This window comes from Cyanistes caeruleus, chromosome 6, assembly GCF_971803275.1.
Source record: "Cyanistes caeruleus chromosome 6, bCyaCae1.hap1.1, whole genome shotgun sequence".
In the NCBI taxonomy this organism is placed as follows: domain Eukaryota; kingdom Metazoa; phylum Chordata; class Aves; order Passeriformes; family Paridae; genus Cyanistes; species Cyanistes caeruleus.
The window spans coordinates 1,747,477-1,891,655 of NC_141706.1; the positions used below are offsets into that span (position 1 = coordinate 1,747,477).

The 144,179-nt window shown below is 40.1% G+C and overlaps 1 protein-coding gene and 2 long non-coding RNA genes across 6 annotated transcripts in view; 1 reads left to right on the forward strand and 2 right to left on the reverse strand.

Moving 5' to 3' along the window:
• Positions 1–7,848: 7,848 nt before the first annotated feature.
• SYT9 (synaptotagmin 9) lies at positions 7,849–70,884 on the reverse strand. Of its 4 annotated transcripts, none has more exons than XR_015287934.1 (8): positions 70,620–70,836; positions 40,532–40,883; positions 37,984–38,530; positions 12,393–12,513; positions 11,208–11,379; positions 10,508–10,632; positions 9,776–9,932; positions 7,849–8,805 (listed from the first exon to the last, which is right to left on the reverse strand). XR_015287934.1 is itself a non-coding variant. In XM_086892747.1 (8 exons), exons 1-7 carry the CDS (start codon positions 70,765–70,767, stop codon positions 9,825–9,827), a joined length of 1,578 nt encoding a protein of 525 aa, XP_086748873.1. In that variant the 5' UTR covers positions 70,768–70,848; the 3' UTR covers positions 7,849–8,805; positions 9,776–9,824. The 4 variants fall into 4 exon arrangements, 2 of the variants coding, with proteins under 2 accessions (XP_086748873.1, XP_086748872.1); XM_086892747.1 differs by having other exon boundaries at positions 10,508–10,637; positions 70,620–70,848; XR_015287935.1 differs by lacking the exon at positions 9,776–9,932.
• Positions 70,885–71,154: 270 nt separating this feature from the next.
• LOC147652363 (uncharacterized) lies at positions 71,155–76,182 on the forward strand. Its single transcript, XR_015287936.1, has 5 exons — positions 71,155–71,683; positions 71,813–71,993; positions 73,091–73,283; positions 73,377–73,554; positions 74,848–76,182. It is a non-coding gene; the product is annotated as an uncharacterized LOC147652363 (long non-coding RNA).
• A 66,217-nt stretch (positions 76,183–142,399) lies between these two features.
• The window catches only part of LOC147652364 (uncharacterized), a 3,365-nt gene continuing 1,585 nt past the window's right edge, over positions 142,400–144,179 (reverse strand). The window contains exon 3 of the long non-coding RNA XR_015288255.1: positions 142,400–144,179. This exon is cut by the window's right edge and continues 626 nt beyond it. This is a non-coding gene — a long non-coding RNA (uncharacterized LOC147652364).

The window sequence follows — 144,179 nt, forward strand, 5'->3', positions numbered from 1 at the left end:
CCACCTTTGTAATGAAAATGTTATTGCTGTGAGTGAGTGGCAGATGAAATGTGAGTAAAGGCTGGAGCAGCTCATTGCCAGCCTTGTCTGCTGGACCTGGGCTCACTTCACATGTGGAGAATGAGAACTCATCTGTCCAGCAAACATCACTGAGGGGAAGAGGATGAAGGAAAGATTTTGAGGACAGGAGGAGGCAAAAAGGCAGATATCAGAAGTAAAAAAAGAAAAAAAAAACCACCAAAAAACCAAACCAGTCAACAATTAAAATGAAAAATTAAAATGAAAAAAAAAGATATCAGGCAGGTATCTAGATGCAACTCAGAAGTTATTTCTGCTTGCAGTGGAATTTCCAAGGGGAATGAATGGTCTCAGAGAAGCTGCAGGAATTTGGCAGGTTTAGCTGAAATGTGCTGTTCTGCCTTGGCAGGGCAGGGGTAGAAAAGGGAGTGGGACAGAGTGGCACTGCACATTGGAGAAAAAGGAAAAGCAATTCAGCAGAGCCCCACACCCAATCAGAAAGATGCTCCTGATGAAAGGAAGGACTTATTTTATTTTATTTTATTTTATTTTATTTTATTTTATTTTATTTTATTTTATTTTATTTTATTTTATTTTATTTTATTTTATTTTATTTATTTTATTTTATTTTATTTTATTTTATTATTTTATTTTATTTTATATTTTATTTTATTTTATTTTATTTTATTTTATTTTATATTTTATATTCTATTCTATTCTATTCTATTCTATTCTGTTCTATTCTATTCTATTCTATTCTATTCTATTTTTTGAGTTATCTCAACCTATTATTTGGAACAGTGAATTTTTATTTAAAATGGATTTATAGTAAGAGCAGGAGGAAGTAACCTCCTCTCCTTCCTCACCCAGAGATGACACAGCTCCAATGTCATTTTGGAAACTGCTCCTGTTTCAATCCACTTTAACTTTTCAAGTAATTTAAGTAGTGTAGAAAGGGAAAAAGTCTTGGAGCATTTACAAACAATTGGGTAAAGATGCAAGAAATGAATTAATTTGAGGGAAACCTGACAGCAAACCTGGGCTCTGCTAAGAATAGAAAAACTTATATATTTTCCAAAATTATACTTGTATTTCTAATTGATTCAGGGCCTGACTTACAAAAGATGTTCTGAGTTTTTACTGTTCTTTTCCTGAAACGTGGTCTATATTAAAGCCATTTGAACTGAAAGGAAAATGCCAACATGTTTGGAGAGCTGAGGTTGTGAAGTGAGGAAACACCAGTATCAAAGGTTGTTTTCTGGCAGATGGAAGAGGCATTTCCACAGGAACAGCAACTATTTGGACTTGAGATTCACTAAAATACAAAAACTGATTGAGGAGTTTGGAATTTCCTCTAAGCTATGTGATTATTCTTCAAATATTATCCTGGTTATTTTTAACACTATTTTATGTTGGGAATGATATATTATTTTTTATTTTATTTTATTTTAGGAAGGCAAAAGTTATTGGAAAAGGTCCAAACTGTTGCATTTTGAAAAGATGGTTATTAAAACTATATCCCATTTTTGGCAGACCTAATGTAGGTGAACTCTATTTAATATATTGTTTTAAAGCTGTTTTTGTGTCAGTTACCAGGATATAAACAATAGGATTACAGTAACATTCTTGGAATGGGATTTTGCCTACTAAATTGAAAATTACAAAATAAGGGTTCAGTATGGAATTTGTTGTTATCATTAAGAATGGTTTTTCCAACAAAAATATTTTTATTGCCAGTTTTATCTTTGGGTGAGGACCTAGCTTTGCTGATGTTTCTTGACACTTCTAAATGACTTTAATATTAGATATTAAATATAAGCTTTAGTCAAGCTCTTTGAACCAGACTGTTCAGGCACTTCTGATGTCTTGGAACATTAAAAGATTTTCCTACACGTGCTGGTACTGGAACATGAATTCACAGAATGGTTTTTGGCCTGTAATTAAGTGGTTTAAAGCCATGACCTTTTGGATGGTGTGGTGGGCTAGACTGAAGCGTGTGGTTAATTAATTGAAGTGTGTGGTTAATTAATATGGCAATGATAAATGCCTAAGTGCACCCAGAGAATGATGTGATTCTATTTAAATGGAAATATAAGAACACCAATCAGGGAATAAAAACCATGTGTTGCTTACATGAGAAACCTCTGCTAGGGCCCACTGGGACAAATTCCAGTGCCAGTACTGTCAGAGGTGGATGGAATTGGCTCTCAGAAGAAGAAACTCTGTGATTTCCTTCCCTGGGAAGGTTACTTTTGCAATCACCAAGTTTCCTGACAGGATCCTGTCTTTAGAAGCTCTCTGCTCCTTCCTGAGGTGCAGATTTCCCTCTAACACTCCTGTCCTCAGCTCCTGGGGACATGCCACTGCTGTCCCTCCTGGTCCTGGTGCTCCTTGGGATGTGCTGTGGCCTCCCCAGACATTCCCCCTGTGGGAACTCACAAGCAGAGGCCAGGAAAGCTCCTGACTAAATTAAGGAAATTAATTTAGCTCCCTGAAATTAAGGAGGCACCTCCCTTAATTTCCATCTCCTGCCTGATCAGCCGTGCAGGATCCCAGGGCTGCTCAGCTTTAATCTGCTGTTGATCAGGCTTTTCCAGGGAGGATTCCCAAACTTTGCCTTGCAGTCATTAGCAGGATGTTGCAACCACTGCCCCTTTTTTCCTTTTTTCCAAGTCTGTAGGCTACATATAAAGACTTAAAGGAAGATTCTGCTGGAAAAGTGTCTCTACAGGAGAGATGTGTGGGCCTGTTTTGACAGAGGAAGAGGCTTTTGCTTGCTTATTAAGGAAGAAATAGAGACATGCAAACCAGTATTACTGAAAGACATTAAAAACAACTTTGAAGTTCATACACCTCCTCTGCTGAGGTGCATTTTGTGGTGTTTTTTGGGACAGAGAGGGGTAATTATCACTACATTCATTGCCAGGGACAAAAAGCCTGTAGAGGTGCCCTTAGTCTATCTTCCATCTCCCAGGAGCCCAGCACACCCATGGAAAAACAGGAGTCTGTTCAGGGCCTCAAGATGTTCCCTTTTTATTCAGAGCACTACAAATCCCTATTATTAAGGACAGCATCAACTTCCAAACTCCAGGCCTGTTCTCATTTCTTTTCCACGTGCCCGCGATGTCGAATATTCCCCAAGAGAAGAGAGCAGAACTGAATTAATTTCTCAGTGGCATGAAATATTGTTCTGTGCCTCGTGTCACACGTCAGCAGCCCTTTATTAACGTGGTGTGTGCAAGCAGGACAGCCATTCCAACTGAGGAGAGGCTGAGCTTGTCCCTAAAGACACAGAGAGGCTCTTCCTGACTCACAGGTCGTGCACAGGTAGGACTCTTCCTGTGCAAGCTCACTTGGTGTGAAAGAGAAGGAAAAAGGACAAGAGTGATGCCTTTTTGGGTGCAGTTTGTGTGGTCACACCACAATTTCCTGGAGCTGCATGTTGACAGGATTGCTAATTTTGCCAGCATGCCATGCTAAATACCAATTTTGGTAATTTAACACAAAGTCACTCGATAGAGGCACTTCTGTAGCTCCTTAATTTTCTTCTTAATATGAAATATAGATGAGATTCACCACTGATATGTCAAATAATCTTTCTGCCACGATGACTGTCGACATGGGATGAAACACGAGGAGGTTTCAGTATCCAAACTCCTAAATTATGTGTGAGTGCTGTAAATTTAAAAGCTTTTTCTCTCTCTGGCCTCATGTACTTTATCAAAACACATTATCTGTGGAGAAAAACTGAGCAAAAACGTTCCCAAAGTGTTTGCTGGCTTTCTGAATAATGAATTGAACTTTAATATTTATTAAATACAAAATAGTAATAAATTACAATTGCACAATTTCTTACAGTTTTTATTAAGATCAAAACTTATTTGTTCAGACTAGATTTATATAAATAAATCACAGTACATTTTAACTCGTGTTTAGAAGATTGTAATACATATTACAAAATTAAGAATTCTTTTGTCCCTCAAACCACCACTGCGAAAGGAATCATGCATTATTTCTACTAAACGAACAAAATGCCCACCTAACTGAGAGAGCCTTGATACAGGTACGGCCCTGCTCTCCAAAATTAGACATGAAACATAGAGATACCAGGACTATTTATTGAACAAGAAATAATAAAGTATAGTACAATGCTCATGTGTTATCAAAACCAAAATTATACCCAAACAGCACAGCTCTCTTCAGGCGCCTTTGCCACGGGGACCGAGGCGGGGAGTGAAACAGCTCCCTTGGACAATGTCCATGTTTGAGCAGAAAGGAGCAGGAACCAGAGAGCCCGGGCAGAATGAACAAATGAAGAGCTCAGATGCTTGCAAACCCTCCCGTCCCCTTCCCCTCCGCGCCTTCGCTCCACCCGCGGCGCCTTCCCTGCCCCTGGAGGGTCTCCGAGGAGATGGATGCGCTCCTGGAGAACTGCAGGGCCCTGGAGAACTTCCAGCTGGGGCTCCCTGCCCAGCCCAGCCATGGCCGGGGAGCTGTCAGCACAGCCCTTGGAACTGGCCAGCCCTGGGCACCTGGCACAGCAGGGCTGTCACTTCAGCTCTGAACCGAGCTGGCACCAGGATTCCAGGTGATGCTGTCACCGGGATTCCAGGTGATGCTGTCACCAGGATTCCAGGTGATGCTGGCACCAGGATTCCAGGTGATGCTGTCACCGGGATTCCAGGTGATGCTGTCACCAAGATTCCAGGTGATGCAGTCACCAGGATTCCAGGTGATGCTGGCACCTGGATTCCAGGTGATGCTGGCACCAGGATTCCAGGTGATGCTGGCACCAAGTCCATCCTGCCACCCTTTCTCGCAGCACGGGGGGGCTTCTCCTGAGTTCTGCACTATTGTGGATTCCCTTCCCTACATGCTTTTTTATTTCCCCCTACTAGGTAAGAAATCCATTGTTTTCTCTCTTGGTACTGAGATGTGATCATTTGGCAATGCACTGTTCTAAAGGGGGAAAAAAAGCATTTCATCGATGAAACTTCAGATGGAGTCACCTGATCTACTTTTTTCACTTCCTTCTGTTCAAACAAAATGCATTAACAGCAAAGTCATTTCAGATGGATTTCTAGCTAGAAACAGATTTTTCAACTGAATTTCCTGGTCCCCGTTTGTTGTTTGTTACTTTTAAACCAAAAGAGTTTTCATCTATTTTTTTTTTTTTTAAATTTCAATTGCAGACACGTCCCCTCGAGTGCTCAAATGTTGCCAGGTGATAAACATGTAAATCAATATATATCTCTTGTGGCTCTGGCTTTGGGTTCTCATGTTAATATAGCTACATACCACACTTGGTGTTTAAAACACGTGAAACCAAACCAAACCAAAGAATGAAAACAACCCAAAAGCCCCCTCAACAACAATCCTCTCAAGCCAAGAAGGGTGGACTAAAATAACCTCTTTTTTTTTTTTTTTTCTTTCATTCTTTTGCATTGCCCTTTGCTGTTGTTTCATTTTGGGTTGATCCAGGAGTTCCCCTACCAGGGGTTAAATTGGATCTCGATGTAACAAGTGTCTCATACCTGCTGAGTGTTTTATGTTTTATGGACCTGATGGCATGGAAAACTGGGCTGGTAACAACAGTTTTAACAACAGGTCTTCTGTGCTGCATATTGGTTTTCTGTTCTGTTTTCTGTAGTCCCCACTTCCCCAGATTGAGATGAATGTTTGCTCATCCACTGCTGGGGCTATTTGCAGGGAAAAGCGAAATAAAAGGAAAAAGCAATGCTTTTCATGTCTTGTGATTTCAGTGGAAGCAGATAAAGAAATATTTGAGCACTCAGCTGCGCTGTGAGTGTTTTGTCATGGGAATATCAGGCCACTGTCCGTGGGACTCGGCCTCACTGTCAGAAATTTGGGAGGTTTTCCCATGGCCACTCACTGCTTTTCCACAGAACAACACCTGACATGGGGGCTATTATGGAAAACTAAAAGTAACCAGTTAATAGCATGTTGTTAAAGAGCAAAATGGGATTAAAGTCTTGCTGAGATGCATTTCTAAGCAATTTTCTCTTCTATTTTAGAGTTATGATACTTGTCATACAGGGTAATAATGCATTCACAGCAAATAAGAAAACAAATGAGGGCTTCAGCTTTGAAATCATTCTTGTGAGTCTGCTGCTAATTTACCACTGAGAATCACAGCTCAGAAAAGAAAGACTGAGCAGCATTGGGACCATAGCTTTCCCTGGGTTTCCAGTTGAGTTTGTAGCAGTATTATCCATCCTCTGGTCCTTCCAGCAGGCTGTGGTATTTTTGTAATACAGTCTGAAGACAGCAGCAGCAGTCTACTGGCCAACCAGAACCAGAACACAAAAATATTTTGGGTCTAGAGAATATCACTGGTAAAGTGGAGTATAAAGGTGAAGAGTGAAGTATCCAAATATAGAAAATAGCTATCATTCCATAGATGCACTACTATGGTAAGGCAGGTATTTGTAAAAAGCACATAGTAATGCCACAGCCTGAGTTACAGTTTGCAAGTCATGAGCAAAAATGCCGAGAATTCAATAAATTTAGGGGGTTTTCCTCATCTCTAAGCCTTTGAAGTCTGCTGGATTCCACTTTAAACGCTCACTGTCACAAAGATTTCTTCCCCTGTTTTAGTAGAACGCAGTTCAAAATAATTCTTTTGATGCCAGACCCTTGAGCATTAAATAAACCGAGCATGGCAATAAAATAGAAGAACTGCAACCCACTGGCAATTACAATGATACCACTTTTCAGCTGATGCCCCTTTGAGCTGCTGGGGACAAATCCTAGAAAGGCTCCTGCACTTTTCCAGGGACACACTGAGCCTGTTGTGTAGCAGTTCTCCCCTTCCCAGCAGTTTCTGTTGCTGATGTTGCTGTGGGAAGCGTGCCTGGCTCTGCATTCCAGGCAGAGGTGAGATGCAGAATGGTTTATCTGGGAAATCACAGAACTCCACTCCAAAGGAAGAGCTCCTCCTGCTTTGCTCAGGCCCATCTCCTCTCTGTGGCTCCTGGGAGATGAGTCTGGGTAAAGAGCACAGGATTCTGCCCCAGGGGAGGCTCATGCATGAGCAGATATGCACATTGTCATGTACCACTGGCCTCCTGATAGAAAGCTGAAGGTGCAGTCAAACAGTTTTGCCATGGCAACATTATTTTCATTCTTTTGGAAATGCCCAACGGTTGTCCTCCTGAAATTGTGCTTGGGTAGGTTTGAAAGTGCTGTTTAGTTTGCCAGGTATATCCTTGCCTGTGGCAGCTGTGCTCTGCACAGCATGGCAAGAGATTTCTGAAAACCGCTGTGCATACAGGAATTTGGATTTATACCTGCAGCATACATTCACAGCAGACCCAAGATCTCCTGCAAGTTCCAAGACATTCTCTATTCACAAGTAATTCTGATTTTCTGAATTCTGAAGATCTGCACTGATAGGTTATGGGACTAACTTTTCAGACTTGAGGCCAAAATTTTAGATATTTCTTCAATCTGTGCATGCATAATTTGTGTCAGCAGAGCTGCAGATCCAAAACTCTTGGTGAACATTCGTCACATTCAAGATGTGAAGCAATGTGTGTGCACATTAACTTATCTGAACTCTACTTAACAACCAGGGCTCCCTCTCTGTAAGCACACAGCTCTGTAAGCAGACACCTCTGTTGTAGAAAACATCCATAATTTGCATCTTTTAAACAAAAAATTCCCAGGTAAAGACGTGAGTCAAGTTCTCTGTAGAAAACACTGGAGGATGAGAGAACTCCATGCGTGGCTAAATAAGTGGGGAAAAATTTATCCCAGGGTTTATCCTGCTTTGGGGCACAAATTTCATTACATGACAGAATGCAGTGCTTAGATTCATTTTCTTTTAATGGTCGGAATTTGTCAGAATTTACAACATACCATCATGTAAAACAGCCCTGCTAATTCTACCACAAATAATAAAGGAAGTCTTCACAGGCACTATAGACTTGGAACAGCGTTTTCAAACAACACAGGGTGTGTGTGCTTGTTTGTATGATCCAGCACTGCCACCTGGGACACGCTCCCAACAGTTTGCAGCGCCGTGGACACGACTCAGAAACGTCGACTGGAAAATCATCTCCAAAGGTTGAGGACTAACAACCTCCATGTTGTACAGATGGCTATCTCCTTTCTCAAAGAACATGCTGTCATTACAAATACCATATGCATCTTGTTCTCACCCAGCAGAACTTTTTTTACAGTTTTTCAGATTTGAAGGGTTTCTGCAAGGAACCGTATTAATTTGTTTTCATGTCAGGTGAAAGGAGGCACCAGCTGACACTGAGGACGCAACTTGTCATCAAAAAATAAATATCTGATGGCAATCGTTCTTGAAAAAAAAAAGATACTCAGAAAGCTAACCATTCACAATACTGCACCTTTTTTGCAAATACAAGGACAATATTTGTTGCTGCTTCCCATATTTGTTGGTTTAGGTTGCTGTCACTTTGCTTGTGGAACCTGGGTTATTCTACTGAACAGAAATGAAGACTTGAATTTGGGTAATGCTTACGACCATACAAATAATCTATCAGTAGCAGAAGTGTCAGCTGGAGAATTAATGCTACAAGTGGATAACATCACGCTACTTGAAACCAATAGCTCTTCACACAGTAGAAGACTGAGGGTCCTATTCAGCAAATATTCAGGGTCCTATGGCTGTGGCCACAGAGGTTCCAGAAGCTCTCGCTGAGTCTAGTCCTGATTCAGGAACCAAAATGATATGCTGTGTATATATTTCTCTGCACAGCCTGGATGCGCTGGACACCCTCCCCCACTTGATTCCTGGGAAGGAAAAAAAAATATAGCTCTGTTTAGCTTTCAGTGACATGAAAAGCAATCCACAGTAATGAAATCTAAAGAAGTTAGCCAGGCATGTATGAAAAGAACAGGATGCCTGCGAAAAGGGAAGAGCTGTCAAAACCTAATTGTGGGCTCTGGCTGCAATGAAATTTATCAAAGAGGGAAGACAGGTTGGATATAAGGATGTAGACAACTTCTGCTGAGAGACACTTGTTGTGCTCTGGGCAATAGCAGCCCTTACACTACACCTCGTGTGCTGTGCCAGGACATTCCTATCAACTCTTGGCCACAGCTGAGAGCTCCCAAATGCCCAGGTCAGCATTTCAAGCGTGGCACTTCAGCCAGCAGCTGCCCTGGTCAGAGCTGCCCCACTGCTGGCTGTGCTGAGAGGGCATGGAGCTTTTCTCCTGCCACACAGCCCCTGGGCACTCCCTGCTCCAGCTGTGCTGCCCTGCTGCCCAGGCACCAGGAAACGCAATTCCTTACGGACACAGGACAAACTGTGGGACTCCTCCCGGCTTGCAGCATCTTCATAATGCCTGACAATCTTTTCTGGAACTGCCTATGGCCGGTGCTCATTTCAAACAGGGCAATCTTCAGTGGCACTGTGGTAACCCAGCTGCACTCTGGTGCAGAAAGTGAACTCAGAGGGGCTGAGAACTGCCTGCCTCCTAGTGCCCACAGCATCATTCCTGGCTTGGTGTGGGCGCTGTGCTCTTTCCTGTCTTTCAGCATTGAGGAGAACTCTGGGGCTGCTCATAAACAAGATATTTCCCTTTGACTGGGAGCACTGCCTGACTCAGCCAGTGACAGCAACAATGGGAGTAAGCCAGGGTAACTTTAGGAAGCAATTTAGTTCATCTTTGATGAATTTCTGTGTCTCATGAACCAGGATTAGTGTTCCCTGTATTGGGGAGAGGATTAGACAGAGGGATTAAAAGGACATCTTTACCCCACTGGACTCTGTGGAATAGCCCCTGAGGATATGGCTAAGAAAGAGTTCAACAGGAATGCCAAATTTCTGCTGAATAGGTTAAAAGGGTGAGGAAGCCTCTTCGGCAGCCATCCAAGCGCAGAAGACCTGCATAACATTCCTGCTGAATAGGGCCCTAAAGACAAAAAACAAAACAAAACAAAACAAAAAAAAACATAGGAACCTTGAAAAGCTTTTCTGATTGTGTCGCTTCTTATCAGCGCCTCAGATCTCCAGAGACACTTAAACATATTTTTTTTTCAGTGCAGTTAGGCATCCTTTGAGATGTGCTAGTGCCATGGATGATATATTGTTACGAGAAAAGAAGTCAAATTAGGCTGTCGCATACAAAAAGAGAATTGGTCTTGATTGTTCTGTAAACAAGGTTCTTTTCTTTCTATCAATTAACAGTGAAAGTTACCCAAGATCTTATTTAAAAGGCAAAACCAAACCCTCAGCTGTGCAGTGTTTGGTGTTTTCATGTCTATATATTATAGACAACAGTAACCTTCTGTCTCCCTACCATGGAAAGGAGCAGACTTAACTCGTGTGTCACCTTTCGATTTTAAAGCGTTTCCAAACCCTTTTCTAGGATTTACCTCACGCGCGCGGATCTCGGGCTGGCTCACAAAATTCTGTCCGACTTCTAATGCCGTGTGGGAGAATATTCACAAGTGCTGCAGGGGGGGAAGCAACAAATCAAAGCCTTACCTCCACAAGAGGATGCCAGTGAGCGATGGGCTTCCGAGGGTACGAGAGCATTTCGTTCCAGTGGTCGCGACCTAGGCTCTCTGCATCGTTGCCTACTTGACAAACTCCAATGACCTCATTGTGACCTACACTGTGAAAATGGTCCATAATATTTGTTTCTTAAAATTTGACCTTGGGAACCACACCGTTTGTATATTTCATCAGAAACGTCAGCCGTGGATTTTTAAGGACTAATGCTTGCCCGGAGCTATAGCGCGCTAGGAAATGCGTGGGCTTGCTCTTTGCGCTGCCCACTGCTCAGAACAATTTGATATTCCCCCCCTCGTAGCACACAAAAGGCTCTTTGCCCGTGCTCTGTAATTAGCTGCAAAGGCAAGCAGGCTCTAAGACACAACTTTATAAATGGGGAGTGTGTGCAAAGGCTTGGCAGAAATGCGCAAACAGAACGATTAAATGCCCAGTCACCTCAGTTCTGTTGGGCACAGATGCAGCTTCCTGATGTCACTCATCACTAATCTATATTTAAAAATCTAGTCAGGAAATTCTGCCCAACAAAACAAAAAAAATTGGAGGCTTCTACCAAGCTCAACACGACACGAATTCCCCACTTACAGGGAAAATAAAACCAACTTTCTTTCTGGGTGCAAATCTAGCGTGCAAGACTTTCCCAGCCAACATTTGACAGCTACAGGCATCTCACCGGTCATAATCCATAACAGCTATCGACAAGTTAATTTGGTCAATGTTCTCTGGAGGGACATCAAAGACTATGGCTTCATTGTAAACGGGATTTAGGGTGTTCCTCTTGGTGGAAGTTTTCCTTTTCTTTAGCCGCCTTCCTTCACACATTAAAGAAACCTTCACGTAGGGATCTGTGTGGGTCACAAGAACAATGTTGATTTTTGACAAATGTAGATGGAAAGTGAAGGCAGAACTTCTTGTGTGCCCATACCTGATTGCAGGATTGATCTCCTGGACCTGACTGGGATCTGAGTTTCTCTGTTACCGTGGAATGCACGGGAGGCACTGCAGCTTTGAAAGCTTTACCTGCTTATAATCAACTTTTTAGGTTCAAGAAGCTCTTTGTTGTGTACCAGCTCCTCAAAGGGTATTAAAATATTCACTGAAGCATGTTATACATGACTATTTTATACAACAGCCTGTGTATCAGCCTATTTATAGCAGCCTAATTACTTGTTAGATTTGTAGGACAGACAGAAGATGACAATACTTTTCACAACGGGATTTACTGATGTATGGTTAAATACAATTCAAAGGGCAACAATTAGTAGTTTATATTTCTCAAGAGAATTATAATTATTTTTAGAGTCCTGCAGGTAGAAAAAAAGAGAGCTGTTTCTTTGTAGGTCCTTTCTGAGAGCTCTATAACTCCCTGCTAGTATTTAAAAGTCGCCTATGAAACCTTATTTATGTTTATGGTTTTTATTGTGGGCTTTTGAAAGGGTTGCTGAAAGGATTCTGGGGTGATCACTGCTTTCTCCACATGCCAGCAACAGCAGAGCTGGCTCAGTGGCTCTTGGGGGCTGCCAGAGAGGGCCAATCTGTGTCTGTGTCACAGCTCTAACAGTCTGCTGTACAAATTCCCAGCCTTGGGAATGCATTTTGGCCAGCTCTGAATTACAGGGACATTGGAAATAATAATTTCACAGTCTTTTTGAGAGAGCAACTTATTTTAAACTGTTGCTTGGAGCTAAGCAAACTAAAATGTATTATTTATTTCTCATCAACTCCTGTACTCAAGCAGAGTTCGCAGTGTAACAACACTCCTCTCAAAAATCATTCTGGGATTTGGACAGTGTTGAATTCTGTGCCTTGGGAGGGAAATGGGATAGAAATCCACACTGAGCATTAAATTCATTCCTACCTGATGCTCCTGTGATATCCATTGCCTTTAAATTTCTTGCCTTTATTATTGTAATAGTTAGTCTACCAGCTGTTGGAAGGTAGCAGAGCGAAAACATCAGGTCACCAAGATCCACGTTATCCTGTTCCAAGAAAAGAAAGATAATGTGAAGCAATAATAACAATTTTTCTACCCCTAGCAGGATTAAAAGCTAAAAATACACCTTTAGGGAGCTACAGTTATGCAGTAAAAGCTGAATTCTCATTCTGGAGCATATCTGATAAAACAGCCATCCATGTGCACACAAGACTCGAGTCACTCTGCTGCTGGACCACCAAAGTTCTCCGGGGTAAATGAGATTAAAGAGCACTCAGTCCTTGCAGATGACACACATTTAAATGATGGGGTGCCCTGTGAGGGACTGGAAAAGCTTTGTTCTATTCTGTTTTTCAGTGATTTGCCTGTTTCTCTGACAAGCAGCCACAAATGCCAGTGCCTTTCCTTCTGGCCTGCGGGAGGAAACCCACGGAGTCATTCACAGAGAAAAAATTATAAATGGTTTGGGCAGGACAAAGCTTTTTGCAACTCTCAGGTTTGCATGAACTCAGGTGTGACAGGTCTGAAGTGTCTATGGCAACGGGAAAGTCTCCACCAGAAGCAGAGCAAGGGTTCTTATTAATTGTCCATTGTAATAATAACAATAATAACAATAATTACAATAATTACAATAATAACAATTATAACAACAGCAGCTCCCTGTGCCTCACACAGACAAGCTCCCTCCAGTACTTATCCATCTGCTTCACTGACAGAGTAATTTGCAACCCTTTCCTGTGTTGATGGCATCAGGGTTCCAGAAAAGCACTAGAAAGATTGCAAACCCTGTTTGCAGTTACAAAGCATCATTTTTAATTTATTTTTTTTTTTAAGAGGGAAGTCCAGCTCTTTCATAAAAAAAAGCAGATTGTATTAAATTATTTCTTTGATTTGATTTGCATTTTTTTTGACTGAGCAGTGAATTCACGCCTTCACAGACCTGCTGCCTGTAACTTAATATTTCATTCTTGACTGAAAAAAAAATAAAAAAACTACCTGATCCTTAAAATTAACAATTTCAAGGCCACATTCCAAGATTTATAAGGAAGGGAAGTGCAGCTGTTGTGGAGTATGTTTATCTTGCTTACTTAGCTTTGTGCAATAGCTTCCCATCTTTCCCAAGCTGGCTCCTTCCCTCCAAAAGCTGAAGGGTGGTGGATGACACAGCAGGAGAGGGAAAAGACCTGGAAAGAGCTCCTGGCACAGGTTTGTCTCTGAGACAGCTGCTCAGATCAATGCCCAGAGCCTGTGCAGCCACTTTCTGTCACCTCATGAGTTAGCAGGGGACATAAGCAGGACAAAAAGCATTGCTGGCACAGAGCTGTAGAGAAATGGTGTGTCAGGAGGGAATTCTACAGGTCACTTGATCCCTGCTCAAGAGAGGCATCTTTGCTTCAGCTCACAGCTCATGCAAAGAAAAAACCAAACACGTTCAGTCATTCAAAAGTAGGTGCTTGTGCTATTGTTTAAGAGATGCAGTCAAAGAAGGAAAAGGCTGATATTATGGGCTATTTGTCAGGAATAACCAGCTTTTAACCCCATCACCTTTTCCATTCTGAAGATCAGCGTTTCAGGTGGCTGGAAAGCTAATAAAGGCTGGGATAATATCGAGGTGGCTGCTATGACTCAGACTGTTCAGTGCCTCTTGATAGCTCCCACTTGGAAGCAAACCTGCTGCAACAAACTGTGTCACTGACTCACTTGGTGGGAGGATCAGAGTGCAAAATATCCCTGCTTGGGATGCTGTGAGAAGTCCTGCAGGTTAAAGAGGCGTCAGCACAGCCAGGAGAAATTTCTCCTGGCTAACACCTGCCCTTAACATTACAAGAAAATAACTGATCTCTGAAATTTTCCCAGGGATCAGCTTGATACACATAACCAGGGAAACAGGAAGCAAAGTTTTCACTTGTCCTTCCTGCTGTGAGAGCAACTTCTAACACGTAAATGTAAATGTAAATGTAAATGTAAATGTAAATGTAAATGTACATGTAAATGTATTTCCCCAGCTCCAAGGTACTGAATATTGGTAGCTGTGAAATTCTCTCTTGTGCTGCAACTCCGAGGGGACCAGAATTTCATAAGCCATTTAAAGATATTATTGACTGAAGCCACCTTTGGGAATTTGTCAGTCTTGCAAATGTTGAGAGGATGTTTTTTCCTGAATTGGTCATCACCCTTCAGAAGAAGGCAATGTTGTTGAATCAGTCAGGTTTTCCCTGACCACAAAGAATCCCACCAGCTCTCTGTTGTTTCAACTGTGCATTTTGGCATCCTTCTCATTGTGAGCTGTGGCAAAGTCACTGTGTATTCGGCTCCGGTGCTCCACGTGGTGACTGGGAATTCATTCTGTGAGTACTCTAAATTTACTGCCACTACCAAATACAAAAGTTTCCATTCCAGACTCGATCATCCTGAATGAACATTTAGAAAACTCTTATCCAATTTTTATCAAGAAGTTTATAGGTAAATGAATTGTTATACAAATGTTTTAGGAACTGAATTCAGATGCCAAGGAAAAATCAGAGGATCACAGAATATCCACCACGAGGATCACGGTGTCCAGCTCCTTCCCAGCACAGAACAGCCCCAAGAGTCACCCCCTGTGCCTGAGAGCTTTGTCTCAACACTTCTGGAACTCTGCCAGGCTGGTGCTGTGACCTCTTCTCTGGGGAGCCTGTTCCAGTGCCCAGCCACCCCTTGGGTGAAGCCTCTTTCCTGATGTCCAGCCCAAATCTCCCCTGGTACAGCCTCCTGCCATCCCCTCGTGTGCCATCACTGCTAACTAAGAGCTAAAATAGAACTGCATTAATGAACTGCATCAATGAACTGCCCAGGAAAAGAATGGATCACATGTGCTGAATGCACTATTAGGAATTAGGCCATAATACACTTACCCACAAGCTTTGCCTTACAACTGAAAAGTGATTGTCACCTGCACTGTGATGATTTTTTTTAGCAGATGCTGTGACACAAATTTCTTAATGCTTTTTGAAAAACTGCACTGGGAAAAAAAAACCTGAGTTCTGCTGGACTCAGAGCCTTTGATTTCATTAGTCTTTTCCAGTTCTAGAAGGTGTAGGTGTTGTAGCAATAGGTCACAGATGATGCTGAGTTTGTCTGTTCACACCAGTGCCTGGGAAGGTGACTGAAGGGAAGCTTGCAGGCAGCAGCAGGGAAGAGACACTTCAGCCATTCAAATCCTTCTCAGTCTGAAAAAGAAGCCTTGTCTTCTGATAATTTCTTTTCAAATTTTAGGGAATTAATGACTACTCCATCACACTGGCTACTTGTAAAAGTTTTCTGAAGTTTGGAAGGAATTTTTACAGCAGAGAGAGCCTTTCCCCTTGCCCTGGTTAGAGGGAGGTTATTCCTCCCTCTTTTACCCCTATTTTCTGTAATGAGAGGGTGACATTAAAAATTTCTGCTACCAATGGGTCCTCAAGGTGCAGTCAGGAAGGTTCAATGAGGGAATGCTCTTGAGAGAGTCCCACAAACCGTGACTGCTCCCCAGAACGTGCAGGGGAGTGTTCACCTCTCTGGGTGACTGCAGGGCAGCACCTCTGACTGGAGAGCAGCTTTGGCACAGGCACGACCCTCACATCCAGCAAACACAGGTCTCCTCCACAAACTCAGCTTTTTAACAGCACCAAAGCCAATTTATCAGAGCGCAGAGAGGATTAGTGCACATCTTCACGAGTTTAAAACCACTGAGCTACACGGCTTAAGCCACGGATTGTCACTAAAGGTGTGCTGTATTAGCAAGAAATCGCTTGGAGGAACAGAATTAACAAGCACAGAGGGCAGGATCTTCTGCAAGGATTAGTTCCTGTTCAAATTGAGTGCCTGTGCCTTGCTGTGTACGCTCCACAACACGTGGCACTACAGGCATTGCACTGCCAGAGATATTTTGGAATGCCTGCCTAGGAAAAGATTTCATAAATAATGTAAGCTATCAAGTTGTGCACGTTGCACTTTCCAAATTTGTGCCTAACCTCATTCAGTGTTAATGAACTGAGTTCATTAACCACATGGTTACGTTCCATATCATAGTGGGCGTGTTCCAGTGCAACCACGAGAGCTTTAATGTAACCATTCCAAAATGCTGGTCAGTTTTATTAATGACTCAAAAGAAAATAATCAGCAGATAATTAAATTGAAATTGTAATTCACTTATATGTGCATGCCCCATACTATTCTTTTTTGGTCCCATTCAGCAGGAAGCATAACTGAATAAATATCCTCAAACAAACATACCAAGCTCTCATTGTCCTCACAAACTGCCCAGCTTCAGAGGTAGAAACACAGCCTTTATTTTTAATCTGTAACCAGCCTCTTCCTGTATTCTAAAAAATAACATTTGGACCGGCTTTGCTTTTCCAGTGGCCCAGGCTTGGGCCCCAGGCTCGGGGTGAGGGCTGAGTGCCTTGATGTTGTGAGCTGTGCCTTTCAGGGAGTCTCTGATAATCCCACCCAGATTTATCTCTGAGCCCTTGCTGTGTTCATGCAGTTCTTTATTCAACGGAGCAACAGCACGAAGCTTCTTCCTTGAAAATGTCCCAGTGTTGCCTGGGAGAGCTCAAGCCAGAGGAGTAAATCACAAGGTTTCCCACTGAAAACTGCAAACAGGATGAATCCCTTAATCCATGAAACCTCAAGGTAAATAAGATTGCCATTAGGAGCATGGAGACATGCCTCCCTCTCATATTATGCTTCCTTCTTGCTCCATTCCTGCTGTAAATACTTGATACACTATAAAAATCCAATTTTTGAATAATTTTTAGTGGCTTCTATTGAAAGGGTTACCGTTCCTGCTTTTCCCAGAACACATTTCAGGTTCCCCCAAACCTAAAATAAATATACCTTTGAAAAAGCTGAATTCTAATAGTACCATATGCAGGTCTCCAGTCTATAATCACCCAGTATTTATAGATTTGAAAATCATTCCATTTTGCTGGAGATTAGCCTGCAGGATAAATCACTCCCCAGTACTGTGTCAGCAGCTCCATGCTGTTGCTTAGTGAGTATAACTCAGCATATTAAACAGGGAGATGTGTAACCTCAAAGAGGATGGTGACTAAGGGCCCCTAAATGGCCTCACCTTTGATGCCTTTGAGGCTGCATTAAGCAGCTCAGGCTGGATCAAACCTTCCCAGTGAAACCTCTAATTCACCTGCTTGTTAAGGGTATTCTGACAACTGGCAATGACATTTGGGATCAGAGCCCTCCTCTTCCTTCTCATAAATACATCTGAGTGCAGAAAATGGGGATGTAAAACAGGCAGCAGGGGGTGGAAGGAAACAAGACAATTTATAGGTTGTATCTTCTGCTTCTGCCTCTGATCTGGAAGGAGATTGGCTGTCCCCGAGTTAGGCACTCATAAGGTTTGTGCCATTCCTTTGGCAACTGGAGTTTTGTATTTCTGGAGCAGGGGAGCTGTGATAGGCCTGCACCACGCAGTGCCTGTGCCACTCTAATTAAAGCATATGTCTCAATTATACCAGGTTCCTCAGTTCTCCAGCTATAAAAAGGCAGACACTACTTTTTCACTTTTCTGCTGTGTTGCGAAACTAATTATGGGTTGTGAGGTGCCCACGTGTATTTTTATGCATCTCACCAACCCAGCATTAACTGGGGCACTTAGCAGGCACTGATGGCCTTGCTTATTTCCTATTAAATTGGTAACTCTTGAGAGAGGTTTTGGAGGCAGGAGTGGTTTTGGAGATTTGCTGAATTCCTGCTGCTGTGTCAGAGCTCAGGCAGTGGCTCCTCCAGCAGCAGGACACGTCTCTGCAAAGGGCACAGGAGAACAGGAACAGCAGAGGTGCCATGGGATGAGATGGTATCACTTGAGTTTCTGAAGCACAGGAAGGACAGATTGACACTGTTTTATTAAAGTCTCTCCTTCTTCTCCCCCTCCAAGCTGAGGAGCATTGGTTGCATTTTAAACAACAAAAATTTATTCCTAGTTACTTCCAAATCTTTCCTGGAATTAAGGGAATTACACTGCTACAGTGCAAGATAAGTTTCACTGTACATCATTCTAATACTTGCTAATTTGGGGATTTGAATTTTGCAAGGATTTACTTCAGAGGAGGTTCACTCAGCTAAGACAAGGATGAGTTAAGTATACCAGGTATATGTGTTAAGCCCAAATGACTGAGACATGCTTTAAGCAGTGTTATCTGCTTTTTTGGGATATACATTTATTAAATTGCTCATCTGTGTTGAGAAGCCTGGAATAAGATTTGAGTGATAAGATACTAATGCTGCTGAGGAACAGGTCCAGGACACAAATATTATGTGAATCCCACAGACTATAATCTGTTTGGCAATGATGGTAAATCTAAAGTATCTAACATGAAGAATTTGTGAAGTTAGCTCTACATTTTTTATAATTTCATCATAGAGTCATTTTGAGTCATATCTATGAGAAATATATACTGACAAAAACTCTTTTGAAATGTTGGATTTTAATTGAAACTGCATGTAAAGAGCGCCAGTTGCTTCTCATTACACATTTTGAGATGAATAGAAAAGATATGACTGGAAAATTCTATTTTCATGACGCCTCAAATCAAAGAAATGAACTCTAGTAAAGCAGATATTTATTAATGCCTGAATCAATCCATATCTACAGAGATGTGATTAAGTAAAGAAAGTGGAAAATGGGAATGGCCTATCTTTTATAATTATTCTTTCAATACATCAATGTCAGGCTGCATTTCATGTTTTAAGTTAATTTTCAAGTGGTACCATTTTCTCACTGTGATTTACTTTTTATTTTTTATTTTGTGTTTCATTGCCTGTATTTCTTTTCTTTATGCTTTTCTTGAAAAATGAAAGCAAGTAAGTAAAGAAGCCTTTTGAGCTTGGTATGTCTGATTTCACTTACTGGGAAAGAACATGAACAAACAATTCAGAAGCTTGGTTTCACTGCAGTGAAGGAATATGAGAAAGCTGAATTGTTTGCATGTAATTCACTCTGGACTTTGCACTCCCAGTTTCCCAAGCATTTTGGCAACTTCTCTATAAAGATAGTAACAAAAATAAATCCAATAGCGTGTCCTCTGTCTTCAGAGTGTGAAGATCTTTTAACATGGATTTTTAGAGTTTGTGTTTTGGGGCTGTTTGGGTTTTTCCCTCTCCTGACTCCATGATTCTCGTGTCATGACTGCTTTCCTTTAATCCAGGCCATGTAAGGAGGATTCTCCAGCTACAACTCTGTGCTGTGCCAGTGATTCAAGATTCCTCAGAAATGAGGTAGTGGGAGCCAAAGAAGGAGCCTTTTACTCCATGAATGCCCCAGAACAAATCCAGTCAGTGTCCTTGAGGAGAAAATACTCATAACTTTCTCTTGTACAGTGTCCCCAGTAGAATCAAGGACAGAAACCTTTTCCTGTAGGCACTCAATGTAGTTATCTCTCTAAAGACCCAACATCTCCACTGTCATCATTTATATCCTTTATCACATCATGTATTTTTATTATATTTTATATAATAATATATAAATAATATATTATTTATATCCTATAAATAGGGTGGCAGTGATTAACTGAAACTTTCCAGTGGTAAACTGCATTTACAGGGTATATTTGTTCTTAGAGTCATTTAAGACTTTATTGATAAATTATTCTGTATTAAGATCCTTTTAAAAAAGCCTCCATTCAGTACAGATAAAACTTTATCCCATACCTGTTGTTAAACATATGCTTAAATCCTATAGATTTTATAGATATATAGATTAAATCCTATAGATTTTACTGGCTTTGAACCCTTTATGCAGATTTTCACTTCAGAACTAGAGTGGTTTGAATTTGGGCCTAACAGTGAATCTAATGAATTATCCTGTAGCTACTGAGATAGAAATAATGTCTTAATTTGTTCCAAACCAAATTGATGAACTGCAGCGATAGTCTGAGTTGAGCTAATGGAAATTAGCAGAGACATGAGTGGAAAAGCTGGAGCACTTGTCCTGTTTATGTGTGTGTGTGCCTGTGTCAGAAATTGATTTCATGGGAAAAACAGAAATGAGGCCTTCTAAAAGGGAAACTTCTGTAGAAAGTTAATAGAAGTCATTTTTAATTTCCTCATCACTTATTAAGGAAAGAGTGAGTACAGATTTGGCTCTGAAGGCTTGCTAGATGGCATTGCTGGCCAGAGAGAAAAGTTAATTGAAGTTTAAATTTCTCCTTGCAAGTTAAACTATTCCTCTGAAAGATATTTTAGTTTCTCCAATTCTTACTGCTTTTTTTAATTATTATTCTACAGCTTGTCACTTTCTAGAAAATTAAGAAAGTTCAGGATATATTTAATAATGTAAAAAATTCTGTCCTGGCCCTTGTTTTGCAGGCATTGCAGGCTGCCTTGGATAATTTTGGATGGTGCTGGGAGGCAGGAGGTGCACGTGTGTGTGTGTGGGGGTGGGTTGTGGGTGGGTGTAGGACAGGGAAGGCTGGAAAAGCAGAGGAATTAACTGCACCTTCACGATGGAGTGTATAAAAATGTCACAACCTGCGAGACGTGAGCTTACAGGCAAGGTGCTGTTGGCTTGGCTTCTCCCAGCTCCAGGTATCCCACCTCCACCCCAAAGGTGTCGGTGTTCACACCTTGCCACCTTTGGAACAACACTTGCAGAGTCTCCTGAGGGTGGGTTGGACTCCCCAGTGCTGGAGCTTTAAGGGGAGCACTGTGGCACAGAGCTGACTCAGACCTTCCCCTCTGCAGGGAAGGCAGAATTCAGAAATGTTGACAAGCTTGGGAACAGCAGTGAAATGCAAATTGCCCTAGGTAGGAATATGTGTTTGGAGGGCAAGTGCTTTCTCCAAAGGGAACGAGGGGGGAGTGGGAAAAAGAAGAGTTTTGATGTCAGGTGAAGGTGGTAGGGATGGAAGGACAGGTAGGTCAGGCAGACAGGGAATGTTTCACGCAGGGCAGCGTCACAAGCCAGCTGAACAGTGCAGACTGGCAAGGCAGGACATTGACTGGATTTGTGCTGAAGCATTCATTGCCTGAATGAAGGACAAAAGTTCTTATGAATGTCCACACAATCAAGATCCCTTCAGTATTTTAGTCTGTAATACAATATTTAGACTTTAGTATAGTATTTAAGCTATTTTAGTCTTAGTGCTGTGCAAATGCTCTTTGCTTGTCTTCAAGAATTGCTGCCTATGAATTGAAAAATACTGGAGTAGGATCTTTTTGTATTTTTTCAGTAATTTTTCCACAGGCTGTTACTGGTTTGGATTAGACCTGTATTTTTTGTGAAACAGGGAGACTGAAAAGACCAAATGGCATTGTAGTATGCACTATCTTAAAGAAATTTAACCTGGGGGGGCCAGCTTTGCAGATGTAAAAGAAAACTTCTGGTGAACATCACAGAGATGGAAAGAGATGAGAAAACAAACCCCCATGGTTTCAAGGCTAAAGGCTGGTTTGTTTCATGAAGGGGAGGTTAAATTATGTGTTAAGTGTTCAGTATCTCTAGGCAAACGTGAGCTCGAAGAAAATGAAGCAGCAAATCCATTCTAATGCATAAAATTATTTCTAGCACAAATTATTTGCCAGTTACCTCTTGCTTCCATTCTGACATGAGTTGAAAGATATGTTCAATTATCTCCATATACCACTAATAATGAAAATTTCAAATCCATCCAAGAAAGATTGCAAGGGGGAAAGCTGGTTTTAACAGGAAGTTAACTAATCAAAATGTTTTAATCCAAAATGTCTTGCCTGTTAATTTTTTTCCCCCTAGTGTTTTCAAATGAAAATGTCAATTTAAACTAGATCTGTATGCAAATGAATGGATTGGCCTTTCCCTCCACCTTGAGTTACAATGGCTGCACGTGAACTTACAGCTCCACTGAAATATCAATGTCATTCTCAGAGCAGGCATTTTGTGTTGTGCAGAGCAGCTGTTACATCCTGTATTCTGAGCACAGCACTCTGAGAAGGAAAATAAGTACCTGGGTAATGCTGGATGAAAAAGATGGAGAAAGTCACAGTATCAGGGGAAAAAATGTTCTTTTCAGTGTGCAGATGCACCTGTAATATGCTGTGGATGTATTCATTACACTCACATTAGGTGTTCTGTACTGACTTTGCTGCTCAGGCTTAGCACAGGGTGTTCACAAAATGGGTAATGAGGGAAGGCCATTTTCACAAATCTGGATCTGCTCTTAGTCTGAGCTTTCTCTACAATTTTGCAGAAATCGATACAAAGAAGACAGAAGTCCAAATAGTATCATGCTTGAGAAATAGAAAGTTCATGTCAAACTCTATGCTGCAGTAGCCTGCCATTCAAGAATTTTTCTCTGAGTTATGCTTCGTTTTTTGATTCAATCAGTCTCTTGGTAGATTTTTCTAGCTGTGGGGGAATTCCACTCCAGCTGTGATTTCAGTGGGGGATATGGTGGCCAGGGTAGAGAATGCAGCAGCTGGAGAAGCACATGTGCCCTGCTCCCTGCAAACAGCAGCACTTTGCCCCTAGATCCTGAGCCCTTGGATAAAATGTGCTGCCCTCACAGACCATGAAAAGAACTTTGGTGCCATTAAAACCAAAATAAAATAAATCCAAATGTCTGATCATTTAAAAATTCTACAGAGTGGAAGAGGCTTCCCAGGGAAGTGGTGGAGTCACCCATCCCTGGGAGGATTTAGAAGATGTGGAGATGTGGCACTCAAGGTTTAGTGGTGCCCTTGGCACTGCTGGGTTAATGGTTGGACTACATCATCTGAAGGGTCTTTTCCAACCTAAACAATTCTGTGATAACACAGAATATTTTGATATAATTGATTTGGATATTGAATTTTATATATATATAATTGAATTGGATATAATTGACATCCACGTTCAATGAAATCCCTGGTGTGCCTTTTCTCCATCTCTCTCTGATCCTTTTTGGCGTCTCATCCCACTAAAAAGTAATACAAGTATTATTACCTAAGCTGGACTTTTCAAAAGCAATATTTTCTGTGATCAGCTCCTTTTAAGTCCAGCATCAATTTAGCAGGTGGGGAAAAGAAGCATGAACTTATGAATCTATTTTTCCTACTCCTTTCTTATGAGTTACAAAGTGATTTTCTTCATTGCTGTTTAAAGTTGGTTTTCTTTTTTTTTTTTTTCTTTTCAATAGGTATTTTTCCTAGGCATCCTTGTGATTCTAAAGCAAATAATCAAATGTTTTTCTGCTGGAATTTCTCCTTGTGTTTTGTTTCTCTGGGGACAACTTTTTCACATGGTGTCATGTATGCCCTCAGGTCAGGCACCAATGAGAATACTTCACCTGCTTGCTGCCAAGAAGGAATTTCATTTCTAGAGTTCCCTGATGCTGAAATTCTGTTACTTTTGACTTGATTGCTATTAAGTGGTGCCATATAAAAAAATAAATACATTTTCTGATGTGTCACCTGTGTAACAGTAACCTGTTAATAACCTAAATAACAGTAACAGTTGTATAACACTAACAGTGCAACATCCACACAAAGTTTCCTCCCCCAGAGAAGAGGTGAAAAGGGATCATTATGACTTAAAACCAACCCTGAGAGCATTTCATGGAACCTTCCACTGGAACGAATGCACAGCTAAATTTCACAAGGTGCATTTCACCAGTAACACTCCTCTATAAAAACTGCCCACTTTTAAAACCAGAGAAAACAATTTCCATAGAAGTTTTATTTCCTCCTTTATATGGGTAATATGGAAAAGAAAATACCTTCAAATTTCCAAGTGAAGCAGACAAGGTGAAGACAACACTTCACTGCTGGCAGAATTCTGTTAATGGATGGATGGGGTGCAATGGTGTGCAGCTGTAATATCTGCACAGCCTTTCCATTTTAATTGCAGACTAAAATAATGGACTTTAATCCTATAAAACCCAATTATTAAATAAGTTAATATGGAAAAAACTCCCACAAAAAATTATCTCATTTTCTAACTTAGAATCTCTCTGGTTTCCAAATACAAAAGGAACTAAAGCAGCAGAGGGAGGAAGGAAGATGATGCCAATAAAATTAATGATAACCAGCACCATTCCAGATATGTGGAGAAGAGGACAGCTTTCACCCTTTGGTTCCCCAACCATGCTAAAAAGAGAAGCCCACATTTGAATCAGGAGAGATGTTGGGGTTTTGATGACGATTTTTTGAGGCACAGGGGGGAAATGCTGGAGTCTGGAATACAGGGTGTGTGCCCTTGTTTCTGATACTTAGTTATAAGATCCAGAAAAACACTGAATTTCATATAACATGAAATCCATGAGCATGTTTTCATGGTGATACATGAGATCAAATGTTAAAGTTAGATGGAAAAAGCTAAAAGTGCGAGTGTGTAGATTAGAGACTTTATGTATTTATATATAATATGAAATTCAGTGTTTTTCTGGATCTCATAACTAAGTATCAGAAACAAGGGCACACACCCTGTATTCCAGACTCCAACAGGAACCATGGGAGAGCAGGCTCTTCTGTTTTCTCCTAGAGGTTCTTCTGCCCATTTCAAGGCTGCAGAACTTGACTGCACGTGGTGCTGGGATGCTGTGGGTGTCTAACCCTGCCAGGAAGAGCCTCCCTGCCTCACCTCCCAAACCAGTGCCAAGGAACCCGTGGGGATCCCCTTCTCCCAGGCAGCACCAGGAACACTTCACTGATTCTTGGTATCTCCGTGGCTGGTGCTGCCCAGAAGTTCATGCAGATCCAGCTGCCTGCTCTTCTTCAGAGACAGCTCTGGGCTGCTGTCATTAGGACACAAATTGAGATATGTGGATCTGGTCATGGAGAATTTATGCTGCTGCTGTGTATCCTCCACCTACCTTACAAATAAACAGAATATTTTAATCATGAAGCTGCTGGGCAGTTTGCCAAGCCAGCACTACATCAACTACAGAAAAAAAGCAAAGAGCCTTAAAGCGAAACAAGAGACTGTGAGGAAGCTGAAGGAAGGTGAAGAGCAAAGACAAGAATCCATTTTAGAAAATGCATCATCCATCCAGGTGTCTGCAGCGGGAGCAGGGGAAGATATGATTGTGCAGTGTGATAGCAGTTCTTTTTCTGTAACACTTGTTCTCTATCAGATGTGTTTGTGCCTCCCCATTATATTTAGATGTGCACTGGAAGCGATTTTAGGGCCACTCCAGTGAGCATGTTGTTTCTCCTGAAGAATGCACAGAGGGTAGTGTAAGATGTGAGATAAAGAGAACACTGCATTAAATATAGAAGTGCTTTAAGTCCATAAAGATGAGTCAACACAAGTCCCTCCGAGCAGACTTCTAACTTGTTTTACCTTCCACGTGCTACACGTGAAGCACACCTGGAGAGGAAAATGACTGTTTTCTGCAGCTTGCTCTGTTCTTCCTCATGGAATTAAGAGCTGAGTGTGGTGAGCTGCCCAGACTTCCAGCTGGTTATGACTGTGTTCAGAATAAATGGTATTATTCAGTACACACTCACTTATGGGTAGGGAAAAAAAAAAGAAGTCGCACTGTTAGGCAGCCTGTGACTCAAAATCTCATGGTCACTTTGATGCCTTCTCCAGTGTTCAGTTTAGTTGAATCATTCGATTAGTTTTGTAATTTAAATAATTTGATGGTTTTAAGATGAAATCAAAGGTGTGAACTGGCTTGTCCTAAATTATGAGTGTACTTTAGAACTCTGTTAGTCTGATTTTGGGTGCTTGATCTGATACATTAAAAGGGTCCAACTTCAATTTTTTGGAAGTATGACTTTGAAAGGATTTAGTGTAATTATCTCTGACCATCCTGACTCAAAACTGTCAGAAAAGAAGGATCTGTGTGCTGATTTTGCACTGAAAGGTGTCCCAAAACAAGCAACTTTTGAGAAGAACAGGGTGATGGGGATGAAGACAGTGAGCATATAATGCTATAGATACATTTGTTTATAAAATATCTGTATTGTAACAAAAAAATATTACTGTTGCAGATAGGATAAGAAACTTTTTATGTCCTTTTTTGATAAAAAAATAATAAAAAAATTGGTGTTGAATGAAGTGTTTTTCATGGCTTTCCCAAGAATGCTGGTGCTCCATACATTAAATAAAGTGAAGTGTTTGGAAAAGGAGTTGGAAAATGAGAAATGATGCTGAACTACTGAAAGGAATGGGTTGGGGTGCTCACAGCAGAAACCTCAGGGGAAAATAATCTGTCTTCATTCCCTCAGGATGCCTGCAGCCAAACAGAAACTGAAGAAGCAGATGTCAAACTCAGGTAATTTCTGATGGAGAGATCTCTATCTGCTTTCTGCAAAACCAAAGGTGATAACTCGCTCACATTTGAATTGTCAGATTTGAGGGGAGGAGGAATGCATTCAAATCTTTGCTGGGTAGGTCACTGCCAGGTGTTTCTTTTGCAAGAGGAATAAAAGGATGGTAATTTGCTTGTTCTTCAGTGTCTGGCTCAGGTTACCTGTTAACACAATTTCATTTGGCTCTTTGTTTACAAGATACTATTTCCAGACTACAGCAAGAGGATGTGCATGAAATCTCAGCTTCAGTGGGAATTCTTTCCCTGACTTTACAGTAGAGTCAGGATCTAATCCTGAGCACTACTCATTTCTACCTGCATATAAAGTGTTGTGGTCCCAACAGAGTGAAGTTCATAGTTAAATTAGCATTTACTGTAAGATTCTGTGCTCAGTGGAGTTGCAGATATTGAAAGGTTTTCATTATTTTAAAGTGATTCCTTTCTTCCTGATGATCATAAATAACTCTCTAGGGTGCTTGAAACCAAAGTCTGCTGTTTTTTTCTAATCATTTTTGTACACACTTTTGTTTCACTTTACTGCATACATATTTATTTTATTGTTGGGATTATTCAGAAGAGTTATCATAATGCAGATCAGATGGTTGATTAAATCACAGCTGGCTTTTAAGAATACTTATAAAACCCCAGCATGCTTTTAAAGAGAAAAACACATATAGAGTTCAATGAATTCTGAAAACAGATGTACAAAGTACGGTATGGAGAATTGCTCTTTTGTTCTTTGGAGCTCACCTTCAAAGTGTTTCTCCTATTCACTGCTCCTTCCCAAATAATTTTACTGCAGGAAACAGGAGGAGATGTTAGGAGGAGCAATAACTTCAAGTTCTGGGGATGTCAGTAATTGGTTGTCTGGCAAGCAAGGTGATGTTTCCTGATGTAGTGACAAACTTGCTATTTCTTAGATGCCAGATTTACCCTAAATATCTGAGTGGGGGATTTTTTTCCCCAAGAGCTCATATAATAGACTGTGAAAAGCTCCAGCTGTCAGTTGTTTCCTGCTTCCCTGCCCATCACAAGCAAGATCCCATCACTAGTCAGGAATCTTCTTCCAGATGGTGTACACAGCTTTAATGTGAAGTTTGCCTGGTGAAGGGAGTGGAAAATGATTAAACACTCACTAAGGTAAGAAGTAGCTTGTGACTCCTGTTTTCTTGAGTAAATAGAGCAAGGTGTTTAATCAAGCAATGAAGGGCCAGGAGGATGTAACTACACAAATCTCAAATGTCATGATAGCACAGACACTGCTAATGCATTCCCATCAGCTGAGCCTGTCACTTCTCCAGAGTACATGGTGTGAAATGCTCACTCTAAATCTCTGTCAGGGAGCCACAGGAAGGCTCAGACACTGCAAAAGCCTCTCTGCCTCATTTACCCCTGTGAATACTTCCAGTAACTTCAGCAAGACTACAGGAGTCATAATATCCACGATTTTAGAACGGGAGCGTGCACTGAGCGTGCACTGCCTTGTGAGAAGCAGTGCAGAATTCAGAGATTTGTGTGTGTGTCATTTAATCTTCCCCAGGCAAGCACAAAGTGATGCTGCCATGGCCTGTTGGATTTTTTGCAGGAAACACCATATTTTTTATGCTGTTCCTGATACACACGTATTCAGAATGTTCTTTATTCAGAGAGAGAATTCTTTAGAGAAGAGAGCCTACATGACAGGAAATGTGAGCTAAAATGAAGTTCTCTGCTGCAGAGATGTCGTAAACTCGGGGCTGATAAATCTCGATGGAAAAGCTTTCAGTCAGGTCTTCAGTTTTGCCACTGTTTCTTTATCTCTGCTCTCAGAAAAACAGCTCACTTAGCATGAAAGAGTGATGCATTTCCAGCCCTCTTCCCCTGGATGGTTTGGCTGCTGTTTTTCACCAGGTGAGGGAATGGAGGAGCAGAGCTGTGGATGTTTCTGTGATGCCCCGAGCAAGGTTCTCCACGGGGCCGTGGCTGAGCACCGAGAAGCTGCCACACACCTCCACGGCCACCCAGGCACAAACAGGGCCTCCACAATACCTGGAATTGTATTTCCCACAGCAGGACAGAATATTCTGAGTTGGAAGGAACCCACAAGCATCACCCAGTGAGCATCACCCAGTGAGCAGCTCTTACAGGGACTGAGCCCACAGCCTCAGCATTATCAGCACCATGCTCTGAGCAGCAGAGCTAACCTTGTCCTAAATCATAGGAAAAATGCTTTGTGTGTCCTTTGAAGTTTCTACTGTCGTTTATGGCACTTCAAAGTTTCCTGGATGAGGAGAACAGCTAGAGAAGCTATAGATACATTTATAGATACATACTGTGGGAATAATAAGTGTTTCTCCCCAGGTCAGCTCCCACTCCAGCTGCAGCTTCTAATGTTCTCCCCCTACAAAGGCAGTGGAGAGGTCTGAAGACAGTCCTCATGTGATTATTTAACAAATGGTACAGCCTTACCTTAATTTTGGCAAGATCTATAATTTAATCTCATGTGATTATTTAACAAATGGTACAGCCTTACCTTAATTTTGGCAAGATCTATAATTTAATTTCATGTGATTATTTAACAAATGGTACAGCCTTACCTTAATTTTGGCAAGATCTATAATTTAATCTCATGCCTCCTAGCACTAGTTATGATCCAGCAATTCCTCCTTTTGGTACAAATGAGTATTTTGTCTGCTGTTAGAGATCCTGGAATCCTGCAAGGTTCAAGAGTGAGACAGCTGACATCCTCTAACAAGACTTTGAAGGGAGCCAGACAAATCTTTTGGTGAGAAGAGAGCCTGTGTGCAGTGGCACTTTCTCTGCTGTTTACCTGGAAAAAGATCTTCATCTAGAAAAGATGAAGTCAGGAGTGCAGCTTCCCAAACAGCTCTGCCATCCCTTGCCCCAACAACCAGGATATCTTGCTCCAGTTCAGGGCACAGTCACTATGAATCCCTAAGGAAATTGTAACAGAAAAAGTCCACTTCCCCTTAAACAGAAGGGAAAATAAGATGAGAGCTGGGTAAACAGACTGCACAGAGAGGGAACTGTAAAACTCTCAAATACCCTGTTTGGTGAAGAAAGATGCCTGATGGCTGTGATATCTAGTGGGGATTAAAGGCTAAAAATGGCTTGAGGCTTTTCACATAAGCACAGTATGTTCAGAGGGAAGAATTCTTTCAAGTTTGGCTCCAAATATTGAAACTTAATTTAAAGAGTAGGATTTTGCAGAAATTTTGATAAATCCATAAGCTATTGAAATGCTTTTTGTGACCTCTGCTAGGGAAAAAAAAAAAAAAGACAGAGTAAGCATTCCCAAAACTGTTCAATAATTAAATACATGTTTGAAGCGATTTTTCTTTTCCCCCTGCCTGGCTAAATACATGTTTAAATTGAAAGTTATATAACCCTGTAGAAAAAAGGCTATGGCACAGTCTAATCCTGAATTATGTGCAGAATGGTTACAACCAAGATCCCTTTAATACAGCTATTTTAGTCTTAGTGCTGTGCAAATGCTCCTTGCTTGTCTTCAAGAACTGCTGCCTATGAATTGTAAAATACTGGAGCAGGATCTTTTTGGTATTTGCAGCTCCCACTGACAATTTTGGATAGTATAATTGAAGGACAGGCTTGGCTGACCGGGATCACATTTTGACTTTGGTTTATGTGCAGTCAGTGTTGCTGAGAGCTTTTTCTTTCCCAGAACCTTCTTTGAGAGAGAATTCTGGGGGAAAAAAAAAGGATTGGCAGAGGAGGGTGAGAAGAAAGGAGAAGGGAGATGTGTAGAGACACTTTCACTAAGAGGAAAGCAGGAATTTAGGATGGTGTCTGACCTTTCTCAGCATGCAGCTAATGTCTGGAGGAAAATATTCTCCATACACTGCTGCTGTTCTGGGGCTGTTGTACCAGGGAAATGTGGACTCAAGAAGACTCAGCACTCATGGGCAGGGAAGGTATCAGTTTAGAAAGCTTTCATGAGGAATCTTGACTTATTTCCATTTTGAAGCAGAATACCCATCACTTGTCTTGAAACAATTTGCTTTCAAAATATTTTAAAATATAGCAGGGCATTCCAAATGAGAAATCAAAATATCTTATTTTGAAACTTCAGTTTTCTCAAAATACTAACTTCCAAATACCTTCTTTTCTATTGAATTTTTTAACTGGAATGATGCCATTTCCATTACACAGCTTTTATTTTTATTATTTTGTTTCCTTTAGTTTCTTTTGTTTGCTTGGTTGGTGGTATGTATGGAGGGCTTTTTTTTGTAGAGAAATATCCATGCTGAAAAAGCTCCCTTGGAAATTCGGATGGCCACGCTCCCAGGCCCTGCAAACTTCACACAGTGAATCCACACGGACACAATTCTGAATTATTATTTCCTTAAAACTGCTCCCAAACCCCCAGCAAATGGGAGCTGGAGCCTCAGTGATATCACAGTGATAAACCATCCTGTTTCTGTGGAATTAGCAGGCTGTTGGGAAATCCCTCACATGAAATATCTCCCCTGCTTTCAGAGCCAAGCTTGCAGTGCTTGTACCATTGACTCGGGACCAAGAGAACAAAAATTCCTTATCAAACCACTGCATTTGACTTTATTTTTAAACTCCTGACCCTTCCCAAGCTCTGTTGTTTGTTATTCTCACCATGAGCCAGCTGCTCCAGCAGAATTAAGCATTTGCTGCCTCTAATTTTCTGCAAATCTGTTAGAATTTTCTCTGTGCCCATCCTTTGGTCAGCCACACTGAGTGCTGGCTCCTGATCATTTAAATGGATGGCTTCCCTGACAAATCTTCTCCTACAAAAAAATTATTACATTTGCAAAGAAGAAAACCCCAAAAGACAAAAGGAAAAGCCCAGTTTTGAAAATGACTGCATTTAAATAGTAAATTGAAATAGTAAAAAGGTATTTAAAAAGGAAAACACTGGCTGCAGCTGTTCTCTACTGTACACTGAGTACTATACCTGTTGTGCTGAAGCCTAATTAATTTCTATTTCATCCTCACTGTGGTGACCCTTAGGAATTGGATGGATTAAAGATCTATGACTTTCCAGCACCTTTTGGCTATGAAATTATTCATTACACATGCACTTCCATTTTTTTCTGTACAGTTGATTAAGAATAGACAGAAAAAAATCATGCAACAAAAGGTGACCTTGTGACTCAAGAGAAGATGAATATTCACTGATCTGCCTCTCAAAGGCAATTATGCTTTCTGGTTTAGAGTTTTTTGAATACTTCTGGTTTTGATTGTGTTTTGGTGGTTTTTTTTAAATTATTATTATTTTTATTTTAATTTTTAAACAAATTCATTAAACGAGATGAATCCTATCCCTTGTGTTTACTGCCTTAAAATCACCATGAAATAGCTGTTGTTGCTGCCAAACTTTTGCCATGTTTTAAAACAAGATTCATGGGTTTGCAAATCTGTCTCTTCAAAAGAGACTTGCATTTGCGAATCAATTAAATAGGTACATCTTCTCCACCATCATTAAAGCCTAAAGAAACAGAGCACCAGGTTAATATAGGATAGGTTTCCTATATTAAAAAAAATAAAAATAGAAATAATAAAAAATAAAATAATAAATAAAAAGAATAAATAAAATGAAAAATAAAATAGAATAAAATAAAAAGAATAAATGAAATAAAAATGAAAATAAAAAATAAAAAATAATAGAAATAATAAAAAATAAAAGAATAAATAAAAATAAATAAATAAATAAATAATAAAAAAATAAATAAATAGAAATAAGTAATAATAAAATAAAGTAAACTAAAAATAATAAATAAAATAATAAAAATAATATAAAATAAAATATAAGAATAATAAATAAATAAAAATAGTAATAAAGTAAACTAAAAATAATAAATAAAATAATTAAAATAAAATAAGAAAAAATAATAAAATACAATAATAAATAAATAAAAAATACAATTATACAATAATACAATAATAAAATAATAAATAAAATAATATAATAATAAAGATTCCCTTTTGTTTCCTTTTTTCTGATACACAAAAAAAGGTAGATATGGCACTTGACATTGAGTAGCTGGATTTGATTCATAAACAGAGACAGAGACTTGGTTTGTTTCTGCTCCTCCTCAACTCCAAGATTTTGTTAACCACTGTAAATATATTAAAGGCTTTTCTGAGCTCAGTGCCATCGCTTCTCCAAGCCCTGTGAGTTGCCAGAACAGGGATTTCAGAAACACTAGCTAAAACATCTTGACAAGCTAGCCAGTTTTTAGAAGTGGAGTAGGTGGGCTCAGCTCCAGAGCCTGCACGCTGTCGAGGGAGATGAAGCAGAGGGAACAGAGCGGATTAACGCCGGTGCCAGGGATCCGCACATCCCGGCCCTGCTCTCATCCCTGCCACAGCAGCGCTGTGTCCTGAGCCAGCCATCTCTGGCTGAGCCCCACAGTCTACCTGTTCCTTTCAAACAATGTGTGTTTTCCTCCAGTTCTCAGGGTTTAAGCTCAGCTTTATGACCTGCACCTATTCAGGAGCGTTTGGCAGATGCTGAGCAGGAACGGACCTGAGCAACGCAGCCTTTGAGGAAGTTGTTCTCAGTTCAGTCAGATTTCAGTATTTTCTGTTTTTATTATGCTTTCCATGAACTGACTGAAAAAATTTAGCCTCTTTTCATCTCTCTTCCACACGTTCTGTGGCTGGCATTAACATCTCCCAAACAGGGAACCTGAAACTTCCTTCTGGTGATGTTATGATTCCAGTTGCATCTCACTTACGCAACATAAATGCCTAAAAATACAAATTCTCAAATCTTTCTTGCTCTGGCAAACTCAAGAACAACAGCAGTGAACAATTAGCATTTTCAGAATGCAGAATTTCAAATACTTACAGTCACCCTAATTTTTAACTCCTTGTCAAAACAATAACATGCATTTCAACATGCATTTTAAATTAATTATTTTGTTTTCAATACGTTTTTAATTCCTGAATCTGTGCAAAAGGAATTCAGCATTATCTGATACACTGTTGTATTTTTGACCCAGGCCCTAACAGATCTTGAAGATTCTTACAAACAGACGAAATCAATTTCTTAGCTTTGAAATTTCTGGCATTTTGTGGTTCTTTCTGAATATGAAAATGAACAACTTGATATACAGCTCATGTCCCTTCATGGCTTTGAACTATCCATAACTCTCTTTTGGGTTTTAGTAAACATATTCCTTAAAGTCTGTGGCATGTTACTTCTCCAATTTTATCTGTATTGCCCTGGGTCTTGTTCCTGTACTCTCCTCTCTCTAAGATTCAGAAATATTTCCCTATATTTCATTTCCTTTTGCACCTTGATCTATTGAGAGAAAGCTGCCAATGGGGTGTTAGGAACAGGATATTTTTTTAAAGTGTATATGTGAACTTAAACACTCTGCAAAAAAAGCATTTTTTGTTGTTCCATGCCTAGATATTAAACATAACTATATTTAGATATTAAACATTACTGTATTTGACAACTGCAAAGAGCATCAGTGGCAGAAGCTATTACACTCTAAGACCAGAGCCACAAATCTGCCTGCTAAAAGGACTTCCTTACTCCAGTTATCCCCCTCATCTGAGATGAGAAAACTCCTCAAGGAAGTTCACCTGCTTCTCAAGTGCTGAGCACGTGGAGAATCCCACGAGGCAGGATGAAGCAGAGCTGGATTTCCAGCTGGCAGGAACACTCTCTGTGCCCTGCATGGGCCTAGTGATGTTTAACAAGCAATTCTTGACAAAGGATTTTCCTTCCCAGGGCCTCAGCAGGTTATGTAAGAGGATACTTGGCACCTTCTGAAAGAGAAGGTTTTCCTTTATCTGAAACAGACTTTCCTGTTTTATATCTGACACCTTCTTCTTTCATGATTTTCCATTTTATCTTGTGACAAAGCCATGTGTTTTAGCTTGATTCCATTTGAGTCTGAAGATGGCAACCAAGGAAATATCAACCACTTATTTTTCCCCTTCAAACATACCATCAGTTGATGAACAAATGCATCCAAAAACCCCCACCCTAAGCCCTGATTACGCTTTAGATGCTACTAAAAAAACATGCCAAGAAGAGAAACCCAGGCTAAAAATAAAAATAAAAATTAAAATAAAAATTAAATAATAATAATAATAATAATAATAATAATAATAATAATAATAATAATAATAATAATAAGAAGAAGAAGAAGAAGAAGAAGAAGAAGAAGAAGAAGAAGAAGAAGAAGAAGAAGAAGAAGAAGAAGAAGAAGAAGAAGAAGAAGAAGAAGAAGAAAAAGAAGAAGAAGAAGAAAAAGAAGAAGAAGAAGAAGAAGAAGAAGTATATTTTCCTCTTGATAAGCCAGAAACCAGTTGTAATCTTACTGGTAGATATTAAAAAAAAACAACAACAAAAAAAAACCACCAAAAAACAAAAAACCAAAACTTATCTAGTTCACTTCATGCTCATGCTAAAGTTGATCCACTTAATTATTTCTACCATTATTATACAGCCCACTGCTGCTTTTTATCTGCTTGAAAAAAGTGTCAGTGTTACAGGAGAGAGATTTTTATGCCAGGTCAGAGGACCTGGGATTAGAAGAACAGTCATTTTGATATTGGAGATTCATCTTTGGCACCAGACTGCTTTTAGCACCTAAAAAAATGTTTATGCTGACCTGTGTCCGTGTTAAGAAATAATTTCAAACTCTGGGATGGTAGCAGATGTTGTAGTCCAAAGAATGAAAACTGCTGGTTAAGGATAAAAAAATCTTCCATTGTTATTAAAAAACAGAAGAAAGCACATGCCATAATAGGTCAGTTTAATGGCATTGTTTGCAGTAAAGCTGACATTTCAGGCATAATCTGCAGTGCCCATTTGAAGTAGGACATTTTGCTGGGCAGAGAAGGATTTGATACATTCTTTTATATTGCTGTGTCAAATTGGATTAGAACATAATAAAATGGAGAATGTAAAATAAAGGCCTTTGGGCTGGCTGGTTAGGCAGTGTAATAAGATGCACAAGGAATTAAAATGAATTGTACTCTTCAGAAGAATGACAAACTTGTCATGTGTAGTTTATGTGGAGCTTCCCTTCTTGTCATTCATTTCCTAGGTTTCCCTTTCCTGTGTGCACTTTTTATTGACCTACATAAAGTGAATTCCCTTCAGTGACTTTGCCCAGCATTTTTCTGTTCCCTAATTATTATTTGAAACAAGACGACGCTCAAACATGAATTATTGAAAACCTGTTACAGCTGACACAGTTTTGATTTCCAACCTTAAACTGCCCAAAGAAGCTCAAAACTTTGCCAACATTTCTTTCTGGGTTTCACTAATGCTCACAGAGTAGCCCTGGATGAGGATCCAGCTTCTGCTGTCAGGCTAAGAGATATCTCAGCTGCACAGACAAGAGAACAGGCTGAAACTTGGTTTCTTTAATGATGCATGGAGTATTTCTCATAACCTCACTGAATGAATTCTAACCTTTGAAGTTTCGGAAATGTGAATTTGTAAGCCACACTTTCATTTATCTGATACTCTTATCTCAGAAGTCACATTACCCAAAATGGGATGTGTCTCCTCTGCACCATGAGTCACTTGCTGTGAAAAGGAGTGCTCTGCTAGCTGGAGAGCCAGTGACAAGGCTGGGTGGCAGGTCGTGTGCTCTGTTTGGATAAACAGGGTTGCACTTCACGGGAGAACTGCTACCAGGAGGAATTAATCAATGACTCAAGTCCTGAATTCCATTTCACATATTACAGAAAATCTGAATACAAATGATACGCCGTATCACTTCTGAAATTTGGAAGAAATGATTCAAAAGAAAATACCAGAGCCAATCTTTTGCCTAAGTTAAAGCAGGGAAAAAGGACCCCTTCATACCAAAGCAGCCCCAGTGTGCATGCACATTCAGCTTCCAGCTGAGTGTAAAGAATGAAGTTGATCTTTGGACACTTAATGCTGTATGAAGGCAGCCTTTCACTTGGAATGACTGTCAGCTGCTCTGTCACATCCTTACTTTTCTCTTGCAGCTGAAAAGCAGCAACTTCTCCCACAAAAGCCAGGTTTGTCCTCCCTGACACCAAGTGTCCGTGCCCCTGCCTGTACCCTGAATGAGGAACTGCTTGTGCTGCTCCATCCTCGTGTGGGACAGGATTGCACAGAGAATTCCCCTTAAAGCTAGGAAAATATCCATTTTCATAAAGAATTTTCCAAGGGAAAAAAAAAAAATTAAATTTAATCAATTTGGTGTGTAATATGAGCATGTTACCAGACCAGAGAGGTATAAGGTGAGGGTCTGAATTCAGGCAAGTTATTTGTCTCAATACATCCTTTACCTTTCAATGACCTCTCATTCTCAGCTAAGCAGATGCTTCAGCACTTTCCTGAACTGAGGTCTAGCAAACTTACCCTTTGATCTTACTGCTAATGATGTCTGGTTGATTTGACTCTAAAATGTGCACTCCACTGGAGTGTGGCTTGACATAGCAAATGAAATATTTACTGACACTTGGCACCAGTGCCTCCACCCCTGTGGATTTCTGTAATGGATCATTCTCACTGAAGGTCTGTCCTCCTGAGGTGGGATTCATCCTAATGGCATTACAAGCTCCTGCTTTGAGTAGAAAGCTCCTTCTTTTTTGGAAGCCATTTCCATGATTTTATACTTAATCACTGTTTGGATTCCTGCACAGAACTTGCTAACAGATAACTGAAATACAGAGTGCTAAAATACATTCCTCATTTCCCTGGGAACACAGCAAAGACAAACAAAGAGTTAAAGCAATTCAGTGGGTTTCAGTCTCTCATGGAGCAGCATTGTCTGAACTCTCTTTGGCTGGATTATAGCTGTGGGCTTTTCTGACTTTATGAGAATAGTCTTTTGAAGAACTGAAGATCTCTACATAAGAAATGTTGAATCTGCAGTTCTGGCTGATTAGTGTGCTGTAACTTACATAAAAAATCATGCAAAACAGGAAGACAGGCAAAATAAGAAAAGCAATATTTCCTTAAGTAAATTTCAGATTAAGTAAGATTAAAACATTCTCTGGCGTTTCTGCCCTATCAGCAGGGCAATGACTAAACCCACTGTCTCCACATAAAACATTCTTTAATATAACCAAAGAACAAGAAATGAGGACTGAAAATGTACTGTCAATTTCCCTGGATTAAGGTCAAAGCTTGAGAAAGAGAGAGGATAGAGTATTTTCCTTCACAAATTCAACAGAAAATTTCAGTTATAATCAGATTAGGGAAATAAAGTCAGAAACAAATAAAATTCAAAAAGAGAAAAAAAAAATATAATACTTACATTGGTGACATATTCAATATCCTTCCAAATATTACATTCCCTGGGAAAATCTGCCAAATCTAAAAAATTATCCACTACCACTTGGCCAATCAAGTCGTGCCTGGAGAATCTGTCAAAGTCATACACAGAGAAATGGAGTTTCCTCGCGTTGAGATCATTGTACGGGACAGTAAATAAAAAAACTTCATCAAACACTGGATTTAGGGTCTTTCTGTGCACTTTAGTCTGGTGTTTTGTTTTCCTGTCGGGGAGCAGATAGATCTTCACGTAGGGATCTGAAGTTCCAGAGAAGTCCTTTGCCGGCAGGTTGACGGCCTTGTGAATCTTCACTATCAGCTGCTCTAAATCACAGTCATACTTGAGGATGAAGTTGAGTTTTCCACAGGCCTTGCTGTTGCTCCTGCGCCCGTCGTCCGTGTCCAGCGATCGCTGCTTGTACAGCTCCGGCTTGATGCGGCCGATGCCCGTCAGCTGCTCCTGCTTCTGAACCTGCTGGATGTTGAAGTCAGGGTTGGACAGGTTGAGCTGTCTCCGGAGTGAATTGTGCCTTAAAGCGAAAAGCAAAGAGTTGAAACAGGCTGTGCACGCACACCCGAGATCCTGCAGGCACCTGGCGCGTTTTATGTTTAACATAAACCGTGAGACCCCACGTTCTGAGAGCCCACCTTCAGCACCACACCGCTAATGCCACGGCATTTTCTGCTCCCACGTCCCAAGCTGGGCTGAAATGGTTTGCTGACCACCCCAACAATCGTTTTCCTTTTTTCTCTCCCACCTGATGCAATAAACTCTTTTGGCACTTTGGCTGAAAAGCTCCTCTACTTTCAGTAGCTGAGGATAAGAAGCTGCTTTTAGCTTCGGTCCAGTGAAATTTAATAATTCACACTTACTGTGACTGAAATTCCTCCCTCCTGGATGGTAACAAAAATCAAATTTGCAATTCCTGTTGAGGTGGGGCGACGTGAAAGTCGGATTAGGCAAAACCCCAATCTTCTATGACTTCCATTTGATTGTCCTATTTCTATGCAGCCATCACTCAGTGCATTGGAGCACCAGGAGCTCAGGTTGAACACAGAAAAATCACGTGGAAAATGCCTGCACAGGATTAATCCAAAGCTATTTATATTGAATGTAATCAGCAATAGCTCCTCTGCTATAATTGTTCATTCATTCCTGGTAAATATCTGTTTACCCATGCTTAAAGCAGGAACAGCCTCTTATGTGCTATCCTGATTTTTTTTTTTTCTCCTGTTGTATAATAAATACATAATCTTATGGCTCTCCATTAGTCATTTCCAGGATAAAATATTATCGTGTCACCAAAGAGAAAAAATAAAATTCAACCCTTAAGCTCCTCATGGCAGTGAGAGGTGCAGAATATCCTGTGGAGGAATAAAAAGAAGAGACTTGCAAAGAGCCACTGGGCTAGTGCTGTACCTTCTCCCACTGAAGTGCCTCTGCTTTGACTCAGATATTTCCTGGCTCTTCACATGCTGATCCTTATTCTTGCTGTATAAAAAATAATCCTTTTATCACCTGCCCCTGCACAAACTCTCAGCCTCCCCCTCTCCTCTTCCCTCCTGGTTCTCCAGCTCCCCTGGAAACTTCATTGACTCCTGTTCAGCCACTCTTCACCCCACAGTCATGACTGTGGCTAAAATCTACGATTTTTTAATCCTGTTTCTAGCTCTTGCAAGAGTTGCATTAGCTTGCCCTACTTTTCTTCTTTGGAAAAATCTTTGAGGAGATATTACTGAGTGTTCAGCACCACTGCTAAGTGCAAATGAATATGCTTTACAAGCTAAATCTAGGCTGTCCTGGTGCTTTTAAGGGACACAGGGCTCTGTGTTATCCAGCTCCTGAGGGAAAAGCACCGATGAGACAGTAGTTGTGATGCCTCAGGATTTTAGCTTTTATATTTTCCATGTATTTGTAGTCCTGCAATTCCTTAGTGTATGCCTCTAAACTCCATATAGAGTGTTAGCTGCTGTTCTCCCAGTCTGGTCAGACAGAACAATTCCCCTCCAGGCCTGGGAATCCAGGACACCTCACTATCTCAGGCCCTGGGAAATGCCAACAAAAGTGATTTGAAGGGAGAAAATTTGGGGTAAATGATTTTATTACCTGAAGCTGTAATTGGAAGATTAACCCTCAATATACAAATGGACCAAACTTACAAAAGTGTGAAAACCTGTGACCCATGGTCTATTTTTTTGGGTGTAGCCCCTGGGGGGAGGGCTTTGTCTGCCCAAAATGTACCTGAAGGCCCTTCAATAAATAGACATGGTTTTTATTCCCTTAATTTTGCCTGGCCTCTGTCTTTAGGCAGTCCCAACAAGGCATCAGTTGGGAGAAGAATGGAATAGGATTGTGATGCTGTCGTTTCGACCTACAAGGTTTCTGCATCTCAGTGAATAACTTTTGTATATTTAACATTTTTTTTAAAAGGAACATGGCTAGAAGATGATATATATATATCTCTCAGATCAGCGTGCCGTGCTTTTTGGCCCATATTCATGAGTAACGGAGAGAAATGGGAGTTACTGACCGGTCAGACGAGGTGGGCTCGGTGATCTGGCGCTGCATCCGCACATTGGGCACGCAGTTCTCCTTGGTCCCTGCCTGGGTGTCCAGCGGGAGGTCAGGGGAGGTGTGGCTGATCTTCATGGAGGCCTCGGGGAAGGCGGCGGGCTGCCCCAGGTAATCCTCGCTGTAGTCGCGGTCATTGGCATCCGCGTCCGCGTAGTGCAGCGGCTCCTGCTTGCTGTCCTTGTTCCCGAAGGGCAAGCCCCGCTCCCGCCACGGGATCCAGCACAGCTTCCAGGACACGAACAGGGACACGCCAAACAGGGCCAGGCCACAGGCAGTGACAACCAGGGACAGCAAGCTGATGGAGATATCTGTAAAGGAGAGAAGCGCGTCCGTGTCACGCCTCGGTGCTCGCTGGAGCTCGGCATCTCCGGAGCGCGAGGCAAACGCCTCTGGATTCCAAATTAAATTCTGCTCCCTGCAACAGCCATAAAATACAAACTTATTAAAAGTTCAAGTCTCTTTCCCCACCAAGGGAAAAGAAAAAATTTGGAATTCAGCATAAGACTTGGGCCTAGCGTATAATTTCCCTCCAAAAGCGGGGTGGGATGAAAGGTGAAAATGTGAAAAGGATTCTTCTAGATGTGAAAAGAGCTCTTCTAAATGTGAAAAGCCTTGTTCACTTGCTCACTCAACTTCCTATTGATGACAGAGCCGTGCCTGCAGCACATTTTGTCTTTTTTTTTGCTTTTTCATTTCATGTAATGCAGTTTCCTCCACCTGTTTTACCAGTTCTTACTAGCTTCTCTTCCAGAGCCTGTATTAGGCTTAAACACCATGAAAATATGCACACAAGCACCTCTGTGACATGATTTTTTTAGGTATTTCACTGATGTATCTTGGTTTATTATTTTAATTCCATTCCATCTAACTTTAGACTCATTTCTATCTTTGTAAATTATTTTTGATTCTCAATGCATGGCTTGCTCTTCGTAATTTAATTAGGACACAAATATCTCTTCAAAACTGAGTTTTTCTGGGGTTTTTTTAGCTCCAAAGTCTCTTCCTTTTCTTTTTCCAAATTTCTGGTATAAAAAGGAACATGGAGATGAGTTTTCTGTTGTTTTTCCCCACATTTCCAGCATTATCCTACTCCATCAACACAAATAAGTTACAACTGGGAGTGGGTTTTGCTCTGATTTGCTTTAAATTGCACGTTAGGAAAATGACTCAGTGGAACAGCTGTTTTTGTGGTTACAGTGTTTTTGAAATGAATCTCTCTGTGGATTACACAATACATCATGCCTTAAACACAATTAGTGAGGATTCTGTTTTACTGCCTTAAATTATAAACACAAGCTGATCAAAGCAATTTTTCACACTGTGTGTAGGTTCAGAGTGTCAGGCTGCATCTCTCTAAGCAAACAGATAGCCTGAATTCTCAAAGGATGGCAGAAGGTTGAGATGTACTGCTTCTACAAAGACAATTATTTAAGAATGACAATTCAGATGAAACAGCCCCAGTCCATCCCAAAATAAAAAAAAACAAAAACATTTTTCTTAAAAGAGTGGTAAAGTCAATACCTTCTGCCCCTGCTGTGAGTCTCATTCTCACCAGGCAGACAGATTAAATTTCCACAGTGGGGGGAGTGACACTGCAGTCCATTTCACACAGGAGCTGTCCACTTTATTTTGCATGCTGCAAACCAATTTCAAACAATTTTAGCCAGCATGGCCCTTTCTGTCCTTCTCAGAGTCATATGAAGACAAAGCTCATTAACAGTGGGGACAGCACAGCAGCTGCTTGGAATTACAGCAAAGAGTTTTTCAGAGTTGAAATTAATTAAAGAAATTCCTCCCATGCATAAAAGGGAATTTGGGAGAGAGCAGAATGGTAGCTCTTGATAATTTTTGAATATTTATTGGTAAACAAATCTGGCAGTGGAGGCAGAGCACAACCTCTTTTTGATTAAAAAGCTGAGGATCAAGGATGCAGAAGTGAAAGAAGGCCTTTAGAATAAAGCAATTTGTCTTGCATTCCCTGGAGAAGAAGCAAGAAATACATCAGAGGTCTGCAAAAAGGCCATTTCTTTCAAAAAACTGATTCAAGTAAATGGCCTAACACTGAAAGAAATGAGAAATCTGGAGTTATCAGAAGCAGCCAGAAGATTACAAGGTGAGAACAGAAGACTGCCCAATGATAAGGGCTTGTGAATATGAAGGTGAGGAACAATTTGAAAAGCAGACCTGCAGTCCCCTAGCCTACCCTGAAGATGAGAGGAAGTTTTCTAGAGAACAGACACCGTGAAAAAAAAACACATGAGGGCAACATGAACTGTTTTTCAGCTGGAGAGTTTGGGGGGCTTTAATGACATATGTAACATCATTATCTCACAGCTTGCTGCAGAGAAGCTGGGCAGTAAACAGTGCAGGTCACAGCATGAGAGGGGAGTGTTTATCCATCAGCTCGGTTTCATTTCTTCCTGACTCCTTTGTGTCAGGGAGAAGGTTTTGTATGAAATTTTTGTTTCTGGGGGTGGAAAAGGAGCCATCATAAGTATCTGTCTTGCTTCTGTGAAAGACAGTAGACTAAAGGGTAGTGCTCTAAGCTTTTCCCTTCCATCAGACAGTAATTTTCACATCCTGCATGCCTGGCTGGCAATTTTCAACGACGGTGCAGATCCATTGTGAATAGCTGAGGTGAGCACAGTCCCACGTGAAGAGATTTCTGGCTGCTTTTCCATTAGCCACTTGTACTGTTACACACTGTATTTTCTGTACAATTTTTACTCCATCTTTCCAGATGTCTCAGTTTTTCTAAGCCTGTTTATCTGTATTCTCCTGTGGTAGCAGTACTCATCTGATGCCAGTGATTTCCTCTGCTTTGTAATGAGAGCAGGGTAAGTCTTTACTTTTTTGTCCTCACAGAAATGAGATCTGCAGCACAGAAAGTGTTGCTCAGAAATCCAGCTGCTTCTAAATTCCCTCTGTGAATGCCATGACACCAGCCAAGCTATCTTGCTATGAACCCAAGTCAAAATTTCCCAATTCTACCTTTGTCACCATGGCTGCACTGAGAGCTGAGCTCCCAAATCCCAGCATGTCAGAATATTTGGATTATAGCACATTGATTTTGGCATGCTGATGCTGGACAATGTGTTCCCCACTAGCAAAGGAGGCCTTTGGACAAAAAACAAGAGGAAAGACATTCAGGGTGGCCCCAGATTAAACATCCTTGAGGCTTGGTAGCTGCCTCTAATTCTTTGTCTACTGAGACCATGATAGCATTGTCAGAGGACTCAGGAGGCACTGCCATTCCTTCCATGCAGCTCCAACAGCCAGGAATTCAGCTCTGGTTTCCAGGAAGAACACAGGCTTTCTGAACATCTTGCTTATGAAATTGTCTTACAGATATTCTGATGAAATAATCAGTTTTCCACCCAATTTCCATGTCTCAATCCCTTTCACTCTACTATGCTTATCAGCATAATTTTTTCTGGTTTTTTATTTTACTTTTTGTTTGTTTTTTGTTGTTTTTCTGGTTTTTTTTTTATTTGTTGGTTTTGTGGTTGGTTTTTTTTTTGGTAGCAATCACAAGGTTAAAAATGATATGGAAATAGAAAGTGAAATGGAGTTTTCTACCTGGTTTTGTTACCATAGACTGGAGAGATGAGCATGGCCCTTCTGTCTGTGACAGGTCTTATTACAATCAGTGAGATAAAAAAACCCCTCAGTCCTTTTATCAAAAAGACTCAGTTTGGTCATTGCTGAATTTGGAATCTTTTTACATTTTTTTACTTCCATTTTAAAGTAGATCTGTTACACAGAAAAAAAAAAATCCCACTTTTTATGTCAAGAGACTGTATGATAGGAATATAAATTATCTTGTCTTTGGATTCTCCTATCAAAAAAGAGAATCACAGAACCTTTGGGGAAGGGACTTTTCAGATAATTTAGTTCAACACTTTGCCCAAGCAATGTCACTTCACACAGAATATACCCAGATGAAATTTCTCCAAGGATGGAAACCTCTCCAACCTCTGTGGGCAGCCTATTGCAATGTTTGAGAACCACCAAGCAGGTTAAGAGCATAATGTTATTTTGGTAGGGATAAAATACCAAGTGGGTAGCACTTTTTAGATCACAATAACCAAAATCCCAGTAAGGCTGTAAGATATAACTGCACTTTGTAGATTAGCTAGTAAAAAAGAAAAGAAAATTATGCTACTATTTGCATTTCAAATTATTTTAGTATGGATCCACTAAACAAAACCTTTTATACTGACTTTGAATAAAATCATAGATTGTTTTAGAAGAATTTGAATTGTCTTGTACTTTTATATACATGTTGCATGAGAGCTGTTCAGTATGGGGGGCTGTAAGACCACAGACAAATGTATAATGATTCCATTCAAATACTGACAGTACCACATTGCAGGTAATTTGTGTTTTCAGGAATAAATGGTTGTGCTTTATCCTCTGAAACCTTGATGCTGAAAAGTCTCACCAAAAAATCAGACAGAAAAAATAACAGAAATGAGGTGGCTTTGTTTTTTCACATCTGAAACAAGAAGTACCTTTTTTTTTTCCTTCTTGTACTTACAAAGTTATCATTTGGATTGTTAAATTTTATACAAAATAAAATATCTAAATTATCCAACAATGGTCAATAGCTAACACAGATCAATTTATGTGTCTAGACATGCAATTAAAGTTATGGAGTCAAAAAACACAAATTATACTCTTTGGATTCATCTGACTCCAAAAGATTCAAGTAAGACCCAACATATGATAAAAAAGAAATAACTGAACTGGGAATTTCTCATCATCCAGGCACAGAGAAGGAACTGCTGACCAAAAATGTAATTATTTAGACAATCAAGCTGATGTTTGCCTGGATGTGCCTGGTGTTCTACCAATGAACTCCCCTCCTGACAAACTGGCTGTCATTTGGTTTAACTTGAGGCTTAATGAGTTTTACTAGAAATCCTAAGTGGGAGAGTTCTTTCACACATTTTTCTTGTAAAACAAGCTTTCTTCTCTGTGCTGATTTACTCTCCTGTTCTTATTAAAATGACTATTCCAATATTCCAGCATTACTGTAATACACAGTTGAGATGTTGGGTGAAGTTTGGCTAACAAGTGGCGAAACAAATCTGAGCAATTCAACATCTTGCAATACAGATATTTTTAGTCCATGACAAACAATCTTTCCCTATTTATACCAAACAAATTTCAAATAAAAAAATAAAGTTAATTTTTTTTCTGAATAATCTTATTACTAGACTACAGGATACATTGGGACAGACCAATCTTTGTGAATATGGTTCTGTCTAAATTCAGCTGAAATTTCAAGCTGTCATTTCCTGAGGGGGGGGGAAAAAAAATCCTCCTTTCATTACTTTTTTGTTGTTTGGGGGGTAGATTTGAAGGAATATATTTATACTATAAATATATTTATATATTATATAAAAATATTATATAAAAATATTATATAAAAATATTATATAAAAATATTATATAAATATATTATATAATTACTTATATTATATTGCATTATATTATATTATATTATAATATATTATAATATATTATTATATATTATTATATATTATTATATATTATTATATATTATTATATTATATCTTATTATATCTGATTATATCTGATTATATCTTATTATATTATATTATATTATATTATATTATATTATATCATATCTTATTATATTATATTATATCTTATTATATCTTATTATATTATATTGTATCTTATATTATATCTTATTATATTATATCTTATTATATCTTATTATATAAAGTCTTATATATTATATTTTAAGGAATATATTTAGAAGTTTCTTAAAAAACAATGAAAACATTCAGTGCCTACTGCTTAAATCCTAGCTGTGCTTTGACAATCTAAATTGTTTTTCCTTTGTGCAAATACATCCAAGGAGGGTTAGCAGCCTTAATTCAGCTCAGTAGTTGCACTGCAGGTGCAACTGGGGTATTTTTTTAAACCTAGAGGTCTAAGAGCCAAAGTTTTCCAGGGAGAAAGTGTAGGATCAAGTACCTGAAGCACCTTTATCCTGGTATTGCCCTGCAGTTTCCTGTGTGCTTCACAAGTTTTCCTTAATTAACATAACTGGGACTTGTTCAGGATGGAAGGTGTCCCTTGGCAAAGACTCCTGGGACAGAGGAATAATTCTCAGCTAATGTATTCTTCTCTGAAATGCTGTTAATTATCCTTAACACTGTGTTTAGAACCCTTCAGTACAATTCTTTAAAGGAAGGCCAAGAAAAAGGCCAAAAAAATCAAGAATCTGAAATTCTATTATTTTATAACACGTTTATTGCATGTTGCAACTGCATCTCACCCTGAAATCTGTGTGTGTGGATCAACAAAACCGGCCTAAATGAGATCAGTGTCAGGGCTTCACACGGTAGGAACATTCTCCATGCCCTGAAAATGTATTTGAAGCTGGGTCTCACTGGTATTTGAGGCTGTTATTAGCTTTTAGTGATTTTTTTTTATTCCCTGGTTGTCTGTTCTACATCTTCTAGGTAGGCTTTAGGGTATGGAAAGCTCTTGTGTTGGTTAAGATACTGTTCTAATCCTCTGAGTGCCTTGCATGTCTTTTTATTCCTGAAAAGTGTTACAAATTCCAGTTTGCCAGTGTGTGCTTTCACTTCATGGGCTTTGCTTCGGTTACAAATTTGTTTCATGTCTTTTTCAGACATTGCTTAACGTTAACTAAATCTCATAAATGTAATCCTACGACTTCACCGAGGTATTTGTCAATTAGTTTAAATCTCCGCAAATTTCACAGCACGATTTCAACGTGAAATCAGAATTACTAAACAGAAAAAATACAGAATTACTTATAAAATACAACAACAAGTGCAAAAGCAGTAAGATATTTGTGCAGAGCATTTTTGTGACACAACTCAAAACTGACATAAGATTGACATCACAGTTTATTGATAAGATCACTAAACTAAAGCTTTAAGCAAAAAAAAAAAATACCTCAAACCAACAAACCCTGAAGGAAATTATTCATGGACATTAAATAACAAGAAAAATGTACTCAAAATATAGTAAATTACACCTTTCTTTTGTTTTGCAAAAAGAAAAGTTTTGCTTATTAAGAAGGAAAGTTATGTAAGCAGAATGTCTTATTTGCAATTCAGGTAAGGTCACTTCGTACTTAGCTGATTCATTACAGTAAAAATTGTATGTGAACTTGTTCTAAGAAGAATTTATTACTGTTTGCACACCAGCTCTCCAATATATTTAGTCTGCATTAATGTGAATTTCTTTGACAACTTAGCTGACACATAATATTGTGCTACAGTTTGTAAGTGACAAGAAAGCCTTTACTAATCAGACAGCTGGCTGGATCAGCAGTGATTTTTAAAGACAGACTTGAGAGGAGTCGTATGTCCAAGGGCTTGCATCTTTCCCTGCCAACCTGCAGCAGTATCTACTGACAAAAAATGATGTTTTCCTCTGGTGGAAACTGAAGCTTCTGCTCCACAAGTGACACAGACAGTAGAAAAAAGGAAACAGAATTGTTCGTATCTGCAGAATCACGGCTGCAATAAGATTTTTCCAGGTTCTTGTGCCTCATTCTTGGTTCTTTTTGCTTATTAATGAATTCTTTTTCAATACACACTTCACACAAGTGATAAAATATGCAAAATTACTGCATACCTCTGGTTTTCTAACACCAAGTGTAAAATACTACACACTGGGAAAAAGAAAATAAATAAATCCATAAATGAAAATATAACAGAAGAGAGGACAGCAGCTGTAAAGATACCATGCCAGACTTTCAAACACTCCGTGTATGGAGAGGGCTTTAATGGCTCTATTTTACCCTGTTAGGCAGAATCATGGAGAGTGATACATTTACAGGACAGGAAAGGTAGCTGGAGCAAAGGAACATGAAATCTTCTAAAAGCCATTTGGCATTTGAGGCATGCTTGTGTCTTGTTAGCTAAAAGGGAAAGCTGCTGATGTTACACCTGGGAAAGAAATTCTGGGGTTAGACACTCACACTGCAAATTCCTGTGAGCATCAGGCCTGTGAGGTCCTTCACAGAGAGCAGTCATGTTTTGTAGGAGTAAAGTGACTTTTTCTGCTTCTTCTTTGCTTGTGTTAAATCACAGAATCAGATTATTTATTCCAAGAAAACAATTAACATGATAGACTTTTCCTTTTCTTGCAGGATCCTTCGCTGTGAGAGGAGCTGTTAATTAATGTTTTGCAAGTGTTTATCCTGGCTTTTTATTTTATTTTATTTTTTTATATTATGCAAAATAGGAGTTCATGCAGTAATTGAAGAATTTAACTTCTCATCTAGTCATACAAAATGACTAGTCACTTTTGGCAAATACTGTGTATGCTCCCTCATTAGCAGAATGAAAGGTTTTAAGAGCAAAACGAATGATGGAGAATGAATAAAGAATAACGTAGGAGAAATTTTCGAGTAGAAGTTTCTCTGGACAAATTGCGTGTGTTAAAAATTATGAAACCCTCAAGATTTGTGAATATTTTAATGACTAAGCCATCCAAGCACACATTACTCTTGGATATTATGACCCTGTGAATAATAATGAGGAGAAATTGCCACTTATTTCTGCAGCAGGAAGTCCCCAGGTTATGGAAGAGCAAACAGCTTTTTTGAACCACACCAATAAGCTCCAACTTCCATTATAGTCCTTGAAAGCCCAGTAAGTTGCAATAATAGTAAAGTGTTTTTGAGTACTAAAGGAAATGACAGAGCAGCATTTCATTTCCCATTTGTATAAAACTGTACAATAATATTCTACCAAAGTGCTCAAAACAACAGCTAGAGAGATCATAAAATAATAGGATGGATTGGGTTGGGAGAAACCCTAATCATCTCATTCCAACCCCTCTGCCAGGGGCAGGGACACCAAAACTTGTGAAATTAAATGAATATGAAGGACTGGGAGATGTGGACAGAGCACTAAAGAGGGTGAAGGGCTGTTGGAGCTTCAGCAGAGTTTAAGTTTCACACTAATTCCTAAATACAGACACACAAATCTAGAATGGGATGAGTATGATTAAAAGATCCTTTCACAGAGACTGACAAATGGTTAATAGGATTTGTGTTGCTTATATAGTTTTAGTCAAAATCTGTATTTTTCTTTCAAACTTCCAATCTTTTTTCCCACTTTTGGGAAAAAGCATTTTTTAAGCATTGAATTTCACTTACCAGTGGCCTCCCCTTCTCTATAATTTTATTAAATCTAGTGGAAACCCTTAGCCTTTCTGATTTTGAATAACCTAACCAAAAAAAATATCTATTTTTGAACTTTTCATTATTTTTTTGGATATTTTGGTTCTGTTTTCTTCTTTTAAAATAATTATGTAAGAAATAAAAAGACCATATTACTTTTCTGGACAATTTACACAGAGTAGAAGTGGAAGCTTCTTTTTAAAGTCAGATTGCTTGCAATGGAAATGAGGTCAATTATTTAATTAGCTTCCTTTTCAGAATCAACTACTCCAAGTCTACATTATGGGAGTTTGGCAATTCACAGTGGTTCAATATTTACAATACTTGATTTACATTTAAGGAAGAGCCAAAAGTATTAGGGTGTGATGGAAGCCTTACTGGCAGGAATATTTACTACTAGGAAAGATAATGAATTAATAATTTACCATCAAGTCATGTCTACTATGAATTCACTCTTAGGAAAAAAAATGTGGATTTTTTTTTTTTTTTTCCCATTCATACTCCCTTACTAGACAGCAAAAAAAAAAACCAACCTTAAGACTTTCAGACTTAGGAGTGGGTAATTCTGGAAGTCATAAAATAATGGAATCATTTGGTTTGGAAAAGATCCTTAAGATCAAGTCCAAATGTCTTGTCTGTCGACAGCACTGTCTAAGAGAAAACTGTAGAACAGATATGAAAACAGAGAAAATCATGAGAAATCTAAAGTGAAACATCCTAGGAATGTTAGCAGCTAAAGAACAGAAGCTAAAGAACAGAAATGAGAAACAGATTTGATAAAATTATCATTCAGACTGCTCTTCTGCTTTTTCTTTCCTAGACATAGATTATTTTAAAGCTGAGATGGTCTTGGAAGCCTTCCTAATTTTGGCAAATCTGAATATGGAAAATAACTTCAACTTGCTTGTTTTTGCTAAGCATATACTAAAGAATGTATGCTTTGGGTAAGATTTGAATCTATCTGGATTTCTGTTTTCTTGGGTTTAATTGAACAGCCATGCAAGACATTTTATTAAAAGAAATCTGTAGAAAGAACAAGTAGCAACAGCTCTTAAGAACTGAGCAATTTCTTATGAACTGAAATCATTTCATGTTGTTCTTAGTCACGAATGTAAAATTGAAACTGGACAGCTCGAGGGGTTTTTCTCCTTGTATTTTTTCACTCCACAGTGGGCAGGAGGCATCCAAATGTGCAGCTTTCTCAGGGAGCAGCAAACTGAAGGAACTGTGGTTCACTGAGGGATGAATTCAGGGTTTTACTCTCCACAGCTGCTGATTTAAGCACTTTGATTGAGCTATGACAGATTAAAAAGAGGACAAAAAAACAAAATCAAGATCTGGGCCATGCACTTCAGCATCAGTGAAGCAACTGTGGGGTTGCTGTTCTCCAATAAATGTCAAAGTTCACAGATGGGATGTGAAACTTCTGTCAGTGACTCAGGAAGATTAATGTATTAACGTGCCCTTAAATTCCCTGAGTCAAACTGGGCACCTGCACCTGGAGAAACGTGGCCCTGCCACAGAGCCAAAGGGGCAGGCTCAACAAATCATCCACTGTGAAAAGGTCAGGAGCTCTGAAAACCTCCTGCATTCCTGAGGAAAAGAAATCTTTAGGAGGAGACAGGTGGGGGACAAGGGACAAAGATGAACGTTGATACAATGCTATGTGCTGCCAACTTCCACATTTGCAGATCTCTCCCCTTAACAACATCCAGAGCTTTGTACCCACAGAATAATAAAACAGAAATGCCACAGAACAGCATCAATAACCAGTCCTTTAAGGACAGAAATTCTGGCAACCATCAAGATTAAGATATTTCAGCATCTCTGAAAAACAGCCTATTTTTGCCCTTCTGCCTCTATGCTAAACCAGACATTTTCCAACAAATGCAGTCCTGCAGAATGGCCTGCTGTCTTAGAAGTTAATTTTCTTTTCATTCATCTTGATATAAAGGTCAAGATAGTAATGCTTCAGCATTTCAGGGTTTTAAGGCTGATAGTAACTTCACCAAATGCATTAGCCTTGCATCTGTCTGGAGGTTTCAAAAGCTGCAAGGGGCATTGTGGTGGATTTTGTACCTAAGAAAAGCAGGAGGTGTTTTTATTTTAGATATTTAAAATCACTGTGAGCCACAACTCAAGAAACCTGTGAACACCAGAGACTAAGGCCAGAGAAAGAATCAGAGGCTCCCATGCTCATACAAAATGTCATTTATAGCAATGGCTGCATCTTGAACCTTATTTAAGAGTACCAACCACTATAAAGAAGTGTGTTTATTCAATGCATTTCAAAATATCCAGCAACTAAAATACGAATGGTTAATATTTTAAAACTGCCCTGAAGATTTTAATCTATTTCCCTCTATGCCAATGAACAGAACACTTCACACACTCCATTTTTCCAATGCTGCAGATGGATACACACCCATTTCCACTGGTTTGTGTGTTCAGAGGTTTCTCCTTTGCCTCCTGTTCCTCTCCCTCTCTCCATCCCTCCCCTCTGACATACACACTCACCCATGACCACCCCAAGCCTAAGTTACATCAGCATGAGTGGAAAGATAAAATTCTCATGTATCAAACACATATAAAATGACCACTGACATAAGCTCAAGAAATGACATTGCCTGTAGGGCTTTGGTGGTCTAAAAATTGACTGATGATGAGCAGGACAGATCTGTATGGCTGGAGCCACAGCTGCTTGCTCAGTTTTGATCCAGCTCTAAGGAGCTGTGTGGGAAAGCCAAATGCAAACTTCCCTCCTTGACCTTACAGGTGCTGAGCCACCAGCCCTGGAGGTGTTTAAAAGGTGTTTTAAAGAGCAATTTGCAAGCTATTTTTTTTCAGTCTTTATTTAAGTTCAGTGACCTCTGCTATGTATCTGAGACATAAGTGACAGCTTTCTGTCCTTATTTAAATAATCAATGAATCTGCCATTGTTGATGGGGTGAGTCATTTTTATTTTTATTTTTTACTCAAGATTTACCCATGAAAGCTGCAAGAAAGCAATAAAATGTGTCTGGACATACACAGTTAAAACCTGTGAGTAAATCTTTGTCTGAAGAATGTTAATGGAATGTAAACAGAGCAGAAATGTGCTCAGAGACCCTAGTGGATATTTGAAGAATTGTTTGTTTTTCTATTCACAGTACCAAGTAGACTGTAGAACAAAGCTGTTAAATGATCTCAGTGATTAAACCATTTATCACTAAGTAGCTTTTCCCTCTAAAAATGTCAGAGTTACTTAAATGCCTTTTTAGAAATAGGAGCAGAAACCCAAGACATAGCACAGTTCTCAAGGAGAGCCTTTGTAAAACGGTTTGAAAAGTTAAAAATGGAACCTGGATCTTCTCCCTCCTCACTGTGAGTCCAGAAACCCCCCTGTGCTCCCACAGAGGCGTGACACAACTGAATGGAAGGGATGCAGGGAGTTTGACAAGCATTGCTTAGCACACAAGCAAGGTATTGACCACCAGGCAGGTGGGACAGCTTTTTCAAATAACCCAGCTAAAAAGGAGTTAATTAAATAACTGAGTCCTGAGAAAGCTGTCATCTCTCCAAACGCACCTGCTTCCTGGGAGCCGCAGGCACACGGCCAACACGTGAAGGACTGAGAGCATGAACAGATTTTGGAGGAGGAAAGTGACACAGGCAGCTGAAAAGCCACATCACCAACCCTGCAGAGTGAAAAAAACTCATGCTGAGCATCAATTCTTAGGTTGTAAAACAGAAGAATTTATTTTTTTTTTTCCAGAGTAGATTCCAGGAAGACTGAAATACCATGAATCATAGGATGGTTTGGGTTGGATGGGACCTTAAAATTCATCTGCTTTCCAAACCATCTGCCAAGGGCAGGGACACTTTCCAACAGAGCAGGTTGCTCAGAGCTCTCTCCAACCTGGCCTGGGACACTTCCAGAGATGAGTCACCCACAACTTCTCTGGGCCTCACCACCCTCACAGAAATGAAATTTTTCCTCATATCTCATCTAAACCTACTCTCCTTCAGTGTGAAGTCATTTCCCCTTGTCCTGTCACCAAAAGAGCCTCTCCCTCTTTCCTGTGGGCTCCCTTCAGGTGCTGGAAGGCCACAATTAGGTCACCTCCTCTTTTTGGGCTGAACAAACTCCATTTTCTCAGCTTTTCCTTGTAGGAGAGATGCTTCATATCTCTAATCATCTTGTTGGCCTTTCTCTGTCCTTCCTGTGCAACCACAACTTTCCAAATCAATTATAATCAACATCTGTTATAAAAAAAAAACTGAAATAGAGGTTTTGATAAATGCAGGGATTCTGGAAAATCTAAGCAGAAAATCTGAGGAATGGTATTTCTGTATATATATATATATATATAAATCTTAAATGATTCCTACAGTGAAGATTTATGGTTGTCTTCCATGCCCCAAGTGATGCACCCCATTTTCTTGTGGAATATGGAACTGTAATGGCACATGCAATTGCTATCAAAGTTAATAGCCTCTTTCAAGTCGGAATTCTGCAGATTTCAATCTTGCTGTGCTTTCTTCTGAAGCAAATTCTGCAGCATTTCTTTCATAATCTTTCATTATCAAAAGACCATTTTACATATTACATAAGAACCTTAATCTGATAATTAATTGAATGGAGAATAGCAAAATAATTAACTGGATTAAAAGTCAGATCTAAACTAGTTTGAATATCCTGGAAATCAGTCCATGGTACTTAGGCTTGTTTTTTAATTTGCAAGAGTTAAAAAAGGAAATTAAAAATTCCTCTTTTCATCCAGCATTCTGATAGAAGATATTTTTAACGTTTTAGACGTACAATTATTGCCACTATTTGTCACAGCCAGACTGTTGGAGATATTTTGTGCTTGCAGCAAGTAGAATCTACACTCTCTACTAGAAAATGTATTCTACTGAATTTGCATTCCCTTTAATTAAGTTAATTTAGCTCGATCTGTATCTTACCTCCTGAAATTATTTTCTCTACAAAAAAATCAGAACAGCTAGTTTCTTAACATGAAGAACAGAAGAGTATCCTCTGCTTTAGCAAGGACAGCAAGGAACTTTCTGATTTAGGTCCCCCTTGAACAATCCACTACCACATGAAAAGAGCAGGTGCTCCCATTCTAAACTTGAGAACGGGAGCTGTCCTCCAGCATCCGGCCCCTGGATGACAGCAGGAGACAATGCAGCTCTTCATTCCTGGGAAGGAAGATTTTGCAGATTCCCGTTGTTGATCTGTGAGAAGGGCTTACCCCTTTTTATTTCTTTTTTTTTTTTGTTTGGTTTTTTTCTGTCCTAGACTGTTTCTTGGCAAAGCTCTTTGTTTTATTGAGGTTTCTAGACAGTCCATGCTAATTCTGGAGCCTTGGCTGTTTAAATAGAAAATATTGCCAGGATAAACTGGCAGAGGAATTCATGTGAGCCATTCAGTGCTGCTTCCACCTTGTGACCCAGAGGATGTGGAGCAAATACGCTCCTTGAAAGAATTCCTGCCCAGTTCCACATGCAGAAGGAATTGCTCTGTCCTACAGACAGTATAAGAACTTGGTAACTTTGGTCTGTAACCACCCAGGTGGGAATCCAGCTCCTCTTGCTGTGTCCCACGAGCTGGAAATGGAGACTGACTCGTGCCTTTATGCACAAGTGAGTGTCCCTGCAGTCAGGGAGATCTCAGGTACAGGAGGGCCATGAGTTTGGAACATGAACAATGTTAAAGGCTCCGTAGTTTTCTGCTCTGAAGGAAAGTCCCTTGCCACAGAGGTGCCCTTAGTCTGAGTTGTGTTTTTGTAAGCAATTAACTCACCATTTTTGAGAACCAAACAGCAAACCAGCAATGTGCTGTGTGCTTTAGAATAAACACAGTATAGCAATTATGGTTAATTGTATATGAGATTCTCAATGAGACCGGGGATGAAACAAGGGTGACAAGCAATTTACCAGACTGCACTTTCAGTGCCAAAATCAATTACAGCATTCCAAATCCTGTAAACATTAATAGAAAACCATGTGTCATTGTGCATCTTTGACTGATGTCCAGCAGGTGCTGTCTGGTTGTGTTTAGCTGTGGGGAAGATGAAGTAACAACTCCTTTAAAAGACAGTCTACAGGACGTATTTATAGAGGGAGAAGAAAATATCTGCACATACATCTAGCTGCTGCCAGCAGCTCCAGCGTGTTTAGGCCAGCCACTGGATGCCATTGATAGCATAAATACAGAGCACTAATTAATTTCTAGGCAATGCTAACCAATGCAGAATGAGGCTGAGTATGAGGCTGAATTCATAGTACCGAGCTTATTATTCAGTTTGGCTCCCCACTGGATGATAGCACCAGGGGATTACAAATCCCTCTGGGGGTTATTCTGCAGCGAAACACCACCACTTGCACAGTATCCTACTTCTTCTAAACCAGAATTTCAAATGTGCTAGCTTCACTCAAGCAATAAACAAGGAAGAGAAGATAAACAACCTTACCAGGGAGAGAAATTATGATCAGGGGTTTGGCAGAGTTTTTTCAAGATGAGTTCAATTACAATCAGTGTTACGCTTTTCACATGACGCACGCAGCAGGCTCTCTCCAGGTGGATGCACACAAACAAATGGGAGGTAGAGAAAGGACCATCAGCCTTGAAACCTTCTTCTTGCAGACACATGGCTGCTCTTCCTTGAGCCTGTTCCAAGGGGAGAACCACTGCTCTCATCATCTCCCTCCCAGAGTTACAGGCAGTTCCAGGGAGATGTTGGTGTCAGCCCCTTGTTCCCAGAAACCAGAGCACTGCTGCAGGATGCTGAAGAGAACAGCATGGAAACACTGAGCTTTCACATCTCTCCTACCCCAAGATTTGCTCTCAGATTTGGGGGATTCCTTGACTTTGAAGAACTTTAGAAGTTCTGCTACTTCCAAGGGAAAAGCAAATAGAATGGATGGTAAATTTATAGCCATAGTTTTTTTCATCTTCTGGTCTCTAAAAAAAGTAATGGGGCTCTGATTTCTCCAGAGACAGCTACATCCCACTTTTCTTGCTAGCTGGAATACACTGGTGGGATTTGCTAACTTTTCAGCCACTTCAGTGGAATGATTTTAGGATAATTTATTTTTTTTTGACAACTTGGTACTTTCTTCCTTGTCATCCAACACAGGTGGATAAGACACCCACCAGTATCTACTTCTTATCCAAGTTAGACATGGCAGCTCAAAATAAATAAAGAAAAAGAGGTTGAAAGAATAAAATAAAACCACTTGTCTAATAGCTTGATTGTATTACAAAAAAAAAAACATACCTAAAACTGAATTACATGAACATTAAAGTTTTTCTTTAGACTCAGGACCTTGTACACATCCTTTTCTCAGGAAGTCCCTGTGATCCCATGTCCTTAAAATCAAAATGATTCCCACCACTGCAAGAAAAGAAAGAATAATTTTTCGAATGACTAAATGTGAATGTTAAAAAACCAGAAAACTTTCCACTTGTAAGCATGTGATTACGTTAATTAAGAAAAAAACTGACAAAAAAGAAGAAGAAGAAGAGAAAAGGATCAAGCACTTCCAAGAATTGCATGTTCCAAACTTCCAGACTTGTGAAAGTTGTGCTGTTAGTGGGCTGTTGAGTAAACTCCACCCATTTTAATTTCTCTAGACTTTCAAGCAAGGGTAGTCAATACTGTAAGTTTCCTAAACATGAAACACAACATACATTGAGGTATACTGAAATGAATAAAGAAATAGATATCCTTAAGACCAAGTAAATAGAGCCAGTAAAAATACACTCTTTAATCCCACAAAATGGAAATGGGGCACATTAGAAATGTGTCCCTCTCCAAGAAAAATACGTTTTATTCAACATTTTTGCTACAAAATTGTGAAGAGGATTACCATGACCACATTCCTTTCAGTTTCAGTCTCAAATGGTGTCACGCCAAGATGTGCATTTGCAATCCAAGCCAGGCCATGAAAGCAAACGCTCAAAACTCTGAAATCATGCTGAAAATGGGGCAGTAAATGGCAAAATGCTGGGATATGCAAGAGATTACCTAAAGTTACCCTGTTAGAGCTGTTGCTGTGTCAGACACAGGCTGGAGTGAGTGGCATGATTTGAGTCTGAGAATGTAAATCCAAGCTTGCAAAAAAGTATAATGAATAAATTCCATAGCTAAACATGAAAACCTGCACAGAAATGGAAGTTTTGAAATCCTCCTCATGCTTTTATTTAGTCCCATTTTTGAATGTGTATTCCACAAAATCACTGCCTCTCAATTATGGCTTCCTTGCTGATAACAGAGGCACATTTCTATTTGCTAACCCACACAGGAGAAAATGTATTCTGTTTATTATTTATAAGAGTAAAGTGCTGAGAGCCTCCAACAAAGCCCAGGCTGTTATTTTGTGTTTGCTATGGAAATAGAGTGAGCCATATTCAGACAGGCTACTTTCCACCTAAATCCTTGGGCCCACTGTTTTCTCTTGGCTGCTTTTTGGGCCGTTTTCTGCTCAATGCTTTACTGGCATCACACTTGAGACATGCCCTGCTTTCTCTGCTGATTACAGACAGGGCACTAGAAGGAATTTTTACTGCATATCAGTACTGAAAAAACAGCTGAAAGGGCGGGGAAAACCAGCACTGACAGATTCCTACAAGATCACATCTCAAGTGCCTGGCACAATTAAAAAAACAGCCTTAGTTTTCACAGTCCCCAACTAGTAATCTATTGCAGCCAGCTAAAACACGATTCCTGTCTCTAAAAAACATCCCTGAGCCAAACACATTTGTCTTGACACACTGTTGAGTAATATTTGATTAGCAGGAATTACAGGCAGGCACCTCCTGTGATGTTTTGTGTGTTCACAGTCCTCAGCTGGGGTGAAGTCCTTCCATTTCCTTGATTCAACCTTGATACCTTCATTCAACTGCTGAGTCAGGAAATACTCTGTCAAAGCTGCCTTTTTCCCCTGATTTTTTTTTCCTCTTCCCCAAAGGCTAACAGGTAATAGCATAAGCAACATTGGGGTTTTTAAAAACAACAGTATTAATATTCATCTCAGGATGGACCTAGGGATTTAGGATTTATTTGCTGGCATTTACTGGGAACAGTACTTCTTGAAATGCTGCAAAAGGGGTGCTTCCCTGCTCATCAAGGTTGGTTATGCAACACTTCTGTATCTAACATTTTTTCTATTCCTGTCCTAATAAAACTATTTTTATTTGTTAGCAGCATCTACAAATTTAACAACCCCAGAACGTGCTATACTATGTACAATTAATCCAAGATCTTAGGTGAATGCCCACTGTGAGGGGATGTTTCTTTCAAAGTCAATGACTCTATGGTTGCAATTATTAGTTGCCAACCATGTTTCAAACCTCTGGGGCTGCCACAAAAAAAGAAAGAATTGCTCTTCTTTTACAGCATGGGAAGTTTTATACTGCTGGAGTCCAAGGACTTACATATTTCCCAGATGCAGCTGGCTGTTCTTGCTGTCGTGCAATCCTCTACACTCCTTTACTGATTGCTTTATCACATCCACTTTGCTCACATATCTTTGAGATAGTATTTTAAGGCACTAATTTTTCAGCTTTCTGATCTGCTTTGCTTGGTGAGAAGACAAAAAGGGAATTTCACCAGTCTTGATGCATCAGTGAAGACCTGAGTAATGAAAGGAGGAGAGGATGGAGGGACTTGCACGGTTTCTTTGTCTCTCCATCTCCTGTGCAGCATATGTCATAGCAGATACTGTCAACAGGGCTGGGGAGAAGGAGCAGACAATGGAGAAAGAAAAGCAAAGGGAAGGGAGTTGCTAAATTTACCCTTGGCAAAAACATCTCACAAAGGCAGCAGAGACCATCCTGAGAGGAAATCCAGTGTGGAAGAAAATTAGGGATGCTGCTCAAGAGAACAGGACCTGGTGAAATAAAAGGCAGTGCTGATTTGGGGTTTTGAATTCCCTAATTCCCTTCCTCCCTGGCTCTCAGGATTTTGAATGAAACATTAATACTGCTTCAGATGCTTCTGCCCTCCAAGGCCAATCAGCTGCTCGGCAGGGCGTGAAGCGGTTGTTCATTTGAACAGCTAACGAGGGAGTGGAAGGACAGAGCTAATTCTGAGGCTCTTCCAGCACTGCTGAAGCTCACATTTGTCTTGACACACAGGGAATGACCTGAAGAGCCTCTCTCCACTTTGGAAGAAGAGGAGCAGTGTGTTAATTCCGCGTAAACAACCCCCCAGTTGTCAGAAGGGATAATTTTTCACAGTACGGCCGTAAACATCCAGTTTTGAGACTGGAGTAGACACCTCGTCCTGCTCAGTGCCATGGCAACAACTACCACTGGAAATCTTCCACACGGAGAGGGGTACAGAAAAAAGGGAGGTAAATGACTAAAAATGCTAAATCCCAAGCCCACCATTTTAACAAAATTACTGCTTTCTCTCTCAGTGCACAGAGCCTTTAGGATAAGACCTGAGTCCTGAGACTGAACTTTGGATGTTCCTGAAGGTGGAAAAATTGCTTCCCTCTAATCTGGGAAGGAAAGAAAAGTTGAAGTGGCTGAAGATGCTGCCAGTCCTTTTGCTATTAAGGTCTGTTCTGGTTTTCAGCTCTGGAGAAAAAGAGAAGAGGAAGAAGAAAAATCCATCAAAGGAAGAAAGAGCACTTTTTGTTCACAGTGCTGGGTCTGACTTGTAACACTACAGAAGGACCGATAGAGTAATCGCTATCAAATCGCTCTGGCAAACCTATACCTGTGCACCGCTATTTTGGGAATTGCTTTTAGCTATTTTATCATCACTGGCTCCTGGCAGCAGCAGGGAAGAAATCATCTTGACTAGTCAATTCTCTCTTTATAACACAATGACAACAGAATAAGAGACAGGTACAGAACGAATAAGGTAGGCAGGAACAAGACATTAACTTGAGAAGGAGAGCAGATATAAAAATGTTACACCTTCTGCAGCTAAGAGAAGCTGGCAGGAACAGTGGGGCTGCTGCACAGGGAAGAGTCAAGGTGATAGCTTTTCCATATTAGGGGAAGCCACCATGGCCAAGCTTTCTCTTTCCTCATTAGCCACAGCCCAAATGTCAGCATCAAATCATGATTTCTCTGCTGCCTTAGAAAGCTGCTGAGCCCACAAAAAAACCACCAGTCAACGAACAAGTGATAGGACCCCAAGACAGACAAAGAATTTGGACAGATCTTTATCTATTTTTTTTTTTTTCCCTGCAGCAAACTCCATGAAGAAGCTCAAAAGGCTTCAAAAATCAGGAGAGAAAAGGCAAGTTTTAGTGCAATATAAAAGAGAAATAGAAATTCTTCCAACAGAGGTATAACATGGTATATCCACAGCCTCTCCTGTCCACTATGTCCCCACAGGCAGGTCCTCAGAACCCCAGGCTTCAGCTGTGCTAACTCTAATTTCCAAGTGACAGCAAGTGTGCTTTGATCCCTCGGGAGTATGAATTTTATGTCTCCCTTCAGAGGCCTGGCTGCCTGCTCTGCTCCTCAGGTCCATCTCCTGAGCAGAACAAGTGACAGGCACCGTGCTCTGCAAATTCCATACTCTGGGAGAAATCCTGACCGTGTTTTCTGAGTTACCGACTCCATTTGGCACTCCGGGACAAATCCAGTCCGTGTTTTCTGAGTTACCAACTGACTCCATTCTGTACTCCGGGAAAGATCCAATCCGGGTTTTCCCTCCAATTGACTCCATTCTGTAATCCGCGATAAATCCAGCCCGTGTTTTCCGAGTTACCGAGTCCATTCCGTGCTCCGGGAGTGAGCCAGTCCGTGTTTCCCCTCGCACCGACTCCATTCCCGAAGCGCGCCCTCTGCGCCCCGAGGTTTCTCCACTCTTGGTTTGGGAAGCACCTCAGAACTTGGAACAAACAAACCAAATGGACAAAACCGGCTCAGCCCCGCACCTCCCCTTTACCTGCTAAGCCTAATTTCTCTATTTTTTTTATTTTTTAACTCGTTACATTAATCTTAAATATCTCTCAACATAAAAAGGAAGGAAAGTTTCCATTGGAGTTTTGTTATCATGGATGCCTTAGTGGCATCTGGAGAATTAGGAACCTTTCTTGATGGCATGAGCTATTGCAGGAGAGAGCACAGTCACAAAATTAAGCAAAATCTGAGCAACTGGTTTGGATTTGTGTCTTGTATTACCCCGAGTAAATTGGTATAGCTTTAAATAAATGGAATTGTACTGATAAGAGAATTTCCTCTTTAGAGCTTTACGTATTTTTGCAGCAATACCAGATCTGTTTTCTCTTGTATTTAGTTGCTAATGGACCTAAAATCTCTTTACAGCAGGTAATGCCACTACACACATCTTACATCAGCCCTACTACAGGGAGTAGGACAGAGCTCAGCGAGAGCATCTCAATACCTGCTGCATTTCCCTGCAGCCAGCCTCCAGAAACTCTTCTCCTTTCTGCTCTGCAGAGAGAACTTAGCACAGTCAGTACTTGAGATCGGCCTATTTAGGGTGGGCTTCCCAAAAAGAGATGGAATAACAAGGCATTAATCTTAGCCCTTTCACTTCTCTAGGGGAAAAAAATAAACTTTTAAATGGGTAAAACATCTGCTCCAAATGGCAACAGAAGATCGTAACACTGTCGGTCTCATTGATCATTTTCTAATTTGCATTGTAAGAGTAGGATAATTTGTATGGAATTACAAGTCATAATTATTTATAAAATTGGATAGATGTGAGAAAGACTTAATATGTACTGGTGAAACCATGAGCTCCATAGCCATGAAGCTCTTGCAAAAGACAAAAGCAGCAGAAAGTTTTAAAAGGGAACTCTAAAGGGATTTTATATAGCTGAGATAAGTGTGCAAGATGCTTCAAACTCTATATACTGACTGATTACACAGCTACTGAAGCTCTCACTAAATTCTGAAAGTTCACTAAATGTAAGAAGAAAATGAACCATATTGCTGAAGCCAGAGAACTAAACCAGAGATGAATTAAAGAGATTAAAAATGGGGCAGTAAATAAAATGAGATGCTGCTTGAGAAATGGAGTGGGAACAGCCCAGTGGGCAAACAGGTGGAACCCTGGTGTACATACACACAGAATTAGGGACAGGGATGGAGAAGCCAGGCACAAAGTAACCTGGATGGTAGTGATGAAGACTGGCTGACCAGAAGAAATTTTCAAAGATAAATATTTAGTGTTTTGTATACACACAGGAAAGGTCCATCACAGGGGGAAAGGAAGTTTTTAGGGAGTTTCACAGACTGTAAGACAGAATTAGGATACTCTAAACAAACTTCCTGATGGACATGTGTACAAAGAGCCATATATCCATGGGAAGTCAGCAAGGCTTTCTTTTTATGTGCATCTGAAACAAAAAAGAAGTGAGAAAGTATCCTGGCAGGAATTATCCTATTTCCTATTCTAGAAAATATCCTATTTCTTATTTTTATTTTCTCCTATTTCAAATCCTCATTCTTCCTATTTTAAAAAGAAATTTGAAAGGTTTTTGAAAAAGCCCTTTGAAAATTTTTACTCCAAATTCATTAGTGTCTGGTTTTTGTTGTTGTTGTTGTTGTTAGCATGGTGGATTTAGAGCAATAATCTGAAAGCTTTTTCTGACAGATTATAGACCCTTCCAACATTTATCTTTGGTAGACACACATCAACTGTAAATTGGCTTAAAACACACACACACAGGCCAGTTTCAACTGTGTTTACTGTATTTCTGAATTCCAGCTAACCTTGGGAGATACACAGGATCAAATCCTGCCAAAGGAAGCCAAAGTGATCTCACTGGGCTAATGAATGCCTAAATCCCAAAAAAGAGAGGCAGCTGAAGGTCTTGAGCAGCTTAAGCCACACAATACCCAGCGTGATCACAAAAACAAATGCAAGAAATGTGCAAAATGCCACCTGTTGTACGTAGCACCTTCTTTTTGTACTCCCCAAATACATGGATCGAGCACTCTCTATTTAGCAGTACCACAAAGCATGCAAAAAAGATTGATCTTGTAAGATAATAAACTTTAGGAGCTGCAGTTGCAACTGACAGCATCTGTAATTAATTATTATAAATTCTTATCCTTTGGGCTAAAATTTTGTTAGCGATATGAAAGGGACATAAAGCTTTAGGTCAAAATAATCTCTCTTTATCTCTTTGGTCTAAATAAAGCCACAGAAGAGCTTAAATGAATGACAAAATATAGCAAAAGATGTACAGTGCAATGTTCTTAAGTACAGATTTGCACTACATCAACAATGATCATTATTTTCAGCGAGGGAAGAGCTAAACCCTAGAAATGTGGTTTGAAAGAAAAATACATAAATTGTAGTTTGTGCTCAGCCTGTACATATTGCACATCAAAGTTGGTACAGAGCTGCACAGCCTCGAGACTGAGTTTAAGCAGATCTGCTGTTATGACAGCAATAATTTTGGACTTACATTTCTAGGTCTCTGAATTGTCAGTGTAATTAAACTCACACAAATTAGTTTGGAAAGGAATTTTCCAGAAAGCTATCTGGGGGAACACGTGGCTGATCATTAGTAGTTGGGTCACTAAATGCATGGATCACACAAATACATAACAATTCAGTGTTCTACCATCACAAAATCCTAAAAATGTCATTGTTGTAACACAAGTTCATGGGGGTTTTAGGAATTAATAACCCATAAATCTGTTCCAGTAACACCTCTGCTGAAGCAACCAGAGCTTTTTGTGACAAATGTAAACTGTGGCCTAACCAAGGATTAAGGGGAATTTGAAGAGAAGCATAATTAGAAAATTCCTTCCCCTCCAGCCCCATCTATGAGGAATGGACAAATCCCATTGAAATAGGAGCTATGACAAATCAAGATTTAGTGGCAAAACCAGTTTGTATGTCCAAGGGCTGGATTAACCTCCTGCTCTTCATCAGCAAAACTGGCACTTAGGATGGGAATTCAGGTGTAAGACAGACTGGATGCTATCCAGGCATCCTGATTTTCAAAGGTCATTACTCTCCAGGCTGATTTCAGTGATAGATATTTTTGTTACTCGCAAATAACCCGTTTTCCTTAACGTTCACTGCACACTTGGAAGAGACTTGCATAAACTGTGTGCCCGTAGAGATAACTGATTTCTGATTCAGTTAGCATGTTATTCTAACTTGCAGCATTACTCCACAAAATGGGCTTGCAATGACTTCAGGAAATCAGTATTATTTTTATATATGTGCCCTCTAGCAGTAAACACATTTTTTTCTGTTAAATACAGAGGGGTGTAGCTGGCATCAGTCGATTTAGCACGGTGTCACACATCGGTAAAGTTTTGAGGTGTAAGGGCAGACGGTAAACAACAAATATTTGGTAAAGTCCCCACACAAGGGAGAACTAAAACCAAAATGGAAATGGAAGCCCCAGAAAGCTCCTGATTTCCACACCTGCACTGAACCTGGATGTGGAGGCCAGGGAGGGCTGGAAGCCGCCTTCCTTTTGCCTTTTTCTCCTAGACTGAAACGTTTCTGCTCCCCACAGTGTCCAGGAGCAGCCACAGGACAGCAGTGGAGGGAGGTTTGCTCACAGGGACTAGAGAAAACCTCCTCATGTTTGGCCTCTCAGGTTGCCATGCTGCTACACTGCAGGTGCTTTGCACGGCTGGAAAATATAAAGTGATCTCAGCAGAGCAGGGCTCTTTCATATCTGAAGAGTATTTAACGTGAGTGTGTTCCAGCCTGATCAAAGCTCGGTTTTATCATGAGGAAAATCTTTACAGTCGTTCTTTTCTCTGGTTCTGAAGAGGAAATCATAACTTAAACACCTCCAACTCTTTAGGTTACCCACAAAAAGAACAAAAAGGCATTCCAGGAAAATGTTACATGTGGTTGCAATAAATTAAAATCTTTACTTTTCTTTAAATTAATTTACCTTAATTATAGTTTCAAGCCATTATTAAGTACACAGGTAGCCCATTTACTTTGAACATGATTTTCTCTTTCCTATAATTTATTTCAAAATTTAGCTCTCTAAAACAGATTTGAAGGAAAAAAACTTATTTGAAACTCTTCCAGTATGTCAGGAAAGTCTCTGAGAGCTTCCTTGTTTAGGGAGAATTAAACTAGCAGAACATTTTAGAATGCAAGCAACAGGAAGTAATTGTTCTTACCTTCTTCAGACTTGTACCTGACTTTTCAGAGAGAAAATGAGTATCTATTTTTAGTCAAAAATACATAACAGCATTGTATTTTTTTCAGCTCTGGAAAGAGCACTTTGGTTCTCAAAACCCAAAGGAACTTGGGCCTCGCACGTGTTCATTCATTTGACCTCACGAGAGGAAATATCATCCACTTGTCCTCTACCCCACAAAGTCTTGCACTAGTGGGACACATTGAATACAATCAGGAAAAGGAAATTTAAAAATATGGAAAGCAATGGCTGACAGTGAGGAAAATAAAAGGAAAAAACACACTGGAAGTTATTTCACCCACTCAAATGTTCTTCATGTCTTTAAAACTTGTAAATGCTTTTGCATTTATCTAGACAAATCTTAGCGTCTTGATGCAACCCTGCAGCTTGATATGCTCCTGGAGGACTTGGGAGGGTGAGGTGGGAATAAATCAGGAAGTAATTTAAGGTATGAAGATTTAAAAATACCTTTTTAAGGAATCAAACTACTTTCTGAAGACAGGTTTTGCTTTTCAACTCGGTTCTGAATTGAAGGGAAACCTTCTGGGGTATGATTTAATTGCTTTGTAGGGAATGAGCAGTCTACTGGAACAACACTCTCCACAGAAAACCTTGGCTCTCACATTCCAAAGAGGGCTAGGAAGACACCTTTGTGCCTCTGGCTTTTTGTTTCTTTGTGCTTTTTTTCTCTGTCCTGAAGTTGAAAGTAGACATTAAAAAGTAAAGTACTGATTCATAAAATGCTGAAATTCTACTGCAGGACCGTAACTGCAGTTTCTCTGACACTTCGTCTTCAATATCCATCCCATTTCCACTCCCATGTGTTTTTATTTCTTGACTATCAACTATCTTTCCCACCATCAAGTACTAAAATCTGGCTTTCTGTCACTGTGAAATATTGGTCTCATACTTATGTAAAGTGTAAAACACTTTCTGCCTAATGGCCATCACTATGCCCACAATATTCATCACGTGTTCTGCTTTAGCATCTATTAGTCAATTTGAAAGGACATAATTAAGAATATTATAAGACCTTGATGGCTCATAGCCAAGACATGCAATCCAAAGCAACAGAAAACTTTACTTTGTATTTATATTAATTTTTCCACTGCAAAATTAATGAAAATTCATTATGATTAGTGGTCTGGACTTTTGTTAGAACCTTCATCTTCATCAGCAGCTTTTTTGTCTTAATTCTTCTTTTAATGGTCAGTCCCTCTATCAAGATTTTCTGCTTTCATGGTTTTGTTGTTGCTGTTTTGGTTTACTGGATTTTTCTACTTTTTTTATACGTTGAAGGAATTCTTCTGTTCACTCCTCCTTTACAATATTTGCTTTATCATGTGTCATGGGGTGATATTCCATGATCTTGAGTGATTGTTTTCAAATGCCCGTACGACAAACATTGTTTTCACTTAAGTATCTCTGAGAGGTCCATCTGACTCTCCTTTATGAATGTATTACACACTTAATGTGTTCAGACTTTGCAATTTACTCTCATAAAGCACTTCTGTGATACAGAAATATTATTGACATTTTACAATGGAATAGAAAACGAGTCAGCTTATTAAGGTATCTAAATGCTTAAGGATGCCTTTTGGGATTTTCAAGGTTGCTCTGACATATAAGTCTTATTGAACTAATTGAAGATTTTTCGCTAAATGCCAAATTTGCATCTTTAGTTTTCTGGAAAGCTTTAAAATCTGACTCACTCGTGTCACCCTTGAAATCCAGTGGACCAGCATGTTAAACCCACATTTCAGTAGCCCCTAAACTGGAGCTCGAGGCACGCACAGCACTCCCCACAGCAAGGGAATACTGATGAAATCCACTGAAAAACCAAAAAAGGAAGATGTGGCGCGCACCACGAGCATCCAGTCCCCTCCTGGCCGAGCCACCCAGGGAGGCACAGAGTGCTGCAGATGTCAGCAAGAGAGGAGAGCATCTCCAGGGACCTGGCTGCTCCGTGATGGGACTGAGGGGCACCAGGAGCCCAAGCTTGGACACCAGCGCTGGCACCAGGCTCAGCAGCCCCTCGGCTCCCTCCCTCCCTCAGTTAGGGGTGCGTTTTAATAACAGGTCCTGGCAGGGCACAGAGCCAAAATCCACGACTGGCTTCGGCCAAAGGTGCTGCAGAACTGTCTGTACCCACCATGTCCCTGGGTTTAGGCGAGTGGTGACTTTATTTCAGAAACACTTTTCAAAGCACATCCCCACGCATTAACCCTGTACCATACCCAGTCGAGCACCTCTTCAGATACTTAACCGTGCGCCTTTCTCCACTCTGATGCTGCAGATCTTTTCAGGTTGCTGCTTTGGGTGGCCTGAGAATTATCCGGTCTGACTAAAGCCTCCCACCCAGCGGGGCACGAAGCTGCACCAAGGACAGGCAGCCTCATCTTTTGCCCAGTTCTGAAATCAGGAGACGCTGTCCTTCAGCACCACTTTTCCTCACATCCCTATTTGAGCCTCTAGCGGCTGCAAAGGGAATGGATCAGCTGTCAGGGCTTTTTAATGCCGTTCTGCCCTTGTTAAGTCAATGAAACTCACTACATAAAAGCAAGCTGGGTTTGCTCAGCGTATTTCCTGCCCTTTCACTGTGCGTTGCTTCATTTTGGAAGATTTTGACATTGGAAGTCATGTGCTCTGTCTCCTTACAGCCCACAACTGAGCACCAGCTAAACAAACCACCTGCACAGCCAAACCGGGACAAGAAATACATTTTAACACTGAAACAGGAGATTAGGTAAATGAACAAATTCCTGCCTGGCAGAAGTATTCCCCAAGTCAGGGTTTATGGGTAACACGTTGCCTGCTAAGACCCTCTGAGGCTGCAAGCTGCAAAAAAATGAAAAGGTCCAGATTGAGGCCAATGGGAAGATGCTGCCTGCAGCAGAATTGCTCACTGCTGTTGCACGTTGGCTGCTGAAGGTTAGGGATTGCTGCTCTGTGTAATCGAGCAGGTTCACAACAACACCAGCGGGCTGTTGTATAATAACAGTTCAAGCAACACAGGTAGAAATAAACACACTTTTTTTTTTTTTATTTTTTATTTTTTTCCTTTCGTCTTTAGGTAGAGGTGATAAATTTTTACTGAGCACACCGTGTTTTAAAATCACTCCCAAACAGATGCCGGGTACTCTTTTTGCCCGAGGCTGATGAGAAAAAAAAAAAAAAAAAAAGAAGCAGGTAGCTTCTGAAAGAAATCCGAAAAGCTGTTATCCAAGTGGCGGAGGTTAAAGTCTCCACATGCATCTCAAGTAGTTTCGTATCCAAAGTGAGCACTGACTTAAGCAGACGGCTTTGGAATCATGACCTGATATACAAATACGTGCCTGATCCTTTAGTAAATGAAAATTACAGAAAATCACAGGTGTCTGTCTTAAAAATTACTGCTTATATGAACAAAGTAATTAAATCTGCCTATATGAACCAAACAATTAAATTTGCCTACTTTTAAAGAATCCCTATCAAACATTGCATGAATCACTCCAATTTGAATATTTTAAGTAGTGAAAAGCCAGAGCGGCTGCAAATAGCTATGGATACAAGCAAACTGAATGATGGAAAATTCCTTATTCATTTATTGTGACAGCACATCTTTTTCCTCCACATTTTTTTTTTTTTTTTTTCACTTAGTTGTACTTGTTTTCTCCAGGCCTTCTGCATATCCGAGGATTTGTCAGGAAGTTGCACTCTGAGTGTTACTTCAGGCTACCAAATTACAGGAAAGTATTTAAGAATAGAGTGTCGTTAGGCTGCCCTATGCTGAAGGGACTGATTTATTTCAGAGAATAATGAAGCAGTGAACACTGATCTAACAGCAAGGCTTCCCAGCACTGCAAATGTCTATCAACTTCTGCCTTAACTCACTAAATTTCTCCTCACATTGAGCAAACTCAACTCGATGATGCAAAAATAAATACAATAAGCTCCGACTCTAAACTGCAATTTGCCTTTCCCTTGCGTCCAGAGACAGATCCTCAATCTTTTCACGTTTCTGTGCAGCTGGAGCTCAGCTTCCTTATGAGAAAGCTGCCTTAAGTTAAAGTTTTAAAGTAAGAGCGTTATGGCACGATAAACCTGACAAAGCCACAGAAACCACCCCGGTGTGCATGCTGTCAGACCGACAGCCCAATATCTGCGAGAGAAATGCGAGGAACGGGTTTTTTATCTCGCGACATAGGGAAACAGGGGAGCTGGGTTACACCGCGTTCCGCTTAAACCGAGCTAGGAAGCTCCCGGGCGCTTCACCCCGAGCTCCGCCAGTGCCGGGGGGGCAGCGGGGCAGCCCCGGCTCCCCGGCACTGCAGCACGGCTCCGGCCAGGGCGGCTCCGGCCAGGGCGGCTCCGGCCAGGGCGGCTCCGGCCAGGGCGGCTCCGAGCAGCTCCGCGCGAAGTTCCGCGCCCGCCCCCCGCGCTGCCGCACCCGCCGCGGGCTCGGGCTCCGCATCTCGGCCAGCCACAGCCGAGCCCGGCGGCACCGAGCCGGGACCGCCGTGCTCCCCCGGGCCGCGCCAGCCAAACCCTCCTCCCCAGCCCCGCGGCACCGGAGCATCCCCCGCCAGCTCCTTCCCTGCGCGGCCGCCCGCTGCCGGCAGGCCTCACCCCGCGGCTCCCGGCAGCCCGGGGATGCTCCGGCCAGCTCGCCCTCCTCCCGCGGCTGATGCCGGAGGGAGGCCGCCGGTGTCCGCGCTCCCGAGGGCGGCGGCCGTACCTGAGTCGCTGAGGCGGGGCCGGGCTCTGTCCCGCAGGTAGTAGATGAAATCCCGGCAGTTCTCGTTCTCCACCGCCCCGACGGAGCACAGCTCGGCCAGCAGCTGCAGCGCTTTCTGGCAGATCTCGTCCTCCCTGTCGCCGGGCATCGCCCCGCAGCATCCTCGGGAGCGGAGCGGAGCCCCGCGGTCAGGCGCCGCGCCGCTGCCCGCCGCCCGCCTGCGGCCGCCGCGCCGCCGCCCGCATCCTCCTCAGCGGCGGCGCCCGCCCCGCCGGGCCGGGCCGGGCCGGGCAGGGCCGGGCAGGGCCGGGCAGGGCCGCTCTCCCGCTGCCGCGGCCGGGGCCGCACGGGGGTCCCACCAGTTGAACGCGAGGGCGGGGAGCGCCGAGCCGCGGCCGCCCAGGCGCGCTGGCGCAGCGCTGCCTGAGGGGGAGCGGGCGGGGGCCGCCGCGCCCCTCTCCGCCCCGGGGGCAGGACGGCCCCGAGGCTCGGGCGCACACGCTCCCAAACTTCAGAGGCGGAGCGGCGGCTGGCGGAGAGCGGAGCGGGGAGCGGGTCCTGACGGGCAGCGCCCCGGCCCCCGCCTCCACACGGCGGGCAGGCCCGGCCCTCAGCCGGCTCGTCCCGGGCCGGGCGCCCTTGCGGCTCCGGCTCCTGCTCGGGAGCGGTGGCTCGGGCGCTGGGCTGGGCTACACCTCGCTATCCGAGCCCTCGCTATCCGAGCCCTTCGCTATCCGAGCCCTCGCTATCCCAACCCCTCGCTATCCCAACCCTTCGCTATCCCAACCCCTCGCTATCCGAGCCCCTCGCTATCCGGAACGCTTGCCCTCGCAGTCGGGAGGGGAAGATGTCAGGGGTGTAGCCCGGGAGGAACGGCGGTCTCCATTCAGCAGATTGATGTTGACGGGTTGAAAAAGAGTTGGAAGCACGGCTGGGAAAGCTCAGGCGCTTGGGACCCAGGCATAGCCGGAGGGGAGGGCAGGAGAGCCCTCCCGGAGGAGGTGGGGGCTGAGGAGATGTCTGCCATTAGGCATGTTTATCCTGACAAGTAGGAGATTCGTAAGGTGCTGCTTCGCTTTCTGGGTTTGTAGGCTGGGAGGCTGGTGGGTGTCATGAGGGGAGAAGCTGAGAACTGGCTGCTCCATTTAACTTCCTTTTTTTTTCCCCTCTCTTTCCCTTTTATAATACTTTAGGCAAATATCAAAGGCCGCGGTGAGCTCAGAAAGTTCAGACTGGTGTGGATGTTCAGCCTCCTGTTTAAAGACTGCTGATAACGCTTCCAGAAATAGCATCGTCTTCTAGTAGAAGCTCTTTTCCTTCTTAAAGAAAAAAAAGTGTATCATCGAAATAAGATGCATTTTGGGAAAGGAGAGGGTATTAATAAGAAAAGTTATTTACTAATACAACTTGCCTCCTACTGCTTTGGCAACATCACTTTTGTCTGAAAAGCGTTCCCCCTTCCACCCCCCCTTTTTATTAGAAAAATGATATTTGTAAAACACGATTGTATAAGCCAGGCATAATTCCACCAGTAATCGGGCAACTCGCTCAGGCTGGCTTGTTGTTGTTAAGAATTAATAATAGACAATAAAATAATGTGTAGCTGTTGCAGTTGCTACCATTGTAATCATATTTTTGAGGGCCAGAGATTTTGATGACATCAGTGTATGTTTTCCCATCATAATTGTATGAAACTCTCTTCTTGTCTCAATAAATGCCACACAAATATTCGTCTTGGTGCTGGAAAAAACAATGCCATTTGTTTGTTTCTCCAAGCATGCAGGGAGAAAGGCAATTGGTAAGAGGTACTGTCAGTCACAGCTCTTTCTCTGAAACGTAAGGATTTGGCTTCAGCCCTCCTGCTGCTTAACCTGCTGCAGTGAAGAAGGGGAAAATTTTAAAGAACTTGGTAGAGCTAGAGGTACCAGAATGTCTTTTAGGGAAAAGACAGGTTCAAGAGGGTTGTTAAATTATTCATATGTATGTAAACTCTCTAGAGGCTCATATATAAACTTTCTCATTTGTAACACAAAATCAAGTCCAGGCCAATGCTGGTGATATGTCCAAGAGGAGGGAGGACAGAAGAGCTATCAAATATCACTGACAGAGATCTGAAAAGCACAAAGGCCAGTGGTCACGTCTGACCACATTTTGAATTACTGTATACAATTTGACTATAATTTTTATATTACTTTACATATTATTTGGCTGTAATTTGGTAGTTTGGCATTGACCAAGATGGTTGTGCTGTTCTGTAGCTTGACCTCTGTCCAGGACAGACAAATATATCAGCTGCAAAGTGATATTAATGCATTTACCAGAGTATGGTTTTTATCCTGTGGGACCACAAGCTCATTGCTAGCTTGGGATCTGGGCTTGCTGCAGACTGAGCTCTGAACGGCCTGGTGGTGAAGAGGTAATTTCTTTATCCTTCTGCTAAAACTAAAATCTTGCTTCATTTTTTTAAATAGCAGCAATTTGAAGGTGCTGAGATAATAGAGGTGCTGGGAGATGGAAATTTTTCAGTCTGGTGGAGGAGAGAAACTATCTGGACATCACTGCTTGTAAATATTGTCCAAAGCTCTGAGCTGTAAGTGCACCGTGTGAGCAAATGCCCGTGTCTCTGGAGAGAAGAGCAGTGAATGTAATCAGCTGAGTCTCAAAGCAAGTGCAACATTTCCTTCCTGATCTTGCCTGTGAGAACAGGGTTATATCTGCCATTTTGTCATCATTGATTGTGGGTTTGTGTTCTTGCAGGCACTCCTGGTTCACTCCTGTGTCAGCTGCAGATTTCCCCGGTCGAGGGGACCAGGTTACGTTTGAGATCCCTAATGAGTGCTGCACTAATTAACTTTGGTCCTTGAAGGTCACTGAATGATGCAGTGGGATGCTCTTATTAACCTTACCCTGAGAGTTACAACCTGTACTGACCACAGTAAGTCTATTTCTTTTCTGTTTAGCTCAGAGCTGCCCTCACACAATACTCAGAAAAAGATTTCCCCAAGCCTGCTACACACGGAGCCAGAATAAGTTTAACTCTTTGACCTACAGCAGTTCTGTCATCATCAATTGACACGTTCGTCTTTCTTTTCTTGAAATAAAGCTTTTCCCCAGTGTTCTGGCAGCAACACAAAGATTGCTGGCAATGAAGTCACCTTCAAAGCTGAGGCATTCATGAAACAAATGCATCTCTGGCAGCAAGTAAGGCAGCTTGCATCAGAATATTTGTTATGGCTATGCTGCAAGCAGAACTTATCAAGCATTTGTGTTGACTATTTATAATTGTTTGATACATATTTGCCCATTTGGGCATAGCTCATCATGGGAATACCTTTTTCTTTAAAAAAAAAGGGAGGAAGGGAGGCCAGGGGTACTTCAGGAAATCAAGAAAACACACAGAGCAGCTAAGTCACTAACAGAACACAACAAAAAAATATTTTTTTTTCACCCTAAGAAATCAAGGTTTGTGAATCTGTAGTTAAATAGGAGGACAAAATGGTTGAAAACAAGGAGAACATTGCTGTGGTTAAAGGAGGCTGTTTCACCAAAGGCCTCACCTGTAATCCAAGCTGGAGAAGGGAAATGCCATCATAGGCTCAAGGATTGATATCTATCAAAAACCTTTCTGTTACTGGCTGTGCCAGACTTTCTGCCTCACTCTCCCTCTCATACACAGTTACCCTTCTGTTCTTAATGGATATATCTCCTGCTGCTGCTGAAAAGTAGAAAATGCTTAGGTAAAGATACAAGAAATGGAAATCTGGGTAACTACAACTGAGTTTTTTTTGAAGTAGTGCTTTTCTGAGCAGCGTTATTCCTGAGATGAGTTAGTTATTCTTCACAGAAGGCTTTAGGGATGCTTTTAAGGGGAGGCTAGTTAGAAAATAGGGATGTCCCCATTTGGGCTTCCCCTCATGGCTGACTTCTAGAGGTCATATGGAAATAGGTTAGTGTGAACTAAAGGGAGGGTGGTATCATCACTTTGATGATGTTGACGTGAAAAAATAGCTGTCCTTGAGTACAATGGAGTCATTTGAAGATTTTGAGATCAGAATTACATCCTCTGATGAAGGAAGAGATAGTAGTGTATCCTCATCACGGTTTTTATAAAACCTTAGGGCTTTTTATTTGTACTCACATGTCATTTATTGGCATCTGTTCAGATTTTTAATGCATAAAACAGTGTTAAGTGCTAGGATAGTACTGATCTTTGTAGTTTCCTCTGCAGGAGGCCTGTGAGCTGTTCCCATGTCAGAATGAGTAAAATGTCATTTTGGGCTTTTCTGAGTGATGGTAGGGAGCTTCCTGACAGCAGGTCCTGAAGGAAGAGCAGAGTGTCCCTCCTGAGCAGAGGAAAAGTGTGTCAAAGCACTGAGATGCCATCAAGTGTCACTAGAAGCTGTGCTGTAGCAGAGGATTCGGAGTGTACATCTGACAGCCAATGTCCTGGTACAACTGGGACTCAGCTACGTCGTGCAGAGTGAGCTGAAGGGGTGTGGATAATGGATGAGTGGTCTGAATGAAGGTTATGAGCAAAAACAAGACTGCAGCTCATCAGGGAGTTTTTTTGTTTCATTGTTTTCCCTTGTTCTGTCATCCTTTTGGGCACTGGACAAAACTTCACTGCCTAAGGAAAAGCTGCAAGCTCAAAGTAGGAGATACTGCCCAGAAGACTGTAAACAGCTTAACATGAGCACAAGCTCTTCGATATGATGGACTGCTTTCATGACCTCTTTACAACAGATTACCATTTTTTTCTTGATCTTTATACCATTCACATTGTTAATAGAGACTACTCTGGGTGCTGTAGCTTGTCACATGCAATTTTAATCTATCTTAAGAAAGCTTCCTTAAAACTTGAGAAAGAGGGAGGAAAACACATCTCTTCTGATTTGCCTTCTAATTTGACAATCTCTTCCTTGACAGCTTTTGCAAACTCTGCTGGGAGAAAAAAAAGACATGTACTGAATAATTCAGCCTTGAGAGTGAATTGAGCTCGAGGAGGATTGTCGAATTCCCAAGTCTGTGGTTTGTGGTTTTCGTTATTGACTGCTCACATGGATTTAAAGTCCTGTCTCTGCAGTCGGTGGTTTTTATCTCCCCTTTGGATTCTGCAATTTTGTCTGGCTTTCCATCTCTGAGCCCCAGCTCTCTGTTCTTGCAAATAAACACACAAGAACCATTGAAGGACGTTCCTGCTTCCAAGAGGAGCCATAGATAGACTGCTGCACTAATAAATCAGAATTTCACTTTGGACCTGAATGTTGAAGATAGCCCAATGAAAGTTGATGGAGTCATCGTGCTAAGTGTGAGACACTCTTCCTACTCTCCTCCCCTCACCTGCTGGAATACCCAAATTCTTAAGGAAGATAAAAGTTTGAGATCAGAAAACAACCTCCTGAAAATGGGGTGTCTTAACTTACCCTGAAATTTGTTATTTATTTGTTATTTATTGTTATTTATATATGTGTTATTTATCCCATGCTAGTGGGAGCCTGACAATAACAATAGGAGCTGGTCCTGCATTTTATGCATTGGCAGCCAATAAATAATATAAAAACAATATCATTTGTGAATTTGTAAATTTATAAAATATAGAGCCCATTTTTTTGCAAGATGGAATGATGATGCAACACCTGTCACTGAAAGTAGCTTGCCCAGAAAAATATTATAATTGTAAGACTCTAGCCAGTATTCAGGACTCTATAAAAAACCTGAGCCATGCTCATAATTTCTTAAAACCACTGAATAAAGTAAATATTACCTCTAAAGAACTTTTTTTCCTAGTTCAAAAAGCAGAATCATCTGAAAAAAAATAAAACATATATATTTATATATATATATATAAAGTCTGAAAATTGTTATCACACTGTTTAGTAGAACTTTTATATATCTAATTAACTCTTATTTACAATCTCACTGAGTGGAATAGTTCATATGAGTAAATATCTGAGCTCAGTCATCATGTGGACTGCAGGAAAGCTTTGCTAATGTATTTCCTCTCAGCTGCTTGCAGCTACATATTAACATTTCCTAACCAAAAGCAAGAAATAAAAATGTTTGGTGTTTTTATGATGAATTTGTAAGAGAATGCTAAGGGAGTAACTTTCAGTGAGGGGGATATGGCCCCTTATCCTTGAACTTTAAGAGATAACAGAAGCTTAACCTAAAAAAGGAAAAAAACCCAAATCAACCCAAAACCCAAACCAAATTCTTAATACCCAAGGAAAAAAACCCTCATTTTGATTCATGTAAGTTAATGCTTTGTAACTTACAGATATCACTAGTGTTTCTGTAGTCATGAACTTTGAAAAGATAGCTAAATCTAGAAAATTTTAAATTAAATTACAGGTCAGATGGGTTCTGCTTGCAGGTAAAACACATCCAGAAATCTCCTTGTGAATGGATGAAAATTTTTTATTCCTTTTAGATCTGATCAGCATATAATCAAATAAACTAGAGTCCATCCAGAGGACAGAATTGGTTAAAAATAGTCAAGAATATGCTTTCTGCTAGGTATTCTTGAGGTGGGAAATGTAGAAATGGTGTCTGTTCTGGGCTCAAGGCAGAGGTTGGGTGTGCAATCCCTTTTGCCACGAGCAGGAATTCAAATCAGGGTTGAAGCACGTGCGTGCACACAGTTTCAAGCACCAGAACACCTCTGGTTCCAGTTAAAGGGAGCAGCCCATGGCCCTAAAGTCAGATATTTCCCAGGTATTTCCATGGCCCTAAAGTCAGATATTTCCCAGATATTTCCATGGCCCTAAAGTCAGATATTTCCCAGATATTTGCATGGCCCTAAAGTCAGATATTTCCCAGGTGTCAGTGTGAGGCAGGACAGCTCCTGGAGTGCTGATCCTGAGGCTGAATCCTTTCCTCAAACCTGTGGCTAAGGATGAAAAACCTACCTTGAAACTGTCCAGATTTTATTTCAGCTGGCTTGGGCACAGCCTTGTTTCTGGGCAAGGCGATGACAGGAATAAGAAATCCCTTTTGTCCAGCTGAAGGAGGAGAGGAAGGAATCCCAGCTGTAACTCAAGTGGTACCTTACTGCAATGTCTGCCAGCCTCCTGTGCAGCTACAGGACCCACAGCTGGGCATAAATCTGCATGAGATGGAGAGTTTTATGGGATCTTGGCCATCTCCCTTCCCAACACACTGTCAGCTCCTCTCCCCTACTGCAGTCAAAACATTGGGGGAATAAAAGAGCTGTGCTGCAGTGAAACTTTTGAGGGAGAACCAGGTAAGCTGTTTCTTTGGCACAGGATAATTTAAACTTATGACCCTTATGTAAATGAGTTTTTTCAAGACTTATGACAACACAACAGAAACACTTCCATCAGCAGAGTAGTGCTTTTAAAATACATATATATATATATATATATATCTTTGTGATGCTGAGGCAAAAGTCCCTGCAGTTTGCTTTATCTGTTGTAATAATTATAATCTATACCTTAGGACAGTTCTTTCTTCCACCCTGTGATCATCTCCCAAAAACAGCTAGGAGCTATTTTTCCTTCTCTGAGGATGTTCTGATGAGGCTGATGCTATGTGGTAGGTCCTGGCCACCTGCTTCTCTTGGTCATGTGAATGTTTTCCTGAGTCATACTCCCAAAATACATTGTTGCCTAAATCTAGGGGAAACTGACAATCGTTAGCAGTTGAACTTTCATATTACAGCAGAATTTATGGTAAAAATAAATTCTGACAAGTGATTACTCTCTGGAAAACATGAGTTCCTTGCAAAGGAGCTAGGTAAGCACCTAGTAAACCCTGTGTGAGAAGGGTTTCTCTTGCCATTAATTACTCCAGGAACTAAAGTCCACACTAAAACACTACACAGGAAATTGAGATTTATGTTCCATACTTCTCTGGTTAAATATTGGAGCTGTCACAGAAATGTTCTCCAGCCTATGTCAGCTGCTGTTAGCTTTCAGAGTTGTGTTCTTTCTTCTTTAGGCACTGAGATTTTCATTTCTTTTCAACACAGGAATAACTCTGCAGCCAGAAGAGTTCAGGTTGCTTTAGCAAGGCAGAGGGCACAGGCCATCTCTAAGTTAAGTTGTTCTGTGAGCCAGAACCTGTGGGAAAAAACCACATTTTCTGTGATGAAATAACTCCTGGCCTCACCTTTTCAAATGTGATCTATGCAAGGTGCTGTTAGACCAAAATCCTGCCATTTTGCCTGCTATGGCTTTTGATTTTAACCTCCCTGGAGCAGTGCCTGCCTTTGGGAGAGGATTCTAAACACCATTCCAGTGATGGAGCCCACCTTTCAGCCTGGGGAAATCAGTATTCCCTTGGGCTGTGTCTGCAGCGCTGTTTAGAGTGGGTTGATGCCAGCAATCTCCTTAGTTTGAATTTTGCTGAGGCATGTGCCTGGCTCCATGGATTTTGTGTGGAAATCAGTGGCCTCTTGCCCCCATGTTAGAAAATAGAAGGTGAGGAATGCGTTTTCCACCCCGTGCTCGTGCTGGCTGCAGCAGGGTTTGGAGCACAAACACGGGCTCGTGGGGGAAAAACAAACACAGTGACAACGTGAAGCTATTGCAAAAACAGACAAATGTGACTCTGCACTTTATGGGGAGGAATATTGCATGAAAGACAAAGGATGTAATCATCCCCATTCAAAACTGCTGATGCTTCATCTAATGCAAGTTTTGGATAAGTTTTGGATAATAATAATAAGTTCTGGATATTGCAATTTCAGATAGAGATGAGTTGAAGACTCTCCAGGAAGAAAAAAAAAAAAAAACAAAAAAAATAATCTTACAAAACAATGATTTGGAAGCATTGAGAAAAAGCTAAAAGAAATACGTTTCACAAGCTTTTCTAAAAGAGAATGATGTTACGACTGTGGAAAATATTGTTGGTTTTCTGGCCAGGTTTTCTGGCTTCTTCAAATAGAAATTGAGTATGATTACATAGAAAAATGGGGCAAAATATAATCAACACAACACTCAGGAAAGTAAATGCAGTTTTCTATGCAATAGAAGGCAATCTAACCAGATAAGAAAAGAATTTAAGTGAGACACATTTTTGTCTCGAATGAAAATCATGCAAAAGCGTTTTACATTGATGTCCCAAAAGTGGTTTAGCTTAGCAAAAATTTATTTTGATTTACAATCTTTTTTTTTTCTTGAATAAATAAGCAAGCCTTTGCAGTTGCTGTTGAATGTGTATTAAGTTTAGAGAAAACACAAAAGGTCATCTTAATTCTCCCAAATGCAGCTCCCATCAGGTAATTCAATATCCAGTGCAACTCCCACTTAATTCCTTGAGGAGCAGTGAAACTGAGGTGACTTTCTCCACTCTGTACAGGGGCCTTTACTCCCAAATTTGGGTAAAAACGAAGAGATCTGTGGGGTGCCTGTGTTTGGTGTGTTCCAGTGCAGTGCAGCACTCAGTTCTGAGATTTATCTTTGTGGGGTCTGGGGGTTTTAGTTCAAGCTAAATTAGTTTAATTAGCTAAATCCCTTAGTTCCAGGGTTCTCATCTTGTCCCCTACATCTCGAGTTTCCATTGTAACCCTGGGTTCACTTCAGCACTGCAGCGTGGCACAGAACCAAAGGATTAGCAGGTGAAACCTTTCCAGCTCCTCTGAACCACACAGGGAACTCAGCACACTTTCTCTTTTTTCATTTTACTCCAAAAATGCAAAATGATTGAACCAGTCAGGGATGTCTACCTTTCAGTGTATACCTCATCAAAGTACAAATGTGAGCAAACTAAGGAATGTGTGATAGGATTTTTTATTGATAATTCTCCTCACTGGACTGTCAATGATGACTGAAATTTCTCTAGGTTACATAACAAAGATGTTATTGGTAATAACTTTGCTCTTCCTTGGCAGACATGCCAAATATCAAGGGTACACGAGTTTAATCTCGTTATTGATGGCAACAAGACATTTTTAAGATATTCATCGAAAAGATCTTTGAACTTTTTGTTCTGTCCAACAACTTGATACTCAGAAAACAAGGAGAAATTATAATAAAATATAATTACCATGTTTTTTTTCCAAAAAAAACACATCTGTCTCTCACAGGAGTTTTTTAACCTTTGATCAAAGTATCTAAAACTGCACAGTGAAGACCTTGATAATTAACAGGTCAAGATTTATATATATTTACATTTACATAAGCCACATTTGTGTGGATGTAGAAACAGTCTCTTAGGACTGGATATGCTGCTTTTCACATTGAAACTAACATTGATTAATAAACATTAATTAACTTACTGTAGCTTTACATAATCAGAGTGTAATTTCTTAAGCTGAGAGTTTCTGACCTGAAAGTTATATTTACAGATTGTATCTGAATTTTAACTTTCCTTTTTTTCATAATCATGCAACCAGAGATGAATGAGAAATGTCTTAGAAATCTGGAGGACTTCCATGATAGCTCCTGTCCTAGCATGGGCAGAAAATATGCGTTTTTTCAGAGTGTTTTGGAGTTTTTTGGTTTTGCTGATAAAAGTGGGACTGTCTTCATCAAACCAAAGACTGTGATCTTGGGAGGAGAACAACCTGAAGCAAATGCCTGATACCTCCTCCTTCTAAATGGAATTTCCTCCCATTCCCATATCCAGCTGGGAGGGAGGAACAAAGACCCACCTTTGGAATTCTTTTCTCCTTGACTGTTTCAGAGAGTTTATTTTTCTTATGAGCATTCCTAAGCCAAATGAACACACTGGCATTTCCTGACAGAAACCTGTTCAGTTAAAGCTTTCCTGGCAGTTTGTGTTGCCGTCTCTCGAAGGCTTTGGCACAGAGAGCGGTGAGTGGGACTTCTCTATTTTTGTCCCAGCATCTGGATTAGGGTTGACTAACAAGATTCTTCTTCTTCCCTTGAGACCTAAGATGACTTCCCATTTCTCTGTATCTTTTGCTGGTTTTTTATTGTGGTTGTTTTTTGGTTTTGCTTTTATTTTTCTCTTGTGTAGCTCATAAAGTCTTTACTCACAGACACGAGGGGTTGGATTATCTGCTTTCCCCAGGGGTCTGAACTCTTCAGTCCTAAACTCCTTGTTGCCATTAAGTCATCAGCCTGGTCCCAGCCTGCTTCCTGCAGGTTATCTTCACCCAGTGCAGCCAGCTATTTTTCCCTCAAACCGTGTGGAAAAGGAGAAATGATCCATAGCCAGGCACGGTCTTTGTTTTTTCCCTGCTGTTCTGTTTCTGTTCATGTCCAGGCTTTTCAATTTCATGAAGCAGCTTTACGTGAAAGCTGAAATGTAATTGCATCCTCCTGAGTGAAATGGACAATTCCTGTGCCAACCATGTTTTTAAAGAATAAGATTACAGCGTTTACTCTGCTGCGTGCTTTCTCTGGGAGCGAATCCCTTTGCTGATGTAAAGGGATTAAATATTCTGAAACACCAGCCAGACCAATTCTTTATAATTCCATATGTGTGGAATATTATTCCTTCATTATTTTTTCAGGGGGAGAAGTAGAACATATCAGGGAGCCTTCTTTCAGTACACCTTGCTTTACTCTAGCAAATAGAAGTGAGGATTCATTTCAGCATCCATCGTGCTTGCTGTTCCTCTCAGCTCTCCATGTCAACTTACACTCTAATTTCCTTGTGGAATTTGTGGCTTTCTGATATGCCTTGTAGATCTAAGGCAACAAAATATTGTGCAGTTTGCAGATTTTACTTCTTTGTTTTAAACTGAAGCCATGGAGTGTGATAACATTTGTTACCCTAGGGGAAAAAAAAATTAAAAGGGTGCAGGGTTGCAAATGAAACAGTTTCAAATATCATTTTACACCCTACTTTTATAGTTTCTAGTACTCTTTGTCTTGCTCATAATATCTTCATATGGCTGCAGGATAGGGGTGGCTTTCAGTATTTTGTCTTCCACTGATTGCACTTAAGATTTTCAGGCTCTGCTCATGCATTTTATGTTTGGCTGTGGACAAAACCAGTTTCCTTACAGTTATGCTGTGAGCATAACAGTGGCAATGCATCTCCAATTATTGTATCTCAAATTATTACTGGAATGATGGATGGACTTCTCTTCTCCCTGCCAGATGATATTTCAGACTTACCAGGAGGAATAATTGATATCAAGATTATGCAATGTTGTTCTTGTTACCAAAATTGTGCTTCTCCGTCTCAAATCTGCACAATCCTGCCCTTAACACTGAAATTTGTTCTCTCAAAGCCATCTCTGGTATCTCCCAGAGTGGTGCCAACAGCCTGATGAAGAGAGGTTAGGAATATAGCACTCTGGCTGTTATTGGAGATTTGTAAAGGTGAGGGAGGTTCCTAAACTCAGAACAAGCTGGACTCGGGTGGGACTGGGCTATCTGGGGCAGCACCGTGCTGCTTTGGACACAGCAAAGATAATCAGAGGTGTGGGCAAATTGTAAAAGTCTCGTGGTCTCCTTTTGGGAGCTGCTGAATTCCCATTAGTGTCCAGTGCAGCAGATTCAGCAGATGTTCTGTGGCACGGGATGGAGGGGGGAAGAAGCTGCTCTGCTCTGGTTCCTCTCATCCCTCCTGGCTGCAGGAGAGACCCTGTGGTGCCCCAGCAGCGCCTTTGCTCATCTCACAGCAAACAGCAATAACCAGACAAACCCCAAGGAGGTATTACAGCCTGTGTCTATAAAATAAGATTATGTTCTGAGAGATGCTGAGCATCAACTCTGAGTAAAAGCAGTAAGAACAGGGAGTGTGCAGGGCGACACTGTGAGTCTAAGAGCATTGGAACTATGAAAGAAACTGTTATGAAATTAAAAACAGTGAGATGGATTTAACTACACTACAGACTGGATTATAAACCAATGTGAACACTGGTACTCAGGGGCTTGGGGGAAGAGAAGGTGGGTGGATAATCAGAAGAACTGAAAATGCCAACAGAAAGGACTAAAACATCATAATACCATAATATCCTCATGTGGTGTCAGATTAACGAGTGAAACTTTAGAATGGGATTGTCATCTGTGTGTCTGCTTCTGTGTGTGGAAATCTGAAGGGTTCTGACAGCCTTCTTTTTAAGGCAATTCTGTAATTCCTTCTTTTTTTCCCCACCAATAATAGTAGAAATTTTCTTTCTGAAATATAAGGTGCTACAAATGCCATGAGTTTTTCTTTCTCATTGCCAAGCACAAAAAAACCTGCATTTTCAGAGAACATCTGGCTAATACAGTATGTTTTCTTACTGTTAACCTTACTAAATCATGAGGGAGGTAACCATAACTAACCTAATTTTAGCCAAACTGCAGCTAACTTACTGTTCAGTCTCTAACTAGAGAAAAGCATTTTATCAATCATCTTGGTGAGTTCACAGAGCCCTGAGGTTACAGGCAGCTCTGGTGCTGTGTCCACCTGCAGATCTCAGTGGGAGACAGCCTTTAGCAGTGTCCTAAATGAGGATGGTTCAGAGCTCTTTTGGGAGAGAACTGGAGGGTTTTCCCTTCCAGGGTGAGCAGTTCCCTTCTTTCTTCTCAGTCCAAGCCTTTAACTACTTCAACCTCACAAGGTCTACCTTTTGAGAGATGCTTAAAAATTCCAGAGAGGTAGTACTTGAAATCCGAAGCCAATGTTTTTCTACCATCTGCACTACTTATGATGGATGAAGACCTCTGTTAGCTGGTAAAAAGAAGAGCACTTTTTTGGAGACTGCTGATCATTACTTGCTTTTTTAGGAAGCATTGATTTTGTGTGATATTTGTGTGGAGAATTACTTGAGTCTGAAGTTTAGTCCTCTATGGCAGATATTTCTGTCGGGCCTTTAGACCTTTCCCACTGTGCTCGGTTTTTGGGAAGGCAGAGCCTGTGCTGTTGGACAAATGCAAACTGAATTAGCTGTGCTCAGCACTCAAAGAGCAATAGCAGCCTTCTGGGGGCTCTTATTTCTAAATCCAGCCTTTTTGCTACCATCAATTGGTATCTGTCTTAAACAGAGTGATAGATTAATCCCCTCTCCTCCCCGCAGTCTTCATTTTTACCATGAGAGGTTTTAAACAATCACCATCAATTTCAGCTTCCCAGCTCTGCATTCCTAACTTTAAACCAGCCTAACCTCTCCTCTGGATTATTGCCAGGGACTCTGTACCTGCTGTAGCAGGAGTAGTAATTCCTCTATGGTTTCATTCCTGTGTCTTGATTTCCCATCTCTGACAGCCCGTGGCTATTTTCACCTCTGGAGTTTCTCTTCACCTGACCAGCCACAGCCCAAGCTGCACCCACGAGTCTCTTACCAGCTTTAGAAGGAGTGACATTACACTCCTTCCTGCTTCTTCCAGCTCTTATTTTAGCTGTGTGAGCATGTCAAGCTCTATCACTCAGCTGCATATGCTCTCCTTTGCCAAGCTCTAGCCTTAACCTAAATTCCGTCTTCCAGCCTGGCAGTGGGACTCGCTTGTTTCCACCTCTGTCCGCAGTCCCCAGGCCACCTGCAAGGCTCTCAGCCTGCAGCACTCATCTCACTCCTGCCTCCCTGCTCTCCTGAAAGCTGCATCCCAGTTGTAGGGCTGCTTGGTACTTGCCTGAGCTGGAGTGACAGCTGGTTTAGCCCTGCTTCCTCCAGCTCTCATTTTGGGTCAGCAGGGCTGACTCTCGCAGGGCTGGCAGGGGTGGAGAGAGTGCTGTGGACAGGAAGGCACAGTCCATTCTGCAGGCTTTGGGAGAGGCAAAAATGCCTGCTGGACTTTCTAAGACCTACAGGGCTGGTACAAGATGTATTTCGGGTATCTACCTTAGTGTGTTTTTATCATGTTTTTACCTGTGGTCTTGCGTGTCTTTTATGATTTCATGCCTGCTTCAGCTTCATGAGTTCTCCTCTCTTGAGCCACCCCTGACTGCAGTCTCAGCTGTGACCATTGGGCTGTCATTTGTCTTCCCATGCTAGAAACTCTTTTAGGATCTAGTCCTGAAGGGGTTTTTTTTCCCTCATCCCTTAATATATCCCTGGCCATGTGACTCGCACTTCCCATTTAAATTATAAATCATTAGTAAATCGTTAACTTGTGCTTGCACCATAAATGTATCAGATGGAAGAAAGATACATCGCTTACTCAGGTTGGATTTTGAGGAATTTGAGTTACATTTAGGAATAGCATCCTCTGTAAAATGTCCAGCTGGAGCAATGGGTCCAGATTAAATATGCTCTGAATTCCTGTATAAAGAGAGCTATTTTTCTCATTTATCATCACTAGAATCCAGCATCATCTTAGGGCTTTAGCCCCTGCTTTCCTGATCCCTGCTCATAGTCTGAGCCTTACTCCAAATAGTAAACCTAACCAAGTGATACCAGCCTAATCCTCTAAGGTAGCCAGTCAAGTCATTTTTATCCAAAATAGAGATCTAATCCAGAAACAATTCTAGCTTTACAGGCCTCCCTAGCGTGATCCTTAGTACTGTTCAGTCCACCTGCTCTTCCCAACCTTCAGGCAGTTGTGTATGGATTACTGAATTTAATTCTTTATTCTGTTTTATGCACTTCAGACTTTCTGCTTGACACCTCTAGCCTAGAAATCTATAACATAATTTCTATGCTGTGTTTACTTTGGTAGATAAATCGAGTTTATACCTAAGCAGGACAAATCCTAACTAGAATTTTGATTGGAAAGGCTGTTAAAATAATGCATTTACATAAGCAGCTCGATATACATACACACATTTTGTCTCTCAGAGATGGCTGACCTATTCACTAATGGCACTGCGATTGTGTGTAGCCTTTCCCTGTGAAATTACATTTTCAGAGTGTAAGGAGAAAGGCTCAAGCTCTCCATCCACCCCCACCCTTCCCTTTGGGCTGGATTTTTCCAAGGAAAGCCTCTCTTTAGAAGCACAGGGAGTACTTTGTGTGCTGTGCTCTCTTGGAAAATGTGTCAACCTGCTATGATCTCTCTCCATGGCAGCAGATCTCTTGGAAAGCCTGGCTCCTATCCAAGTGAGCCAGCATGGAAGTGTGTGGTGAAGCCTTCCTCACCATCAGCTTATCAAAAAAAGCTGTACACATGACTCTTCAGAGGGATTAAATTCAGTCCAAGCACACTTTCACCACATGCATTCAAACACTTCCCAGGAAGGGATGTTTCTAGGCAGCTGCCCAGGTGTGTTTCTCCACAGAGAATTTTTAAAATTATTTATCCCTTTTGATGACGAGGGATATTTGTAAAAGCTATTCTCTCTTGAGAAAACAAAGTTTATCAGTTTCACAAAGGAATCACAGTGAATTTAATGCAATATTCTACCTGCAAATAGCAGAATTTAGGTTGGAAGGTTGATGTTCTCAGAGTAAACTGGGAGCAGAAAACCCAGATTAGAATGAATCTATAAACACAGTTTGCTAATGCAACATCAGTAGTGGGAAATCCTTTTTCAGGTCTTGAATTTTCAGAGTCTGTTTCAAGATCTTGATTTTCCAGACTGAATGGGATCTTATCAGACTTGAATAACCTACTGTTGGTTGATATTTGTTTTATTAAGAGATTTCAGGGAACGCTTTTTAGGTCACAGCTGAGTGCACGTGGTTATTGTCAGCTTTAAACTCTTTTTCCAAAAGGTATGAGGAGAAGAGTAAAAGAAGTCTGGAAACATCTAAGATTCCTGGAGTGCTCCAGATGTTCTGAGTGCTGAGGCCTGGCCAGCATCCTTGGAAGATCAGCAGGCTGCTGGTTGAAAACCATGGTGTTCAGTGATGTTAAGCTAAGTGCTTACACCCAGCAGCTGTCAGTCACTGGAAGACTTTCTGCTGCAGGGATCCTGTGCTCTCCTATGATAAATTAGAGATAAAATAGGCAATTCCATAATAAATTTACATGATGGCAGGTAAAGTAGGTCCTTTACTTCCCCTGAGTTACGACTGAGCAGCTGCAAATAGAACTCAGCTGTTTATCGATAAATCACAAAGGGCACGGACCTGAAGAGCTTTGATTGTAGTAAAAAAAAAAACCCAAATCCCATACACTCAGCCAAATTATACTGCAGCTTTTTGATTTCTAGCTCTATGACATGCCTGAATTTTGGTTTTGAATCTCTTACTTTGCTTTTAGTTTGAGGACTTTTGAACACAGTCCGGTGCTTTGTTGTTGCCAGTGGGAGAGCGAAGACCTTTTGTAAAAGCAGCGGCTTTAGTGAGAATTCCATGGCTAAGGTTCATAAGAGTCAGACCTTTCTTTAAATTGTAAGCAGCAGTCTTTTTTTTTCTTGTTATGTGTGATGAAAGGAGAAGGTTTGATAACCCTGCTTAGCCTTTCTCCACGCTATGTGATTTACTTTAATAAAATACCACTTTGCCTCGGGCCTTCTGCTGACTGTGCTGTAAGACCTGTACCCCGAAACGTGCTTGTCAATCTCTGTCACATCTGTTCTTATCCACCTTCATCCCTCTGTCTATTTATGTAACCTTCTGCATCATCAAATGCTTATCAGCAGGGGAATTGTGGAAAATGCCCTGTCACAGAGCTACCCGTGTTTCTCATCTTGCTTCTGAAGCGATGCTGCGCGCCCGTGTCACGTTGTACCACACAGCTGGGAGTGCTGGGGGCTTTGTGATTAGTTGAGGCTGTGCTTCCAAGGAGAAGGAAGAGCCAGCACAGGGCTGTGAATGCTCAACGCTTGATTTCTGATTCATTTGATTTTCTATCCCCGTAATGAGAGCTCGCCGTACCACGGAGTTGCTCTGTGGAGGAGCCACGCAAATTTCTCAGAGAACCTCTTAGACAGGGAAGCACAAAAGTGGTAACTTCAGCACTTTTTCTCTAAAAATAAAATTATTCCTGTGAGCACTGATTCTATTTGTCCTAAACAAAGTGAAGGACCATCCTTTATTGCAAAGAGTGGGAAAGGAGAGATTGCAGACCAAATGGGAGTGTGAGACATGCTTGACTGCTCAGGGGGTGGAATATGATGGAGCAGGCAACAAAAGGATGTGAAAACGTAGAATTCTGTAGTAGAAAGAAGCCTGGATTGCAGCTGGTTGCCTGTAAAACTTGTCACAGATAGCAGTGAGTAAAAAACCCGAGTGACAATTCTGTTGTTGAGCTGGTAGGGGATGAAAGCACCTGAGCACTCACCAGGCCCCTGCCATGTGGGTTTTCTCATCTTGCTTTCTCTTCTGTGTTTTTTTTCAGCTGTGGGATCAAGGGGGATAGAATAACTAGATCTGTTTTCCAGCAAGATAACCCTTATCATTGTGTGTGTTGGAATTTTGTGTGGTGTTGGGATTTTGCTGGTTTTATTTTAAACTCTTTTCTTTATTTTGTTTTCTTTTATTACCAGCTGTGCTCAACACCTGATCTCCTAGTCGTCTTTGATGATTAAAGCAAAACAGGTACTGAAAGTGTTTGGGGAGTTTTGTACTTGCAGTCTGTCTTACTGGAGAAATCCTGGACTTGTATTTGTCTAGATCTACTTTTTCACCTTTCTTATTGCTATTTGTGTCTTTCCAAAAATCCATTTCACACTGCAACCCCCAATTCTGGCATTACATGCTGATGGTTTTTTTTCCCCGTGATTGTCAGCACTGTGCCTCATCTGATGCACCTGTGAGTTTGACCTAGAGCTGTCTTGCTCCTGTTCAGCTTTTCTCACTTCTTATTTCCAGCAGAATCATTGGCGCTGTCTCTCATGATCTCATTCAAAACACCTTCACACATTTATATTCTCAAACGCTTCGTTAGGCAGGTCTAAAATAACAGTTTCTTCCACCTTGTTTTTTTCTGTCTCCCGAATCAAAACTTTTCCTGAATGTTTTTTTGTTTAGCCTGTGCCCAGGTAGATGTTTAGGATGCAGGAACTTGCCATCAGCAGTTGTGAATCTCTCAAGGCCACTTTCCCAGCCCTACCCCACAAGTAATACAGGGCTCTAAAGCTGATCTTGAAAATACCACAAAGAACCCATTAAGTGCTGCACTTAATGATGTTTTTTTATTATTTTTATTAAATTATTTTTATTTTTTAACTTCCTATTATCGCTGTCAGCTGAGCTAGATCAGGACAGGCTGAAATCAGTCATCAATTACCCCAGACATGCTCTTTGTTCCCAGCCCAGAGTCCTGCAGCTCACCATCTCCATGTCAGCTCTCCAGCATTCTGCATGAAGTGAATAAAGGAGGAGCAACAGCAGGAAAAGGAGGGTGAGCCACACAAGGAAACCAAAATGTGTGCAGGGATGGATGGTAAACTTCAACTGTAGAAACTTGAAGCAGTTTCTCCAAGAAAAAGCTGGTTCAGTGTTTCCCTATTGTGAGAACATGTGAGTGACACTCAATTGGGGAAAGACGAGGAATCTCTTTAGCTGAGCACTTTGCCAAAACAAATCTGCTTTTTGTAGATTAGGAAGGCATTGAAAATGTGATTATACATACTGTGGGCTCCAGTAGGCTTCCTGAGCTTGGCTGAGGAAGAAAGCAGAACCCTCCTGAGATTCCAGAATGCTGAAATAGAGAATTGCTGAAATAACATTAATGTTGGATTGAAGGCGTTGCCAAAGGGCTGTGAGAGGACGGATTTTGGATCTCGGGAAGGTTTTCCCCCTGAGTGCTGAAGTTAGATTATTATAGATTATTCTATACTGCTGTTGGTTGTAATATACTGTCTGTCCTTCCATCCTGGAGCCTTTCCTGCCTGTTATTTTGCCTTGAAGTAAAGATTGGCAGTATCTGTTAGAGAGAACGCTCTGTTGAAAGGAATCTCGGGAAGTGACACCGATAGCGAAGCTGTGCTGGCAAGCTACCCAAGTTGTTCAACTTCAGGTTTGAGCAGCAGATTTTCTCTGCATTGAGCTACTTTCTTACTGCTTTCATGGCTTTACTTGCTAAGATATGACTTTGATACGCTTGTTAGGAGAAGTCTATAGAGGTCACTTGTCTCCTTGGAAACCAGGAGATAAAATTACTCTACTTGTATCTGTATTTTGATATAAATAAGCTTTTTCTTCTCCAAAGGATAGCTACCCTAACACTGAAGCATTAACAATTTTGTAATGATTTTCTGTCTTTTGCAAGGTTGAGGGGGTCTTACAGTGGAAGAACAATAACAGCACTCTTAATTGACCATCTCAGTTGTGCCATTTGCTTCAAGCATCTTGCATTCTAATTAGAAATCAAAGCATTGCAAGCTGTTTCCCTCACCTCTTACTCCTGGCAGTTTGTGGAGCTCCTCTGTCTTTTGTCCAGTCTTCAGTGCAAGGTCATTTCTATGCAAGTGCTTTAAATAAAAGCTTTGTGGAATATGGTCTTTCTATAAAACTTGCGACGTCTGTTGGTAAAGAGATCATTTATAATCCATGTCACTGAAGCAGCTGTTATTATGGAGTTACTGCAAGAAGAAAGAACATGGGAAGGTTCTAAGAGTCCAGCAGCTGTAGGTCAGAAACACTTTTAGCAGATAAAACAGAAGAAGTGTACTTGCTTTAAAAGATAGATACGGTGTGACAAGTGATTTTTCACTTAAGGGAGCTGTAGTAAAAAGCAGCAACTAGACAGATGTGCTCTTAGGAGATTTAGTCTCTAAGCATCTTTATTTTCTAGACTACTTCTTGTACATTGCAGTGTTTAATGCAGGGAAAAATGAGCACCTGCAGGGAGCCTAATTGGGTTTGATCTGGAGCACAGCTATTGACCTTATGATTTGGTTTCAGGCATTAGAAAGATGAGAGTGTAACAGGAACTTTCTCCAGTATAAAATGTGCCTATACATGCAGTGTAATACATGTACTCTAAAGCATAGAACAGCTCCTGCCATGTCAAAAATTCACTTTTTCCTCTTGTGATGCATCCCTGATTCCTTTCCAGGTGACACTTTTGGGGTGTCACACAGGTTCCAGCAAAAGCCTGAGCTTCTTAACTCCTAATTTCCTCTAAACCTACTTTGCCTATGGAGGGGAAACCACAAGGTTTGCTTCTGTACTCGACTATTACAAGAACTAGAACAAATCCATCTCTGGGACTGAGCAGAGCAGTGTGTTGGGTATGGATTTTGGCCTGAGAAAATTCCAGGTGATCAAAAATCTAGTATCAAATGAACCTGCTGAGAGGAATCACGTGCTAAGACAGTCTGAAAATCCTCCTGTTGAACAAAACCACACAGAACCTGTGCACCTCTGTGGGAAAGGATATATTTTCTTTTTCCTTCAGATGGATTGCTGAATGTTTTCTCTATCAGCAGCCAGTTTAATTGCCAGGAGTGTGCTGCACCATTCTAGACCAGCAGCTATGTTTGTGCTTTCCCATGGGCTGACTATTTCACACATTGCTCTTTATTGTGGGCTCAGGCTATCCAACTGGCAGATTATTTCTCCAGCACTAATAACAGTTCTGTGATTAGTGTAACATGCAATCCACATTGTCTCTTGTGGAAAATTCAGTCTCCAAGGCTGCTCTGTTCTGCTAAATTTCTGAGCTACTAAAAATTAGGAAGAATTGCCTCAGTGGCACAATGTGCTTTTCCTTTCCACTCTGGTTGTATGCTCTTATTTTTACTGGGCTCTTGGTGATGACAGAGTTGGAGACACACTGCTCCCAGCAGCATTCTGATTCTCCTTTCCTGATTTTTCCTGGTCAGCAGACTTTCTCCTGTCCCCATGCCACCAACAGCAGTTGAATTTTAGCAAGGACAAGGATATCATCAAACATCTTGTGACCGTGTTCACTGAATTTTACAAGTTCAGACTTTGTGCTGCTGCGTTCTGCTTGGAGCAGGTTGCTGTGGAGCTGGGAATGGTTTGAGGGAAAACTGGATCTGAAAGTGAATTTGGGTATTTGGGTGAGTTTTGTGGCACAAGTTAGATTGCAGGGAATTGATTTGGCATTGGAATAGTTTGCATATGTGTTTTTTCTCTACCTTCTCAGCTCATTTTTGGTTACTTTCATGTGTCCTGATAAACAATGTCTGGAGCTCAACTTTCAGTGTTACATTAATTCTCCTGAAGGGAAGCTTTTTGTAATCTGAAACAAAAATATGGAATAACTACTTGGTGTCTTTTTGTGCAAAGCAAAGCTTGTTAAGGGATTTCTGTGTCCTCAGATAAATTTATCCACGGAGAAATGGACATGAGTTTCTATTAGCATTTAATGTTCTGCTGTATTTTATTGTGGTTAACTGTTAGTGAGTTTCAAAGTGACAGCAATGGGCATGAGGACTAAATTGCACAGGGGTGATCTTTTATCATTTATATGAACAAGTTACTGCTACTTGTTCTTCCTGACTTCTAATATAACAAGGGATAACAAATTGAGTAGCACTAAATGTAGAAAGATATGCCTGTCCAAAACATTTCCCAATTATTATTATCACAGAATATTCTGAGTTGGAAGGGACATACAAGTATCCCCAAAGTAGCTCCTGGCCCTGCACAGGAGTGACCCCCAAGAGTCACACCGTGTCCCTGAGAGTGTTGTCCAAACAATTCTTGAGCTCTGCCAGGCTTGGTGCAGTGACCACTGCCCTGGGGACCCTGTCCCAGTGCCCAGCCACCCTCTGGTGAGGAACCTCTTCTGATATCCAACCTGCACCTCCCCTGACTCAGCTTCAGGCCATCCCTCGGGTCCTGTCACTGTCACACAGAGCAGAGATCAGTGTCTGCCCCTCCTTTTCCCCCCAGCAGGAAATTGTCACTGCACTGAGCTCTGAGCCCAGTCTCCTCCTGTCCAGGCAGAACAGACCCAGTGCCCTCAGCTGCTCCTCACACGGCTTCTCCTCCAAACCCTTCCCCATTCTTGAGGCCTCTGCATGTTCTCTGCTACCTTTTTACCTTTTTTATACTGTGGCACCCAAACCTGCCCCAGCACTGGAGGTGAGGCTGCCCCAGCCCAGAGCAGAGCAGGACAATCCCCTCCCTTGCCCTGCTGGCCCTGCTGTACCTGATGTCCCCAGGACAGGGATGTCCCTGCTGGCTCAGGGCACTGCTGGCTCCCATCCAGCCTGCCAAGGACCCCCAGGTCCCTTTCCCTGGCACTGCTCTCCAGCCTCTCCTTCCCCAGTCTGTCTGTACAGGTGCAGAACCCAGCACTTGTCCTTGTTAAAATTCATACAGTTGGGGAATTTTCTAATTCAGCTCTCTAATTTATCAAGGTCTCTCTGTAGGGCCCCCCTGGCTCAAGGGAGACAACAGCTCCTCCTGATTTTTTCTCAGCCCCAAACTTTGTGTCTCCTGAAATGCCGTGTCCGAGTCATTTGGGATGTTGCAGAGCACAGGGCCAAGGATGGAGCTCTGGGGATCCCCATCAGGCACAGGGAATATGGTGTTTGTGGATTATTAGATCAAATTTTGGTGCTCAACTCTGAGGATCTGTCAGGGAGACGTTTTCAAAAGTAAAAAAGGCAGCCAAGTGCACGGCTGCTGGAAAATGCCACAGCAGCTAACAATGAAAAAGCAATAATTAGCAAAAGACTGCATGTAAATTGTGTATGGTCCAAATAAAGCTGAAGTTGCCACAGATAAAGTTTTATGTGCAGAATTGATAAGGCCCAAGATAGAGTCTTATCTTTTTAGGCCTCTCTGGAAAGGAAGATCAAAAGCTCTGAGTTTTCCACGAAATATTTGCCAAAAAAACAAAAAAAAATCTCGACAAACTACTATCAAGGCACCTAGATCAGCTGGATTTTTCTCTATGGAAACTGGAAAAGACTGTTGTAACAAGTGGAGATTAGAGATTTTTTTTTCTTTTAAAAGCACACAGCATTGACTTGTTGTTGCCCTTTTTGAACTAGACATATAACTCCATGTAATGTAATTTAGCTTCCATGGAAATCAATTGTGAATTGTCTCACTCTTTCCTGGTCAGTACTAAAGTGTTTTAATGGTTCAGGATTGATCTAATGAGCCCTGGAATAACTTATATCAAAGTGGTTTGGTAAAGACTAATTTAATTTTTCTAATACCATCAGGATTTTATCCTGTTGGGAATAATCCTGAAAGCTGAATGGGTGCACTAAGTGGAGCTGAGATGGGCTAATAAAGCCTTTACTGGCTTTATTTTATTTTATTTTTAGGTGGTGTGATGTTCCTTCACTTCCAGACAAAAATCCAGCCTTTTGCATCTATGATTTTTAGCAAAATTTTCCATTTGTGTCCATGGTGGGAGTGTTCAACAGCATAAAGCAAGCAGCATTAATAATAAAATTAGCAAGTGTTCTGTATTAGGAGAGTACTGAAATGGTAGTTTGACTTTCAGCTGAAGATGAAGTTTGTGTAATGCTTTCATTTTGAAGTCAGGACTGACTTGATCTTTGCTTTGTGGAGGATCTCTACAGCTTGATGTGTTTTAATGAATCTGTTTTCCTTTGGTATGCACAGTTATATTAGTGACTAACTGCAGCTTGGCTTGAAATATTTTTATCCCACCCAGAGGGAACTGGGAAAAGAAGCTGAAAAATAAAAGCAAACATTTTGTTCCAATACAAACGCATAGTTTTCTTTGGAGTTTATTAAAAACCCTGGAACTTTTAAACTATTTCCTGCACAATGCTGTGAATTATTGACACGAGTCAAGTTTACATGAAGCTATTTATCAGCAAGGTGGCATTTTCAACATGAAACTCTTGTTTTTGTTCAGTTGGGATGCTTTGGGGGTTTTATTGGATTAGCCTAACACTTGGGTTTTGAGAGATTTTTGCATATCTCTGAAAAGCTTTTCCAGGACACTGCAAGTGAGCTCGCTCTCCAAAACGCTCGAGGTGAATACAGTTGAAATTAATTAGAATGTAAAACTCGATGCAGAATGTCTCCTATTTCCTATGTAATAGATAAAAGTGTGTAGGAAATGCAGATTGGGAAGGCCTCGTTCTGTGGAAAGTCTTTTACTCCTTTAAAACTTGGTGACTTTGATAAACTATTCGTAGATTAAAGGTCTCCTGAGCATATGTGCATTTTTAATATGGCCCTTAGGGATACATATGAAGTTTTAATATTGTCTGAAAGAAATAATATTATTTCAGTCATCCCCTCTTACTCATTTTCATCACTTGAAGCCTGTAAAATTCTAAGCCAACCCCTTGTTTCCAAAACTTCTGATTTTTTAAAACAATCTCTTTGTACAAATAGTATTTTGTTAGATTACTGGGGAAAGCAGGGCTCCATTGGGGTTTTGTTTTCCAAACAAGACAACTGATTTCATTGTTCTTTCAGTTTAATTGTTGTTGCTAATGTAGAACCAGAAGATAATTTATATTTTATATATATATATGTATAATTTCTATATTTATATATAAAATATAGCTTATATGCACATAATATAATTTATGTATTTTATATATAAAAATGTAATTTATGTATTTTAGATATATAAAATAGAATTTATATATTTCATATATAAAACATAATTTTTATATAGTATATATAATTATAATGTACATAATTAATATAATATAATAATATTATATAATGTATAATATAATATAATATAGTATAATACAATATAATATAGTATAATATAGTATAATGTAATATAGTATAATATAATATAATATAATATAATATAATATAATATAATATAATATAATATAATATAATATAATATAATATAATATAATTGATATAATATAATTAATATAATATAATTAATGTAATATAATTAATATAATATAAATTTTATGCATATATAACAGATAATAACTGTTGCATATCCTATTGACCTATTGATGTAAGTTTTACAGAAACTTAGGAAATATTCTAGTTCTTAGAAATATTAGCTTTATCTTTCTAGTTGGTTTAAAAAGAGCAGGGAAGGACTTTGGCTGCATTAGGATATTGGGGCTGTTTGCTAGAATCCATTTTTGGGTAAGAAAAGTGCAAGATTAAGTTGCAATGTAAGAGGCAGTGGAAGTGCTGATTCTACTTGCATTTTTATAGGGGAAAGATACAACAGATGTTCGAGAGGATGTTGGGAAACAGCCAGTGCATTAACATAGCATCCAGCTTCTTCTTTTGCCTTGCCATGTGGAAATAAATGTGGCAACAAGTGCAGTTATTTTTGCTGTTTAACACCAATCTCCTAGAGTAAGTTTGCTTGTGGCTTTTTATAATTTATCATGACTAGTCAGGAATCATTAGATGAGAAGTTTTATTTGGATAATGTTATTTGGATTTTACTTAGACCAAATCTGAGCAGTGCACTCCTGAAACATGATACAAGACCTCCAGCAGAGCTCTTATATGCACATAAACCACCTTTAGGCAAGAATAAATATGAAAAATAATCAAATACGAGAATATTTGCTGAAGAGTCAGGAGAAATATCTGAAATACTTGGACAATTTCCTTTTTTTTTTAATGAATATAAAAGGACCTTCATACGATATGCTGTAATATCAAGATCAAACCTCCCCATGCAGACAGTTGGATGGAGTATGCACTAAAAGTAGTAAAATTTGAAAGTCATCAGATTAAAGTGCTGCTCTCCATTACAATGAAATTGGTCTCTTTTCTCTTTTTCTATTTTTTTCCCCTTTCTTTAAGGCAATTTGGGAATCAAACAGGAGTGGCTGCTCCCAGGCATTCAGAAGGCAGGAATTAAGAAATGGAATATGATAGCTATGTTGACTTCAAAGTACACAAAGTCCTTGGAAAAAAATTTCATCTTGCCCAACTCCCTCTTGAGCTGTTGGCACCAGCTGTGTGGGATGCAAGCTGAAAAACTTGGGAGATAACTACTCAATGCTGACTGAATTCTTTTGTTTCTTTATTTTGCTCTTAATTCTATTGTTTTTAATCTGTACTGCAATATATTGAACCATGGAATGAGAAGCAAGGCTCCTTAAAATTTTTCAAGTGTGTCAGGGTTTTCTTAATATACCAGTGCTCTGTGCTAGACTCTTCTGATATGTATTTTAGAAACAGACATCATTTGAGTGCATGGGGGAAAAAAAAATTACAATTAAAATTGTAAAAGAGCATAACTTTTGGGCCCTAGTTACAAGGTTTCTATCTCTGGAGTCAGTATTTAGAGTTGTTTTTGTGCTCTGCACAAGGCTATGCTGAAGTAGTTCTGTATAGATGTGCAGTGTAAATGTGGAATGTAACCAGGCTTGTCAGAATTCAGAGTGTCTGCACTGCTCTTAGTTTTATGCTTTATTTTTTTGTAGTCCTGAGAGCAGCAGGGAGTTGGGCTTGATGATCCTTATAGAAACCTTCTAATTTGAGATATCCTATGTTAATTTTTAATTTTTAATTTGTTTTGGTTTGTTTTGTTTGACAATGCTGCTTTTCCTGGGGCTTCAATGTGAAATTCCTGGCCAATACTGTCACAACAAAAATTTTGAGCTCTTGAGGATGTTTTGTTCTGGTTTCCCCCTAAAATAGTTAGTTAAGCTATTTTATTTTTATATAGTTAAGCAATTATGAGATTTACTTTTGCAGGATGCAATAGGGAACAAAACTAAGAGTTCAGAAAGTAAATTTGATACAGTTATGGAGGAAAAAAACCCAGGCTGAGGTTCAAGAGGCATCCAAACAGCAGATTGCCAGAAGCAAGTTATCCTAGTCAAGAAAACCCACTTTGGTTTTTGTAATTTTATTTTTTTTCTTCAAAGATGCTCTTGGTCTCAGAGAGCATCTGATGAAAATGTAAATTATAACTCTGCTAAGTCATTTACCTGTCCTTAGCTGGACTGCCTGGCTGGGTGTAAATATCCTTTTTTCATGCCTTAATCTTTTTTAACACTCCCTGGATTTGGATGTAGAATGTATAAAGAGAAAAGGATGGTGGGGGGAAGGAAATACCAGCACGTGGTCCTCTCCAGATGAAGCCATGGATCTGGCAGGCTCCAGACATCCTGGATCCTGCCATCTGCCACAACTGGTTGAGTTAGAACAGTTTGTCCATTGCTCTGTCTTATTTTGAAACACACCGACGTGTTTACGGGATGATTTGCATCCAGTGACATCCGCGTGCAAAACCTGCTAACTTTGAGCCAGATGCTTTTCAAAATTATTCACATAGCTGCTGAACAACTTTTGGCAAGGGAAATTCTGTGCAAGCCACTTGTAAATAGCTGGTGACAGTATTTCTTGCTGTGAATTTCAACTACCTGCATTAGAAAGAAATAAAATCACGAGTTGCTCCTCCTTGATAGGATGAGGTGAAACTCTCCACGATAGCAAACCAGAGATTCTGTTGCTTTTTTGGCCACCATTTTAAGACTGTTCCATGAAAATGTGTGCAGCATCTCTGTCTCATCAGTGATGAATTCATGATTCCACATCCCTGACTTCAAAAATGCAGTGACACCAATGTTAATAATTCATCTTGGGAAAGAACGCTGCAATAGCTATGGAAACGCTTTTTGCAATGTACTGCCTTTGTAATTTTATTATCACTCTCAATACCTACATTTTTTCTGAGTAAATATAATTAGAAGTATGTAATGGAATCTTGTTAAGGGAAAAAAGAAAAACCCAGCTGTTTTTTTATTTCCCCTTTATTCTACATTGAAAGCTTCTGTCTCTTCTTACCCCTCACTATTTTCTCTTGCATGTGCAAGAAAGATTTGGTGAATATCTACCTTTGATGCTGACTTGCCCAGGAATCTTCAGTGTCTTTAGAGTCCAACTGTGACCTGCTGGACCATCAAAAACCATCAAAGCATGCCTGCAGGTGAGCAATGCTTTATTATGTGACGAGGAATAATTTAGTAATTCCTATTTTCTGTACATCTTTCCTCGGCTTGTGTGCAGGCCACTTTTGGTGCTGAAACTGGTGAGGACACTGGTCTCACCTGTCTCTAAAATGTGAGTTTGTTGTGGTGGTGGGGGTGAATGTTTTGATGGTCAAATTCAATTTAGGAAATACTAAATGTTGTTAAACCACATTCTACGCTGCTTCTGTCTTAAGGTAGTAAAACTTCCTCTGAGGTGTGTGTGAATTCCCATTAGGTTGGATAAGCAGTGCAAAAACCACCCTTGTATTCCAAACCTCTTTGATTCAGTGTGAGAACATAAAATCTCTTCCCTATATTAAGACAGGCAGGGATTTCACCAGGGGAGGTGAGAGAACAATGCACAGAGCATCTTGTTCCAGTCCTTGCAGCTCAAGGCTTATAAAGGCATCTGCTAAATGCTGGATGGAGATATGAATGCTTTGGAAATGCTCTTTTTTTTATTTGTTTTCCAGACACCATCATCCTAAATTTCCTGGAGACATGTTCTGTTTGTCCTGATAGCAGAATTTCAAAGAATGATTGACTGATTCTGTTATTAAAGACTATGCCTAAGAGGAAAAAGCTGCTCAGCCTTTTGTCTGTTGCATTTTTTTTTCCCTTGCCTTCTATGTGTTTTTGTTAATGTAACTGCTCATATTAATTACAAGCCGTAGCTTTATTTCAAATAATGTCTTTTTGAAGGTTTAGCAATGAAGTGTGTTTGCAATGTAGTACAAATGTAGGATCCAAAAGGATGTTCTGGTTTCTTCCTGGTGCTCAGCTGTGACCTGGTGTAAGTCAGAGTGAGGATGACACCCTTCCCACCCTTCCTGCTGTCCAGGGCTTGCAAGATGTGGATGACAGTAGCCAGTTTGGGGCTGGGGAGTGGGATTGAGCCAGGGGAGAGTAGAACAGTCTCTGTGCCTTGAGAGAAGAGAAGAGAAGAGAAGAGAAGAGAAGAGAAGAGAAGAGAAGAGAAGAGAAGAGAAGAGAAGAGAAGAGAAGAGAAGAGAAGAGAAGAGAAGAGAAGAGAAGAGAAGAGAAGAGAAGAGAAGAGAAGAGAAGAGAAGAGAAGAGAAGAGAAGAGAAGAGAAGAGAAGAGAAGAGAAGAGAAGAGAAGAGAAGAGAAGAGAAGAGAAGAGAAGAGAAGAGAAGAGAAGAGAAGAGAAGAGAAGAGAAGAGAAGAGAGAAGGCTTTGGAGAGACCTCATTGTGGCTTTTCAGTACCTAAGGGGCAGCTGGAAGGTGGGCACAGACATTTTAGGATTGTGTGCTGTGATGGGACAAGGGGTGACGGTTTCAAACTGAGAGAGGTCAATTCAGATTAGACATAAAGGAGAAATTTTGTACAATGAGGGTGGTGAAACACAGGAACAAGGAGAAGGGGCCCTGAGCCACCTGGTTTAGCTGAAGACATCCCTGCTCTTTGAAGAGATGTTGGGCTTGCCAGCCCAAACCACTCCACAATAAATGATGGGTTTGGGGCCCTGTCATTCTACAAAGCAGTCTGAAATATTTTAGCTCTAAAACTTAAATACAACACAAAGCCCTGCAAAAAAAAAAAAGATAGTTGGAGTTTGTTGCCTTCCTTTCTTGGATGGCATGGAGCAGGATAGCTGATAGTGCCTTCCAGCTGGATATTACCCTGATTTTGGGGCACAGGAGAACTGTCAGAATCATGCTAAGTGTGCACTTTAGTCTGTTAAACTCAATGCCTTGGGGACTTTAATCAGCTGAGTTGGGTCAGACAAGGCCTCCTGGCTGGTCCAAAGCATTTAATCCAAAGGGATTGGATAATTAATTGGATAATTAATGGCAAACCCATTGCAAATCTTTCTTGTGGTTTTGGTTTTTTGTTTGTCTGTTTGTTTTTTTTACCATTCTCTTCCATTTACCCAATTAATTGGGGTCACTGCTTTGAAAGCAGATTTGTTTTATTAGGATGAATTAATAATACACTTGATTGTTGCTATGTTTGAAAGTCTGGTTTATAGAAATGGAAGAATCATTTGGTTCTAAACATGGACAGATTAAAAATGGGTGTGGGTGTCTGATTCTATTGTAGCAATATAATGTCAAAACACGAGTTGAAGAAAGGAGAAATAATGTAAAGTGTTGACTGCATCTTGTGAAACTCTTTTGGTGAAACCCTGGCATCTTTTTCAGTGCAAGCTTAGTTCAGCTTAATGTTCTGTGCTGAAAGGCAAAGATGTTCAAGATGACTAACTCACTAAACAGCACGTCCTGTTGTGCTGGGTCTGCCAGGGAGGAGTCAAACATGGCAAAAACATCCACCAGCAGTCTGGCAAAAGAAGCTTTGTGAATTAAACAGTCAACTTCTGAAATCTCCCAGAAAGAATATCCACAGCATGGATAACCTCACTAAACTGCTAACAGCTCCTTCTGGAAGATGGGCTTTGGGACTGTGAGGAGGGTACATCTATCAAAGTTTCATGGAGAAAAAGAAGTTTATAAAGAGGAATTTTGAAATATTCCTATTCTTTCAAGTCTTCATTAAAGTGTTTGGTAGCTGCTTTGAAGATTCTGTTAGTAAAGGAGGCATAGCCATTAAACTCCAAACAAAGCTGTGTTAGTTCAGCTCCTGTTTCCATAAATAGCAAACCTGCAATGCAAATAAAAGGGTTCATACTTAAATGATTCAAAAAATGTATATACTATTAATTATGCAGATGGAGTTGTAATGCTTTATAAGGCAATATATGTCTGCTGATTAGTTACTAAAATAAACCTCAGCACTTTGGGGGGAAATGCTGTCTAATAATGAGCCCTAACTTTTAGAAAATAAATATTCATTTCTTGCTGTTGTGGTTTTTGGTTTTTTTAACTCAAGACTTTGTCTACTATATGCACAATATCTGCTCAAAGGAAATTCAAGAGCCTGTGGAAAACTACTCAGTTAATGAAAGGTAAATGAGAACAATGCTTTGGAAACTAGGCTATGTTTGGTGGGGAGAGAACTGTCCTGGGAGAGACTGGAAATAAGTTTGTTTTAAAATTTTCTGTGCATAACGTCTGCTTAAGCACAAAAAGAATTTCCTTTGCTTAATTTTGAAAAACATTCCTTTAGCTTCCCCAGCTCCTGCTCCTACAGTGCACATTATCAGAGATGGGATTGTTCCATGAATATCCTGTGGCAGTGTGTGGATTTAAAAGATGGAGTACACTGTGAACTGCTTAGGAGTTTCTCTCAAAGGACAGATTTTGCTTCAGGTTATTGTACCAGTTGGAAGGAAGTTGGGTGAAAGTTAAGAGCCAGCAAGGAGAGTAAATTTTCTACCTACACTCCAGCAGCTTTCATGCTTTTTTTATTATTTATACCCCATGAATATTCTAATGGAAGTAAAGCCTGCTTATGAGCATCCGGGTGGGAAAGGGAGATGTTGGATAAAACATTCTTTTATACTCTGCCTCATGATTATAACTATTCAAAGCACAATGTTTCCACCTCGAATAGATTTCAATAAAAATTTAAAACTAAGCCAAACAACAAGTAAAAATTAACAATCAGAGGGCAAATAAATCCTGAAAGCTTCTTTTTTATTATTTTTTTGTAGAAAAAGGAACATAAAGGAGTTAGAAAATGTGATCAGGGTGTCTGATCTAACATTTGTCGACAGCACCATGGACGCGGTTTCCATCAGGAGCGTTTGTTTGCTGCGGAAACGCTGCACAAAAATAAATCCTCAGGAAGAAGAGATCTTTTTTTTTCTGGGGATGCTGTGAGTGCAGCGTGGCTGTGTTGGTGTTTGACTCGGGACAGGCACGGTTCACCTCCTCAGCCCCTGCTCCCTTTCTGGGTCAGGGCATCCCTGGATGCGCGTGGCGTGCGACACTCGCCCGTCCAGGGAGGATGAGCTGCTGGAAATGTCACCCCCTGAGGTGGCCCAGAGAAAAGGGGAGCCCCGGGGGAAGCTGAGCCCTCCCTGCCGTGAGGAACAGCTGGGGCATTTCAAATCAGGGCATTCAAGAGTTTTGGGAGTGCGGGGTGATGCAGTGTGTGCGAGCAAAATGTCAGCGGTTCTCCACATCCCGTTTTTTGTAAGGGCTGCTGTGGCTGATGCCACATAAAATAAACCCCTTTTTGGCTTTGGAAATCTTCTGCCTTGTCTGAGGCTTGTGCACATCGTTGTTTCCAGTCCTGCAAGAGGCTGGACTGAAAAGACTGCTCCAGGGTCCTGATTTACAAACTTTTGTTTGCTTTAAAGTAAGGGGTTTGATCAGATAAAGCCCAAAGGTCCCTTTCAAGCTTACAATTATTCTCTGTTTTTTGTTGTTGGTTGGATGTGTTAGCTGGAAGAAATGCTGGCTGTAATAATTTGTAGCATTTCAGGGACTTATTTGCTTTCTGAGAGGCATTTAGCATCTATCAGCAAGCACAAATGGCTTACCAGGGCCTTTTATCCACTAATGCAAAACATTTCTTTGAGAATTCTAAAGGCAATTCAAAATAAACCCAAACCAGTTCTGCCATGGATCATCATCTCAGATCATTAGCTTGCTTAATTATGGGCTTCACACAGAACTCTGCAGCTCTCTCTAACGCTTTTGCACTACCTGTGAGCATCCAGAATTTGCTCCTGAATCCAGCAGCCAGGCAGATTTGGACAGGGGCTTTTTGAAAATGATCACATCCTTTGTTTAGGGCTAGAAAGAGGCATATGGCTTTCTGCATTATTCTGCAGTGCACTGCTTTAATTTCTGTGTCAGATGAGTCCGGGAGGGCTGTCAGGAGCAGCTGTGCTGTGCCAGACATTCCCCTGGCTGAGCTGCTCCGTGATGCCAAGGCTGTGCTGGGTGGGAGCCGCGGCTCCAGAGCGTGCTGTGCAGCCACTGCCTCGTCCTGATGGCTCTGGGAGTGTGGCTGCTGTGCCCAGCCCCTGGGGAATCCTCCAGGAGGAATCTCTGCCTGTGATTTCCAGAGCTGGGGCTGCTCTGAGGGAGCAGAAAAGGGATGGGTGATGCTTGCACAGAGCTGCCAGTAATAGCCCTTGGTGTGGGGAGGAGGAATAACCAGCAGAGGAAAACAGGGAATGCTCTGCTAAGCTCTCATCTGGCTGTTGCAGAGCATGCTGAAACTGAAATGTCTTTAAGAGACACTGTGGAAACAGGTAATGCTATAAAATGCTTTAGAAGTGAAACTGTACATTTGAATTCTCTTGGCACCCCCAAGGGAAGCAAGCACTCCTTTCTGTATTTGTGATGGTACAAAGACCGTGATTTTAGTTAAGTTATGCTTCTTTCTTTAGGAGGTTGATATTCAAAAAGAGGAAAAAAAAGTATTCCAAGCTGCAGCATGGTTTTATACTGGATAAGTGGTTTAGTGCTGTAGGCAAGAAAGAATACAGCTAAAATAACTTAGGTTCTTGTTGTTTCTTGTCACTTCTGCCAAGGAAAACCGGTCAGGTATAAACTTTGGGAAGCAGCTCCTATCTGGGAGAAAGAGAGGTCCAATTGTTATCTGACACTGTTCCAAAAAGAAGAATGAAATTAGCCCTGGTGAAATGATGATTGCACAGGTTCCCCTTGAGTGGCATGTGGGGTGTGCAACTTTTCCTAAAGGCTCCTCATGCCTGATGAAAATTGAATGTATGTGCAGCAATTCTAGAAAAAGACAGAAAGCATTTGTGAATTAAGTTTATTGCTGTTTAATAACTTCTTGCTGGCTGTGAAATCCCCGTGCATTACATTAAAAACAGGGGCTGAAGCTGCCTCTTCCTCAGAAGTGTTTCTTGAGGAGGTGGTTCAGGGGTGAAAAGGACCATAGGTGTGTTTGCTCCATGGAGCTGGGTCTGTGTGAGCCCTGTGTTTGTGCCACTCATTTCTCTGTGCTACAACTGCTTGTTCTGAGTTTAAAGGCAGTGGTTCCTCCTCCTCTGCCTCAGGCAGATCCTTCCCTGGCTGCACTGCCTTCAATCCCAGACCAAGTGCATTTCTGTATCCCTACCCTGAACTCTTCCCCTTTCCTATTTTCCCCAGAAGAAAGGTGGGGGCAGATTCTCGATTTCTCTTTCTTTTTGCCTGGTGATTTTTAAATGCTGCAGCTGAAATGACGACTTCTGTTAGTCCATTGCACCCACCACAAGGTTCCACCTGGAGATTCTCCTCTGCCATGAGCTCCACAGCTCTCAGTGCTGGCCACCTGGCAGGGGACAATCGTCACCTGAAGGGATCTGTCACTAAAGGAATGATTCACACAAACACGTCTCAGTGGGATGGCAGGAAAAAAAAGAACTTTATTTTCCTGACTCCAGTATTTATAGATTCTCAACAATTACCAGGGATTGGATAATTAAGTTACCACCTTCCCAATCACACTGGGCATGTGAAACGTCCATCAAAGATGTTTCTGAGAAGGAATTGTTACGCTGCTTGTTGCTGTGGTATTTTGGTTTCTTCAGGACCGTGTTCTCTCTGGATATTCCCCCACGGGGAGTTTCCTTTATCTCAGTTCTGTTTCAGGAAAAATTCTCCAAAGGCTCATTTGCCTCTTGTTTCTCGTGTTTATTCATACATAATTAAAAGATTTGGCAATCCTCCCCAGATTTTTTGCACAAGTTCAACCCCCATGGCCTGGCTCAAGCTGGCTTTAATAGCAAAAAATGGCCTTCAACTATGCAGTTCTTTTATCTTTATTTTCACTCAATTAGCAATAGACATGTAAATTATTTTCCTTAGTGACCCAGTGACCCATCACCTGTGTTCTGCACTGCAGCATTCTCTATCCAGTCACTTACTATTACCCAAAAACCACTGGAAGAAGAAGATGAAGTAAGAAGAAGAACAAGAGACAACACCATAATCCTTTATCTTGTCTTCTGTTCTTTAACTTAGTTCAAACTCTAAACTAACTTTTTCACCCTATGACTTAATAAAACTCTCTAATTTATGCACTCACACTTTTAGCTTTTCTATTTAACAGTTGTTTTCATGGTGTTCTATGAAACTCAGTGTTTTCTTGGATGTCAGAGCCAGTATCAGAGATAAGAGCACACTCTCTGTGCCTCAGACTCTGGCAGGAATGTATGAACATCTCTGTTTACAGCTACTTTCCTGGGAAAGTGGCTGGAACTACGAAAACCAAGATCAGAAGGCTTATTTTTCAGGATGACAGGGATCCATGAGCAGAAACCGCTCCTCAGAGCGTGCCCAGGGACGTTGGGTGATGGTGTAGAAGACAAGATGATGATTATTATTCAACTTTGAGGTTGTGTTTCCTCCTCCTCTCCTTCCTCAGGTGGTGTTGTCCCTGCCAGCACCTTGTGTAGCTTCCTCCTGCCGTGGTTTGGCTGCTGTCTGGAGAAGCTTCAGCCCTTGCAGCAGCCACAGATCCTGTTCCTAGAGCTCACTGCTCATTTTACATATAAAGATTCCTTTATTGCATTCTCAGGAGCCAGTGCTGTGATCAGGCAGCTTCACAGGGAGCTCTCGTGCTGATCTCTGGGGCAGGACCCTGCTCTGGGTGTTTAGAGGATGCAATAATCTACAGAAAATAGAATATTTTATATTTTACAATAGTAAATAGAATGTTTTGAGAGAATTGGAAAATCCAGCAGGCAGCAGCAACAATGAACCCCAAGGAAAGGTTAAAAGCCTATTCAAACAAGGATACTTCAAGGAGTTTGAATGCAAAGAGGACAAAAATGTCATTTATTTATCATGAAACTTCAAGGAAGCTTCAAAAAAAGCTTTTCATATAAATATATTTATATTAACATGAAAAGAAGCTTTTCATATAAATATATTTATATTTACATTTACATTGATATTTATATATTTATATATTTATATATTTATATATTTATATATTTATACATTTATATATTCATATATTTATATATTTATATATTTATATATCTATATATCTATATATCTATATATTTATATATTTATATATTTATATATATTTACACATTTATATATTTATGTATTTATACATTTATATATAATTATATATCTATGTATTTATATATCTATATATTTATATTTATTTATATATTTATATATGTATATACTTATATATTTATATATTTATAAATTTATACTTTTATATTTTTATACTTCCATGTTTTTATATTTTTATATTTTTGCATTTATATTTATATTTATATTTATATTTATATAGTATATTTTATATTATTATATACAATATTTAAACAATTTGTATATTTATAAAAAATATTACATATTTATTATGTATTTTTATAATATATTATAAGTATAAAATATAATATATTGTTTATATTATATATATTTATATAGGTAAATAAAATATTGCATTTATATATATATAAATATTTATATATGTAATAAAAATTTTACATATTTATATGTCAATATAAATATATTATTATAAAAATAACCATTTTCCTTGGTTTAGCTGTAAAACAGGTGCTAATGCAGAAGTCCAGGTTAGAAAGGATGTTTAGCTGCAAAATTGTTTTCACAGTGGGGTGAAATTGTGTCAAGATATTACAAGGTAATTTTTCCTAATCCTAATAAATTTATGGCTGGAATATAAAGGGTTGTAATTGCTCACCTGGAAGTAATTGTTGTGGAAAAATAGCTGCAGCATGTGGAATGTGTTTTTCTCCACATTGTGTGACTTCACTGTCTAACCCAACAGTTTGCCAGGCAGTTAATCAACCCAAAAATCAATGTATGCTCTTAATCAATATTAGTAAACAATGTCATTTTTTTGTTAGAATGTGAGACTCAGCCCCTTGGGAGTTATGTGGGTAATTATTCATAGATCAAAAATTGTCTTTTAGCGTGAATTGTTTTTATCCTGTTTGAAAGAATATTCAGGAAAGCCTTTTCTCTCAATTTACAGGATATTTAAAAGCACACTGCAGCCTGAGAGACGCAACCAGAACCTTGCAGTGGGACAGAAATTACTGCAAAAAGTCCTGAAATAAGGCTTTTTTCTAGGTAAGACATTAATCCCATATCCTAAAATAATCCTCCTTCTGTTAGATTAGCATTATATGTTTTCTGAAACACCCAATACTAAAACATTTCTTTAAAGTAAACATTTAACACATACTATTAAATCCATGCCTTTTCTCATTTAATGATTAATATTTTTATTAAATTATAAAATATTTATATAATATTTTTTATATTTTACATACAATACATCTTATATATTTATATATAAATTACATATAATTATGATTAAATAATTCTATAATTAAAAATTAATTTTATTTTTATTTTTTATTAATATAAAAATACCATCAGTGTAGTGTCAGTGGTATTAACAGTGACAACTTGACGTTAACATAACGTGCTGTGGATGGTTTTCCTTATCCCATTGTGGTACAGCCTGAAAGGTCTGGGTCAGTCCTTGCAAGATGAAGAAACTGAGGATGATGTTTATGGAATAAAGGAAATATTAGCAACTGTTCATCCTCACAAGTGGATTTGAGAAAGTGTTAATGGGGTTTTTATTTGAAGGCTGTTTAATTTAGTGAAGAAGTAGATGTGTGTGTGAGCACCATTAAAATTCACTCCCTTTGGTGGAATTTAAATTTAAAATCACTTTTGGCGTAGATGGGGTCAGTGTTTTGGGCTGATGTTTCAGACTGTGGAGCCACAAGTGGCACTGAACCTCTCTGAGGAATTCTCTTTTTCCCCTCTGATGCTCCAGACTCCACAAAGTGAGTGTTGAACAAGGCCTGAGGTTATATTTGGAAGGTATTTCCTTTGGTGGGAGGTGAGCAGGCTCCTTGGCAAGCTCTGGCTTTGGGGCACGCTGGGACAGCCTCCTTCTCCCCAGCACATTTGGGTGGTAGGGGCAGGATGAACATTTCACTTTATTTTTAGGCTTCTTGGGTTTATAAAACTTAACAGTGGTTCCTGGCTCTTTTGGCAAGAGTTCCCAGCGCTCAAGGTGGATCTGATTTGCTCTGTTTGAAGTTGGAAATTTCCAAATGGTATTTTGGGTCCTGCAAGTGATATCTTGGTACCCCCAGTTTGCTATGGGAGACATTTCAAAAGATTTTACACTGAACAGCCAGATGAGAAACTGAAAGGATTGGATTCTTAGCCATTATGTGCTGTGAAATAAGAGAAAAAAAGCTGACTGACAAGTGCAGTTGTGTTTAGACCCCAAGTGGGGATATTTCAAAGCAGATCTCTGCTCAGTTATGCATTTAACTGATTTTTATTTTGTTTTCTTTCAACACTTCAGCCTTTCATATAGAGAGATATATGTCACAACACAGTGATTAACAGCTGAGTGTGGAAGCTATGGCGAGGATTAGGAGTGATTTTCTTCTCAGTGCTGAGAAATAACATCTCTTCAGGGTGGCAGCGCTGCTTTGATTGATATTGAAGGTATTTTCTGAAAATATTCATTGACATCCATAAATTTATCATTTAATATGTACCTTCAGCCATCAGAAGAGGTTCTCTTTGTACTTTGGTTATAACCATAACTCACTGTAACCTCAAACATCTGCTCTCTTTAAAGACACTTCTGAGGCTTGTTATTGAGTTTGGGCTAAAAGCTGGCAGCACATTTAGCCTGAAATTCCATTCTCAGGTCATTTATAACATTCTTCATTCCCATTTGACTGGCAGCCTTCCACATGTGCTGGCTTTTTGAGGCTGGAAGACAAGAATTCTCCCTTTTAGCTCTTCCTCATCCTTCCAGCCTCCTGGCATTCTCCTGTGTCCTGTGAGAGGTTAATGAGCCACCTCTCAGCATTCAGATATTTCAATTTTCAGCTCACAGAGGAGTTTTTGAGTCCTGGCATCCCCCCCCAAAAAAATATCAAATGCAATGGTGGAGCACTCTCATGGCACTGTGAAATTTTTGGTTCTCTAAGAGGGAAGAGCCTTGGAATTGGGTGGTTTTTGATGTCAAAAACTGTAATATCTCTTCTCCAGACACTGATGATCTTCAGGGGGTCTCTGTTTCAGGTCTGCAATCTCTCAGGAGTCATTTTAGAGAGAGAAGAATGATAGAAAAGTGATGGCATAGCTGATAAAAGGGTCAGGCTGCATCACTGAAAGCAAAAAGGAATTAGACTGGAGAGAAAATCAGTGGATTTAAGGATGAAAAGATGAATTCCATGATAAAAGAGAAAATGTAGGCATCTGGGGGAAGAGCAAATACAGAGATGTGGTATTAGTATGAAAATGACGAGAATATAAAGCAGAAATCAAATTAAATCAAACAGAGGGTGTTTAAAAAAATCACCTGAAAACTGGGAAAAGAAAGCTAAAGAAAGGTGGTACTGTCAGGAATCCAAATGAGCTGTAGGGAGCAGCTTAAAATAAGGGAATGAAATAAAAAAAAATAAAGTAAAAAATCCTGTGATGCATATAAAACTTTGAAAAGCGAAAAATGGGTATCTTGCAGCTCAGTCTTTGTGGAACAAGCGGTCCCATTTCTAATATTCTTATATATTCTTATATATTCTTATATTTTCTTATATATTCTTATGTTTTCCTTTTATATTTCCTTATGTATTTTCTTATATTCTTATATTTTCCTGCTTAATGCTCTCCTGTTTAGCATTCCCCCCAGCAAGGATGACCTCTGCTGTCCCACACTGCACATGTTCTGTTGGAGCTGCACTTTTTTCCCTTGTCACTTTGTTCCTTTTTGGCTTCTAAATATAGTTTTTATTTCTTTTGAACATGCATTACTGGCCTCACACCCTGCCAATAGCAGGAAATAGATTGGTACATAAAGAAACCATGGAGGATTACAAAACCACTAATGTTTTCTCAGGTTAATTGTGTGAAAGTGAGCAAATTACAGTGTCTAGGCTTAGAGGAATGCTGCAAGGAATACAATTTTTTGTTTGTATTCTGAACAACACTGCAGGAAATGTTCCTGGCTATTTTTATTTGTTCTCCATTTTCTACTTTATTTTTTATAGTATATTTATTTGCTATATTTATTTTATAGTATATTTATATTTATATATTATAGTTAGTTCTACTTTATTTTTTATAGTATATCAGGACTTTTATTTTTTCTCTATTTTCTACTTTATTTTTTATAGTATATTTATTTAATATATTTATTTTATGCTATATTTGTATTTATATAGTATAGTTATTTCTACTTTATTTTTTATAGTATATTTATTTACTATATTTATTTTATGCTATATTTATATTTATATAGTATAGTTATTTCTACTTTATTTTTATAGTATATTTATTTACTATATTTATTTTATAGTATATCTATATTTATATAGTATAGTTATTTCTACTTTATTTTTATAGTATATTTATTTAATATATTTATTTTATGCTATATTTGTATTTATATAGTATAGTTATTTTTACTTTATTTTTATAGTATATTTATTTACTATATTTATTTTATAGTATATCTATATTTATATAGTATCGTTATTTCTACTTTATTTTTTATAGTATATCAGGACTTTTATTTTTTCTCTATTAAGGCATTGACCCCTTGCTGCTGCTGCACAAATATTTTTGTTATTAAATTTAGAAAATAAAAAGCAAATTATAGTTGTTGGAGTTTAATTCATTAGAAACTTTAACCATATTAATGTATTTGCACTCTGTCATTTGTAGTCTGTTTATAGATGACCCCTGAGTTTTATTTATTAACTAAATATTGGTTAGCATCTAGAACTGGCGCAGGAAAAGCTCTTAAATGTTTGAAGTTAACGCCTCAGACTTCCTCTATTTCTGTTCTAGGTTACTTGAAGAACAAAAACTACTTTTTGTGGAGGATTTTGCCCTGGGATGCAGTTTGTGCTGGAATATTTATACAGGAATATACAGGAATATTTGCTTAATTTGAGGCTGAATCTGCTTTATCCCAAACCTGTGGATGCAGAGCTGCCATCACCACCAGGGCTCCTGGGCAATCAGAAGTCAGCAGAAGCTTCTGAACATTTTTTAGTAACTTTAATATTGATACTGATAGCTCTAGGAGACAGATTTGCATTGAGGTAGAGGCTCCTGAAGCTAAGGGTTCATACAATTTTAGTCTCCCTTGCAATATGAGACATTATATGGGAACAGGTCAAAAATTGTGATTTTTATTGGCCTCGTGCTCACAGCTAGAACTCTTTACTCTGAAATCTATTCCTTACTGGTTGAAATGGAAAAGAAACACTTTGAAAGTCTCAATATGGATATTAAATTCCTTTTCCAAAGGTATTTTGGCTTGGTACAGCATTTTTTGGGGGGGAAAATGACCATTCTGGATGTCACTTTGGTGCCTTGTTTGTGTTTTGGCTGCGGTGTGCAGCAGAGGGGATTTGATAGCAGGTTTTCCAACCAGGAGCATCATGGTTAGGCTCAGATCTCTGGATCCTGAGGGCCTGATCTGAACTGGCCTTCTCCTCTAGCAAGCATCCATGAATTGCATGAATTGAAGCCCATGAATCCATGGGCTGCAATTAAAGCAAGATTAAAGAGCTGCTTTATCAGTTTTGTTTTCATTTTCCCATTTCATGTGCACATATGAGAACACATGCTTCTTCCTCTGACTTTTGAGGGCAAACTGGAGGGATTTTTGTTTGTACAGTCTGTGACAGAATTTGTCCACTCTACTCAAGGATAAATATGAAGAAAAATGAGTCTTTCAGTTATATTCTTTTAAAAAAAATGCAAAGAAATTCTTTGGTGAAGATCTACATCCAGCTGTTTATGAGATACATTTTCTTTCCAGTGATGTTTTAGCTCCCTGGATTCCTGATTCAACTAAACATTTATCTTCTTCCTTGTGATGAAATTACATCAAATGTCAGTGCTGCTCCACAGTTCGAGTTTTAGCTTGGGCTGTTTGCAAAGGTGCAGGGGTGAACCTTCCTGTGAAATAACATTGGAACACATCCAGAGCTCATGGATGGGGTGGATGAGGAGCTTGGGAGCAAAAGTTGTCCATAAAGCACATGGTGGGTGCAGTCTAAGTCCTTGGTGGTCCTCATACAATTTGATCTGGAGGGCTTAACAAAACCTGAGAGTTTTTTTGGCTCACCTCTGCAGCTCTGAAAGGAAATTGTTGATGCTTGACATTTAATTGAGGACAGAAATGTGCAATCTGAGAGCTGAAATCACGAGTGCTGCTCAGGTATCAAAAAAACCAGAATGCTTTTGGATAGCTGCTTCCAGGAAATACCTGGAATTAATAATGAAGAATGTATTTCAATTGCTGGCTGAGTGGCAAAACATGTGCTGGTCCCTAAGCCCTCATCTGGTGATGAAAGTTTGTAGGGTCAGAAAGTTTAAAAACACAATTTATTTCTTAATAGGTAGAATGTTCATCTGAAAAATAAACTGGTGGTTTTTGTTTTGGAGAGGGAGTTTGTTCTGCAGCCTGCCCTGCCATCAGTGAGGACTGAAAAAGCCTCTCTCCCTGAGCATGTTATGGAGTTTATAAACACTTCCAATACCTGGGGATTTTCACATCTCCACTGCATTTAAGGAAAAATTGCAGATGGATTTGTAAGTCATGCGGTTTCAATGCCTAAATCCCATTTCCTTAAAAGATCTGGCTAAGAAACGAATTTGACTGTGCCTTAAGAGCTAAAATTTAAATGGGAAAAAGGTTTTCTTTTGTAAGAGTTTAATAGAAAGCACCAGCTGAGCGTGATTCATTTCAATGGCAGGAGCAATTATTGTCACTGCAACAAATCCTGCTGCTCAGGTAGAGCCTCATTTCTTTAAAACTGTCCAAAGCTTTTTGTTTAATCAGAGATATAAAAGTAGCCACTGTGTTAATCAATGTATTATGAAGGCAGGGGAGAGGGGAATGTGCCAAAAAACCTTTGGGAAGGACTGTGCTGCTCTGTATGGAGGTATTGGGTTTTAATTCAAGTAAAATCACCTTACTTATTGCTCTTTACACATTTGGTGAGAGAGGTCATTGGGGGATTTCTTTTGGGCACTTCAGGAATCCTTTTAGGAATATCAACAAAGCTTATTTGGTGAACTTTTATCTTCAGTTCATTTCAGAATTGTTCCTAAGACAATTTTCCCTTTAATAATGGTATCCAAAATGAAACATTGGAGTAAAATGTTATTTATTCCAATTCCTGTGCTCGTAGACTATAACTGCATTAGCTAAATTATCTCTTTCCAAAAAGAATTCCTGGAGATCTCTGATGGAAATGCTGCATGACTTTGTGATCCTTCAAATGCTGGATTTACAGAAGGCTGTTGTGGTTCTCCATATGACTTTTTATTTTTTCTGTAATTAGTAAAATCCATAACTTTTTTCTATCATTCATTATCATTTTCTATAATTCTGCTGATGAAAGGCCATTACTATAGAAAAAATCCATCTCTTAACAAGTTCCCAGCATCTGACAGGAGAGGCAAAAGGGTCTGAGGACATTTTTTCTGTTGAGATAAGCTAATTTTGACTGGAGAAAGGGATCCAGAGCAGCTTTTGGGGAAATAATTTCAGCACCACTGACAGCGCTGCTTTTAACTGCAGAAGAAATTTTTTCCAGAAGAAATGGTTGAAAATGGGAAAAAAAAATCACCAGAATTATTAGGTTGCTGAATATTAGACAGTTTGCATGGATTTTTCCAAGCAAAGAGCACTCTAAATGTAGAATATTTGAATGGTCTCTAGGTATGAGAACTGCTGGCTGCTTCTCTCTCTTGTAAACAACACGTTTTGAATTTGGGCTTTTTAAAAATCCCCCCAGTCTTGCCCAGAGGCTCTCAGATTGTCCCTAAAATGTAAAGAGCTTTGCATCTTCTTTTCTTCCTGGGGTGGCACTTTTGGCCTGAGCCTGAGCTTTAAAAGAATACTCTTTTGAAGGACTAAACCTTGGTGTCTTGCCAAGATTTTTTTAATTAAAACTCTCTTCATCAGATATCTGTATTTTCTTTGAAAAAATAATAATACACCAGAAGAATGATTTCCAAACTGTATCGGTGGGGTGTGCTTTAAATGTATGATTAGTTTGTAGGCACTTGAAATTTAATTTTACAGTTTTCTCCTACCCCACGAGTTCCCTGCTGTGGCTTAATTGTTACTGGCAGTGAAAATCTGCAATAATCTCAAAGACATCTGGTTCCCTCTGTTTTATTAACTCGAAGCAGACAGGAGCAGATATATTGCAGCATACCTATGCCTCAAATATTTGCAATCTTCAAGAATATTAGTTATCTAGTCTCATAAAAATGCTTCAACCTTTTGTTCACAGATTGTTTTGCTTTCTAAATGTTTGGGTAAAAAGCATTTAAACCTTGTTTCTGGTATGAGCTGTGAAAATAACCTGGTATTAAAATCACATGGAGTTGGAGAGCTGAAGAGGGAGAAGGTAAAGGTCCAGGAGGAATCTTTAATCTTGATCTTTCTGGAAGAGAGGAAGAAAAGTGGAGCCTCTTTGGTGCCCTCTGGCAGAGCCACTCTGAATGTGTGGGGGGGAAAAAAATAAATATATAGCAAGAATATTTGATTGTTGAGTGGGCTTTTCCCTTGGAGTTGGGTGTTCTGTCAGGATGGGAAGGCTCCCTAAAGGATTGGTGCTTTCCCAAGTGCTCCAGGCTGGGAATTTGTTCATCACCTCCTGGAATGAGGCTCCAGCTGACACCACAGCCCCGAGCCTGGGCACAGGTCAGGGTGCCAAACCCACTCCCCTGTGTCAGGATGAGCTGCCAAAATGAAGGGAGAAATAAATTTTCCTGCTACTTTGTTTGCCAATCCTTGCCAAGCCCAGTTTAGGCCTCACAAATGTTTTTGGGGGAGTTTTTCCCTGCAGACCCATCAGTAAATGAAAAACAGGTTGTTAAGAAGCCCTGCACTGAAGCAGTTGCATTCTTTCAAGCTGGCATAACTCTTCTTTTCTTCATCTTTAGGATTCTTTTGCAAAACCCCTCTAATTTCACCCCTTTGTACCTTCACTTTGTCTGTAATGCTGCTATTTTCTATAAATAAATTAAATACTTGCAGATGTGACTGAGTACCCAATGCAAACCATTATGGTGAGCAAGAGACATCATTTTTTAACCATTTTTTCAGCGTGGAATAGGCACATATCATCATCTAAAACTTCTTTGGCCTTCTGAGTCATTATTAATTAAATAATCGTGGGCTTCTGTTGCTAGAAGTATTGGAATTGTTAAATAAAAATACATACTGAAAGAAGCATCACATTTTTATAAAATTTTTTTATATAAATAAATAAATAAAAAAATATAAATATAAGTATAAAATATAAAATATAAAATATAAATAAATAAATATAAATAAATAAAACATATATAAATAATATATATATAAATAAATGTATAAAAAAAAATATATAAATAAATGTATAAAAAGAAATGTAATAAACATTTAATTATATTTAATAATAATATTTAATTATATTTAATAATAATAAATGAAAATAATTAAAGATATAATTAATAGTAATATTTATAATTAATTATAAATATAATTAAATAAATATGTAAATAAATAAAAATACATATTGAAAGCTGCATCACATTTTTATATAAATATTTTTATATAAATAACTATGACTATAACTATAAATATAAATGTAATTATAAATATAAATATAAAAATAAATATAAATATAAAACATAAACATAAATATAAATATAAAACATAAAACATAAAACATAAAACATAAAACATAAAATATAAATAAATAAATATAATAAACAAAATATTAATAAATAAATATAATAAATATTTCATTATATTTAATAATAATAAATAATAATGAAATATATAATTAATAATATTTAAATTTAATTATACATATAATTAAATATATATAAATAAAATAAAAATATAAATAAATTAAAATGCATACTGAAAGCATCACATTTTTATATAAATAAATAAATATAAATATAAATATAAAATATAAATAAATAAATATAAATAAATAAAATATATATAAATAACTAAAATAAATATTTAATTATATTTAATAATAAATAATAATGAAATATATAATTAATAATATTTAAAATGTATTATAAAGAAAATTAAATAAATATATATAAATGAAATAGAAATATGAATAAATAAAAATACATACTGAAAGCAGCATCACACTTTTATATAAATATTTTATATAAATAAATATAAATATAAATATATAAATATAAATATAAATAAATATAAATACATAAATATTTTTAAATACTCTGATAATTTTTCCCAAGTGCATTGCAAAGCTCTTCAGAGTAAATAAAGCATTTTAAGGTTGTTCAACATTAGGTAAGCCATATTCATTATTTAAAATGAACAAATAATATTGAATGGCAGCAGAGGATTGCATTTAGTCCATAAAAGGCTGTGTTAATGAGGACTGTTGGCACTCATGAGGAAAACAAGCTTGTTTACTTGAGGTGTGAACCCAAAAAATAGGCAAAAAATGTTCAGAATTAAAACAGACTGAAAAGCATTTGATTTATTGGGGGAACAGGAATTTTGTTCAGGAAAAAAATTCGAAACAAGAAAGTAGACTCGTCATCAAGGCAAGTGGGTTAATAAACCAAAGATTACTCTTTTGTTCTTATTTTGGAGAGTTCTTATTTCTGTAGTGCATTTTGCTGTACATGATCTAATCTTTGCTTTTTTTGGGGCATTTTACCTTGTATTTATTGCAGAACCCTAGAAAACCACACAGCACAAGTTCTGCAGGAGCCACTTGGCTCTAGCACAGCATCCACTTCCTTTATATTCTTTTAATGATTTTTTTTTTTTTGAGAAATGCCCAAGAAAATTTTAGGAAGTGGAATTTGAGCGCTGTGGAAGCCCTCTTGAGTTTGGAATATTTTAAATTCTTCATGAATTATTGGAGTATTTCAGACATTACCCCTGAAACAAAGTCAAAGATGGGAGAAATCCATCTGACTGCTGTCTTGATTTAGGGAGATTTTTTGGGAGTAGGGATGTTTTGGTGACCAGCCAGGTGTCCAGCTCCCAGCTTTGTCCTGAGAGGACCCCACAGATTCCCAGTTGTGTTTTTCCAGGACACTGAGGCATCTGCAGTGGAAGGAAGAATTACCAAGAATTCTGCTTGGTAGAATTTGTGCTTGAAAAAATAAAGTAAATCTCCTGATAGTAAGAAAAATGCAAGAAAAATATAAGAAAAATGCAATAAAAATGTAAATAAAATGTTGTGAAACCCATGAGAGGATGGAGGGAAAGGCACAGATTCAGATTCTGGGAAATCTGGAGCACTCACTATAATCATTTGCTCAAGTTTGACAGGAATAAAACTTAGGCAGGAAGTGCTGCTACTTGTGTCCACTAACTGAGACCTTTAAATCACAGCAAAATAAATAAAATAAAATATCAAATGCAATAGGATAAGAGTAGCAAAGCACAGTTCTGCCTACTCAGCTGCTTGTTGCTGTACTAAAGCAGATGGAGAGGACAATATATTGAATTATTTTGTGTGCAGAGACTCTGACGTATTTCCCCCCCATTTTTTCCTTTGTGTGTGTTTTGTTCTGATAGTGCTGCCTCACAAATGACATTTCAGTATCTACCAAATGTTGCATTTGGCTGGGAGAATTCACTCCAGCTCTAATCCAATCTCTGCTCAGGCATTGGATGTATCATGAGAGACTTTCTAGCACATTAAATCAAAAAATCAACGAGAGCTTGAACTTTTCTTCCACCCTTTTCTTCATTTGATGTTGTAATGATTGTTTCAGGAAAGCACATTTGGAATGAATGTGAAAACAGCTCTGTCCAAAGCAGCAGGAGGAGTTTGGGAGAGCTTTCTGCTTTAGGAAGAGTTGAATCAGCACAAAGTGTCGATAAGGATGTCTAAAATCCAGAGGTGTGGTGGAGGGAAAATGTGTTCTTTAGACCCTTCCTCTGGCACTGTGTATTTTTAGAGTTTTAAAGAAATACAGAGCAATATTTTTAATAATGATCTGCTTCTACGAAAGCAATGGCAAAGCCATTGTTTTGAAACAAATGAAAGATTGCTTAATATTTATTAATGTGGGGCTTAATTTTATTATTTATTATTTGCCACTGTGTTCCCTGCTGATTAAATTCTTTGTACAAACTGTAGTTCAGAGCATGATTTGTTTGCAGTAAGCATCAAACTGCTCTTTACTCCATTTTACTTTATTTTATTTTATTTTATTTTAATTTAATTTAATTTAATTTTTTATTTTTATTTTTATTTTTATTTTTATTTTTATTTTTATTTTTATTTTTACTTTTATTTTATTTTATTTTAAATTTTAATTTTTTTTAATTTTAATTTTAATTTTAATTTTAATTTCAATTTCAATTTATTTTATTTTATTTTATTTATTTTATTTTATTTTATTTTATTTTATTTTTATTTTTATTTTTACTGTCTTTTAATTTAATTATTTTATTTTAATTTATTGTATTTTATTTTATTATTAATTTTAATTTCAATTTAAATTTCCATTTCAATTTATTTTAATTTTATTTTATTTTATTTTATTTTATTTTATTTTAATTTTTATTTTTATTTTTATTTTTATTTTTATTTTTATTTTTATTTTTATTTTTATTTTTATTTTTACTTTCTTTTAATTTAATTATTTTATTTTAATTTTTTTTAATTTTATTTTATTATTAATTTCAATTTCAATTACAATTTATTTTATTTTATTTTATTTTATTATTTTATTTTATTTTATTTTATTTTTCCCCATAAAACTGGTAGCTTGAGATGCTGGCAGTGTCACGTTTGGTGGGACACAAGTCATTAGCAGTCCTTTGAGATAAATCTTCAGAAGCTGTTGTGGCTTGGTAGTGGAAATAAAAAGGGATTAAGATTTGCTTCCAAAGGAGGCAAAACTTGGCACCGACAGGTCACAGCTCTTGGTGTCATGGCTTGGCCAAACTGGCTGGAATTGTGTTAGTTCTGCACTGGGGTGGTAAATCCGGGATTATCCCTCATAATCCCAGGCCTCTGCAGGGATAAATGAGATTTTTCTGGCTGTGCTTGGCTTTTTCCTGCAGAGTCCAGCCTGTGGCTCCCTTAGGAAGTGAGCACAGGTAAGGAGGTGAGGTGGGAGAGGTTGGATGTGAGCTGGGAATGTGGGAATGTGGGAATGTGGGAATGTGGGAATGTGGGAATTTGGGAATGTGGAAATGTGGGAATGTGGAAATGTGGGAATTTGGGGATGTGGGAATATGGGAATGTGGGAATGTGGGAATATGGGAATGTGGGGATGTGGGAATATGGGAATGTGGGAATATGGGAATGTGGGAATTTGGGAATGTGGGGATGTGGGAATGTGGGAATGTGGGAAATGTGGGAATGTGGGGATGTGGGAAATGTGGGAATGTGGGAATGTGGGGATGTGGGAAATGTGGGAATGTGGGAATGTGGGAATATGGGAATGTGGGAAATGTGGGAATATGGGAAATTGGGAAATGTGGAAATTTGGGAATGTGGAAAATGTGGGAATGTGGGAAGTGTGGGGATGTGGGAATGTGGGGATGTGGGAATATGGGAATGTGGGAATATGAGAATGTGGGAATGTGGGAAATGTGGGAAATGTGGGAATGTGGAAATTTGGGAATGTGGGGAATGTGGGAATATGGGAAATGTGGGGATGTGGGAAATGTGGGAATATGGGAATGTGGGAATGTGGGAATGTGGGAAATGTGGAAATTTGGGAATGTGGGGATGTGGGAATATGGGAATGTGGGAATGTGGGAATGTGGGAATATGGGAATGTGGGGAATGTGGGAATGTGGGAATGTGGGGATGTGGGAAATGTGGGAATATGGGGATGTGGGAATGTGGGGATGTGGGAAATGTGGGAATATGGGGATGTGGGAATGTGGGGATGTGGGAATATGGGAATGTGGGAATGTGGGAGAGAGCCCACGAGGGGAACATCTCACCAAGGTTCGAGAGCTGTCTGGAGGATGGGGAGTCTGCACAGGAGGGACAGGCTTAGCTGAGCTCTAAAAAGTGATTAAAATGCTGACACTTAACACTTTAAAAGGACGTGGAATGGTTTTTTTTAAGCCAAAGTAAATATCTCGTAGGCAGAATGGGGACTATCCAAGGATGCTGAACCAGAAAAACAGAGTTAACCTACTTATCAAAATGTTTTGAAAAACCAACCCCAGAAATAAAGTGTCATTGTTAAAGAGCAGAAGGAGGGGGCTCTAAGAAGCAGGAAAATACCCTGCCAAGAGGTGAAACTGCCTTCAAAGGGAAGATACAACTGCTGGTCGACTCCAGCAGGGTAAATGTAAAAGAACAAGAGAGGGAAGGGGGGTAAAAAGGTGAATAATAAATGGATTTTTTTTCAAATACATCAGAATTAAGAAGCTAGAGGGTAAGGCTGGGAGATGATCAAGGTGTAGAAGGAAGACTCAGAGAAAAGAAGCCCACAGTAGAAATTAATGTTCATTTTTACTTCTGTGTTCTTCACTCAGCGTTATCAGGCAGTGGAAACCTTTCAAATAAGATGACACAAATTCTGAAAGCTTGCACAGCTTGCAAGAGCAGATCAAAGAAATGAATGGGCGAGGAACTCTCCGAGGGCTAAACACAAAGCTCTTCTCTGCCTCAAAATCTGCCTGAGCTCCACATCACAGGGTGCTGGGAGAGCACAGGAACATTTCCTGAAAATCTCCTTCAGCACCTGCTTCTCCTCTCCCCTGCCTGGACAGCTCCACCGAGTGGTTCAGCTGCACCAGGATCTGGATCCAGGATCTCAGGAAACGGGAGCAATGTTGGGATCTGAGGTGCCAGAGGTGTTCAGTACAGTTTGCTGTGTGCCCTTCTCCCAGGTGTGTCCTGCAGAGCTGCTGTGGTGCTGCCAGCTGCTCTGGGGAGGAGAGGGATGGAATGGGAATGGGGATGGGGATGGGAATGGGGATGGGGATGGGGATGGGGATGGGGATGGGGATGGGAATGGGAATGGGAATGGGAAGGCAGTAGAATGGGAATGGGAGGGCAGAAGAATGGGAATGGGAATGGGAATGGGAATGGGGATGGGAATGGGAATGGGAATGGGAATGGGAATGGGAATGGGAATGGGAGGGCAATAGAATGGGAATGGGAATGGGAATGGGAATGGGAATGGGAATGGGAATGGGAATGGGAATGGGAATGGGAATGGGGATGGGGATGGGAATGGGAATGGGAGGGCAATAGAATGGGAATGGGAATGGGAATGGGAATGGGAATGGGAATGGGAATGGGGATGGGGATGGGAATGGGAATGGGAGGGCAATAGAATGGGAATGGGAATGGGAATGGGAATGGGAATGGGAATGGGAATGGGAATGGGAATGGGAGGGCAATAGAATGGGAATGGGAATGGGAATGGGAATGGGAATGGGAATGGGAATGGGGATGGGGATGGGGATGGGGATGGGAGGGCAGTAGAATGGGAATGGGAAGCATTTTGGGGAAGAGGGATTGCTTTTGGGCTGCCTGCCAGCCCCCAAAGGAATGGTTAGTCCTCAGCCAAAAAAGCCTGGAAACCCCAGGTACAGACTTGGGGTGCAGCATTGGTGTTGGGTTCTTTTCCCCAGGACTGAGAGTGATGAGACAGACGCTGTTTTCTCGTGTTTGGGCTTGGTTGTTTATTCTTTCCTCATCTCTATTACATGTACACAGAGCACAAGGAGCTACACACACTACGAGAGGTGCAAAATGGAGAGTGAAACACTTATTCAAGATCCTTTATATGTCTATTTGTCCAATTAACAAATGCAAAGTAAATTATTTTTCTTAGTGACCCAATGACCTGACACCTGTGTCCTGCACTGTGACATCTCCTATCCAATCACTTACCCAATCACTCATTATTACCCAAAAACCCTTAGAAGAAGAAGATGAAGAAGGAGAAAGGGACAATGCCATAAGTCCTCCACCTTGTCTCTTATTTTCCAAAATAGCTCAAACCTTAAACTCCAACTTTCTCGCCCATTGACTTAAGAAAACTCTCTCATTCACACACTCACATTCCCAGTTTCTCTAATTAACTTTAAAATCTGTCTCCATGGTGTTATGTGAAATTCGTTATGTGTGTTACGTAGGACTCGAGATTCTGCTTTTCTAACTGTATTTAGTATTTATTCTGATGCTACTTAGTCTATTAGACTGCAGAGAAATCCACACATTTCACTTATTTCAGGACAGATTACACTGACTCTTGCTGGAATTTGCCATGTGTTAATCATTTTGGGCTGCTGTGGATGAAATTGCAAAGACTGAGCAAGCAGCTCTTCTTCATGACTGAAACAACAGTGCCTGCATTTCCAAATAAATGTTGTAATACTCAACACCAGGATCATCCTGCTTGGGAATTTTACATGCAGATAATCCCCACTAAAATTCCCTTGAACTTCACCACTTACTACATTTGCTTATTGTGTATTTTGTGTCTTAGATGAAAAGATTTGTGGGAGTTAGGGACCAGAGGATGTCAGAGATGGTGGATCCATTTCTGCTCATTACACACTGTTCAGCAAAATATTTAATTTTCCTATTTATGTCTTAGTAGAGTACAGAAGAGGAAGAGGATGTTGAACTCTGGCTATCACCTTCTGCTCTCAGTTCTCTGAGAAGTGATGTACAACATTCAGGCCAAAATCTACAGAAGTTCAGATCTGTGATGTTCCACAAAGGGTTGAATAAGAATTAAATGAACGTATTCAGACACTTTTTAAAAGAAAATGGTTTTTATAGTGTGTATTCTCTTGCATGTTTCAGCCAGTTTAGGGTTTATTTTGGCTGTACTTAAATTATTTTCTTGATCTGGTATTGATGGAAATCTTTTATAGACAGAAAATAAAAGAAGAATATTGGTGCTATTGGCTGTTCTCCAATTTCAGCTTGCAGAAAGTGACTCTGAAACCATCAACAAAACCTTCTGACCCCAGACCATTCATTTGCTGTGGATATTACAGGATTTTTTTTATGACAAATTAAAAACGCATGATTAATTTTCACTGATTGTTAATTTTGAAGCAAAGAGTTTACAGAATTGAACTGTTTGGCTTTTGAGGTATTTGCTGATCATTTGCCACAGAGTACTTTAAAAATTTTTAAAATGGAAATCAAAAAGCTTTAAAGTACTGCTTGATTTTTGCTGAGTACGATGTACCTTCTCACTAACTTTTGGACACTGATATTGTGATTCTTCTGCAACTTTGTGCCCATCACAAATTTAATTGATTTCAGTGGCACTGCATTGGTTTTATGTCCCTGTAACTGCTTACAGAAGTTCAAAAACACCTTTGCAAAGAGATTCTCAGATGCTTTTCACAATTGCCTTACAGCTGGGAGATAGCAGCATTTGAAATGTTAAAAATGAAGCAATTTGTTATTAAGCAGTCCCTTTTTGAGATTTGTTATGTGGCTATAGCACCAGAGTTTGAAGGCTGGGAATTGTAAATGAAACTTTGCTGCTGGTTTTTTTCCTGGTGTTTTCCTTGATTGCTGTAGGAAAGGGACTAAATGAGGAAAATGTACAATTTTAATCTGTTATTTGACAGCTACCCTCTGGTATTTGAACTGCAGTTACAAGCAGAGGACTGGGAATACTTTTGATTTGAATGCTTGTGTATATATAAATAGACTCAAAACTAAAGATGAGATTTTATTATCTATTTAACTCATCCTAATGAAACGCTGGGAATTCTTAATTCACATTGACTTCAGCGCTTAATCCAATATGAATGTTGTGCATCACCTGCTAATGAAAGGAAATAATATTCTCTGTGCCACCAACAGTGCATAGAAGTGCAGGAGCAAAAGGCAAAATCTCCCCCCCAAAAAAACCTCTTGGTTATTTGGGGATCTGTGCAGGCCAGGGGATTTTCTGGATTTTCTGCACTGCTCTGATCGTGTTGAGCAGGGAGCTGACAGATGTCTCTCTTGCTCTGTTCAGGTTCATACTGTGGGTTTTCTGCAGCTCAGTAAGTGCCTTTGCACCAGTCAGTTCTTACACATTCACCTCCTGGTAATTCCTTTCTGAAATCCATGCCCCATATTGTCTTCTGCAAAGGGAGAAGAAATTGACTCGAGTAAAACTGCATTTTCAACTTCTTTGTTAGGTATTGTCTGAGTGACCACTGTCAGTGCTTTCATTGTCAGCATCAAATAGATTAATCTGAGTTATTAATCTATTTGATTAATGATCAGTGATGGTTCAGCCTAGCCTGGCTCAGCACAGAAATGCACCTGGGGCATTCAGAAAACCATTTCTGGTTAATGCAGCCGTAAAACCCGTCCTTACAGCTTCTCAGCCACGGATCTCTGCAGGTTTTCTGCTGCTCTACTCAGTCTCCTAAGATGAAAATGGGAGAGAGGCTGGTTTCCTTCTGCCCTGGGTGGCTTCCAGATGAGGCCAGAGGGGCACCTATTGATTGCCAGCATGGGTGGGTGCCAAATGGATTGGGAAACCTGGGCACAATGAAGAGTTGGAAAATCAAACCTTCACCTGACTGAGTGTGGATAGTGATAAGTGCTCGAGCAGAGGTCATGAGTGGCAGAGCTATTCACCTATGCTAGCCACTGGTATAAATTATTCATTTTCCAATTAATATTTAATAAATGTCGCTATTAAATATGGAATTCAAAACCGCAGCTGAGAAAACAGAACCGCCGTCGTCTTCGGGCCCATTTGGAAGGAGTACATTATGAATGTTTGTTATGGAGTGAAGTTTTAAAAAATTAATTTTTCAGCAGCCATGCCAAATTTATGCAGGTCTAAATACCTCTGGAAGCAGGGTTCTTGCTCAGACTTTATTTTTGTTTGAGTTTGGCTCTGGGAGGAGGGTGATTTTAAACATTTTGGACTGCCACACAAGTGCCATCTGTAGCTCTCTCTAGGTTTTCTAATATTTTCCAGGTCACTGATCACTTTTGGTGGGGGAGGTCTAAGCTCAAGAAGCTGCACAGAAATCATCCTACCCTTAACACAGGATTAATGAAAAAGGGAGAAGCTGTACCCATGACAATTGCCAAATGCTCAACAAAAAGTTTGATTTGAAAAAGGCTTTGTCATAAAGTTCAGCTCAGAGAAGAAGGTTTGTTCTTTTTTCAGCAGAAAGAAGGAGTAAGGGTAAGAATGGAAATTTGGTTTAATTCCAATTAAACTTTAGCTAAAATAAATCTGAAAAAGTGGAGACAAGACATGCAGTTGCTGCTGTGTAACTGTACCAGTATTTGGCTTCTCAATGAGCAGCCTGAGGGAGGTCTTGCCTGTAGATGAGGAGTTTATACTTTTAAAATGTGTTATGCATTTGACTTCTTGCTCCATAGGGAGTTTGACAGATGGCTGAACTTGCATCAGGAGAGTACACTGATATTAAATTAGTCTAGAGATGCTACAATGACTAGGGATTTCTTTAAAGTTCACTGTAACCCAAATTTAAAAAAAAAACAAACCAAAACACCCCTGTGCTGAGATGTTTGCATTTGGGTCACAAGATGTTCCTCAGAAACCCACAGGTCATTTTCCTTGCACAAACCAATCCTTAGTCCAGGAGAGGCACCACCAAGAGGGCTCTTATTACACTTTTACAGGAGGAAGAGAGGTATAAACAAGGGGAATTTTCTCCTTTACTTTTCAAGAACCAGCTCCTGGGTTGGGTTCTGGCTGTTTGCTCAGTGGCCACAGTCTCAGTGCAGCCTGCTGTGATTTATTGATGCCTTCAGAGGCTCCCTGGGACAGGGGCTGGGCAGAGTTAAAGGAATAAAGTGTGGATTTATTAAAGAGATTTTCAGAGGATGCAGCTTGGGCAGGGCAAGAGCCTGGCTGAGGATCCACCCAAGATGGACCCAAGCTGGGCCCTGGGTCAGGAGTTTCACACTTTGATAGGTTCTGGTCCATTTCCACATTGGGCTGGATTGCCCAATTGCAGCTGCAGGTGATGCAGTCCCATCCTCCCAGATTGCTCTCCTCAATTCCCTGCTGCTTGTGCTTTTTGGGCGCGGAGCTGCCACGGTGTCCTTGGCTGTGGGGCTGGAGAAGGATTGTTGTGTGTGCCTGAGCTGTGAGGAGAACTTGAACACTTTGTGTGGAGTTCAGATCACACAGCAATGCACTGCAGGGGCTGGCAATGGGAAAGCTGAAACTGAAGGTATCATTATCCCTCGTCTGTTTGTGATCTGGTGGCTCCAGCTGACCAGAACAGGGTGCTGATGACCAGCAGACACCTGCAGCTCGTGCAGGCAGCAGGGTGCACACCCAGAGGTCTGAAATCTAGAACCTGCTCCTCAGAGTCCTGCAGCCACGTGTAAGTTAAGCTTGGGAGGTGTCTGCTGTGAAACTGCTGCTCAGACTGGCCTTTTTAGCAAGGGCTTTACTTCTGGATCACATTGGAAAGCCTAAAAATGCAGGCAGACATGGCCAACTTTACCCCAACTTTACCTACATGGATGTGCATATATGGATTTTTTTCCTTCCACTTTGTGGGGAACATAGTTTCAGAAGCTGGAAAAACAGATTTTCTCGTGCTGAGCTTTGTTATGGAGTTACATAAACCATCCATCATGCAAATTCCAAATACATTAAGCTAAGTGTTTCAGGCTAATTGACAATGTTCCATTAATTTCCACTGCTGAATAGGATCTGGAACATTTCTAATGTAGCTGTTTTTCCTTCCAACTCATGCATCACAACAGCCCTCTTAGTGCTGCTTTTGGTCCATTCTCTTCCAATTTCAAGAAAGATATATGATACAGCAGTAATTTATCAGGTTTTTAACTACCTGAACTGAGTTTTGTCTGCTCGCAGCAGGATCTTAAATTATTTCTTTCATTACCCTACATTGGCCTGTTGTCTTGAGATAATTATAGTAACAAAGATTTCCTACCAGATATATAAGGATAGAGAAAATTGCCTGTAAGCCAAGCTTCTTCTGTTGTCTGCAAAGAGGAAATGAGAGAACAGGGTCCAAATTAGCTGTTCTTAGTTTTGTGGTTTGGAAATTTTGCTTTACCTGAAAATCACCGCCAGAGGAGAAGCTGCAGTGCTGAGAGGAAAATTATGGAGAAATGGCCTTGACATTTAGAAAGTAGGTCCCAAACCTTGTAAGTGATGAGTGAGGATGTAACTTCTTAAGAATGATGAATTGCCATAAAGGAGATCATTGATTTTTATTAATTTTAAATTTTGTACTAGTGTTTTTTGATGCTGACTTGATAAAGACCACGAATTAGAAATATGTGCTGGTTAAATGTTGTCTTTTCTTCTTTATAAAAGTCCAAACAGCTGCCACAATATTTGCAAATTTGTACATTGGTGCTTAATTATATATATATTATATTGCTATATATTTATTTATATATTATGTTATGTTATGTTATGTTATATGATATGATATTGTATTATATGATATATGATATTATATTGTATTACATGATATATGATATTGTATATGATATGATATATATTATATTATATTATATTATATTATATTATATTATATTATATTATATTATATTATATTATATCATGTTATGTTATGTTATGTTATGTTATGTTATGTTATGTTATGTTATATTATATTATTAATTGCAGCCTGGAGTTTATTTTAGGGCACATCCTGGATTTCTCTGAAACATCCTCTGTGCTGGACTGGTTGGGCCAAAGTTTGCAGCTGGAATCTCAGTCAGCTTTAACCCTCAGTAATAAAAGGGAACAAATCCTCTGTCTGAATGGTGTGCAAATATCTGAATGTATTTCATCTCTCTAGCAGAGAATAAATCCTTCCTGGGTGATGCCCAGACATGTTTCTCAAGGTTAGAAGGGTTCTTTTGGGTAGTGCTTTCCCCTGGCAGCACAGGAAAGGTGAAAAACATAAGAGAAGGCTGTCAAGGAAAAATTTTGTAAGGTATTTGTCGTGCTAACATTACCTGGTGAGGGAGGGTACTTACAGGCCACTGTCAAATTTATTTGCATTCTTTAGCAATGTTTTACAAAGAAATTCTCCTTACATGCTTTTAGGCTTTCAGAATGGTTTGGATTTTGGGAAACTTCGGGTAAAGAAGCTAAAAAGAATATTTTTCAGCTTCTCTCGTATGAGGGAGGGCATGGGATAAGATAAAGCAAACATGATTGGCAGAGCTTTTGTACTCATTCTCTTCAAAAACCTTGGGAAAAAAATAAAGGGAAGCTGAGTGGCTGAGTCATCTCCAGTAGACCAGAAAGAAAATTTAATCTCCTTTGTCCTCGAGTGCATGGATCAGTTACAATGGGCACTTCAGCAGGCTTGTGGGCTGGGGCAGAGCCAGACCTACCCATCCCTGGCAGCAGGAGAATATCCTCATTCCCAGAGTTCTCCTGCAGCCCTTGGGAGTTCAGCTATCCCTCTCTGCTGCAAGGGATTTACCCCCCTAGAAAAAACAGGGTGAAACTTTTTGTTGGGATATTCAGGTAATACTACCAGGAATGATAAATTCCAGTTCAAATGGCCAGGATTGCAATTAAAGTCAGCAGACAGCACTGGCTTGATCTCTTCATGTGAATACTGGTGAACCATAATTAACTTAATTAGTACCAATTTTGTGTGCAAAAACAATATAGCACTGGGGGAAAGGGGGGTGGTGGAACAAGATTAATCTTTGTGTAGCATAATAAACAAAAATATACACACATCAGTGTGTGTAACACAATATGGTGCAATAAAAGGAGAAGTGAAACTTGTGTTCCACAGCTGGGCTGGCAAGAGCCCCCACCTGAGGCTGTGAACATCAAATCCTCACTTTATGATTTTTCTGGGCCCATCAGCACTGCCCAAATTTCTAGAGAATTAACTTTTGTGCTTCTAAAGAAATATGTTATTCTCATGCAGGCATGGATGAATAAAAGAATTTGAAGTGGGTGTTTATGGGCTGAAAGCAGGTGACAAGGACTCAAACCTATGGAACAGTAATCCCCCTTCTGGAAAAGAGTTCAGAAGCTTTTCAACATGTTTGGAATCTGGCATGTTGCCCTGTTTCTGTGCTGGACACTGCAGTTAACAAAACCCTTTGGCAGGAGGGTATATGCTCTGTGTTATAGCATGAACATGCAACACCATTCACTTTCTGGTTTATTCTATGTATAGAGGAAAAAGCTTTCTTAGAAATCCCACCCTGATCTCCAGCCTAATTCATTCTCCTGAATGTGTTTCAGAACACTCTTGTGTAAATTATTCAGGATATGCTCTGGCATCGGGTTTTGAAGAGAAATCCTTAAATTTCAGGAAATTCTTCCTCCTTGCCTCACTGGAGCCTGGTGTGTCTGCAAACCAGCTCAGACCCACTGTGTGTTCCTGGAGAATGTCCGTGTCCATGTCCAATGTCCTGTCCCATGGCCTCCAGCAGCAAGGGGAGCCATGGGGAAACAGCTCCACCGCATCCCAAAGCAGCTGCTGTGCTCTGAGGGACACGAGGTTATGCTCTGTTGGAGCCTTTTCTAATCACACAAGCAAAGATGGAACAGAGAACGCTGCCTGCTCCCTAAACAGGCTCTCAGTCTCAGGGTAGAGCCCCCAGGAGCAGGGTACAAACCGTGCCCTGTGCAAAGGGGATGGAAAGGGTGCCCTGGTGCCACCGGGGTTGGAGGAACCAACACCTTGGTGGCCTGGGTCAGGAATGGTGTGGCCAGCAGCAGCAGGGAGCTCATTCTCCCCCTGTGCTCAGCACTGCTGAGGCCACACCTCGAGTGCTGTGTCCAGTCCTGGGCTCTCAGTTTGGGAAGGACATTGAGATGTTTGAGGGCATCCAGAGGAGGCAACGAGGCTGGTGAGGGGCTGGGAACACAAACCCTGTGAGGAACCACTGAGGGAGTTGGGGGTGTTTATCCTGGAGAAAAGGAGACTCAGAGGTGACCTGATCACTCTCCACAACCTCCTGAAGGGTGGCTGTGGGCACCTGGGGTCGGTCTCTTGCACCAGACAACAACCAACAGAACAAGAGGACACAGTCCCAAGCTGTGCCAAGGGAAATTTAGGTGGGACATTAGGAAAAAGTTCTTGATGGAAAGAGTGATAAAACACTGGAATGATCTGCCTGGGGAGGTGGTGCAGTCACCATCCCTGGGTGTGTTTAGAAAAAGACTGGAGGTGGCACTCGGTGCCGTGGTTTAGTTGAGGTGTCAGGGCTGGGCTGGACTCGGTGATCTTGGAGGTCTCTTCCAACCCAGTGAGTCTGGGATTCTGGGATTTTGTGAATTCTCAGATTCTGGGATTCTGGAATTTTATGATTCTGTGATTCTGTGATTCTGTGAGTCTGTGATTCTGGGATTCTGGGATTCTGGGATTCTGGGATTCTGTGAATTCTGTGAGTCTGTGAATTTTATGATTCTGTGATTCTGTTATTCTGTGATTCTGTGATTCTGGGATTCTGGGATTCTGTGAATTCTGTGAGTCTGTGAATTTTATGATTCTGTGATTCTGTTATTCTGTGATTCTGGGATTCTGGGATTCTGGGATTCTGTGAATTCTGTGAGTCTGTGAATTTTATGATTCTGTGATTCTGTTATTCTGTGATTCTGTGATTCTGTGATTCTGGGATTCTGGGATTCTGGGATTCTGAGATTCTGGGATTCTGGGATCCTGTTATTCTGTGAATTCTGTGATTTTGTGATTCTGTTATTCTGTTATTCTGTGATTCTGGGATTCTGGGATTCTGGGATTCTGGGATTCTGGGATTCTGAGATTCTGGGATTCTGGGATCCTGTTATTCTGTGAATTCTGTGATTTTGTGATTCTGTTATTCTGTTATTCTGTGATTCTGGGATTCTGAGATTCTGGGATTCTGGGATCCTGTTATTCTGTGAATTCTGTGATTTTGTGATTCTGTTATTCTGTTATTCTGTGATTCTGGGATTCTGTGTTTCTGTGATTTTGTGATTCTGGGATTCTGGGATTCTGTTTCCCTCCAAGCATCCAACCAGGCCATCACCCACCGAGCACTGAGGTCAAAAGCAGCAGGCAGTCAATCCCCCTGCACCTCCCATGAGATGTGGTGGTTCCCTGCTGGGTTTGGCAGCGTTCTGCCGCGGCTTTTCGGGAAAGCTGGGAATTTCACGTCGGTGCAAAGGGGAGGAAATCACTCACTGCCATGAAAGCTCAGCATTAAAAACTGGAGCTGAATATTCATGCCAGGGGTGTTACTATCATCCAGGCTTTTAGGGGACTGCCTGAATGGGTGAAATGAATTCTTTTCCCATCAAACTCAGTGGCCAAATTGACTTGCTTTAGCGGGAATGGGATTAAAGTCTTTGATAACAGAATTTCCTGAGGAAGGAAAGCACAGCGTGGTCATGGACAAATCTAATAATTTTTCTGCTCTAATCATCTTATGCCTCAAAGAGGAACTTCTACCCCAGGGGGGCTAATATTTACATAATTGTAATTTATTGGGTAAAGATTTTCCTAATGCAAAGAAACATCAAAGTGTTTGTCTTTGTCAAGTTCCAGAACAATTTTGAAGTTCACATGGAAACCAAAGGTAAAGGAAAATATTCCTTTTAGACCAATTAGAGAGAAACGGCGTGCAATATTTGAAATCATATAGGCTGTTTGAGTATTTTTAATGGAGTGCAATTAGCATTTTGTGCTGAGCACTTATCAGTGCTGTCTCTGGGTATAATGCACGTGGCTGAGGGGGTGGTGTGCTGGAGAATCTGATTAAAATAATTGGTGATGTACTCGAGCAGGGTGTTTGTGCTAACTTTATAGACAAGGCAGTGCTTGTGTAAAAAAAAGAGCTTTTCCTAGCATTAAAGTTCTTTCCAAAGAACAGTGCTGGGAATTGTAATTTCAGTAATTCTACCAGAGTGTATCTGTTTGGGTGAAATACTGATTGCTTATCTGTTACCTCAGGCTGCAATAACTCTAGCTGTGCTGCTTTTTAGTATTAAATTGTGGCGGGGTTTATTTAATACTTTCACACATCTTCTCTTCAAATATAATCCAGGTGACGTAACCTAGCGATGCAGCTCGGTTTGTTGTACAATAATTTCGAGATGTTTTAAAGACATGAATTACTCAAGCTTAATTGGCTTAACTTCCTAAGGATCTGGGAGCTACTTTGCTGTCCCTGCAGGCAGGAAAAAGCAGGAAGGGAAGCCCAGGCTTGGGAGATGGTGCAAGAAAGACACTCAAATTCAACCACAGCCGCTGGCATTCAGGTTTAGCCACAGCTCGGGAGCTTTCGGGGTTTTCCACTGAGCACATCAGAAGGAGCTGGTGTTTTGTTGCAAGGAGAGGAAGGAGAGCTGTTGGGAAATGTCTTTAATGACCAGATTGGTGGTGGGGAATGCAGGTGCACAGAGGAGCTGGGCAGCAGCCCCAGGAGGAACCAGCTTCCCAAAGGCTCTCAGCCTGGAGCGCTTCTCCCCCTGTGCATCCTTGGGAGGTGATCTCAGCTGTCCTCCAGCTTCAAGAGGAAGGCTTGAAGATTTGAAAAGCAAGAATTTCACCATTCTTTCCATTTGATTGAGAGAGAGGAGGGCAAACCCCATTTTTCTATGGATTTAATACACAACACAACAATTACCCAGGAGGCTTGAACTTCTTGTGGCTCAAAAGCAAGTAGGAAAAGCCCACAAGAGATGCAGTGTTTTCTGCAACTATTTAAATTCAAAATAATAATAATAATAATAATAATGTTTCAGCATATTCTTATGTGCTGGCACGTACTGAACATTTCAGCATCAGAAAAGCTCATAGGAAAATAAATTTTTGGCTTGTACATTCAACCCTCATGGGGGTGGCTTTTAAATTTGCTTTATACTGGGATTTGCCCTAGGGATTTCATTGTGGAATTTCTTATTTTCTAGCTAAGAAGAATTGCTATTGATTGGTTTATAGTGCAACCAGGCCAAAGCCCTTCCCATTCAAATATTGAAAGGAGAACTGTAGATAAAAGAGCTGTTTTGTGACCTCAGAATCTGAAATAATAGAGGGAAAAAAAAATCTATTTTCTCTTATTTTGAGAGCAGAAAATGCTGGCCTTAGTTTAATAGATTACAAATTGCAAACCCAAACTGTCTGTTGATAAGGTTCTGCTCCCAGTTATCTGTTCTGATAACTGTTCCCAAAAGGCCCAAGTTTAAGCACACATCCCATTTAAGATGATACAAAAGTTCTCCTATTAATGGATAATTAATGGCTAATCATGTACTGTACTCTGTGAGTTACCAAGCAGAAGTTAAAAGTTCTACATTTTCCTCTCAAGCAAGGGTTTTGTGATTTTTGTTGGGTTTTTCTGTTCGTTTTCTTGAGCTGTGAATTTTTTATTTTTTTTTATTTTCTGTAACTCAGGTAGGTTTTTGGGTTTTTTTTTTAATCTTACTGTTTTAATCACAGGCAATTCAAAACAGATAAAAATAAAATAGGAGGAAAGGGAATGCAAAAATTAGTAGTAAAGCTGTTGGAAGCAGCAAAGTAATGGTTCTCCTTTTATTTCACCTCCACCCCATTAAAAGGATTAACATTTTCTAATGAGCACCTTGGAAGGAAAATCATGACTCAAGGACTCCTGGACCTTGGGACTGCACCATATCCCATCCCTGGCTAGATGTGGGGGTTTCCAGAACAAGAATTTGACAAGGGTTTACAGTCAAGAGGTTCAAGTTTCTCCTGGATCCCGTAGATCTGTTGAGATTTGTTACAGAAAATCAATTAGCATTCATGAGAAGCACAGCAGGGGCACTTTTCTTCAGAGTTCAAAAGTAGCTGGATGATTGGGATAATTTCCCAAACAGTGTATTTTCTCTCTGGTCTTGTTTATTAATAGAAATAATACAGTGGAGAGAAATTCACCCCTTCAAACATTGTGATAACATGTTTGCTTTGTTTGGTTATTAATCCTCTCCATGAAATTCCTGCTTCACATCTTAGTAGTGACACCAGTAGTTGCTGTACTCAGTTTTATTTTCTCAAAAGTTCACAGTTAGTGACAAGTTTTCAGTGATTTTCAAGGATATTGTTGATTTGAACTCCTCAATCACTTCATTTATGAAATACAGAACTTTTCTGTTGCAGTTTATTCTAGTGGAAGATATAAAAATAAATGTCTGGCAGGAATAACCCTACAATTTTTGCTTTAGGTCTTGATCAATCACATACTTTAATCAATAAGTCTCTTTCTCTGAGCTAGGCAGGGTTTTAAATGGCCTCTTATTATGTGGCTGTTTTATCAGTATTTATTTTCACATCTTCCACTGGATTTTACTGCAAGAGGAGAATAATATTCGGGTTTCATGACATAATTTTGGGGTATGACAAATAGCACAGGTGTTCAGGTGGTGCAGCACTGAGGAATGCCTTGCTTTGATTTGTGCTAGAAATGCCTCTGGGAGGTTTACATGCTACTGGTTCTTTGGTTGGACGTGGCAGCATTTTCCTACCCTTCACAAATCCTTAAATTTGTGATGCTTGAAGTCTGGCTTTGCCCCTGTGCTCCCAGCCAGCCCTGACCCCTTCGGTGCCACTTCGGTCCTGCTACATGAGATATTTGACTTTTAAATGATTGTCTTCACTGGCAGAATCTTGGCATGACATTTCTGCAAAATTTTGTGTTCCCTGAATAATTCCCTGACTGGATTATGTTCAGGGAAAGCTGATAGTGGCTAGAATAAAGGAAGGAGTCCCTGGAAAAAAAAAAAAAGCAACTGGGATTTTCTCTCTTCTCCACCACCCTCTGGGTACCAGTGGCAAAACATCCTTTGGGCTGGCTCTTGATGATGCAATTGCCTGTATGTGAGGAGAATGCAGGGAAAAGGGCATAAAAGGTATGCAGGGTTCACTATTTACTCATTATTGACCAAATTATTGTTTGGGGGCTCGCTTTGATGACATTTATTTTAGTGATACATTAATTATCACTCATATCTATGTATTCTTAGTTCACTAATATCTATATAGATTATTATATATCTATCTATATATCTATCCATATCTATATCTTTATCTATATCTATATCTATATCTATATCTATATCTATATCCATATCCATATATCTATATCTATATCTATATCCATATCCATATCTATATCTATATATCTATATCTATATCCATATCTATATATCTATATCTATATCTATATCTATATCTATATCTATATATCTATATCTATATCTATATCTATATCTATATCTATCTATTATATATTATATTATATATTATATAAAATATATATTATATATTATTATTATATAGATATACTAATATCTATGTAGTCTTAGTTCACTTTTGGAAATCTCTAATTAACATGCATTTTTTTTTCCTGATTAATTATCAAAGTGCTGCCCTTTTGCCTTCCAAAGCCTGTGTTATTTTCTTTCCTCTGCCTGTACTTTCTGGGTGTCCTTTCTGGGAGGGTGTTTTCGGCAGGACCTGGTGGGATGCACAGCTGCCATGGATACCAGCAGCACAAGCTGAGGAGGAAATTATCAGCTACTGCAAGCAACAGCAATAATGAGTGAATGTCCAACCTTGCACCAGTGCAAATTGTCATCCTGCAGCTAAGGTAAACTATAAGTGTATCAGAAATTAATTTTCTGCCTCCTCCAGGAGCGAGTTTGTATTTATGTACCTTTGAATAACTTTGGGTTTTATTTGTAGGAAGCACAGCTTTTTTTTTTCCCAGGTAATGACTCCCTTTGATATTAGATTGCTTCAGAAATTGCAAACCCAGTGGTAGCTGCTGAGGTTTAAGGCTGTAAATCAGCAGGAGGAGCTAGTCAGTGGATTGGAGACTCGAGTGAGGATCCAGAGGAGATGTGGAGTGTTTGCCTACCAAGCTGCTGAGAAGTGAAGGAGTGGGGAGCTGGAGACACAGCTGAAGAGGGACATAAAAGCACAGCAAATATTCAGATGGCAGCACTGATGTGCACCTGCAGCACACGATGCTCAGTGGTGGAGAAAGCAGAAATCCCACAAAGATCCAATCAGGGCTGATGGTGTTGTTGCAGAATTGTGGCATTTTTTAAGCACAGTAACACACCTAATTTCCCTTGCAAACATGTATGATTAGGAGGGCAGCTCTGCTACAGGTGAAGGCAGCAGACAAAAGCAAGACATTTCTGAAGGAGCTGTTGAGACAGGTCATTCCAGCTCAGAATGAGATAAAATAGTCTCATTTACTTCAGCCTGTTTCAAAAAGAGAGAAAAAATATTTTCTAGGTGGGTTACACCATATTTATTTGTGTGTAAAATAGTCTCATTTATCTCAGCCTGCTTTGAAAAGAGAGAAAAAAATATTTTCTAGGTAGGTTACATCATTTTTATTTGTGTGGTAGCCCCTTGCACAGCAGGCCTCTAAACAGGCTGTAATTCAGCACGCCTTTACATTTTCTTTGTAATTTCTTTCTCAGAGGTTCTGGGGTTTAGGCAGCAAGGGAACAGATTTAATGCTTGTTTGTTGTGGGACTCAGCTTTGTCTGGCAATATACAGGCAATTTACTTTGCATTTGTTTCAGTCAGCCTCTGACTGAACGGGATGGGAGCACTCATTCTTTTTTCCCATGGTGGGATTTTAAAAACAGAAGTGTGGATGAAATGTCACACAAAACAATGGAGTGAGCTGTTTTAGCTGTTTTTAACTTGGAATGAAAAAAGAAAACGAGCATGGAGCTTCATTTTCCCCAGTTTTGGGTGTGAAACAGGTGGGAGCAGGGAGGGTTTGGCAGGCTCCACACTTGTGTTCACAGAGGGACTCTCAGAGGAGTTGCACCTCAGGTTTTTCCCAGAACCTGTCACTAGTGAGGGTTCAAAGTGGTGGATGAAGCACCAAGACTGAGAGTAAAAGGCCTTAAAATCTTAGAAAATTCGGGGACTTTGATAGAAAGTTAGGTTTGGAAAGCCCTGGGAAAAGTAGACCCTGGGAAATGTTTGGCCTTGTGCTTGCTAAAGATCAGGTCAAACTGCACCTGTGTAGTCAGTATATAAATGATACAATTGTTAGATGTGATTAGATATAATTATTGTTTAAAGAATCATGAGGAACAATGTTAGGAGGCTGGGGGGGATCACGAGAAATCCATGCTTGGTTAAAATCAATGTATACAATAGAACAATGTAAGTTTAATAATTAATATGTAAGTTGTATAATGATAGTGTATAAAATATGTTCAGCCCAAAACCAAGCTGGGTCAGATTTGTGTGTGTGTACCCCTGACATGCAGAGTTCTTCAATAAAGCACCTCCATAAAATCATTCTGTGACTGTGTGTGTTCCTGAACGCTAACACAGGCTCCACATTTGTGTTCACAGAGGGACTCTCAGAGGAGTTGCACCTCAGGTTTTTCCCAGCTGCAGAACCTGTCACTAGTGAGGGTTCAAAGTGGTGGATGCAGCACCAAGCCCATGGCTCTGAGGGTCCCCAGGCCCTGGAGAAACCTCTGGGATGTGATTGAGAGCAGGGTGCTGTCTCATTGCTCAGTGCACACGCGGGCTGCAGGACCAGCTTTGCTAAAAGGCACCGGCTCATGAGTCAGAAGATGTGTTTTGAGCTTTAAGCCAGACTTTGTATCTTCATTTTTTTGCCTCCTCTGCTCCTTCTGCAGGGTCCATTAGCGTGGTGTGCCCTGAGGGCCAGGCAGGAGAGGGCAGCCCAGCCTGGCAGGGTCCCTGGCTGCAGCTGCCGTGTGGATAATGTCACCAGCAGCATTTCTTTAGCCACACTGAACATTGCTCAAGCCAGCCCAAAGTACCCCTGAGAGATTCCAAGAGCAGCTGAGTGAGGATTGCATCCCTGGGAGGCTGGAAAGTCTCATGGAATGGCTTCAAGGTTGCTTTCAGAAGCAATAAAGCTCAGCATATGTCAGCATGCTGGAAAGCAGGGGAAAAACAATCCAAGCATCATCTCATACTTCTTTAAATCTACAGGAACCAGGTCCAGTCTAACTGCACACAATTATTCCTTCTCATCCTCTCACACCTTCCATACAGAGATTCATACGAGGGAGCAGGCAAGTTTCTTTCACTATTTTATTTTATTTTATTTATTTTATTTTATTTTATTTTATTTTATTTTATTTTATTTTATTTTATTTTATTTATTTTATTTTATTTTATTTTATATTATTTTATTTTATTTTATTTTATTTACTCTTATTTTATTTTATTTTATATTTCTATTTTATTTTATATTATTTTATTATTTTATTTTATTCCTTATTTTATTTTATTTTATTTTATTTTATTTTATTTTTCTATTTTAGTTTATATTTCTATTTTAGTTTATATTATTTTATTATTTTATCTTATTTTATTTTATTTTATGTTATTTACTCTTATTTTATTTTATATTTCTATTTTATTTTATTTTATTTTATTTTATTTTATTTTATTTTATTTTATTTTATTTTATTTTATTTTTCTATTTTAGTTTATATTTCTATTTTAGTTTATATTATTTTATTATTTTATCTTATTTTATTTTATTTTATGTTATTTACTCTTATTTTATTTTATATTTCTATTTTATTTTATTTTATTTTATTTTATTTTATTTTATTTTATTTTATTTTATTTCATTTCATTTCATTTCATTTCATTTCATTTCTGGCAACAATTTAGTCTAAAATGTGCAGCACAAGAGGTGTCTTCTCAAAAGTCTACATGGATTAATCCCAGCTGGTAGATGACCAAAACAATTTTGTGCCATTCACAGTAAATAAATACGTATAGAATTTCAAGGTAGCCCTTTGACCCCCTGGCATGTGCAAGCTGACTTTTAGCAGCAGGATCTCCTGAGAAGGTGAATACAGGCAGCTACTTAGGAGATTAGAATATTGAATATTATAGAATAGAAAATAATGAATTCAATATCAATATTCAATTGAATAAATCCAATGTTAATATTCAATGTTAATATTCAATAATAATATTCAGTATTCAATAATATTCACTATTAATTCAATAATTAATGTAAATTAATTAATTCAATATTAATGTAAATTAAAAAGGGTGACATTGGTCTCAAAGATTTAAGTAAATCCTTTCCATTTATCACCTTACAGCTGTCCTCTGTCTTTGCCTTGTGGTTTCTCCAGTCAGCCTGGAGAGGAGAACACAAAGGCATGGGTTCAATGCATGTGGGAAATGAGATGTGCAGTCATTTCTTGGCTAGCAAGCTGAAAAGCCTGATAGCCACGTGAGAGAGATGGAGGGCTGTCATTTGAGAGTGTTTTCAGCGAGGACATTACATGGAAGCATGAACCATGACACAGGAAGGTGAAAGGGCTGGAACTGGAGTCTAAGAATTTTGAAAATGTGTTGCTTAAATGTGATAAACCCCAAAACAATTTAGAAGAGGGAGAACAGTTATTGAAAGCAAATATATCAGATCCTCAGTGAATAACTGGTGTAGCTCTAAATAACCTCTGTTATTAGAAGTGTTTCATCTTTCAAGAAGGACTGTCTAATGTGACAGTCACCGTGGAATAAGGCTGAAATTGAGGACACCAGGGAGGAGGCTGTGTGTGTGTTGAAGAGCGTTGCTGATGGTGAAGAGACAAGAGAAATAACACAGAAAATGCTCACAGGGTGGGTCATGCTGGAAAGGAACCCCTGCTCCAGCCTCCCTGCAGGTGGCCCAGGATTGTGCCCAGATGGGATATCTGGGATATCCCAGCCAGGGAGACTCCACAGCCTCTCTGGGCAGTCTGTTCCAGCGGGTGATCACTGCACAGTCAGAAGTTCTTCCTCAGCCTCAGCTGGAGCCTCCTGTCCATCAGCTCCTGCCCATCCTTGTCCCATTGCTTGGCACCACTGAGAAGTGCCTGGCTCCATCCTCTTGCCTTTAGACATTTTTACACATGGATGAGATTTCCTCTGCTCTCTTCTCCAGGCTGAACAGACCCAGCTCCCTTCTGCCTTTCCTGGTGAAAGATGCTCCAGTCCCTTCATCATCATCTTCAGTGTCCCCCTTGTCCTGGGGAGCTCACAGCTGGACACAGCACTCCAGATGTGCCCCACAGGGCTGAGCAGAGGGGCAGGGTCACTCCCTGAGCTGCTGGCAATGCTCTCCCTGGTGCACCCCACGGGCCTCCAGCACTCAGTTAATAATTTGCAAAGAAGCTGCTGATGATACATGACAAGGCTAAGCCACGGAACAGATCTTTGCCTGATTTAAATCAGCATAGCTCCAGGAAAGCCAAGAGAGGAATACTAATTTGTGTCACAGCTGCTGGTTTATTTCATTGAATGTGTGTTTTACCTCTTTATTTTCCATGCAGGATCAGAGTTACTCATCTGTTCATCTCTGTACTCCAGCCAGGATTCCCTCAGTTTGATAATCCTTCATTTTTGTGCAATATCTTAATCACTTCTGATGCAATTGCTCAGGATATTGTGGCCATGCAGAGGATTGCAATTTGAAGTGAGAAGCAAAGCAGCTGGAACAGAAGAATTCATAGTGGTGATACTGAATTTCTCCCTGTCCTTCATCTCAGATGCTTCATTGCTTTGGTGGTAGAGAACACAGGGTGTGGAGAGTGGGGATTCTGTCATGGTGAAATGGCAACCTGTGGTAGGTGCCAGCAGAATTCTGACAGAAATAATTGCTTTTGAAATACAATGGGGATGTATCTCCTAAGGCTTGCTTTATTTATTTTTTTTATTTTATTTTTTTTTTATTTTTAATTAAGTATATTCCAAACAAATGCCTCTGGACAGCAGCTACTGTGGCACAAAAATCTCTTTCCATAGTAACTGCTAAACATATAAAATGCTGTTGGAATCTCTACAGGGAAGCACATTCAAAGCAGGCCCTGGACAGGTCATAAAGTGGCTGCTCTCAGCCCTTTTAACAAAATACATTTACAGACACAGTTCCTCTGTGTAAATCCTGTTATTTACAGACCCTTGTTCCTCTGAGGGAACATTCTAGACCTCAGTCCTCTGATGTCAGACTGGGTTAGTAGCATTCGATCTGTTACAAATCTCTGAGGTCTTTTATGACTGGTGCAATAATAGATGCTTCATGTTACGGCACAGTGTGGTTTTAAAAAAAAAAAATGGCTGAGTACTGAAAATCTAGTAGAAAGTTTTGTATTTTTATGATGTGGTGTTACTGTGACAGGCAGAGGATGGTACCTTAGAGCTTTACATGGCACAGAAGTGTCCTGGGACCGTGGCTAGACCCAGGGAAGTTATTTTGGATAAGTAAACAAGGAATTTTTTTTATTTGGATATTTTTTTATTTGGATAAATAAACAAGGTATTTTTTTAATTTGGATATTTTGGGTTTTTATTTGGATAAATAAACAAGGTATGCTCAGGTCATTAACAGAAAGCCATTGATATGAAACCAAAATTATTCACAAATGGGCATCAAAGATGCAAAAATTTTTTCCCTTCTGAGTTGTGCTTCACTTTTAGAAGCCCCAAAATTAGGCTTTAAAGGTGAAAAGAGGCACTGATTAAATGAAATGAGATTTCAGATATAAGTTCTACATTTCAGGTGGAACAGCGCTTTCTATTTGGAGGGAAAAAAAAAAAAAAAAATTAGCTTGGTTTTTATTCTGAATTACTTTTCCTCTTTTTGGCCAGGGAGCTGTGTTTCTGTGAAGCCAGAAGGTGAGGCCAGGCTGTCAGTGCCCCTCACCTGCTGCTTTTGGGTGGTGGGGATGGAGGAGCCCTTCCCACTCAGGGCTCGCTCCCTGATGCTCTCCCGTGACCTGGAGCTGCTGCTCCAGCGCTTCCAGCACCTTCCCCACCGTGCTCAGCACTGCCCATCCCTGCTCCTCCCTCTGCTGCTGTCCCCAGCTTGGTGCCTTCAGTTTCAGCTTTCCTATCTCCAGACCCTGCATCAGTAACTCTGAACCCCACACAAAGTGTTCAAGTTCTCCTCACAGCTCAGGCACACACAACAATCCTTCTCCAGCCCCACAGCCAAGGACACCGTGGCAGCTCCGGGCCCAAAAAGCACAAGCAGCAGGGAATTGAGGAGAGCAATCTGGGAGGATGGGACTGCATCACCTGCAGCTGCAATTGGGCAATCCAGCCCAATGTGGAAATGGACCAGAACCTATCAAAGTGTGAAACTCCTGACCCAGGGCCCAGCTTGGGTCCATCTTGGGTGGATCCTCAGCCAGGCTCTTGCACTGCCCAAGCTGCATCCTCTGAAAACCTCTTTAATAAATCCACACTTTATTCCTTTAACTCTGCCCAGCCCCTGTCCCAGGGAGCCTCTGAAAACATCAGTGTCACCAGGGTCAGGGTGGTGACAAACACAGGTGCTGCTGGTGGCAGCAGCAGGAGATGTTGGGAGTGTTTCAAATTACATTTTGCAGGCGTTTTCTGAAGTGCTTCATCCTCCAGGTGCTTTTAGCTGCTACCAGATTCTCCTGGGGGATTCTGTGACAATTCAAGGGCTTTGCCTGCCCTGGCAGTGCCTGCTGTGCCCTTTGGGGAGCGGCTCTTGGTGCAGTGTGACCTCTAGGATCACACACCTAGCAATCCTAAAATGGAATTCCACTTCAGCCTAATCTCTGCTGCTGTTTTCCATCTCCATAACACGGGTACAGTGAGTTCTGTGTAAACTGATTATCTGCCCCTCGGGCCACTCTTTTGTTTGTGCTCTGTAAGCCCTGATGAGAGGCTTTTGTTTCCTGCAGATGTTGATTGCATTGTACTGCATCAAAAGGAAATGATCTCTGCTTTGAACATGCTTTTACACCCTATCCATACCGTGATTGGTCTTGATTCCAGGAGAGGAAAATTAAGATATATAGAGCCAGACACCTTTATGTTCAGCTGTCTGAGCCTGAGCGTGTAGTGCAATGCTTTTTTTCGGACTTTCAGTGAAAACAGATTGAATTTCTTTTTTCTTTTGCCAGGAAAAGAAATTGCAGGGAAAGGAATTATGTCCTGAAGAGCTTTAATTCTTTTGATTGATCTGAAGAGCAGTATAAATTTCTAGATGATAGATGGCAAAGGGATAGCCAGACAAGACTGAATCGTTCAAAGAGCTCTGCTGAGTTATTCCATCCCACCCCCATGGCCCTCCCCAGAAATGAA

Coding starts and splice junctions, on each gene's coding strand:
- SYT9 (XM_086892747.1), bottom strand. CDS start 70,767: ATGCCCGGCGACAGGGAGGACGAGATCTGCCAGAAAGCGCTGCAGCTG. Junction 38,531..40,531: donor GAGCCCACCTCGTCTGACCG/GTCAGTAACTCC, acceptor TTTCGCTTTAAG/GCACAATTCACTCCGGAGAC. Junction 10,638..11,207: donor GCTGTTATGGATTATGACCG/GTGAGATGCCTG, acceptor CCATTTTCACAG/TGTAGGTCACAATGAGGTCA.